The 105,123-nt window shown below is 42.5% G+C and overlaps 2 protein-coding genes and 1 long non-coding RNA gene across 6 annotated transcripts; 1 reads left to right on the top strand and 2 right to left on the bottom strand.

Moving 5' to 3' along the window:
• The first annotated feature begins 10,302 nt into the window (after window positions 1–10,302).
• On the top strand, window positions 10,303–12,843 carry LOC109873481 (uncharacterized). The gene is made up of 5 exons (XR_002252594.2): window positions 10,303–10,588; window positions 11,417–11,500; window positions 11,792–11,922; window positions 12,311–12,417; window positions 12,649–12,843. It is a non-coding gene; the product is annotated as an uncharacterized LOC109873481 (long non-coding RNA).
• Window positions 12,844–20,995: 8,152 nt separating this feature from the next.
• On the bottom strand, window positions 20,996–29,259 carry LOC109873016 (transcription factor Sox-19a). 3 transcript variants are annotated; one of them, XM_031808496.1, is made up of 3 exons: window positions 28,987–29,259; window positions 22,507–23,092; window positions 20,996–22,226 (listed from the first exon to the last, which is right to left on the bottom strand). In XM_031808496.1, exons 2-3 carry the CDS (start codon window positions 23,088–23,090, stop codon window positions 21,914–21,916), a joined length of 897 nt encoding a protein of 298 aa, XP_031664356.1. In that variant the 5' UTR covers window positions 23,091–23,092; window positions 28,987–29,259; the 3' UTR covers window positions 20,996–21,913. The 3 variants fall into 3 exon arrangements, with proteins under 3 accessions (XP_031664356.1, XP_020320085.1, XP_020320084.1); XM_020464496.2 differs by lacking the exon at window positions 28,987–29,259 and adding an exon at window positions 23,319–23,519; XM_020464495.2 differs by lacking the exon at window positions 28,987–29,259 and having other exon boundaries at window positions 22,507–23,522.
• Window positions 29,260–35,437: 6,178 nt separating this feature from the next.
• Window positions 35,438–74,903, bottom strand: LOC109873488 (eukaryotic initiation factor 4A-I-like). 2 transcript variants are annotated; one of them, XM_031807644.1, is made up of 11 exons: window positions 74,770–74,903; window positions 67,911–67,968; window positions 67,524–67,656; window positions 66,775–66,914; window positions 65,919–66,087; window positions 62,995–63,104; window positions 50,880–51,023; window positions 45,747–45,884; window positions 40,821–40,910; window positions 40,381–40,460; window positions 35,438–36,481 (listed from the first exon to the last, which is right to left on the bottom strand). In XM_031807644.1, the coding sequence occupies exons 1-11, from the start codon at window positions 74,790–74,792 to the stop codon at window positions 36,337–36,339; spliced, it is 1,230 nt and encodes a 409-aa protein (XP_031663504.1). In that variant the 5' UTR covers window positions 74,793–74,903; the 3' UTR covers window positions 35,438–36,336. The 2 variants fall into 2 exon arrangements, with proteins under 2 accessions (XP_031663504.1, XP_031663505.1); XM_031807645.1 differs by lacking the exon at window positions 74,770–74,903 and adding an exon at window positions 68,391–68,419.
• Window positions 74,904–105,123: the final 30,220 nt, after the last annotated feature.

Below are 105,123 nucleotides of genomic sequence, written 5' to 3'. Positions count from 1 at the left end.
CACGTACGCTACGGTCACAAGACGCAGGCCTCCTAATTGTCCCTAGAATTTCTAAGCAAACAGCTGGAGGCAGGGCTTTCTCCTATAGAGCTCCATTTTTATGGAACGGTCTGCCTACCCATGTCAGAGACGCAAACTCGGTCTCAACCTTTAAGTCCTTACTGAAGACTCATCCCTTCAGTGGGTCATATGATTGAGTGTAGTCTGGCCCAGGAGTGGGAAGGTGAACGGAAAGTCTCTGGAGCAACGAACCACCCTTGCTGTCTCTGCCTGGCCGGTCTCCCTCTTTCCACTGGGATTCTCTGCCTCTAACCCTATTACAGGGGCTGGGTCACTGGCTTACTGGGGCTCTCTCATACCGTCCCTGGAGGGGGTGCGTCACCTGAGTGGGTTGATTCACTGATGTGGTCATCCTGTCTGGGTTGGCGTCCCCCCCTTGGGTTGTGCCGTGGCGGAGATCTTTGTGGGCTATACTCAGCCTAGTCTCAGGATGGTAAGTTAGTGGTTGAAGATATCCCTCTAGTGGTGTGGGGGCTGTGCTTTGGCAAAGTGGGTGGGGTTATATCCTTCCTGTTTGGCCCTGTCCGGGGGTGTCCTCGGATGGGGCCACAGAGTCTCCTGACCCCTCCTGTCTCAGCCTCCAGTATTTATGCTGCAGTAGTTTATGTGTCGGGGGCTAGGGTCAGTTTGTTATATCTGGAGTACTTCTCCTGTCCTATTCGGTGTCCTGTGTGAATTTAAGCGTGCTCTCTCTAATTCTCTCTTTCTCTCTCTCGGAGGACCTGAGCCCTAGGACCATGCCTCAGGACTACCTGACATGATGACTCCTTGCTGTCCCCAGTCCACCTGGCCGTGCTGCTGCTCCAGTTTCAACTGTTCTGCCTTATTATTATTCGACAATGCTGGTCATTTATGAACATTTGAACATCTTGGCCATGTTCTGTTATAATCTCCACCTGGCACAGCCAGAAGAGGACTGGCCACCCCACATAGCCTGGTTCCTCTCTAGGTTTCTTCCTAGGTTCTTCCTAGCCACCGTGCTTCTACAACTGCATTGCTTGCTGTTTGGGGTTTTAGGCTGGGTTTCTGTACAGCACTTTGAGATATCAGCTGATGTACGAAGGGCTTTATAAATAAATTTGATTTTATTTGAGACTCCAGCAGCGCTGGACAGGCGGGAGACTCCGGCAGCGCTGGACAGGTGAAGCGTACTGTAGGCCTGGTGCGTGGTGCTGGCACGGTGGTACTGGGCCAAGGACACGCACAGGAAGCCTGGTGCGGGGAGCTGCCACCGGAGGGCTGGTGCGTGGAGGTGGTATTGGATAGACCGGACCGTTCAGGCGCACTAGAGCTCTTGAGCACCGAGCCTGCCCAACCTTACCTGGTTGAATGCTCATGGTCGCCCTGCCAGTGCAGCGAGGTGGAATAGCCCGCACTGGGCTATGCAGGCGAACCGGGGACACCGTGCGCAAGGTTGATGCCATGTAAGCCGGCCCAAGGAGACGCACTGGAGACCAGATGCGTAGAGCCGGCTTCATGGCACTTGGCTTGATGCCCACTCTAGCCCGGCCGATACGAGGAGCTAGTATGTACCGACTATGCACCCGCACTGGAGACACCATGCGCTCCACAGCATAACACGGTGCCTGCCCAGTCTCTCTAGCCCCCCGGTAAGCACAAGACATTTTTGGGGCTGACTCTCGGGCTTCCATCCGCGCTGCCGTGCTGCCTCCTCATACCAGCGCCTCTCCGCCATCACCACCTCCAGCTCTTCTTTGGGGCGGCGATAGTCTCCTGGCTGTGCCCAGGGTCCTTTTCCGTCCAAGATTTCCTCCCAAGTCCAGAAATCTTGATTTCGCTGCTCCTGCTGCCGCTGCCTGTCACCACGCCGCTTGGTCCTGTTGTGGTGGGTGATTCTGTTACGGTTTTCTTCTGGTGAAAGAGAGGAGGACCAAAATGCAGCGTGTTTATTCATAAACATCTTTAATGAAAGATGAAAATATGAACAATTTACAAAAAACAATAAACGTAACGTGAAAACCGACAACAGTCCTAACTGGTGCAAAACACAGAGACAGGAACAATCACCCACAAAATACCTAAAGAATATGGCTGCCTAAATATGGTTCCCAATCAGAGACAACGATAAACACCTGCCTCTGATTGAGAACCACTCTAGGCAACCATAGACTTAACTAGACTACTTAACCTAACACAATCCCATATACTACAAAACCCCTAGACAAAACAAACCACATAAATCACCCATGTCACACCCTGGCCTGACCAAAATAATAAAGAAAACACAAAATACTAGGACCAGGGCGTGACACAGAGCCCATCAAGGCCCTGATTGGTGAACCACTGATCCTTTCACAGGTCTTCGTCTGTTGGCAAGGTCAGAGACACCCACACACAAAAACAGTGCTTTCAACTTACATATTTGACAGATGATTACATTGTGCATGTTCATTTATACATTATTTATTTTTTCAACATGAGCCCAATTCAGACTCAGGAAATGTATGTCTACCTATGCATGCCTTTCCTATGCACTTCTCAATTAAGGGCACAAGGCGAGACCCAGATGCAGACACATGAGGCAGATGGTTGTAGTCTTAGATGTTTATTAATCCAAAAAGGGGTAGGCAAGAGAATGGTCGTGTACAGGCAAAAGGTCAAAACCAGTTCAGAGTCCAGTAGGTACCGAAGGGCAGGCAGGCTCGAGGTCAGTGCAGGCAGAATGGTCAGGCAGGTGGGAATGGAGTCCAGTAGGTACCGAAGGGCAGTCAGGCTCGAGGTCAGTGCAGGCAGAATGGTCAGGCAGGTGGGAATGGAGTCCAGTAGGTACCGAAGGGCAGGCAGGCTCGAGGTCAGTGCAGGCAGAATGGTCAGGCAGGTGGGAATGGAGTCCAGTAGGTACCGAAGGGCAGGCAGGCTCGAGGTCAGTGCAGGCAGAATGGTCAGGCAGGTGGGAATGGAGTCCAGAAAGCAAAGAGAAGAGAAGAGAAAAAGGAAAGCAAAGAGAAGAGAAAAACTTGACAAACATACAAGATGAACTGGCACAGAGAGACTGGAAACACAGGGATAAATAACCTGGGGAAAATAAGCGACACCTGGAGGAGGTGGAGGTGGAGACAATCACAAGAACAGGTGAGACAGATCAGAGTGTGACATCTCAGTAGTTGGTATTCAGACTTACCTTACGCAGGTGCGTAACATAAGTTTCCGGCGTGGTTCCCTTGCGAGCGCTGTATCAATTTAATTCAACTAATTCAACCAAGTTCCTGGCCAACAGATTTTCTCTGTAGTTTTCATTCAGTACATTTATCTAAACCCACTCTTTAAATTTGGTGGACATTTAAATACATTTTCTTGAAAGACTCATAAATAATAAATACATAATAATAATATATTACGGATCAATGAAAGAAAGCCATGTAAATACATATACTCTTAGTGTACAAAACATTAGGAAACATCTTTCCATGACATACTGTAGAGACTGACCAGGTGAATCCAGGTGGAAGCTGTGATTCCTTATTGATGTCACCTATTAAAAGGGGAGGAGACAGGTTAAAGAAGGATTTTTAAGACTTGAGACAATTGAGACAGATTGTAAACTCAGCAAAAAAAAATGCACCTGTGGAACAGTCATTAAGACACTAACAGCTTAAAGACAGTAGGCAATTAAGGTCACAGTTATGAAAACTTAGGACACTAAAGAGGTCTTTCTACTGACTCTGAACGTGCCTTAGGCATGCTGCAAAGAGGCATGAGGGCTGCAGATGTGGCAAGGGAAATACATTGCAATGTCCGTACTGTGAGACGCCTAAGACAGCGCGACAGGGAGACAGGATGGACAGCTGATCATCCTCGCAGTGGCAGATCACGTGTAACAACACCTGCACAGGATCGGTACATCCAAACATCACACCTGCGGGACAGGTACAGGATGGCAACAACAACTGCCCGAGTTACACCAGGAACGCACAATCCCTCCATCAGTGCTCAGACTGTCCACAATAGGCTGAGAGAGGCTGGACTGAGGGCTTGTAGGCCTGTTGTAAGGCAGGTCCTCACCAGACATCACCGGCAACAACGTTGCCTAAGGGCACAAATCCACCGTCGCTGGACCAGACAGGACTGTCAAGAAATGCTCTTCAGTGACGAGTCACAGTTTTGTCTCACCATGGGTTATGGTCGGATTCGCGTTTATTGTCGAAGGAATGAGCATTACACCGAGGCCTGTACTCTGGAGCGGGATCGATTTGGGTTCGTCATGGACTGGGGCGGTGTGTCACAGCATCTTTGGACTGAGCTTGCTGTCATTGCAGGCAATCTCAAAGCTGTGCGTTACAGGGAAGACATCCTCCTCCCTCATGTGGTACCCTTCCTGCAGGCTCATCCTGACATGACCCTCCACCATGACAGTGCCACCAGCCATACTGCTCATTCTGTGCGTGATTTCCTGCAGGACAGGAATGTCAGTGTTCTGCCATGTCCAGCGAAGAGCCCAGATCTCAATCCCATTGAGCACATCTGGGACCTGTTGGATTGGAGGGTGAGGGCTAGGGCCATTCCCCCTAGAAATATTCTGGGAACCTGCCAGTGCCTTGGTGGAAGAGTGGGTTAACATCTCACAGCAAGAACTGGCAAATCTGGTGCAGTCCATGAGGAGAAGCACTGCAGTACTTAATGCAGCTGGTGGCCACACCAGATATTGACTGTTACTTTTGATTTTGACCCCCACCCCCTTTGTTCAGGGACACATTATTCAATTTATGTTCGTCACATGTCTGTAGAACGTGTTCAGTTTATGTCTCAGTTGTGGAATCTTATGTTTATACAAATATTTACACGTTAAGTTTGCTGAAAATAAACGCAGTTGACAGTGAGAGGGTGTTTCTTTTTTTGCTGAGTTTATATATGTGCCATTCAGAGGGTGAATGGGCAAGACAAAATATTTAAGTGCCAGGCATACCGGTTTGAGTCTGTCAAGAACTGCAACGCTGCTGGGTTTTTCATGCTGTGAAACAACAGTTTCCTGTGTGTATCAAAAATGGTCCACCACCCCAAAGGACATCCAGCCAACTTGACACAATTGTGCGAAGCATTGGAGTGGACAAGGGCCAGCATCCCTGTGGAACGCTTTCGACACCTTGTAGATTCCATGCCCCAACAAATTGAGGATGTCCTGAGGGCTAAAGGCGGTGCAACTCAATATTAGAAAGGTGTTTGTAATGTTTTGTACACTCAGTGTATGTTTGTCTCTTTTTCAGCACCAATTACTAAATAAAAAAATACTCATCTTGTATATTATTTAAGGTTAGGAAAGTATTTATGAATAATAAAACAAACAAAAATGATTTGGAGAGCCTTTACACACAAAATATATTGGTAAAACTTGCCATATTCAATTATTCAATCGATTAAATAATGGAAGGTGACAAAAGTGTACAATAGGGGTTGAACAGTAGTCTATATATTAGTCTATAAATCTAACCTAATAATCATCACTAATCATGGAACTGTGATGACAACGGTCCAGTCGTTGTGAACCGTACACCAGGCTCCAGGTTTAAACTGCTACAAATGATCTGCGTTCCATAATGATTCAAATAGGCTACATGTCCCAAATTATTCCACAACTTGTAATACATTTTTCCTCATATGATCACGTCGATTTCACGTCTCCAGCGATCATAAGGTAAAAATAGATCTAAAACAACTGTCATTTATATTTACAATCCCCTTCTCCAAACAGCTTAGCTCTTATCAATTTGTAAATTACCATGCATTTAGATTTGTGTTATTTCTATATGAAAAAATAAAGTAGATGCTGTTCCACAGTTCTCAAACTTGGTGGAATTATGAAGGAATTAAGTCAAGATCAGAATATGTCTGTAAACACACCTCTGCCACACCTTCATTTTTTAAATCTACACCTCAAGGGACCGATTGACACGAGTTAAGCGTGCATAAATGGAATGCAATTATCTTTTTATACACTTTTCTATGAGTATTCTGACCTTGAACTTGAACATGAGAATAGCATGCTATTCTCCTGCTTTTCATTTGGGGTAGAGATCAAATAAATAAATGAGGGTGTGGCTAAAGATACACTTTGTTCTGACCTTGACTTAATTCCCTCATAATTCCACTACCTTTACGTGCAAGGAAACCATGAATAAGGTTTAGCTAACCTACTGTTTCCTAGTGGAAAAAGCATCTACTTTATTTTTACAGATAAAAATAACACCATTCACTGCCATTTACAACTTGATAAGAGCTATTGATAAGAGTTAGGTAAATGAGTAATACATTTGGATAAGGGAATTGTAAATATAAATTACACATGTTTTAGATCTGTTTTACCTTAACGCTGGAGACAAATGTGAAACCAGTCATATGGCAGCAAACTGAAGCATATCAACTTTGCCGAAGTTGTAACATCGACACATGGGAGTCAGGAAGCAAAACGTCTGGACATGAAAACTGAACCAATGCTGCATGAAGAGTGATGCGAGGGAGTGCTAGATAAAGGGGGAGTAATCAGGGAAGTGATGGATTCCAGGTGTGCCTCATGAAGGGGCGCAGGTGTGCATAAAGAGGGTTGCCAGGTGTGCGTAATGATGGGTTGCCCCCACCCCCACCCCGACACGCAACTCGAGCCGTAGGACGAAGCCGTCGAGGAGCGGGCCAGATGGCGAAGGTGGAATTCTCGGATGATGTTGGGATCTAGAATGTCGTACACCGGAACTCAGCACCACTCCTCTGGACCATACCCCTCCCAGTCCACCAGGTACTGGAGCCGACTCACACAACATAAAGGAGTGATCTGACGGCATAGGCGGGGCTCCCCTCAGTGTGTTCAAGGGAGGCGGAGTGGTGTTGGGGGATGGCATCAGCCAGGGAAAATGAAAAGATGAAAAGATGGTGAGATCGTATAGTTAGTGGGGAGTTGTAATCTACCTCGTTGACCCTCCGGAGTACCTTGAACAGCCCCACAAACCGGGGACTCAGCTTCTTACATGGCAGGCGGAGTGGGAGGTTCCTGGTAGAGAACCAGATGTGATCGCCAGGATGGAACATGGGAGCCTCACTGCGGTGGCGATCCACCTGCTCTTTCTGGCGGCGGATGGTGCGCTGAAGTCTTAGGTGGGCATCGTTCCATACCTCTTTTGCACGTCTAAACCACTCGTCCACCGCAGGAGCGTTGGTCTGGCTCGGATTCCTCAGAGCCAGGGCCGGTTGATAACCCAGAACACACTGGAAGGGAGTCAGCTCGGTGGAGTGTCGCAATGAATTCTGGGCATATTCAGCCCAAGGAAAGAATCGGGCATGCTCCCCCTGCCGGTCCTGGCAGTGACACCTCAGGAACCTCCCCAGCTCCTGGGTCATCCTCTCCACCTGCCCGTTAGATTGAGAATGGTACCCGGAGGTGAGGCTGACCATGACCCCCTGCTTCTTCATGAAAGCCTTCAGTCACGTGATGTGAATTGCAGGCCACGATCGGAGACGATATCCCCCGGAAGGCCATAGTGCTGGAAGACCTGCTGGAACAGTGCCTCAGCAACCTGGAGAGCGGTAGGGAGACCAGACAGAAACGCCATGATTTTGAGAATATGTCCACAACCACCAAAATGGTGGTGAAACCATCAGAGGGGAAATCAGTGACAAAATCAATGGACAGATGAGACCAGGGACGCTGAGCCACGGGAAGTGGAAAGAGTTTACCTGCTGGAGCATGCCGGGGAGATTTAGTACATACTGAACATGAGTTGGCAAGTTGTGCAACGTCCTGCGCCAAAGTGGGACACCAGTATTTCTAAGAAAGTGATTGAGCGGTGCGGGTGATACCTGGATGTCCAGCAGCGAGGGATGTGTGTGCCCAGGTCAGCAACCAATCTCTGATCCCCTTGGTGACGTAGATGCACTCCGGAGGGCAGGTGGCAGTAGCGGCTTCCCTCTCCAGAGCCTGGCGGATGTTCACATCTACGTCCCAAAACACGGGCCAACGATACGGAAGGACTGATTGATGGGCTGGTGGACACTCACAGGACCCTCCACCGACGTGGAACCACAGTGTGTGGGAAAGCAGATCTTCCGACATCCTGGTCCCCGGGCGGTAATGCTCCTCTCTGACCAAGAGATGGTGGGTGGCTGAGGATGACTTTGTGTATGGGTGCGATGATGAAGAAGGGAAGGCTTTCCTGGTGCTTGTGAGTAAATGTGCTGGATCCCAATGGTTGCATATCCAGAGCATGGACAGGAAAAGGAGAGGAGAGTTTGTAAGAAGTTGTGTTCAGGGAGGAGTCAGGAGCCTGGTTGATGAAGTTCCCAGCGACAGCGGAGTCCAGTAGAGCTATAGAGACAGATGAGGGAAAGCCAGCCAGTGAAATTGAACCCAGAAAGTGTTTGGCGGAAATAGATGATGGAATACCCTAAGGACGGAAGGCCACAGGGCCGCCGCTCTGCTCTAGAGGACCCCGGGTTTGGACGCACCGGGCACCGCTGAAGCTGGTGTCCCACCTGGCTGCAATAGAAACAGAGCCCCAGCTCTCTCCGGCGAAGCTGCAGAGAGGTGCGTGGCCCCCACCTCCATGGGTTCTGCCACAGGACAGTCATAAGAGCGAGGCAAGTGGCGAGGTGGACACCGACACTCCCAAAGAAGGTTATACATGCTGATCATTTATGAACATTTGAACATCTTGGCCATGTTCTGTTTTAATCTCCACCCGGCACAGCCAGAAGAGGACTGGCCACCCCACATATGCTCTCTCTAATTATCTCTTTTTTTCTCTCTCTCTCGGAGGACCTGAGCCCTAGGACCATGCCCCAGGACTACCTGACATGATGACTCCTTGCTGTCCCCAGTCCATCTGACTGTGCTGCTGCTCCAGTTTCAACTGTTCTGCCTTATTATTATACGATCATGCTGGTCATTTATGAACATTTGAACATCTTGGCCATGTTCTGTTATAATCTCCACCCGGCACAGCCAGAAGAGGACTGGCCACCCCACATAGCCTGGTTCCTCTCTAGGTTTCTTCCTAGGTTTTGGCCTTTCTAGGGAGTTTTTCCTAGCCACCGTGCTTCTACACCTGCATTGCTTGCTGTTTGGGGTTTTAGGCTGGGTTTCTGTACAGCACTTTGAGATATCAGCTGATGTACGAAGGGCTATATAAATAAATTTGATTTGATTTGATACGCATGGATGGCCATCGAGATGAGAGCGTCCAAGGATAGGTTGTCATCTTTGACATGCCAACTCCATCTGGATCTCCTCGCGCAGTCCACTGCGGAATAGAGTGCGGAATGCCGGCTCATTATATCTGCTGGAGGCTGCCACAGTCCGAAAGGTAGGGCGCACTCCACATCAGTCTGGTCACCCTGCTGGTGTTGAAAAGGTTGCTCATCTCCCTCTCTGCTCTCTGGAGGATGGCCCTGAACAGAGCCATGAACCGCTCATAGGAACCCAACTCATCCACTCCTCTCTCCCAGACGGACGTAGCCCACTCCAACGCCTGTCCGGTCAGCTGGGAAATGACCATGGCAATCTTGGTGGGGGCTGCCATCTGGTAGGTGAAATAGAGGGAGCACTGGAGTAGGAAGCCACTGCATTTCGAAGGAATACCGTCATAAGTCGGGCATCGCTGACCTGGGCTCGCTGGTGGAGTCGAGGCAGTGGAGAACGTGGAGGACCTCCTTCATGGTCGTATCCAGTAGAGCCAGCTGGTTGCAGTGTTGGTGTAGTAGATGACACTGTTTCTCGAATGTCTGGAAGATGGTGTATTCTTCCATAATTTCTGATGCAGTATTATGTAACCAGATGCAAGGAGTCAGGATGCAGGTGCAGGTGGTGAGTTTAATAATAACGAACATGGAGAGTTACAAATCAAGAGAAATGTCTGGACATGAAAACTGAACCAATACTGCCTGTGGAGTGATGTTAGGGAGTTGCTAGATTAAAGGGAAGTAATCAGGGTAGTGATGGAGTCCAGGTGTGCCTCATGATGGGGCGCAGGCATGCGTAATGAGGGTTGCCAGGTAAGCGGGAGTAGACGTGACAGCAGTAAAGTTTAGGAAATGCTGTGGCATTATGCTGAATTTTTATTCAGACCTTTTAATAAGTTACCCATACTGCCGAAATTATAGTTTAGATACGCTGCTGTTTTGATACAATGGCAGAGCCACGTATCAATCAGAGGGATGGTATGGTAGAGATAATTAGATAAGACCCCCGATAAAGATGGGTTATCCCCATTTGAGAAAGTATTTGGAAGACCATATAGAATGCAAGAATTAGGAAGGCCGGAACACGGTGTTGTAGAGACAGAAAATACTAGCAGAACACATGAGGAAACTGTTCAGTAACCACACCCATATGTCTGAGATTTTATGCCCAACAGGAGAACTACAGAAGGAGATTACACACCAGGAGACTGGGTCTGGGTCCAATCACTAAAGAAATGGAACTGGAAGCAGTCACAGTGGGAGGAGCCATACCATGCTCCTGGTGACAGCCTTTGCGGTGAGAATAGCTGAAAGAGCTACCTGGGTTCATATAACACATTGCGGGAGGGTAAGACACACTGACACTGTCGAAAAATCACAGAGTTAGGAGAAGAACCGAATACCAATAAGGTTCGGAGGTTACCTCTAACGAAGATTCGTTAGAAGTGAAAGTGTGGGTTGGTCTCTAGCTGGTGATGTATTTTCCAGGAAGGGGTGGGGCTTTACAGGAGTACTGGTCGGTCTGAGCTGTCTGGTTGTGGGAGCCATATTCTTAATAGACCACGACACACCCGAGAAAGCAGGGGGTAACTTGACCCATAGTGTAGAAGATGAGGATGTTGTAATAACAAAATACAAAAGGTCACTTAATCTGGGTAAACAGGAAGTGAGAGTAGAGCTAGGGAAGGATGTCTCAGTTGAGTTCTATGTAGACCAAATGGGGTCTCTGACCCCTTGGCAGTCTAGAACTATGAGCCTTTATGGAAGATATCTGTGCACGTCCCCGTGTAGTTAATGGAAACAGGTCATAGCTCACAGAGAGAGAGAGGGCTATATAAATCCACATACCCAGTATGGAAGAAGATGGAGTATAGTGAAGGTGAAGGTTTTTTTACTATTATCCGGAGCAAGGGAATTACCATTAAAACCATAAAGAGGATCTCGGGTTATGCTCCTTCATCCCTCTTCTCTAGAGCACAGCTCCCTTCAGTTGTGGAATGTACTTTAGGCCAGGAGTGAATCAGGGATCAACTGGTGGTCTGTCCTACTGCAGGTCTATGCCATCACAGGTCCTGTACTCTTTTGCATCACCAACAACTTCCCCCTCGAGTATGAACAATCAATTAACAAACCATTGTATCTTTATTTGCTCCACGTCTGTCTGTTTGTTGCACAGAGCCTGGGCAGAGACTACTCATGTCGATCCAGAGTTTGGCCATGAGCTTCCTCATCCAACACTACAGTAGTAACACCCTCAAACGTATGACCACTCCCCTCTGTATACATGTGTGCTTCTAATGTGCATGATTCCTTGCCTACAGATAACATTTTAAATCAATACTGGTAATTCTGAAATGTTTTTAACACAAGCATTCAATCAGATAAAGTTTGGCAATTCACCACCCCATTTGTAAAAGGAACAATATGTCAGCCATGGGAGTACAACATAAATAGTTCATGCCTAACAGTTTATTTTAGGCTACAATTCACAGGAATAATGTGTTTATGTTCTGTACAGTGGCTGTGTCCTAACTGTCCTTGTTTCCTGCAGGTGTGTTGTTAATCTTGGCCTACAGTGGTGTGATGTTGCTCCTGACCTCTGCGCTGACCTTTTCTCTGGTCCATAAACATTTAATCTCTGCGACGCAGGCCTCCAGCACGCTGGCTGTTGTTGCTAGTCGGGTATGATACCATACAACGGTTTTATTGTCCATTTGCATGGAAATATAATCAGCTGGAAGGCTTCTGGCAGTTAGGGTACAGTCAGCAGATGGTATACTGTAGGAGCTGGCCTATGGGATAAGAATGCATGTGCAAAGTTTAGCAGGAGAAGAAATACAACATTTGATTAGTTTGCTGCAAAGGAAGGCAAGGCTTTTTGGTCTTTGTCAATGGTGAGAAAACAAGCAAGGTAACTGCTCATGTTAGGTCATAATAAACATGTGTCTGTAGATGTTTACAGACTGTCTGCTAAGAGGAAGCTAACTGCATGTGTTGGGCTATAATAAGTTGCCTATATTGACTTGTACAGACTGGCTGCTGAGTGTTTATGTTGGGTGTGTTTGGCCAGGTGATCAAGACAGTAACTACTGCCATGGTAACAAGGGCCAGCTGTCACCTCTGTCTGTGTTCCTGGTCTTCACTGGTTCACTGGCTGTAATCTTCACCTCTCTACGGGTAACACACACACACACACACACTTAGAAAAAGGTGAAAGCAGTGTTTCTCTGTTTGTATTACTCTTATTAAAATAATATCATCACATCCCTTTCAAATCCTCTTTGTATTTGACCCTGTTCTCTCATTTTACTCATGCGTCTCTGTTCCCTTCTCACTCTCTTCCTCATCATTTTCCTCCCTTATCCCCCTCATCTCTCTCTCCTCCCCTGGTCCTATCCCTCTCTGTAGGAGACTGGAGACTAGATCTCTGTCTCCACTCTGACCCATGTGCCTGTCACTGCTGCAGACCTGGCGCCAGAATAAAGTGAAATCGGTGAGGGGGCAGTTGAAATCCGGCACAATTTGGGGGGATTCTTGCATTGGAATGACATTGAATTCCGCTTATCACGCTACACCCCAATAAACAAAGTTCAAATGCTGAGACTACGCGATCATTGATTGAGTGCTTTTGAGGTGACAGGTAGGCTACAGATTTCGCTGCAATCTCCACTGCGCTGTATCAGCACAACGGTCAGTGACCTACACACTAAAGCAAGGCCGTTTTGGTAATGAATATATTGGTAGGATAGGGTATTCGGATAGGGTAATTCACCTATTACAAACAACCTATGTGAATGCAGTCGTGCTTTACCAAAATAATGCAAACAAGGTGCTGAAAGTCGTAACCTATTTATTCATGCATGCAAACAAAATTACTGAATAGCCTTATTTGGCTTAGAATACAGACACTTGTTTGCGAATGAATGAATGCAAACAAAACGGTGGTAAACAAGTAGGCCTAGCAAACAAAATATCAGATTATGTCATGCATTTATCAATCTATATTTAGGCTAGTTACATTAACAGTAAATAAATGCAGTAAACAAAGGGTGAATGGAGATACAGATAAGTAAACTACAGTGAGATGCAGCCTTGCACAGCTTTCTTGCCAAACAAATAGGCCCACTTCGAACATGGAAAACCATGCCGCTCATGAGTACAGCAACACGTTGTGATATGGCACAATTACACACCTGTGGCTCAAATTCAACTCACGTAAATTCAACCCATCAATTAAGCAATGCCAGCCAAACATAAACATGTTTCCAATACGTGCAGTTCAATTTACAACTACGAAAACCAATAGGCTACCAAGAACTACAATAGAATGTGGCTATTCATATGCTGAAACATACCGCTATACCCAGGGGCGTCATTTGGGTTCTTGCGTTGGAATTCTGCAGTAATTCCAGCCACTCTTGCTAGCCTAATGACAATAACGCTTTTTACAGCTAGCTAAGAAGCTACCTAAACTCTGTAGTGGTAGGGCGTGAGGCAGAATTGAGTGAAGCAACTTCAAGCACATCGGAGATACAGGTTTTGCGCCAACCTGTCATTCAATCATTTGAATTTATTTGCTATTTTCATATAGGTACATACAATTAAAACTGAGGGTGCTAAGCCCCCCCTTGTGGAGCTGGGTCCGCACAGCTGCCTGCTCCTGGTGTTGCAAGACTGGCAGCACTAAAGACAAAACGGAGTAATAGTCAACCACAACTCAATCCAAGGACCAACTGTTATAGTAAATGGTACCAAATATTCAATGTTACTTCAATCATTCCTTCGTGTGCGTATTGCTTGTTTTGGGGTGCTTTTATGTCAAAGTTTAGTCCATAACATTTCAGGTCACAAAATATAATACTCTATATGAACCGTACTTGTTCTGTCAGTGAATGGCATTGTTGCTACGAGACAAATGTACTGCGATTCTCATTCATGCCTCTAGAGAGAGACATAGCACAATGTTCATGTCATCTTGAGGAAAGCTTCAGCAGAAGTATAATCTTCCAATAAAAATAACACAAATATTGCCATTTTTCTTTTCCATTGGCTCATATATTGGGATTGGGTTGTTGACTTTTCTTGTAATTAAAACTGTTGAAACTATGAAGATTTTAACCCACTCAACCCTAACACTTCTCCAAGTTTATACCATCATTGTAAAACCCTAGTTATTTTCTAGCTTTGACAAGTCATTTCTGAAGATTATAATTGAATGTGATTAATTCATGTCTGTCCTTCCATTTTTAAGGTCAAACCTATTACGTGAACTAAACTCTCATTTTAATATGGTGAAACTATTCCTTTAAAAAATCAAATAATCTGAACGTAATGGTCAAATCAGTGCAAAAGCAGTTGAGCTGGTTTTACTCTTTTTGGCCAATTTCTGGTTTCTGGTGGATAACTGAGCTCGTTGAGCATAACACATCAACCCTGTTACCCATAGATAGGTTTTTAACCATTTTAAAAACATTGAACAAGTATTCAATTGCCCCTCCCTGTTGAACACAAGTTTCCATTTCCTCTGTCACAAGGTGATTATTAAATATATATTTTTATGGCTGTTTTTAAGATGAGAACCTCAATCATGTTTTACTTTATTGGCACTTACTATAGTAATTTTGTTTATTTAAGCCCTTGAGATGGGAAACCATGTCTTTATGAAGTGGAACATGTGCTCTTTATGACAATGTTAAAATTAGGTCAAATTAAAAGTTTATTTTGACCAAGTTACTCTAACCAAACTGTACTCTGTTACTGGACTGACCCTACAGCAATCAGGTATTTGGCATCATGGCCAGATTTACAGTTGAATGCGCTAACATCCTAGGTCCAGTGACGAGGAGGAGTAGTAAGGATCGGAGGATCAATGCGCAGCGTGGTACGTGTTCATGCTCTTAAACCAAGCAAACACTGAAACAAAACAATAAACGACACTTGAAATAACTAACCGAAACAGTTCCATGTGGAACACACAGACACAGAAAATAAACACCCACGAAACACAAGTGGGACAAGGCTACCTAAGTATGATTCTCAATCAGAGACAACTAACGACACCTGCATCTGATTGAGAACCATACCAGGCAAAAGCAAACACAACATAGAAAACGTAACATAGACAAACCCCCCCAACTCACGCCTTGACCATACTAAGACAGAGACATAACAAAGGAACTAAGGTCAGAACGTGACAGTACCCCCCCCCCAAAGGTGCGGACTCCGGCCGCAAAACCTGAACCTATAGGGGAGGGTCTGGGTGGGTGTTTGTCCGCGGTGGCGGCTCTGGCGCGGACCCCACTCCACCATAGACCTGGACCCCACTCCACCATAGTCTTTGTCTGCCTCCTCAACCGCCTCCGTGGCCTCTCGGCAGCGCCAAAGGACGACTCCGGCAGCACCGGAGTGACGGGCGATTCCGGCAGCTCCTGGCTGACGAGCGGCTCTGGCAGCTCCTGACTGATGAGCGGCTCTGGCAGCTCCTGACGGACGGACGGCTCTGGCAGCTCCTGACTGACGGGCGGCTCTGGCAGCTCCTGACTGACGGACGGCTCTGGCAGCTCCTGGCTGACGAGCGGCTCTGGCAGCTCCTGACTGACGAGCGACTCTGGCAGCTCAGGACAGACGAGCGGCTCTGGCAGCTCCGGACAGACGGGCGACTCTGGCAGCCCCGGACAGACGGGCGACTCTGGCAGCTCAGGACAGACGGGCGACTCTGGCAGCTCAGGACAGCGGGCGACTCTGGCAGCTCCGGACAGACGGGCGACTCTGGCAGTTCCGGACAGACAGGCGACTCTGGCAGTTCCGGACAGACAGGCGACTCTGGCAGCTCAGGACAGACGGGCGACTCTGGCAGCTCAGGACAGGCGGGAGCACCTGCAGGAAGGAGATGGAGAGACAGCCTGGTGAGGGGGGCTGCCACCGGAGGCCTGGTGCGTGGAGGAGGCACCGGATAGACCGGACCGTGGAGGCGCACTGGAGGTCTCGAGCACCGAGCCTGCACAACCCTACCTGGCTGGATACTCCCCGTAGCCAGGCCAGTGCGGCGAGGTGCAATAGACGGCACTGGGCTGTGCTGGCGAACCGGGGACACCATGCGTAGGGCTGGTGCCATGTACCCTGGCCAGAGGAGACGCACTGGAGACCAGATGCGCTGAGCCAGCTTCATGGCACCTGGCTTGATGCCCACTCTAGCCCAGCAGATACGAGGCACTGCGATGTAACACACCGGCTATGCCTGTGCCTGCCCGGTCCACCTCTCTCCACGGTAAGCATGGGGAGTTGGCTCAGGTCTCCTACCTGACATAGCCACACTCCCTGTGTGCCTCCCCCCAATAAATTTTTGGGGCTGCCTCTCATCCCTGTTGCGCTGCCGTGCTAGCTCCTCATAATGCCGCCTCTCGGCTTTCGCTGCCTCTAGCTCTGTCCCTTGCCGTCTAATATCTCCTCCCAAGTCCAATCCTCCAGGTATCGCTGCCTCTCGTCACCACGCTGCTTGGTCCTTTCTTGGTGGGTGATTCTGTATCTGCACTAGACAGAACTGTTTCGGTTGCGTTCGTTCACTTTGTTGATTTTGTTCAGTGTTCATTTACTTTATTAAAAAGATGGACACGTACCACGCTGCGCATTGGTCCTCACCTTCTTCCACCACCAATGGCCGTCCAATGGCCGTTTTTTTTTTTTATGATCTGAATATCAAATCATTTCTGGGCAACAATCTTACTGTGATTGTTTTTCAATTACAATGCTAAAAAAAGAAACAAAAAGCTACTTAGCAAAGAGCAAAGACCAATCAATACTTTTTCTGGGACTATCTGAGTGGGGAGGGGGAAAACTGAAAAACAGCTGTTTTTGGCAGCGGGTTGGAACTCTCCTTCTTATTGGTCTAACTGATTTACCGCATGGGTATGTCACCATAGAAGGCCAAAACTCCCTCCACCAAACTGGCATAAATTTCAGGCAGTCTTTTCAAACAGCTCTTACACTAAAAGGGCATTATCATCATTTTCATAGTATTATTCCATTATTATATATTGTGGAAATATATATAAATCATGTTTTTGACTGCACTAGGCCTTTAATGAGAAAGGTAGTGTCACTGTGTGGGTGCAAACATGTAATGATCTTATTTGTTTGTGTGGAAGGCTGTGGCAATTGTTTTTTTTCCACCTGGGGAGGTCATCTTGGGAGGTCTTCATTTGAAGTTAAGCTTCATATCTAGACTGGCTCATATCTGCTGGAACTCTTTAGGCCCAATGTGTTGTCCTGTCCTTATCTACCTGTACAAGCTCATGTGTCTCCAATCTCTCTGACGCATGAATGCGTCAGTGAGTTTCTATGCCCTTTGCGCTGCTTTTTGATGTGCTGTGTACAGACTCACCCTTCACAGCTCTGATCTAAGGATCTTTGTGTCCATGTCCCTGCGGCCAATACTTGTCCACGTTTTTGTTCAGTTAGGGTTTCCAAAATAATATTTTATTTTCAGGACTGTAACGTGTTAGAATTCAATTAAGAGACAATTCCAGGAAAATGTGTATACAAAAGAACATCTAAGCACAGCCAGACTTTCTAAGGAATCAGTTGAGTGCTGTGAAAGTTTTTGGAGGGATCAACTCAACAAAACAAAAAAAGGATCTGTTTGCGTGCCTGAACAAAACGTGGGTTTACCGGTGCATTCATTTGAGGAACACCTGTGCTAACTCCCCGCCATGTTTCTTGGGCGGGAATTGTGAGTTGTTGACCTCGATGTGTTGGCTTTGTGTGGTGTGGCACGTCATGGGGAGACTGAGAACTGGATAGACCAGTCCAGCCCAACCTTAGGGTGGTCCCTCTCTCTGTGAGAACTAAAGTGTGGTGGTGGCGGGAGGGGAGCAATGACTTTACACTGGAAACACACCTTACAATGCTTATTAGAATGGGGGTAGAAGATAATTGTCAGAGTGAATAAAATCAGTTTCATTTGAACAAAATCAGCCCAGTTTTGGGGGTAAGAGATTGTCAACAGTACATCGTTCCAGCTGGTTATTCCAAACCAAAATCTTAACCATCATAAATTTAGTCAACACGACAGTCACCAGCTTTCTCTGAAACCATTTACGTAACAGGAATTGATTTTACTACTGCTGTGACACATCTCATCAGTTGCCAGTTGATTGCCAAATGATGTGTAAATTTAGCTATTTTGTGGAGTGCTTGAGTGTTTTCACCTTGTTCTGTAGAAAATGGAGATGACTGTTTGCTTTGACCAGCTAATGACTTCTGAGGCAAAGGATTACTTTGTGGGAGCCAGACACAACATCTTTCCCTATCTCCACCATCACGCATGGCCCTGACCACACACACACACACACACACACACACACACACACACACACACACACAAACGGCTGCCCATGCCAGCTTGTCACCCGTGACAGAGCACAGCCCTGATCTTTGGTGACTGTTCACAGTTGTGGTAAAATATGCTGCAGATCCACCCCCTCTTGTGACATAGCACTGAAGCGTGGCAGCCATTCTACTAACGCAAGAAGACGCCCACTCAAAGCATTCACCTGCTCTCTGCCTGCCTGCCACCAAAACATTGTTCATTATGACTTGGGTAAAACTACCTTGTCTGCCCAATGCACATGGAAGTGGCTCTTGCTTTTGCAAGTTTTATTCATTCCCTCACTCTAACCCAAAGAAAATGTTTAAAAAAACAATTGAACAAGTATTTGAAACTAAATGGGTCGTTCCACCAAGTAGGGGCCTTTTGAGTAGTGTAACTTGGCGGGGAAAAAAGCACTTTTATTTCACCTAATTTGGATATACTATCATAAATTGCACATGTTCAACTTAATTTAAAAAATGTTTTCCCATCTCAAGAAGTGAAATTAAAAAAGTACTATAATAAGTGTCTATTAAGAACCAAATATATTAACAGGGTTGATAACTTCATCTTAAATCAGCCATGAATCCCCTTGTGACAGGGGGAATGGAAGCTTGTCGTATGCAACAGGGAGGGGCAATTGAATGCAAGCTTCACCAAAAAAAACACATTGTTAAAACATTTCTAGCCTGTCTATGGGTAACAGGGTTGACGTGTTACGCTCGACCCACTCAGTTTTCCACCACAAAAAAGAGTAGAACCAGCTCACCTGCTTAACTTATTAGCTCCTTTTGTAAAATAAATGTAAAAGGAATATTTAACCATATTAAAATTAGATGTTCAGTTCATGTAACAGGGTTGACCTTTAAAATGAATCACTGATCACATTAAACAAATAATCATCAGAAATGACTAGGTCAAAGCCACAGGATAACTAGGGCTTTACATTGATGGTGAAAAGTTGGAGAAATGTTGGTGTTAAGGTGGGTTAAAATCCACCTAGAGATCAGAGGATGCACAGAGGGACATGTCTAAATGCAGAATTTTGGCACTTTAGCAAGTCTTTAAAAAATCACATATTGAATTTTTCCATGTGGTTTATATTCGAAGGCAATGTAGCCTAGTGGTTAGAGAATTGGACTAGTAACCGGAAGGTTGCAAGTTCAAAGCCCTGAGCTGACAAGGTACAAATCTGTCATTCTGCCCCTGAACAGGCAGTTAACCCGCTGTTCCTAGGCTGTCATTGAAAATAAGAATTTGTTCTTAACTGACTTGCCTAGTTAAATAAAGGTAAATAACAGGCTTTTCAAATTCAATATTTTTTGCACAATTTCTACTTTGCACTAATTTGAAAGAACAGACCAAATGTGAAGAAAAAAATTGAGAGCAGATATGAATGCCTTCTGTCTAGATCTTAACCGTATACCCCCTTACACACACATTGTGTTTTAACGAGACTCACAGATCAATGTTTAACTATCAATTGCATATTATAACATTTTTGTATTGTCCTGTCTAGGCCTACATAATTTTACATCTACAAACGAATGTTGGGTTGGTAGATTTAGAGGTGTTTTGCTATGATGCAAGAGGACAAGAGTGTCTATGGAATGGCATAGTCATTTAACTGGAGGGGGTAGTTTGGTGACAGGGGTATCCCTTGGTAACAACAACCTGTAGAAGACTGCTCGTTGCTAAGAGATTTCTTCAGAAAAGTGGACCCCCCTTCCTCCAAGAGTACAGATTACATGCAGAATCGCACTCCGTTAGTTGACATGTTCCTAGTTGCCCCAATTAAGACAATCTTTTTCAAATAAACTAACTTTGTCTTCAGTTAAGGAAATGGTTTTGTCACAAAAGTGTGTTGATGTCCGTTAATATGAATCCATGTCCTACCCTACGACATTCCCTAGCCTAGTTCGACTAGTCAGTCAGTGATGTGATGGCAGACCTTATTTCCATGAGAATGGTGAGGGGCAGGGAAAGGGTTAAGCCTGGACTGTGGGATAAGGAAGAAGGGGCACTCAATGCAACGCTAATTTTCTGCCCCATGGGGCACCCAGAGAAAAGAGGACAAAGCCAGCCATAAGACACGCTGAGAACCACGGTTTACTGTGTGCACCTGCATGCTCTAAAGCAGTGAGGGAACAATGAGATTTACCGAAACGGGTAATTATGCTCGGGAGTTGGATGGCTTTCCACTCTCCTTTTCTGTTGGGAAAGAGAAGCGGGCAAAGGCCTGGTGAAAGTTTAGACTATCTCCACATTAAATCATATAGGCCTTGAGTTTTATTCTACGGTTGCATTGGAAGACTTCAGTTATGTTTTATGTAAATGGTGTTAGTTTTAGGAATTTATCATAGGCACATTATGTGACAGTAGAAAATAGAAAAATAATAACACTTTATTACTTTTTTTTGTTTTACATCATTCTTGTCAAGTGACTTGAAATAACAATACCCTTACTATAAGGGTATTAATAAAACATGAATTCAATACATTTCACAACGGTAAATAAGGCCTAAACCTCAGAAAAGCAGCATCGATTTAAACTAAACAATAACAAAAATCCTCAAATATCGGTTCAGTTTTGTGTTTCAAAAAGTTGTGAAATAAAAACCAACTGCTATTTAACTTTTATATAAATTACAGGGTGTGTAGACCCATTTAGAGGTAAATTCATTTTCTGAACGGATACAGAAATGGCAGCTGTCTGAGAGAAACATTTGAGATTGTCAATGTCGAAGCCATTTTGTTCAGAATTCACAAAAACAAAATGTCATACTTCCACTTCAACTTTTCGAGTTCCAATTGCAGTCATTAATACTCTTTTAGATGGTGGGTTTAGAGAAATAGCAGAATGGGACAATATCTGGGGTCATAACCATCAAGGCATTCCAACTGGAATGTACACTGAAACCACTCAACGACCAATGATGACGACATCGTCATCTTGTCACAAAATATTGTCTGTGTCAGTGAGGGATCTCATCTTTGTATTAAAATGAATATTATTTTCTTGCTTCAGTCCCTGCACATTTACTGACCCCATTGGGCTGCCACCAGTCAATGCCAGCATATCAAGTCAGATCACGTTGTTTCCCAACATCCATCTCACTGGACTTCCACAATAACAGTGTCAGACCCTGTAGGTCAGATGTGGATAAGGGACCAACAAGAGTTAGGAGGGGAGTCGACAGCACTTCAACCAACATGATACACGGTTGATTGAATCAGTATAATGTCTCAGTTCAGAGGTATGCGAGTTGGTGAGTGAGTTCAGCTTAGAGGTGTGTGAGAGGGAATTCAAAGGTGGGTGAGTGGAGCTGACCCTCCCAGGTAATGCTGCTGGATGTTTGCTGCAGAGACGGAGTACCCTCTCTGGGCCTCTGAGGCATCTCCCCCAGGCATGTACATGCTGATCATGTCCCTGAGATGGTCTCCCTGGACCTGGATACCACGCTGGGTCTGGTGCTGCTGGTGGGCCTGGTGGTGGTGCTGCTGGAGGGGGCTGTGGGGCCCGGTGGGGGATGGGGACATGCTGTGGCCATCAGACTGCTGCTTCACCATGGACATCACTGGGCTGACCTGCTGGGGGCTGCTGTTGTAGGACATGGGGCTGAGGGAGAGAGATTGGAGATTGGGTTACTGATCAATTGAGACAAACTAATGAGAGTAACCATTTGACTTCAAAAAGTCACAAAAGGGTCACTGACCAAAAATAAATGGACAAGATGGAAATGGACTATTAGCGCCAATAAAACCACCTGGTCATGGGTTTTGTATATCCAAAAACAGTTTAGGCCTATAACTGCCAATGTTACATTGGAAAGAAAATATATATGAATAAACTGTAGACAGCCATTAAAATCATAGAAAAGGTAACAATCTAGACTCACCTGTATGCGTTGGCACCATTCATGTAGGCTTGGGCCTGGGCCATGCTGGACTGATACTGAAGTGCTGACAGGTCATAGCGGTGAAGCTGCTGGCTGTAGCCGAGCGCCTCGCTCTGCATCGCCGCAGTGTAGCCCCCTGTGTGGCCCCAGCCATATGCGTCCATTCTGGGGTTTCCAACTTGTCCCTGAGCCGCGGACGCACTCAGCAGGTGGTTACCGGCCGACATCTGATACTGGGCGGCTAGAGTATTGTTCTTCGGCATCGGTTTGGTTTTACGACGGGGCTTGTATTTGTAGTCCGGATAATCCTTCATGTGCACCGCGCGGAGGCGCTTAGCCTCGTCAATGAAGGGCCTTTTCTCAGCGTCTGTTAGAGATTTCCACGCGACACCCAGCCGTTTGGATATCTCAGAATTGTGCATTTTGGGATTTTCCTGAGCCATTTTCCGTCGCTCACCGCGAGACCAGACCATGAAGGCATTCATGGGCCGCTTGACTTTGTCCATTGGGTCAGGTTGGATTGTCGGTAATTTGGAACCTGTGTGGCCGCCCTCGTGCCCCCCTACTCCGTTCGCAGGTGGCATTCCTGTTCCAGGATGATGTGAAGGAACAGAGGACTTGAGTTGGTGCTCTATAATGTTATACATATTTACCATAAACGAAATATACAAAGTTTGAACAGAGCTTTAAAATTACACCGGCTGTGTAATGTCAACCAAGCATCCCAAGCAGAAGTTGAAAACAATAACGATAAAACAAATTGTCAGAGATGGAAACAAAATCGGCGCAAAAACATCCTGCTACCAACTCACGACTTCAGATGCTGGCCTTTAAACTACAATGAGAAGAGAGATACTGCTGTAGAGTTCCTTCTTGAAATAACTCCCTATCCCACTGGTAGCTGGTGATTATAAAACTTCTTCACAAGCAAATCTGCTCCTAACTTCCCTCCCTCCAGCCCACTCATTTACATCACTATAGAAGGGGTGCGGTGAATTTGGAATGCACTTGAGTGAATATGAAGAGAGGCGGAATCGCTGTGGGAGGGAGGGAGGCAGCCCCCCCCCCCCTTCTCTCTCTGCAACGCAAACTTCAAACTTTACTTTGTTAAATGTATTATATAGTTCTTGTTAATTTAAGATAAATAATACTTTTGTTTCAGGCTTCTCCATAACATTGGCCAACAGACATGTTTAAGACAAGGGAGGGAGAAGGCAGGGAACCCCTCACCCAATTCTCTCTCCAATACAAACTTAAAAAACGAGTTTACATTTTCAGATTCATCATTCTTATTTACTTAAGGTATATAATTATTTTATTTCAGATCTTTCTCTATAATATTGGCCACCACATTAATGACACTTGTTGACAGTAATCAAAATAAGTTTAGGCTTTTCATATCAATGTAATGTCAGAATGACATCTGTAGCATATTTGAACGACCTAATAACATATTACAATGTACAATCCATTGGATTCCATTGTCAAAAGCCTGGTAGGCTTATGTTTTCAGAGAGAAAGTATGTCAACAAAACAAGACCCATTTCACAGTATATACCCCATGCATGGTCCATGCCTCCTCTATCCAGTAGCAGCTCCCTGCGGTTCTAAAATGAGACTAGGTGTGATATTACTAGTAGCTACCCATTACACCTTTTTCTAGTTTCTATGGTCACCACTTTACACCTCCACTGGGGGCTAGGTGTTTGCCCATAGCCATCAATCAGTAAATAGCTCATTCATTATGCTTTGCAGGATTAAGAGTCAGTGCTTGAATTGAGCTGGTGCCCACAGGTGTACCGGCACCTCTTATAGAATACAGGCAATAAAATATGATGACTACTGACACCTACATATAAAGACTACTGGGCCGGCACCCAAAATGAGTACTAGCTGGCACCTACTATTTCAGTCCACTTCAAGCACTGAGTAGTGTGATACAAGTTGAATGTTAGAGTGATATAATCAAATGGGATAATGACAAATATAACAAAAACTATAAACTGGTGAATTAAGTTGGTATCCAGTTTATAATAGCAATAAGGCACCTCAGGGGTTTGTTGTATATGGCCAATATACCACAACTCCACTTTGTGTCGTGCCTAGGAACAGCCTAGCCGTGGTATATTGGCCATATACCACAACCCCCAGAGGTGCCTTATTGCTTAAATAGACCGCAATGTGCACAATAATACCAGTCCCCATTAGCATCAGGGAGATTTGGTTGGTTGAGAGATCGATCTGTTAATTTGGACTGAAAGTCCACAATAATATATACATTATCCAATCTATTTGGATTAGCTAGTTCCAATGGCCACAATAACACAGCCATTAACCAATTTATTTGGACTGGTTCCAATGACCAAGATAATATAACCATTATGCAACTTATTTGACTACTTGTACTTGGAGTATGCCTCTCCCATTGTGCCAGGGTCATTCTTTTTGTGAGTAGAAGATAAGGGAAATAGAGGAAATACATGTATGTTTCCTGGTGTTGTGGTGGTGACAATCAATTCAACATTAAAGTGGGCAAATAAAAGACCGACAAGACAGAGGGGGTGAGATTTGAAAGCCTCTAGCATTATATACATAGGAAAAAAACAGAGATTGGCAATGACAGATTTGAGGCAAAGGAAAATGAAGTGGAGAGGTTGAGGAGAAGAAAGAGGATAGAAAGAGAGGGAGGCCAAGAAACAGAGAGTAGCACAAACAAAAGGTTGGTGATGGGGGGTTGGTGGTTGGAAGAGAAAGTCCTCAGAGACAAGCAGATTGAAAGCCGCTCTATTCATCGCTCTCTCCTCCGGCTCTTCTCATGTAAATGGGCCCTGCGGTCTCCCAGCTATCCGTCACAGGGCAGGGGGACCCAGGCAGGGCCCTTTACGAGCCTCCCGCACACACAATTGCTCTACCAACAATTGGGGTGCCAATGGGGGGGTTGGGGGGTCACGGTTGGGAGGCCAATCTTGGTGAGAGAAATAGTGAAGGATGGATACCGGAGAGAGGGGGGGGGGATGTGCAATTGGAGGAATGACCACCTACACTGAGCCAGAGAAGTATACATTGGTTTAGGTTGGTTGCATTTAATAACATAAGGAAAAGTGATGAAATGATAACAGGAACCGTGTGAGAGAATGACAAGAGGCTGTTCGATGCCAATTCTCAACTGTAAAAGTTTAAAGGGCGAGGATTTGTTTCTTAATAAGAAATAGGACGCTGACATGCTGTTACCTTCTAATAACTCTGATTCATGTAGATTTGTTCAATTGACACACTGAGAGATCTTTAAAGGGGGCTGTAGCCTATAGACCAACAACATTTCTAAAGAGCACTTAGGCCTATTCTGGACAAACATAAAGACACACAGCAGAGAAATTACAAATTGTAGAAATATACTAGAAAATAATTTCAGAAAAACATGGACTTATTCACCAGATCCACTTTATGACTGTCAGTAACTCCATTAGTAACTAGTCCAGTAAAACAATGTAAATTTGTAAAAATTCTAACTCCCGAATACCTTCCTGGTGTTGTGGTGGTGACAATCAATTCAACATTAAAGTGGGCGAATAAAATACCGACAAGACAGAGGGGGTGAGATTTGAAAGCCTCTAGCATTATATACATAAGAAAAAAACAGAGATTGGCAATGACAGATTTGAGGCAACGGACACTTGAGACAAAGCTGTTGTTCAAAGTCTTTCTGACCTATCTACCACCTTGGGTCCATCTCTCTTTTTTTTGTGGGTGCTTTTAAACATAAAAAGTGATTTATAATGTTTTAAAATCTAAATGCCCGAAGGATAGGCACTGCTGAGTGAAGCAGCAACACTGGATGGAAGGCACCCAAAATTGGACAGTATTTGGAATCCATCTGGTGGCAGACACAGGTATTTATTTATTCTTAGTTTAACTAGGCAAGTCTTAAGAAAAAGTTCTTATTTTCAATGACAGCCTAGGAACAGTGGATTAACTGCCTTGTTCAGGGGACAGAACAACAGATTTTTACTTTGTCAGCTCAGGGATTTGATCTTGCAATCTTTCAGTTACAAGTCCAATGCTCTAACCACTAGGCTACCTGCCTCCCATTGAAAACCCCATTGTCATAATACACTTGTTTTTCCTCTGTGTAATGTCAAACAAGCAGTAACGTTCTACATTCTATCCCTAAAATGTTACTGGTCAAGCATACTGCTTGTGCATTTCAATGAACCAAATGTGATTAAGTGCACTCTGTGGTAATCAAATCAGTTCCAACTGCAAATATCCAAAGAAGCTTAACATTTTTATTAAATCAAAGACATCCCCACTTACATAGAGCAGAATACAATGTAGAAATTATTTTTTACATTGTTTCTGTAAAAATGATTTCAGCTAGACTACATTTGTATGATAATTGCTGTTGTTTCATTATGTTTCAGATAGTCTACAACGTCAATATTGTTAACTATGTTTGAGCAGAAATCTTAAAATGCTTGCAGGTAGACTAATTCTGAAATGTTGCCAAATTATTGTCAAAAGAGCTGATCTGATTGGTCAAAATACCAATTTGGTGGAAAAAGATCTGAATTTGGCTGCCTGTGTAAATGCATTTGCCTAGTCCTAGAGACAATCCGAGAATGCATCTGAATACAAAATATATGGGTTTATACAAGACAAGAATGCAATTATTTCATGGCCCCACTATTTATGCAATAAATCCCCCCTGCATGACCATTCGGATGTTCCAAAAAACAGGATCATTAAATCTCTTAATATGGGTCATATTGAGGGAGATCGATTAAGCTGAACTGCAGTGCACAGGTCTATAGCCAGTGACATAAATGGGTAAAAGCAGTGAGGGAGGAGCACCCTTCTCAAATTGAAGAGTAATCTGCACCGCTCGGTCATGTTGTCAACAAGGCAGCATGATGCATCGTTTAGAAACATACAACATCTCTTTTCCACAAAACACACTATATATACAAAAGTATGTGGACACCCCTTCAAATGAGTGGATTTAGCTATTTCAGCTACACCCGTTACTGACAGGTGTATAAAATCGCCATGCAATGTCCATAGACAAATATTGACAGTAGAATAGCCTAGAAGCCGCACACAAGCCTAAGATCACCATACGCAATGCCAAGCGTGTAAATCTCACCGCCATTGGACTCTTCGAGCAGTAGAGATGCGTTTTCTGGAGTGATGAATCACTCCATCAGGTAGCCTGACGGACGAATCTGGGTTTGGGGGATGCCAAGACAACGCTACCTACCCCAATGCATAGTGCCAACTGTGTAGTTTGGTGGAGAAGGAATAATGGTCTGAGGCTGTTTTTCATGGTTCGGGTTAGGCCCCTTAGTTCCAGTGAAGGGAAATCTTAACGCTACAGCATACAAGGACATTCTAGATTATTCTGTGCTTCCAACTTTGTGGCAACAGTTTGGGAAAGGCCCTTTCCTTTCCTGTTTCAGCATGACAATGCCCCTTGCACAAAACGAGGTCCACACAGAAATGTTTCTTTGAGATCGGTGTGGAAGAACTTGACTGGAGAGCCCTGACCTCAACCCCATCGAACACCTTTGGGGTGAATTGGAACGCCAACTGCAAGCCAGGCCTAATCGCCCAACATCAGTGCCTGACCTCACTAATGCTCTTGTGGCTGAATGGAAGCAAGTCCACACAGCAATGTTCCAACACCTAGTGGACAGCCTTCCCAGAAGAGTGGTTGTTATAGCAGCAAAGGGGAGGCCAACTCCCTATTAATGCCATGACTTTGGAATGAGATGTTCGACGAGAAGGATTCCACAAACTTTTGGTCATGTAGGGTCATGCAGGGTATATGTTCGAATTTTGACATCCGGTTCTGTTGGCATGCATTGAAACGTGTGGCCTTATCGTGGCTTGCAAATTACCATGAATTAATGGACTTATTTCCTAAAATGTATTATTTCCAATGATTATATTCATTGTGTGACAAGAAATAACTATCAGGTCTATTATGCTCCAGCAGCTAGAATTTGTCTGTCCACAATTCAACTGTGGGAACATGGAGGCTCTCAACACCAGACAACAGACAGATCTGTCCGCTACTATACCAGAGATTGTTCATGAGGAGATTACCTCTGCACAGCAATTACTTTTTGGCTTTGTGACGGTCTATTTAAAAAAAATGTTAACTGTTTTTACATGACAAACACTTTCCTAAAACTTGAAATGACTTCCATCCCATACGACTTCTATGAATTAAAAAAGAGGCCAGCTTTCCATTATAGAGCAGTGTGTCACCATCTGGCTACACTAAGAGTCATATTAACTGCCGTTTTCCCGCGCTTCATTGAATGTCTTCACTTTGACATGAGGAGCACCGCTTGTCTCCTTTGAATATAATCAATTTGTCATTCGGGTTGAGCCACATGGTCAAGTAGACCCTTTTCCGGCTTACAGACTGGCCATCAGTCGACCTATCTAGTCATCAATGTGCTATGCAATACTTACCAGGAGAAGAGAGAGCCAAGGAATAGCGCTACTATCCTGCATCCTTCAGCTGGGGTGGGCATCCTTTCCCTACTGCTTGTCTCTGTCCAGCACTCTGAGACACCTGAGAGCAACACAAGAGGGATTACTTGGCTGGGAATCGGATGGTAGTGCCCTCGGCCAATGTAGGAAAGCATGAGCTTTGCTGGTTTGAGTGTGTGTTCGTGATACTTGTTACTGTTCTATATCTATAGTATCTATATCCACAGTAAAACGAGTCCTATATCGACATAACCTGAAAGGCCGATCAACAAGGAAGAAGCCACTGCTCCAAAACCGCCATAAAAAAGCCAGACTATGGTTTGCCAGACTAACTGCACATGGGGACAAATGTCCTCTGGTCTGATGAAACAAAAATAGAACTGTTTGGACATAATGACCATCGTTATGTTTGGAAGAAAAAGGGGGAGGCTTGTAAGCCGAAGAACACCATCCAAACCGTGAAGCACGGAGGTGGCAGCATCATGTTGTGGGGGTGATTTGCTGCAGGAGGGACTGGTGCACTTCACAAAGTAGATGGCATCATGAGGTAGGAAAATTATGTGGGTATATTGAAGCAACATCTCAAGACATCAGTCAGGAAGTTAAAGCTTGGTCGCAAATGGGTCTTCCAAATGGACAATGACCCTAAGCATACTTCCAAAGTTGTGGCAAAATAGCTTAAGGACAACAAAGTCAAGGTATTGGAGTGGCCATCACAAAGCCCTGACCTCAATCCTATAGAAAATTTGTGGGCAGAACTGAAAAAGGGTGTGCGAGCAAGGAGGCCTACAAACCTGACTCAGTTACACCACCTCTGTCAGGAGGAATGGGCCAAAATTCACCCAACTTATTGTGGGAAGCTTGTGGAAGGCTATTCGGAATGTTTGACCCAAGTTAAACAATTTAAAGGCAATGCTACCAAATACTAATTGAGTGTATGTACACTTCTGACCCACTGGGAATGTGATGAAAGAAATAAAAGCTGAAATAAATCATTCTCTCTACTATTATTCTGACATTTCACATTCTTAAATAAAGTGGTAATCCTAACTGACCTAAAACAGGGAATTTTTACTAGGATTAAATGTCAGGAATTGTGAAAAAAATATTTTAAATGTATTTGGCTAAGGTGAATGTAAACTTCCGACTTCAACTGTGTGTGAATATGGGTATATGTGTGTTGCGAGCAGAAGTCACTTTCATTACCATGCCATCCCTTGTTTACTCCCTTCGACCTGCACCGTCGTCAGAGTGCCCCCATGTGCTGACAACCACCTATGTTCCTCCTGGCCAGAGCCGGGGATTTGTTCGAGCAGCCTTCATCTAATAGACCACTTGTCTACTCCCTTCGGCCTGCACTCTTTTCGAATCTAGTCACCATGAGGGGTATTATTATCACCAGAATGATGCATTCTATGTGCCGTGCCTGTGTGCCTCTCACAGTTAGTTTCTCATAGCTTAAAGCCCCTCTCCTTGTAAACTCTAGAGGGTAAGGCCCTATCTAGTGGACCTATTTTGTAAGATGGCCCTCCGACCTGCAACTGTCTTTTACATTTATATATGTGTTCCCCTTCTTATAATGTATATTATTGCCCCTTTTACTATCATCCTGGGCTAAGGTCTCCTTAAGAGGGTCATAGTTACTACCACCATTTAATTTCTTCACTTGACATTCAGCGCACTGGGCAGAAATCACATCGCGTCAACACCCACCTCGGGCCTTCGTGATGCTTTGATTGAATTAAACAGTCAGATTCCCCTGGTCTGCACCAGTTCTGAGTCAGTTGCTAGGCACCGGCTATGGCGACCTGCCGGAGACACATGCGCGAACTGGGCAGATCCACGAGAAGGGCCTGGCACTCGTCCAGAGTAGCCGCCGCCAACTGCCGGACTAAACCCCCACCGGTCCGCCATCGCCAGACGAACCTCCACAGGCCGCCCCTTGCGAGAGTCCGCGAGACGGGCCACACGACAAATTTCCGACGGTTGCGAGAGGAAGGCAACAGTGCGACTTCTCCCAAGCTCGAGCCCAGCCCCAGCCCGACCGACCCAGCCTTTAAATCTGACTTGCCGACTTCCCTTACATACCTTGTTCTAAAATGCCAGAGGCTGTTCACCTTGTAGAGATGCTATGGATATGGGTACGGTCCGGGGAGAGATTTACACCCTACCCTCTCTTCTGGAATTTCAAGGGCCAGCGAGAGCTCACCGGACACTACTGGAACGTAACGCTTTCCAGGGCTTTTTATGTTGAAAATACTTCCTATATGTAACAGTATAACTTTAGACCGTCCCGTCGCCAATACCCGGGCGCGAACCAGGGACCCTCTGCACACATCAACAACAGTCACTCACGAAGCATCGTTAACCATCGCTCCACAAAAGCCACGGCCCTTGCAGAGCAAGGGGAACCACTACTTCAAGGTCTCAGAGCAAGTGACGTTACCGATTGAAATGCTATTTAGCGTGCACCGCTAACTAAGCTAGTCGTTTCAAGTTTATCTCAATACTTTGTTATATACCCTTTGTTGGCAATGACAGAGGTCAAACGTTTTCTGTAAGTCTTCACAAGGTTTTCACACACTGTTGCTGGTATTTTGGCCCATTCCTCCATGCAGATCTCCTCTAGAGCAGTGATGTTTTGGGGCTGTTGCTGGGCAACACAGACTTTCAACTCCCTCCAAAGATTTTCTATGGGGTTGAGATCTGGAGATTGGCTAGGCCACTCCAGGACCTTGAAATGGTTCTTACGAAGCCACTCCTTCGTTGCCCGGGCGGTGTGTTTGGGATCATTGTCATGCTGAAAGCCACGTTTCAAATTCAATGCCCTTGCTGATGGAAGGAGGTTTTCACTCAAAATCTCACGATACATGGCCCCATTCATTCTTTTACACAGATCAGTCGTCCTGGTCCCTTTGCAGAAAAACAGCCCCAAAGCATGATGTTTTCACCCCCATGCGTCACAGTAGGTATGGTGTTCTTTGGATGCAAATCAGCATTTTTTGTCCTCCAAACACGACGAGTTGAGTTTTTACCAAAAAGTTATATTTTGGTTTCATCTGACCATCTCTAAAAAACTTCAGACAGGCCTGGACACGTCTGGCACTGCAGGATTTGAGTCCCTGGCGGCGTAGTGTGTTACTGATGGTAGGCTTTGTTACTTTGGTCCCAGCTCTCTGCAGGTCTTTCACTCGGTCCCCCCTTGTGGTTCTGGGATTTTTGCTCACCGTTCTTGATGAGGAGCGCCAGCGAAACGGGGCTCGTCTCCTTTGAATATCATCAATTTGTCATTCGGTTGCGCCACATGGCCAGGTAGACTATTATTCATTTTTTGCCCTCCAGGACACCTACAGCACCCGATGTCACAGGAAGGCCATCATCAGAACTATGAAACAACACATATGGAATCATGTAGTAACCAAAAAACAAATGTAAATATATTTTATATTTGAGATTATTCAAAGTAGCCACCGTTTGGGGTGATGACATCTTTGCACACTCTTGGCATTCTCTCAACCAGTTTCATGAGGTAGCCACCTGGAATTCCTTTCCTTTTAAATACGTTTGAGACAATCAGTCAGGCGGGTATACAGAAGATAGGCCTATTTGGTAAAAGATCCAATCCATATTATGGCAAGAACAGCTCAAATAAGCAAAGAGAAACGAAAGTCCATCATAACTTTAAGACATGAAAGTCAGTCAATGCGGAACATTTTAAGAACTTTGAAAGTTTCTTCAAGTGCAAAAACCATCAAGCGCTATGATGAAACTGGCTCTCATGAGAACCGCCACAGGAAATGAAGACCCAGAGTTACCTCTGCTGCAGAGGATAAGTTCATTAGAGTTACCAGCCTCAAATAAATGCTTCACAGATTTCAAGTAACAGACACATCTCAACATCAACTGTTCAGAGGAGCCTGCGTGAACCAGGCCTTCATAGTCAAATTGCTGCAAAGAAATCACTACTAAAGGACACCAATAAGAAGAGACTTGCTTGGGCCAAGAAACACGAGCAATGGGCATTAGACCGGTGGAAATCTGTACTTTGGTGAGACGAGTCCAAATATGAGATTTTTAGATCCAACCACTGTGTCTTTGTGAGACGCAGAATAGGTGAACGGATGATCTCCGCATGTGTGGTTCCCACCGTGAAGCATGGAGGAGGTGGTGTGATTGTGTGGTGGTGTCTTTGCTGGGGACACTGTCTGATTTATTTAGAATTCAAGGCACAATTAACCAACATGGCTGCCACAACATTCTGCAGCGATACGCCATCCCATCTGGTTTGCACTTAGTGGGACTATCATTTGTTTTTCAACAGGACAATGACCCAAAACACCTCCAGGCTGTGTAAGGGATATTTGACCAAGAAGGAGAGTGATGGAGTGCTGCATCAGATGACCTGGCTTCCACAATCACCTGACCTCAACCCGATTGAGATGGTTTGGGATGAGTTGGACAGCCGAGTGAAGGAAAAGCAGCCAACAAGTGCTCAGCATATGTGGGAATTCCTTCAAGATTTTTGGAAAAGCATTCCAGGTAAAGCTGGTTGAGAGAATTCCAAGTGTGCAACGCTGCTATCAAGTCAAAGAGTGGTTGCTACATGATTCCACATGTATTATTTCATAGTTTTGATGTCTTCACTATTATTCTACAATGTAGAAAATAGTAAAAATAAAGAAAAACCCTTGAATGAGTAGATGTCCACATTTTTTAACTGGTACTATATAAGAAAAGGTTTGTGCTTTGCCGATATGAGTGTGTGTGGGATACTTGTTACCGCTCCATCCCTTCACACCTTACCTAGTGTTCATCTCTGTTTGGGTGGCTGTGTATTGTGAGCGGAAGAGAAGGCACTTTCATTACCAGGCCATCCCTTGTTTACTTCATTCGGGCCTGCACAATTGTCAGAATGCCCCCTTGCTCTGACAACCGCCAAAGTGGTCTCCCAATCGTGGTAGGGGTTTTCGTTGTCAGGAGTACCAAGGAATGTCAAACCCACTTGACCTGATGTAGCCCCGGGTGGTTTAAGCACCCTCGTCACTCAAAGCCTTTTCCTCGAGCAGATCTATGGAGTACAGCAGGACTCTCTGGCTTACCAGCTTTGCGAAGGCTGCCCTTTGGGACTGCTATACTTCCATGGGTCGCAGCACTTGGTTGTTACGAGTGGGCCACATGGCCCTGGTCCCTACCGGGACTCCCGGAAACTTTTCTAGGATTTCTGGGGCAGTATGGAGATGGTGCGTGATCTTTTTAGATCTAGCCAACTCAAGAGTGTCAAAGGCGAATTCGTATGGCACTGTAACATTGACCACCAAAGCTGCAGCTTTTTTCACGAGTCTGGTTTCCTCAGTTTCCCATTCTGTGAAAATAAACTTATCTCCTTGATAACGTTCCATCTGTTGCTTTCGGCTTCTACTAATAGGTCACATACCTGTGCCTATTTATGCAGGCTCCTTGGATCGACGGGCATCGACCCAGTATGTGTGAACAAGATTCGTACGGGTCTGGACAGCGCCTGCAATGAGGAATCCCTCTGGCCTTCCTCTTGCAAGCATCTCCAGGGTGGGATAAATGTTGGCCGTCAACTTAAGCCCTTCGATGTACTGGCCTTGCTTGAATCTGAGGATTAGCCAGCCAAGTATTGCTGGTCTTGCCTTTACCAAAGGCCTGCGTCCCTATACCTTAAGTTACCAGGCTGATCCATTTCCGCATTTCCTCTCGCCTCCAATCGTACGGTATTGGGCACCGCGGTGTCACTAAGCCGGTTAAGTTGTCTTCGAGGGAGGGCCTCCCTGTGTCACTCCCACCGGCTCTCAGCCATGTTCCCTTGAATACCGATTCCTCAACCGTGCTGCCAGTTATCCTCCGGGTGCACTCATCAGAAGAGTGCCACAGCCAGTGGATCCTTCTGGCCTGGATCGATGGAATTTGGCAGACCAATATTATTTTTATTTGTCAAACGGCAGCCAAGCATCGATGATCATGTCACCAGAAAAAGACTCGATATTGGAGAGGAGCATCAAGCTCATCACATTGCACTTTCACCACCCTGTGATGTTCATCGTCATTTATTTCATATGTAGCCTAATAAACTGCACACTTTCCCAATGAGTCGTTGTGGGAGGACAACACGTCATCGCGTGACACCCAAGTTTACTTCAATATGATGGTTATTTGGTAGACACTAAAAGATCCCACCTTGTCTAGCGTATTTTTGTTGTCTGCATTTGGAAAGTTAACCGGAGAATGTTCTGTTTCCATCAGGCCTGTCATGACATTTTTTATGCAACGTGTACTTTAGTCGCATAATAAGGTTGGATGAAAACCTGGTTAGTGTCGACAAAAAAAAAAGATATCACTGGACAAGTTAATGGAAACATAGCTACTGATTACATTAACATGATAAATAACTGGCAAAACAAACACATTATTTATTTGGTAACTTTATTGAAGTCACCCCCCTTCACCAATTTGTAAAATGAAACCAAACTAATGAATAAAAAAAGGTGTGGAAAATAAATAAAATGTTTATACTGGAATTTTATTCCATGTAGTCCATCAAATGTCTTTGCACTCAAAGCAAAACTCCCAATAGCCCCCTCTGTACACCTTCAGTTTCTCCCCCAAAATGCCAACCTTTGTGAAATGTAAATGATACACTTTAGAATTAAATATGGGTAGTTTTATATATTCAATCAAAATATCTACCAACAGCTTGTGTCTTACCACTCATTAACGGTGTTGAAATGAATAGCTCTACTTTCAAGGAGGCACATGGAGGATTTTTTAAAACATTTTTATAAACAATGTCATCCTTTGTTTGTTTAAAAACTCTCCTGCAGAAAATCTACTGCATATCAGCAATGGAGAGTGATAAAATATAACAACTTCAATGCAAATAACAAAGACTGCAACTGCATAGTGCAATCCCCATTCCCAAAAGAAGTTACCATTTCCTATTGAAATGGAGTCCCAAGGGGTCCTTGTATACAACATAAGGACATGAAGTCTGCTGCTAATGCAAACATACTGATCCTTGTCTGTGGCCAAGTAAACATACAATTCTAGGTTTTTATAATGCAAGGCTAGCATAGAGAACCAAATGAGTGAGGCTGACCTGAGGGACCGCAGAGGGTATGGAAAAGGAGGGGAAAACGGGGGTTCCCCTACCCCATTTAAGAGCGCAAAATTGGGATACACGGGAGAAGCTTGGATAGGTGGGAATATAGGTGGGTGATAGGTAGGAAATGGGAGATTTTAGAGAACAGTGAGATGATGATAGTGGTATGTAGACCACCAGCAGGCAGGGCGCCAGGGGGCTCTACTCTAGATCAGGTCAGCCACATTCATGGGCATCTCTTCTACTGTGGTGTTGTAGAACGTCTCAATGTCCCGGAGAGTGCGCTTGTCCTCCTCTGTCACCATGTTGATGGCAACACCCTTTCTGCCAAAACGGCCTCCTCTCCCGATCCTGGCACACAACATTTAAAGACAAGGTTAATATGAACCCTGCCGATCTGCATTTAGAATTAAAACAGTAGTGAAATAAACATGAAATGAAACAAACCAGGAGGAATGTGAGCAGATCAATATAGATAACTCTGGAAATGTAAAAAAATTAACAGGAATTCCTGATTCATTCGCTTTATAACTAGGGTGGCAACAAATTCTACAGGTGGAATTCAAACCTGAGTAAAGCACACGAAAATTATACATGATTCCCTTTTAATGCACTTCTCTCTATGCATATTCTGACCTTTCATTTAAGCATGAGAATAGCATGCTATTCACACGCTATTCATTCTGGGGTGGAGACCCAAAAACTTAAGTTGTGGCAAAGGCGTCTTTATACGCCGTATTCTGACAGCTACCTAATTACCTCATAATTCCACTACCTTTACGCACGATGAATAACGTCGAGCAACTTGTCGGTTCCAAGTGGAACATCTTTCTTTTATCCAACAGAAATAACACCATTCTCCATGCACTATTGATTAGAGCTAGGTAAATTAGTAATCCATTTGGATAAGGGGATTGTAAATAAATCTAAATAAACTAGGGTAGCCTAGTGGTTAGAGCGGTGGACTAGTAACCGAAAGGTTGCAAGTTCAAATCCCCGAGCTGACAAGGTACAAATCTGTCGTTCTGCCCCTGAACAGCCAGTTAACCCACTGTTCCTAGGCCGTCATTGAAAATAAGAATTTGTTCTTAACTGACTTGCCTAGTAAAATAAATAAAAAACCAGTTAAAGGGTAGCAAACTGAAGCATATCAACATATCACCTTTCCCACAGTGAAGTTCATGAAATGCTGGCCTTATAACTTGGGGTGAAATTTGGAGACCTGAGGTATTATAACGCCAAACCTACAGAGTTTATTTATGATTTCTAGAATGTTTTAATTAGAGTGATTTTCTGGCATTGTTCATTAGCCAACATCAACTTCTTTTTGTTCGAACCTATTGTACAACTTTCTCACCTTCACTTGGCTTTCTTTCATTGATCCCTAATATTCTGAAGCTTTAGTGAGTGTCAAAAAAAAAAAAAACAAGTACAGCCAATTTAAAAGGATGGATTTAGATAAATGTACTGACAACTTTATTGACAATCGTTTCAGCGGTTGAATTAAATTTATTCAGCATTTATTCAGCATGCGCAAGGGGGTAGACAAGTTTTTTTCTTCTGGTTATATAATGTTTACATACCCTACATTATTCATCTCATATGTATACGTATATACTGTACTCGATACCATCTACTGCATCCTTATGTAATACATGTATCACTAGCCACTTTAAACTATGCCACTTTGTTTACATGCTCATCTCATATGTATATACTGCACTCAATACCATCTACTGTATCTTGCCTATGCCGCTCTGTACCATCACTCATTCATATATCTTTAGGTACATATTCTTTATCCCTTTACACTTGTGTCTATAAGGTAGTAGTTTTGGAATTGTTAGCTAGATTACTTGTTGGTTATTACTGCATTGTCGGAACTAGAAGCACAAGCATTTCGCTACACTCGCACTAACATCTGCTAACCATGTTTATGTGACAAATAAAATTTGATTTGATTTGGTTAGGCCATCTTGATATCTGGCTTCCTCGAGACATTTGTGGGCCTTAATTATTTAATCAAACAGCATGCTTAAAGCATCAGACAAATTCAGTAGATATAGTTGATTTTATTAAAGCACAAAGTGTGTGTCTATATATGGAAAAGTACACGTTTACAAATGTCAACCAATCGATTGGTCGAAAGAAGAGACTACGTTTGGTCAAGCAATATTTTTTGGGGTCGGGGACAACCCTAATCCATACACCCAGTCACTACAAAGAAACAGGCGTCCTTCCTGACTCACTTGTCAGAGAGGAAGGAAATCACTCAGGGATTTCACCAGGAGGACAATGGTGATGTTAAAACCGTTACAGAGTTTAAATGGCTGTGAAAGGAGAAAACTGTGGATGAATCAAAAACATTGCAAGAGCTTTGCACACCTGGATTGTACAATATTTGCACATTATTCTTAAATTCTTCAAGCTCTCTCAAGTTGGTTTTTGCTAGACAGCCATTTTCAAATCTTGCCATAGATTTTCAAGCTGATTTTTAAGTCAAAACTGTAACTAGGCCACTCCGGAACATTCAATGTCATCTTGCTAAGCAACTCCAGTGTAGATTTGGCCTTGTGTTTTAGGTTAATGTCCTGCTAAAAGGTGAATTAGTCTCCCAGTGTGTTGGAAAGCAGCCTGAACCAGGTTTTCCTCGAGGTGCCCTTCTTTGCGATGCATTGAAAAACAGGGGTGTGAAAAAAGGGGTGTGAATAGCTTACGTTCCGAAGGCACTGTAAATGTATGCGGGTATACCTGACAGTGGCTACTGATAGTGGGATAATATTTAACACAGTACAAATTGTAAAAAATACAGTGAAAAGTCTGGGTATAATTAAAACATTCTAGAAATCATGAATCAACTCCGTAGGTTTGTTGCTATACTGTAATTTGCGCACGGCTGCAAAGGCCTATAGCTTGGGTCTCCAAATGCTATCCCAAGGCCAGCATTTCATATAAACTTCATTGTGGACATTGCTGCCATATGACTGGTTTCACATTTGTCTCCATCGTTAAGGTAAAATAGATCTAAAACAATACTAATTTATATTTACAAATGCCTTATTTAAACGTCTTACTCATTTACCTAGTTCTTATCAATAGCTCTTATCAATTTGCTTTTATCAATTACAATGCACGGAGAATGGTGTTCTCTATGTAAAAAAAATGTTCCCCATAGAACTTACAGGTTTCATCGTCCGTAAAGGTGGTGGAATTATGTTGGAATTAAGTCACGGTGAGAATACAGTATCTGTAGACGCAGATCCGCCAATCCATTTCTTTGATATACAGCCCAAATGAAAAGCGGGTGAATAGCATGCTATTCTCATGCTTAAGTTTAAGGTCAGAATACACATAGATAGAAAAGTGTATAAAAAGGGAATTCCGTTAAATTTACACACGCTTAACTCGGGTCGGAATTCCCCACTAAGGGATTTCAATGGGGCTTTCTCCATTCTGATTGCTTAATATTGTTAAATCAAACTAAATACTCAGCATTTTAATCAATTTCTGCACTCCTTTGAGATCATTTCCACACTGCTACATAGGGCTGCACGATATGTGCCCAAAAAATCTCATATTTACCAAAACATTGTAATTGCGATTTAGATCAAAACACTTGGGTGAACTGTTGGAATCAAGGCAATAGAATGATTATTTAAATTCTATAGTTACAATATAATAGTGAGCACTTTGAATACACTGTTGTTTGACATGACAACGAATGAACAAGCCCAGGGAGTAATTATTGTGACAGGATAGGAACCAAAGTGTTGGTCAGTGTTACCTAGGGGACCCTATAATCTAGCTACATTAAATGTTTTCTCTTAGCTACATCATATAGCTAACATTTTCATGCTTCGCCTATTCCTCTTTGATTTAGAAGATACTGTTGCACAAAAACAATGATGACTTAGGCCTACACCAGCACTGGTATCAGGCTGTATTAGCTAGTTATGTTTGCTCTGACTCAGTAAATGTATTAGCTAACTGGTGATTAGCATTAGCAGCTAAAACTATACAATTTTAGCAACAACTTGCTTGTGGATTTATATTAAGAAGCAAAGTGGAAATGAGCATCGTTGTCATCAACATCTTGTCGCAAGTGCTGTATTAACTATGCAGTGGTCGTAGCATATCACATTTAGCGGAGTAGCATATCACATTTAACAAACCAAACATTCAGGCCTCTGCATCAATACCAGTATATAGTAAAATACGCTATACCGCTCATCCCTAAGGGTCCCTCCTACCTGTGAATGTAGTTCTCACGGTTGGTTGGCAGGTCATAGTTGATAACCAGAGACACCTGCTGAACATCAATTCCTCGGGCCTGAAAGGAGAAACATGATCAGCACTCCTGCAATGCCTGACCTCTAGCTGCCATTGCTTTATTACCCTGAACACTGGAACTAGCATAGTTCTGTGTGGATCAGTTGGTAAGAGAGTGTGGTGTTAGCAATACCAAAGGTTATGGGTTCAGATCCAACAGTGATCACATACTAAAAATGTATACATGTTGCCACTTGATTCAAACTTTGTCATCACTGTTCATTAAGAGTAGGCTATTTAAATAAATCATATAGAGCCCACTTACACATTCAATTAAGATATTAACATAATTTTACATCCAACATATTAAAAGATTCAGGGCACAGCGTGCTCTACCAAGGTAGTCCTGAACTCAACTCACCAGCAGATCTGTGGTGATGAGAACACGGCTGGAGCCAGAGCGGAACTCCCTCATGATCAGGTCCCTCTCCTTCTGGTCCATGTCACCGTGCTGGGGAGGAAGGACGACACTACATTTAGCAGACACTCTTATACCGAGCCACTTATAGTCAGACAAGATAGTTAGCCTGGATCTGACATCACCTTAGTGAATGAACGCCACAAGCATTTCATGAATCTCAATACCGTACCAAACAGTTACAAAAATCATAAAAAAGACACAACAAATGCTGATCTATGGGAATCATACAAATGCTGATCTATGGGAATCATACAAATGCTGATCTATGGGAATCATACAAATGCTGATCTATGGGAATCATACAAATGCTGATCTATGGGAATCATACAAATGCTGATCTATGGGAATCATACAAATGCTGATCTATGGGAATCATACAAATGCTGATCTATGGGAATCATACAAATGCTGATCTATGGGAATCATACAAATGCTGATCTATGGGAATCATACAAATGCTGATCTATGGGAATCATACAAATGCTGATCTATGGGAATCATACGAATGCTGATCTATGGGAATCATACAAATGCTGATCTATGGAAAATATACAACTGCTGTTCTATGGGAATCATACAAATGCTGATCTATAGGAATCATACAAATGCTGATCTATGGAAAATATACAAATGCTGATCTATGGAAAATATACAAATGCTGATCTATGGAAAATATACAACTGCTGTTCTATGGGAATCATACAAATGCTGATCTATGGAAAATATACAACTGCTGTTCTATGGGAATCATACAAATGCTGATCTATAGGAATCATACAAATGCTGATCTATGGAAAATATACAAATGCTGATCTATAGGAATCATACAAATGCTGATCTATGGAAAATATACAACTGCTGTTCTATGGGAATCATACAAATGCTGATCTATGGAAAATATACAACTGCTGTTCTATGGGAATCATACAAATGCTGATCTATAGGAATCATACAAATGCTGATCTATGGAAAATATACAAATGCTGATCTATGGAAAATATACAAATGCTGATCTATGGAAAATATACAACTGCTGTTCTATGGGAATCATACAAATGCTGATCTATAGGAATCATACAAATGCTGATCTATGGAAAATATACAAATGCTGATCTATGGAAAATATACAACTGCTGGTCTATGGGAATCATACAAATGCTGATCTATGGAAAATATACAACTGCTGTTCTATGGGAATCATACAAATGCTGATCTATAGGAATCATACAAATGCTGATCTATGGAAAATATACAAATGCTGATCTATGGAAAATATACAAATGCTGATCTATGGAAAATATACAACTGCTGTTCTATGGGAATCATACAAATGCTGATCTATGGAAAATATACAACTGCTGTTCTATGGGAATCATACAAATGCTGATCTATAGGAATCATACAAATGCTGATCTATGGAAAATATACAACTGCTGATCTATAGGAATCATACAAATGCTGATCTATGGAAAATATACAAATGCTGATCTATAGGAATCATACAAATAATGATATATGGGAATCATACAAATGCTGATCTATGGGAATCATACAAATGCTGATCTATGGAAAATATACAACTGCTGTTCTATGGGAATCATACAAATGCTGATCTATAGGAATCATACAAATGCTGATCTATGGAAAATATACAAATGCTGATCTATGGAAAATATACAACTGCTGTTCTATGGGAATCATACAAATGCTGATCTATAGGAATCATACAAATGCTGATCTATGGAAAATATACAAATGCTGATCTATGGGAATCATACAAATGCTGATCTATGGGAATCATACAAATGCTGATCTATAGGAATCATACAAATGCTGATCTATGGAAAATATACAACTGCTGTTCTATGGGAATCATACAAATGCTGATCTATGGAAAATATACAACTGCTGTTCTATGGGAATCATACAAATGCTGATCTATAGGAATCATACAAATGCTGATCTATAGGAATCATACAAATGCTGATCTATAGGAATCATACAAATGCTGATCTATGGAAAATATACAAATGCTGATCTATGGAAAATATACAACTGCTGTTCTATGGGAATCATACAAATGCTGATCTATGGAAAATATATAACTGCTGTTCTATGGGAATCATACAAATGCTGATCTATAGGAATCATACAAATGCTGATCTATGGAAAATATACAAATGCTGATCTATGGAAAATATACAACTGCTGATCTATAGGAATCATACAAATGCTGATCTATGGAAAATATACAAATGCTGATCTATAGGAATCATACAAATAATGATATATGGGAATCATACAAATGCTGATCTAACCAGATCAACGGGATGTTTTCTGCACAAATAGAGGCACTAAGAAGTACAGGAGGAACTTTGTGACAAAGATAGGAACTATACTGTGGAGATCGAAGGCTGTGGCTTCTGTAGATATTGCAAACTAATGTGTTTAATGTAAACAATGACATCTCAATAGGATAAATTAGAGACACTTCAACCCTGTGCCCGTATTAAGTGTTCAACTCAATGATGAGTTTGTGCCGATAGCATGTACCAACCCGTTGCTCACGGCAAAGTCGGTTTGGGATGAATATGGCTTTGTCTCTCTCCCCCTGGCAGATAAGACTCAGTGCCACTCAAAAGACCGGGGGTGGAACTAACCACTTTTAAAAAATCAACGGCACTCTCCCAGACACAGATTGAGCTAGTCCGAGAGATCATGCTTTTAATCCAGGACTAGGCATAAATCGGCACCTGGAAACCCAGCTCATAAACTCAGTTTTCAGAAAGTATTCACATCCATTGACTTTTTCCACATTTTGTTGTGTTACTGCCTAAATTTAAAATGTATAACATTTAGATTTCTTTGTCACTGGCCTACACACAACACCCTAATAATATAAAATTGGAATTAAGTTTTTCCAATTTTCTTTTTTACAAATAAATTCAAAATGAAAAGCTGAAATGTCTTGAGTCAAAAAGCATTTAACACCTTTGTTATGGCAAGCCTAAATAAGTCCAGGAGTATCAAATCAAATGGATTTATAAGGCCATTTTCACAACCGCATGTCACAAAGTGCTGATACAGAAACCCAGCCTAAAACCACAGAGAGCCAGCAATGCAAAGGTTGAATATTTGCTTAACAAGTTACATAATACAGAGCCTTCAGAAAGTATTCATTCAATTACTATTATTATTACTAAAACATCAACGCACATAACACTAACCATTATCAACCCATACAGTGTGGCAAAAAAGTATTTAGTCAGCCACCAATTGTGCAAGTTCTCCCACTTAAAAATATGAGAGGCCTGTAATTTTCATCATAGGTACACTTCAACTATGACAGACAAAATGAGAATTAAAATCAATAACAAAAGTTTATATCAATACTTTGTTATAAACCCTTTGTTGGCAATGATAGAGGTCAAACGTTTTCTGTAAGTCTTCACAAGGTTTTCACACACTGTTGCTGGTATTTTGGCCCATTCCTCCATGCAGATCTCCTCTAGAGCAGTGATGTTTTGGGGCTGTTGCTGGGCAATACGGACTTTCAACTCCCTCCAAAGATTTTCTATGGGGTTGAGATCTGGAGACTGGCTAGGCCACTCCAGGACCTTGAAATGCTTCTTACGAAGCCACTCCTTTGTTGCCCGGGCGGTGTGTTTGGGATCATTGTCATGCTGAAAGACCCAGCCACGTTTCATCTTCAATGCCCTTGCTGATGGAAGGAGGTTTTCACTCAAAATCTCAGAATACATGGCCCCATTCATTCTTTCCTTTACACGGATCAGTTGTTCTGGTCCCTTTGCAGAAAAACAGCCCCAAAGCATGATGTTTCCACCCCCATTCTTCACAGTAGGTATGGTGTTCTTTGGATGCAACTCAGCATTCTTTGTCCTCCAAACACAACGAGTTGAGTTTTTACCAAAAAGTTATATTTTGGTTTCATCTGACCATATGAAATTCTCCCAATCTTCTTCTGGATCATCCAAATGCTCTCTAGCAAACTTCAGACAGGCCTGGACATGTACTGGCTTAAGCAGGGGGACACGTCTGGCACTGCAGGATTTGAGTCCCTGGCGTAGTGTGTTGCTGATGGTAGGCTTTGTTACTTTGGTCCCAGCTCTCTGCAGGTCATTCACTAGATCCCCCCCCCCCCCCGTGTGGTTCTGGGATTTTTACTCACCGTTCTTGTGATCATTTTGACCCCACGGGGTGAGATCTTGCGTGGAGCCCCAGATTGAGGGAGATTATCAGTGGTCTTGTATGTCTTCCATTTCCTAATAATTGCTCCCACAGTTGATTTCTTCAAACCAAGCTGCTTACCTATTGCAGATTCAGTCTTCCCAGCCTGGTGCAGGTCTACAATTTTGTTTCTGGTGTCCTTTGACAGCTCTTTGGTCTTAGCCATAGTGGAGTTTGGAGTGTGACTGTTTGAGGTTGTGGACAGGTGTCTTTTATACTGATAACAAGTTCAAACAGGTGCCATTAATACAGGTAACGAGTGGAGGACAGAGGAGCCTCTTAAAGAAGAAGTTACAGGTCTGTGAGAGCCAGAAATCTTGCTTGTTTGTAGGTGACCAAATACTTATTTTCCACCATAATTTGCAAATAAATTCATTAAAAATCCTACAATGTGATTTTCGGTTGTTTTTGTTCTAATTTTGTCTGTCATAATTGAAGTGTACCTATGATGAAAATTACAGGCCTCTCATCTTTTTAAGTGGGAGAACATGCACAATTCGTGGCTGACTAAATACTTTTTTGCCCCACTGTATGTCCATCACCAAACACATACCTGCGTGTTAGGTATGACAACACTGTGGGATATGGACACAGAGCTGGAGGTGCAGGATCTCTTACCAGGGCAGAGACAGTAAAGTCCCTGGCATGCATCTTCTCAGTCAGCCAGTCCACCTTCCTGCGGGTGTTGATGAAGATCACAGCCTGGGTGATGGTCAGGGTCTCGTACAGATCACACAGGGTGTCTAGCTTCCACTCCTAATAATGGAAAGGGGGTTGAATTGAGACTGAAGACATGGGAGTAACATTACTTTATAGCTAAGTAGTGGAGAGGGAGAGATCCCAGCCACGGTGGAGAGCAGTCTGCTTTCTTTGCCAAAGAACACCGTTCCTCTAACAGCATGGGAGACGGAGGGAACTCGGGACCCCAAAAACATTTAAAAGGGTGCTTAAAAGCATATAGCTACACATTATTAGTATCACTGTAGAAAGATTTTTTCATACAAAATCAAATCAAATTTTATTTGTCACATACACATGGTTAGCAGATGTTAATGCGAGTGTAGCGAAATGCTTGTGCTTCTAGTTCCGACAATGCAGTAATAACCAACGAGTAATCTAGCTAACAATTCCAAAACGACTACCTTATACACACAAGTGTAAAGGGATAAAGAATATGTACATAAAGATATATGAATGAGTGATGGTACAGAGCGGCATAGGCAAGATACAGTAGATGGTATTGAATACAGTATATACATATGAGATGAGTATGTAAACAAAGTGGCATAGTTTAAAGTGGCTAGTGATACATGTATTACATAAAGATGCAGTAGATGATATAGAGTACAGTATATATGTATACATATGAGATAAATAATGTAGGGTATGTAAACATTATATTAAGTAGCATTGTTTAAAGTGGCTAGTGATATATTTTACATCAATTCCCATCAATTCCTATTATTAATGTGGCTGGAGTTGAGTCAGTGTGTTGGCAGCAGCCACTCAATGTTAGTGGTGGCTGTTTAACAGTCTGATGGCCTTGAGATAGAAGCTGTTTGCCTTGAGATAGAAGCTGTTTTTTTTTTTGACCTCGCCTTCTGGATGATAGCGGGGTGAACAGGCAGTGGCTCGGGTGGTTGTTGTCCTTGATGATCTTTATGGCCTTCCTGTGACATCGGGTGGTGTAGGTGTCCTGGAGGGCAGGTAGTTTGCCCCCGGTGATGCGTTGTGCAGACCTCACTACCCTCTGGAGAGCCTTACAGTTGTGGGCGGAGCAGTTGCCGTACCAGGCGGTGATACAGCCTGACAGGATGCTCTCGATTGTGCATCTGTAGAAGTTTGTGAGTGCTTTTGGTGACAAGCCAAATTTCTTCAGCCTCCTGAGGTTGAAGACGATGCTGTCTGTGTGGGTGGACCAATTCAGTTTGTCTGTGATGTGTACGCCGAGGAACTTAAAACTTACTACCCTCTCCACTACTGTTCCATCGATGTGGATCAACCATCTTGATAATCAAATAATCAAGTACTACAAGTTTAACGAAGGAGAGGCGATCTCTAAACTCACTAGCTATGTTTTCATGAACCTTTCCAGTGATGGTCAACATTTAGAATGCTTACACAGAAAATACATGCGACAATTGCCTGCTACGGTGCGTTTCCATTGAAATATCTTGTATCGATAAACTCAGCTGGATGTAATGACGTCACACTTTCGCAAAAACCCTACAGTGTCAAAAAAAATTAAGTGATTCAAGTGTTACCATTAAATTGCACATTAATACATTGCCGACAGCCTGTATGCCCTCACACCAGCATACATAGAATGCAATAATTGACTAATATTTGCCATATTCTAATCATTCTCATGTGTTAACATATAGCCAAGGTTCGTGGCATGGTGAAACTTGCACTCCTGTAGCGGTGAAACTTGCACTCCTGTAGCGGTGAAACTTGCACTCCTGTAGCGGTGAAACTTGCACTCCTGTAGCGGTGAAACTTGCACTCCTGTAGCGGTGAAACTTGCACTCCTGTAGCGGTGAAACTTGCACTCCTGTAGCGGTGAAACTTGCACTCCTGTAGCGGTGAAACTTCACTCCTGTAGCGGTGAAACTTGCACTCCTATAGCGGTGAAACTTGCACTCCTGTAGCGGTGAAACTTGCCAGCCAACCAGAAAAGAAAAGCAAAGCAATTCCGGCATTCTTTAAAGTCAGTCAATGTCCTGAAAAAAACATTTTTATAGTTCGAAAAAATTATTTTGCAACCAGTATAATTTAGAACTAAATGTTGAGCTTCATAGTTACGTGATGACACCACGTGCCCCACAAATTCAAAATGATTCAGCAAAAACTGTTTCCAGCATCATTTGTCACAACAAAGGTTCCACAAAAGAAAAATCTACCCCTGTTGAACGTATGTAAAAACGTTTTTTTCTTTTTTTCTTTAGAAAATGTTTTCTATCTGCCGTTTCCATTACAGATGTCGCAAAGATTTTAGCTTTTGTATAATAGACCTGGGTCATTGGAAACCTGCTTACTGATTAGTATTCTACAGTTGAAGTCGGAAGTTTACATACACTAAGGTTGGAGTCATTAAAACTCGTTTTGCAACCACTCCGCACATTTAATGTTAACAAACAATCGTTGTGGCAAGTCAGTTAGGACATCTACTTTGTGCATGACACAAGTAATTTTTCCAACAATTGCTTACATACAGATTATTTTACTTATAATTCACTATCACAATTCCAGTGGGTCAGAAGTTTACATACACTAAGTTGACAATGCCTTTAAACAGCTTGGAAAATTCCAGAAAATGGTGGAATGGCTTTAGAAGCTTCTGATAGGCTAATTTACATTATTTGAGTCAATTGGAGGTGTACCTGTGGATGTATTTCAAGGCCTATATTCAAATGCCTCTTTGCTTGACATCATGGGAAAATCAAAAGAAATCAGCCAAGACCTCAGAAAAACAATTGTAGACCTCCACAAGTCAGGTTCATCCTTGATAGCAACTTCCAAAACGCCTGAAGGTACCACGTTCATCTGTACAAATAATAGTACGCAAGTATAAACACCATGGGACCACGCAGCCGTCATACTGCTCAGGAAGGAGACGCATTCTGTCTCCTAGAGATGAATGTACTTTGGTGCTAAAAGTGCAAATCAATTAACAGCAAAGGACCTTGTGAAGATGATAGAGGAAACAGGTACAAAATTATCTATATCCAGTAAAAACGAGTCCTATATCGACATAACCTGAAAGGCCACTCAGCAAGGAAGAAGCCACTGCTCCAAAACTGCCATAAAAAAGCCAGATGACACTTTGCAACTGCACATGGGACAAAGATTGTACTTTTTGGAGAAATGTCCTCTGGTCTGACGAAACAAAAATAGAACTGTTTGGCCATAATGACCATCGTAATGTTTGGAGGAAAAAGGGGGAGGCTTGCAAGCCGAAGAACACCATCCAAACCGTGAAGCACGGGGGTGGTAGCATCATGTTGTGAGGGTACTTTGCTGCAGGAGGGACTGGTGCACTTCACAAAATAGATGGCATCATGAGACAGGAAAATTATGTGGATATATAGAAGCAACATCTCAAGACATCAGTCAGGAAGTTAAAGCTGGGTCTTCCAAATGGACAATAACCCCAAGCATACTTCCAAAGTTGTGGCAAAATGGTTTAAGGACAGCAAAGTCAAGGTATTGGAGTGGCCATCACAAAGCCCTGACCTCAATCATATGGAAAATTTGTGGGCAGAACTGAAAAAGTGTGTGCGAGAAAGGAGGCCTACAAACCTGACTCAGGTGCACCAGCTCTGTCAGGAGGAATGGGACAAAATTCACCCAACTTATTGTGGGAAGCTTGTGGAAGGCTACCCGAAACGTTTGACCCAAGTTAAACAATTTAAAGGCAATGCTACCAAATACTAATTGAGTGCATGTAAACTTCTGACCCACTGGGAATGTGATGAAAGAAATAAAAAGCTGAAATAAAAAAATTCTCTCTGCTATTATTCTGACATTTCACAGTTTAAATGTATTTGGCTATTGTGTATATAAACTTCAGACTACAACTGTATATGGTCAGAACAGTTACTAGTGGGGGGGGGGGTTGCAAAAATCGATAGTTACATACAGTATCAGAACTGGAGTTCTAACCAGTTTTAGGAGGGCGTGTCATATTCTTATGGTTCCCCCCGTTGCCCCTCCTTCTCCCGACAGTAGGGCCTGCTCTGCTCCTTCTCGCAACAAGTGAAAGTGCATCTCCCAGCTGATAATCACCCCGAAACTCAACCTAAACAAAAATACGTTTTGTTTACTGTCTCAATACATTTGGAGCCCATTATAATGCCATTATTGCTTTTGTTCTTTGGCACTTATAATGATGTTTAGGTTACAGATGTTTTCATCATTAGACGGCTCGTGGTTGGGGTATTTTTTTTAAATGTTGTCATTATAAAAAGCTGTTACCGTGTTCCAACACATATGCTTTCTGTTTCATACTGTAGTTGTAACACAGGCACTCAACCAATAAAATAGATTGAACACTTTTTTTGTTTGTTTTTGAATTTTACCCCCTTTTCTCCCCAATTTCGTGGTATCCAATTGTTTAGTAGCTACTATCTTGTCTCATCGCTACAACTCCCGTACGGGCTCGGGAGAGACGAAGGTTGAAAGTCATGCGTCCTCCGATACACAACCCAACCAAGCCACACTGCTTCTTAACACAACACTTTAATCAATTTGTTTGTTTGTTTTGTTTTTACATATAGCCTACAGTAACAAACTAATGAAAACACTATTGTGTTATTTTAAAATAAATACAAATCGTATTCCAATGCTATCCAAGGCCTGATCAAAACTGATCAAAACTTGTTTTCTCACGGCTCTCTCTTGTCCCTCTGAAGCAGACGCATGGTGAGCAATATGTTTGAAACCTCGATTGGCAATAAAATCACAGAATTGCATATCGTATCTTGAGATCCCAGGCAATTCCGAGCCCAAAGAGTTACTGTGTTGTATTGACAAAATGTGTCTACTTCATGACCTTTGTACTTCTTTTAATACATTTTAAAAAATCAACTTTTTTACTTACATATAGGATACTCCATGAGTTGATTTATTATTATTTATTACTAGTAGAGCAAAGAGCCTCACGAAACTCTTGTATTACAAGCATATATAAAGAGCCTTATATTTGATCTATATATACTTTTCTAGAACAAGCATCTAGAACAGCAATACCTCTTTCTCCACGTTAATGTAGAACTGGCGAATACCCTCCAGGGTGAGCTCCTCCTTCTTCACAAGGATACGGATTGGGTCACGCATAAACTTCTTGGTGACTTCCAGCACATCCTGAGGCATGGTAGCAGACAGGAGCACCACCTGGAAAATAGGGTTGAGAAAAGGTATTAGCTAGGCTCTATAGAACAAAATACCTGACAGAGGAAAGTCTCTCTCTCTCTCTCAGAAATAAATATTCTATATTGGCCAAGATGATGCTTAATTCTGTTGCGACATTTGTCAGCAAAACAATCTTAATTAAAAGTCCTGAATTTCCAGAGAGGCAGCAGGAAGAGCATGAAATCAAATCAAATGTATTGGTCGCATTCACAGATTTGCAGATGTTATCACAAGTACAGCACAATGCTTATGTTTCTAGCTCCAACACTGCAGTAATCTATATATCAGGAATCAAGGTAAGACCCAAGTACAGTCTGTGTGAAGTAACAATGTTTATTGTAACAACAGGGGCAGGCAAAGGACAGGCCAAGGAAGGCAGGGGTCGATAATCCAGAGTAGAGGCCAAGGTACAGGACGGCAGGCAGGCTCAGGTCAGACAGAGGTCGGTAATCCAGAGGCGGAGCAAAGGAACAGTACGGCAGGCAGGGTCAGGGACAGGCAGTGTGGTTAGGCGGGCGGGTACAGGGTCAAGAATGGCAAGGGTCAAAAACCAGGAGGATGAGAAAAGGAGAGACTGGGGAAAAACAGGAGCAGAGACCAACGCTAGTTGACTTGAACAAACAAGATGAACTGGCACATACAGACAGAAAATATAGGTATAAATACCAAGAGGCTAAGTGGGGAAGATGGGCAACACCTGGAGGGGATGGAGACAAGCACAAGGACAGGTGAAACAGATCAGGACGTGACAGTACCCCCCCCCACCCCCCTAGGGACGCCACCTGGCGTTCCACCTGGGCGGATACCTGGTTGACTGGGGGTGCCGGCGGTAAAAGTCGGCAATGAGGGCCCGGGTCCAGGATGTCTTTAGCAGGAACCGAGCACCTCTCCTCCGGGCCATAACCCTCCCAGTCAACCAGGTACTGGAAATCCCTGCCCCGAACCCTCAGGAGGCGTCTCACCATGTACGCTGGCTGGCCACCAATGACACGGGGGGAAGGGATGGGCCTAGAAACAGAAGACAAGGGGCAGTCAGACTTGGTTTTTGACTCTAGACACAGAAAGGGTAGGAAAAATATGGAGAGTAAGGGGCAACAGAGGATGAACAGCAGAGGGGCTAATGATCTTGGAGCGGGGGGGAAAAGGCCTCGGCTTCCGGGGGTGTAGTCGCGGCACTATTGCGGCATGCCAGCGCCTCAGGTTTGACCTTCTTGGATACCGGTCGGTGCTGCGGAATCGAAGTGGCCCAGGCCTTACTGAACCCCTCCCGGAGGTCCTGGTACTCTGCGAAACTGGCTGAGAGGTCGGGGCAATTTCCAAGCCCCCAGGAACACTTCCCGGGGCAGGCAGAGCTGACTTTAGGCAATGAGTGTGGCAGGACAGGCTCCAGCCCACAATGGCACCAGTAGCCCAGTCAATGGAGGGATTGTGTCGCTGGAGCCAAGAGAATCCCAATACCACGGTACCCTGCGGAGACTCAACCATAAATTGGTATAAATGTACGGATATAAAAGTACGGATAATCCTGATTTGGACAATATAGATTAATGAGCCAAATCTCGTTTTCATCCACTTTCATATTCAAAAGGATCCACCTTCCTTGCGATACATTCCTGACTATTTGCACATTCAGATCGTAATATTTGTTCATTAATATCAAATGATTTCACCACCCCATTCCTTTTTCCACGCAACTTCATCTAAGGATGTAGAGTGAGTTTCCTGTAAACAACTTCATCTAAGGATGTAGAGTGAGTTTCCTGTAAACAACTTCATCTAAGGATGTAGAGTGAGTTTCCTGTAAACAACTCCATCTAAGGATGTAGAGTGAGTTTCCTGTAAACAACTCCTTCTAAGGATGTAGAGTGAGTTTCCTGTAAACAACTTCATCTATGGATGTAGAGTGAGTTTCCTGTAAACAACTTCATCTAAGGATGTAGAGTGAGTTTCCTGTAAACAACTCCATCTAAGGATGTAGAGTGAGTTTCCTGTAAACAACTCCATCTAAGGATGTAGAGTGAGTTTCCTGTAAACAACTCCATCTAAGGATGTAGAGTGAGTTTCCTGTAAACAACTCCATCTAAGGATGTAGAGTGAGTTTCCTGTAAACAGTAATTGTTACATTCCTTTTCTTTTAGAAATGTAAAGACTGATCTTTTTTTAATAATCTGCTAAACCATTACAATTATTACTGGCTATACTTATTTCACCCCTTACCATAACTAGATACTATTCTCAGTCTAAATGGACCATAATTAGTGCTTGTAAAGTTACTGCCATCAGAGGTATTATGATGGTCAAAACTAGAGCTTTCAAATGTTTGATATTTAGAATTCTATAAATAGGTTCTAGCTATATTTGTTTTATTCCCTTGCCTGTTTGCCTGTGAGCCAATGCCACAGATGTTAGAAAATTGAGACAAGATATTATGTGTGTAGTAAATCTGAGTATGTTGATGTGTATGATATTGGATGTGATTTAGTGAGAGTGTGTACGATGTCTGTATAAGACTATAATGTGTGATGTCCAAATAAATAATAACTTCTTGATGGTAGCGGGGTGAACAGGCCGTGGCTCGGGTGGCTGAGATCTTTGATGAGCTTCTTGGTCTTCCTGTGACACACGGTAGATGTCATTGAGTGCAGGCAGTGTAGTTGCCGTACCAGGTGGTGATACAGCCCGGCAGAACGCTCTCGATGGTGCATCTTTAAAAGTTTGTGATGGTCTTAGGGGCCAAGCCAAATTTCTTCAGCCTCCTGAGGTAGTACAGGAGGGGGCTGGGCACACACCCCTGTGGGGCCCGTGTGTTGAGGATCAGCCTGATAAAGGTGTTGTTGCCTACCTTCACCACTTGGGGTCGGCCCGTCAGGAAGTCTAGGACCCAGTTGCACAGGGAGGGGTTCAGACCCAGGGCCCTGAAATGAGTGATGAGCTTGGAGGGCATTATGGTGTTGAACACTAAGCTGTAGTTGATGAAAAGCATTCTTACATATGTATTCCTCTTGTCCAGGTGGGATAGGGCAGTGTGCAGTGCAATGGCATATGTATTCCTCTTGTCCAGGTGGGATAGGGCAGTGTGCAGTGCAATGGCATATGTATTCCTCTTGTCCAGGTGGGATAGGGCAGTGTGCAGTGCAATGGCATATGTATTCCTCTTGTCCAGGTGGGATAGGGCAGTGTGCAATGCAATGGCATATGTATTCCTCTTGTCCAGGTGGGATAGGGCAGTGTGCAGTGCAATGGCAATTGTGTAATCCGTGGATCTGTTGGTGCAATATGCAAATTGTAGTGGATCTAGGGTGTCGGGTAAAGTGGAGGTGATATGATCCTTAAAAGCACTTCATGATGACAGAAGTGAGTGCTACGGGGAGATAGTCATTGAGTTCAGTAGCCTTTGCTTTCTTGTTGGGATGTAACGGTACACGTATTCGTATCGAACCGTTCGGTACGGACACCTCGGGTCGGTCTGCACTGAACCTGAATGATTACATTAAAAAAAAGATGTACATTTTTTATTTTTTTTACTCTAGGAATAGGCTATGACTACACTGCGGTTGTATGCCTTGAGTAAATCTGAGCTGAAGTAAACATGGTCTATTCCGTTAAAACAACTAAAGCCTATTGCACACGATGTAATGAGAATTCAAATCTTAATTGGCGAATTCCAAACTGTACTTTAGAGAGGCGCAGCCGTGAACTAGTTCTCTGCAATGACTAGTGTTGGGGGTAGATGAACCAGTACGATTTTCCCTCATCGTTTAAATCTCCTGTTTGAAAAACATTTTGGCTTCCCAGTAGATTACAACGGCGATGGACAGATAGAGTATGTTGCCACTGCTCAACGAGAATAGCCTATGCAGCTGCCAACACCTCAAACATGTTGACACATTTACGCCAACACCACCCCAGTATTCATACCAACGGAGCAGGACGGAAACGCAAAGAAAACAACCTTGTCTCCCGTCTGTATTCAAGCAGCCCTTCACAGCAGATTCTGACCGGGCCAAAGACATTTGAGAGCGATAAGTATGTTTATAGCCGCAGATATGCTCACATTCTTGTTCATTGAGAACAACATTGTGTTTCGAGCCACGTTACGAACTTCGCCCTCTCACACCCATTTCAGCAAATAGGTAATACAAGCTCTACAGTGCCTTCAGAAAGTATTCACACCCTTAGACTTTTTCCACTTTTGTTGTGTTAAAGCGGGATTCAAATGGATTTGATTGCAATTTTTTTTGTCAATGATCTACACAAAATACTGTCAAAGTGGAAGAAAAATTGTAAAGTAAAACAATATTTTGATTAGATAAGTAGTCAACCGCCTGAGTCAATACATGTTAGAATCACCTTTGGCGGCAATTACATCTGTGGGTCTTTCTGGGTAACTCTCTTAAGAGCTTTGCAAACCTGGATTGTACAATATTTGCCTATAATACTTTTTTTTAGTTCTTAAAGTTCTGTTAAATCATGCCAAAATTTAAGCAAATTTTAGTCAAACTGTAACTAGGCCACTCAGGAACATTTAATGTTGTCTTGGTAAGTAACTTGTGTATATTTGGCCTTGCATTTTAGGCTATTGTCCTGCTGAAAGGTGGATCTGGTATTTGGTATTTTATTAGGATCCCCATTAGCTGTTGCAAAAGCAGCAGCTACTCTTCCTGGGGTCCACACAAAACATGAAACATAATACAGAATGACATAATACAGAACATCAATAGACAAGAACTACTCAAAGACAGAACAACATTACAAAAAGGCACACGTAGCCTCCATATCAATGCATAGACACAAACTATCTACATCAAATAGGGGAGAGGAGTTGTGCCGCAAGTTGTTGCTTTATCTGTTTTTTGAAACCATGTTTGCTGTTTATTCTGTTTATTTTTTATTATAATACTGTACGCTTTCTTGAATTTGTTCTGGATTTGGGGACTGTGAAAAGACCCCTGGTGGCATGTCTGGTGGGATTAATGTGTGTGTCAGAGCTGTGTGTAAGTTGACTATGCAAACAATTTAGGATTTTCAACACATTGTTTCTTATAAAAAGAAGAAGTGACGCAGTCAGTCTCTCCTCAACACTTAGCCAAGAGAGACTGGCATGCATAGTATTTATGTCAGCCCTCTGATTACTATTAAAAGCTAAATGTGCTGCTCTGTTCTGGGCCAGCTGCAGCTTAACTAGGGTTTTCCTTACAGCCCTCGACCACACGATTGGACAATAATCAAGATGAGACAAAACCAGAGCCTGCAGAACATGCTTTTTGGAGTGTGGTGTCAAAAAAGCATAGCATCTCTTTATTACGGATAGACCTCTCCCCATCTTTACAACCATTGAATCTATATGTTTTGATCATGACGGTTTACAATCTAAAGTAACACCAAGTAATTTAGTCTCCTCAACTTGTTCAACAGCCACACCATTCATTACCAGTCAGCTGAGGTCTAGAACTTAAGGAATGATTTGTACCAAATACAATGCTCTCAGTTATAGAGGTGTTCAGGACCAGTTTATTACTGGCCACCCATTCCAAAACAGACTGCAACTCTTTGTTAAGGGTTTCAGTGACTTCATTAGTTGTGGTTGCTGATGCGTATATGGTTGAATCATCAGCATACATGGACACACATGCTTTGTGTGCCAGTGCCAGGTCATTCGTAAAAATAGAAAAGAGTAGAGGGCCTAGAGAGCTGCACTGCGGTACACCACACTTTACATGTTTGACATTACAGAAGCTTCCATTAAAGAAAACCATTTGAGTTCTATTAGATAGATTGCCATATTATGGATTCAGAGCTGAGGTTGAAAAGCCATAACACATATGTTTTTTCAACAACAGGTTATGGTCAATAATATCAAAGGCTGCACTGAAATCTAACAGTACAGCTCCCACAATCTTCTTATTATAAATTTCTTTCAACCAATCATCCATCATTTGTGTCAGTACAGTACATGTTGAGTGCCCTTCTCTATAAGCATACTGAAAGTCTGTTGTTAATTTGTTTACAGAGAAATAGCTTGTATTTGGTCAAACACTATTTTCTCCAACAGTTTGCTAAGAGCTGGCAGCAAGCTGATTGGTCTGCTGTTAGAACCAGTAAAGGCCGCTTTACCACTCTTGGGTAGTGGAATGACTTTGGCTTCCCTCCAGGCCTGAGGACAAAGACTTTCCTCTAGGCTCAGATTAAAGATATGACAGATAGGAGTGGCTATAGAGTCAGCTACCATCCTCAGTAGCTTTCCATCTAAGTTGTCAATGCCAGGAGGTTTGCAATTATTGATCGATAACAATAATTTATCCACCTCTCCCACACTAACTTTACAAAATTCAAACTGGCAATGCTATTCTTTCATTATTTGTTTTTTTAAATGCATGAATACAATTGCTCACCATTCGTTGTTCGCATTTCCTGCATAAGTTTGCCCACTTTGTCAATGAAATAATCATTAAAATAATTGGCAACATCCAATGGTTTTGTGATGAATAAGCCATCTGATTCGATGAAAGATGGAGTTGAATTTGTCTTTCTGCCCATAATTTCATTTAAAGTACTCCAAAGTTGTTTTCATTGATCTTGGCTTCATAATACAGTTTCTTCTTCTTTTTGTTGCGTTTAGTCTTTGCGAGGTATTGGAAAACAAGCCTGGTCTTTGTCGTTGAATCTGCGCTTAAAATTCAATGCTCGACAGAGGGTGTCACGACTTCCGCCGATGTCGGCTCCTCTCCTTGTTCAGGCGGCGTTCGGCGGTCGACGTCACCGGCTTTCTAGCCATCGCCGCTCCATTTATCATGTATCCATTTGTTTTGTCTTGTTCCCTGCTGGTTTTCATTCCCCAATCAATCTACATGTATTTATTCCGCTGTTCCCCCTCGTGTTTTTGTGTAAGATTGTTTTTGTGATACGCGTTTTTGTACGCACTAGGCTTGCGTGCGTTTTCCCTCGTGTTATTTCACGAAGCCTGGTTGTATACATTTGACGGTAGTGACTGTTTTTGCACGTTTTACACTTTGCCTTGTCGGTTGGAGGTTTTTGGACGCAGCTGCGTCCGTCGGTAGATTCTCTCCTGCCGAAATAAAGTGTGCGCCTGTTCACAATTCTCTGCTCTCCTGCACCTGACTTCAGCACAAGTACGGACACGCCTGACAGAGGGACCTTACAGATGATTGTATGTGTGGGGTACAGAGATGGGTAGTCATTACAAAATTATGTTATACACCATTATTGCACACAGAGTTAGTCCATGCAACTATCTGACTTGTTAAGCACATTTGTACTACTAAATTATTTAGGCTCGCCATAAAAACAGGTTGAATACTTGACTTAGTTTTTCATTTTTTATTCATTTGTAACTCATTCTAAAAGCATTATCCCACTGACATTATGGGGTATTGTGTGTAGATCAGTCACACAAAATCTAAACTTACAATTCTTAATCTAAACTTAAAATTCAGGCTGTAACAAAAATGTGGAAAAATCAAGAGGTGTGAACACTTTCTGAAGGCATAAGCAATGAGCAAGCTAAAGCCGAAGTTGTCAATGAGTTGGCCACTACAAGCTTACTACAGATGGATAGACCCCCAAGGCTACAGAAAGCTCCTTAACAGTGACAAGCCCATCACATTAGCCTGGAGTGGGAAATGAGAAGTAGCGTACTACAGACCTGCCCTTTGAGTCACACAAGTATGCATCTTTTTCTCTTTGTAACAAAACATAGCATAAACCTATACAATGTCTGAAACATGTTTACATATTGATTTCACATAGATATAGCACTTTATTTTAGTGTTGTTGTTTGCGTAATCGTGTGTTTTATTTAAGAAAATACAAAGTGCTGGTATTCCTTATTGTGCTCTCATGAGGCATTATATTACATGATCATATACTGTATGGAATCAGGAATACCAACACTTTGTATTTTCTTAAATAAACAAAAATGAACTAGTACCGAAACTAAGGGCGGGAATGTTTAAACATTAAAAATGTTTAAACAAAGTTTGGATCCTTAACATTAAGAAAAATCCCAAACCGAAAAACACATTTCTTTGTTCCCCCCCCCCCCCACTTAATTAAAGTCACTGTTCATTTATCACAAAACATTTTCCGAGATACAGCCGATAGGTTGTGAAGGCCTGGGGAAGTTGTGTAACTCAAATAAAACTAAAGAGGAAGAGACGAACTTTAGGCTACTTGGTGAATTTGGAAGTCATATGCAAGACAAGACATTGCGAGATGCAGATGACCAAAACATAAGAGCAAGCTTCTGCCTCTCTCTTCCTCAAGCTGGCCTGCCTGCTCTACTTGCTCTGTCTCATTGCTAATGATGCAAGTGTGTGTTCAGTCTTCAGTCTGTTGCATTTAGAATATCCTAATCCAGTGGTCGCCAACCGGTCGATCGTCGATCTTCAAGGTATTCCTAGTCGATCACCAAATATTTCTGTAGAAAAGCCAACGAAGAATAAAGGCTTGCACTCCTTTATTTAAATCATGTTGAGCTGTTGCCAGTAGGTGCACTTGATTCAAAAGTCCTGTGCACCGGGTAAGCAAAGCGTTCCCATGAGACAAAATACGCCTACCCGGCGGACCGGCAATTCTGTGACTAAATGGAGTACACCTACTGCGCTGCCCAATCGGATTGCTCAAATCACCATGGCTACAGAGCTTCCATGACCCTGGCCACAGCCAAGTTTAATAGGCTACTAGCCTACGTAAGATTTAATAACTTTTAAAACCATGACCACAGAGAGACTGTCAACGAATACAGCAAAGAGCTGAGTGAGTTCATGTTTAAGTTTATAATGAGCATGGTCCCTGTTTTTATTCAACACTATTACAAAACACGCTTCTCCATACTCGCTCGGGCTGCAATGAATGACTAGCCAAGTATCGATAGCCCTGTGTTTTATTATTATTAGCAGCTCATCGTGTCAAATTTTAATATAAAGGAATATTTAACTTTCTTTGGTCATAGGAACAACATGAATTTGTGCATGAGGCAGAGGCGGTGCAACTCGAGTTTTGCCATCAGGTGGAAGACGGTGTCCCCTCTCTCTGGTCAGTCTCACCAGAGGAAAGGAATGAGAGAGCAGGGACTGTGAGAGGCGGTTGGGGAAAATAGTTTTGAACGGTCATCCAAGTCGGAATTCCAAGTCGGAAACTCTTGACTTTTCGACCTGAAGACCACTGACGTCGTGATTTGACCTCGTTGACCATCAGATGCAGGTACCATCAGTCCAGTAAAATAAAATAAAAAGCTAATTATTTCAATTCATGCTCCACAGTGCCTCACAAGTGCTAAACCAACTGATCTATTTTGTTATCAAAGCTCGTGTTTTGAAATGTAATATGGTCTGATTAACAATATTGGCAGGCCAATCATATAGCCAATATGCTGTGATAATGTATTAGACCTACTGCCCAAACCTTATTCCTACTAACCTGTTTGTGTGAGGTAATGTAAAAAAAAAAAAAGATATCAGCTTGCTTTTTGACTGCGAAAGTGATCTTGACTCAGAAAAGGTTGGTGACCACTGTCCTAGTCTATTCATGGAACCGATGTCTTCAGGCCAGTCTTGCGAGCACGGGTTGCCTACTCTTCGGTTTTGCCTAATATTAAATTACAGTAGGCTACCTGTAGCCTGTATTGATTACACGTTTCAGCCTCAGCTACGGCATGTTGGTTTGTTTATCTGTCTGTTAGGGTAGGCTACACTACAGTTTTTAAATGCCGACATGGAACCTTCTTTGGTGATATGAATGGACATTTTACTTGCCTGTAACGGAATGCCCCTTCTGAAGAGGGGCTAAAGTCCATCAATAGGCAACCAGAACTCTCAATCAAATAATCTTGAGCTGCTGCTGTGCGCAGCCTGCTTGCCTGCGCACAGACCACACACTGCTAAAAAATAACTTTGTTTATTAAACACAAAGACACTTATATTTATAGTGAACAAAAATATAAACCAACATGCAACAATTTCAAGGAGATAACTAAGTTACAGTTCATATATGGAAATCAGTCAATTGAAATTAATTCATTAGGCCCTAATCGAAGGATTTCACATGACTGGAAATAAAGATATGCATCTGTTGGTCACATATACAGTACCAGTCAAAAGTTTGGACACACCTACATATTCCATGGTTTTTATTTTCTACATTGTAGAATGATAGTGAAGACATCAAAACTATGAAATAATACGCCATCCCATCTGGATTGGGCTTAGTGGGACTATGATTTGTTTTTCAACAGGACAATGGCCCAAAACACACGAAATAAGCTTTTTGTGCATATGGAACGTTTCAGGGATCTTTTATTTCAGCTCATGGGACCAACACTTTACGTGTTGCATTTATATTTTTGTTCAGTATATAACTTCATTGCCTGGCCCTAGCGGTCAAACAAACGTAACAGGACCATTATACCACATTGTAAGTTCACCTGGAATTGTATGATTTTTTCTTATCATTTAACACACTTGAAGGCCTTACTCACGTTGGCCACAGAGATAGGGAGCACACAGTCCTCGTTAGCCCAATTTGCTTGTTTTCCGCAAAATGGGCAAAGAAAAGGTGTTTAGCTTGCCCAGGAGTGAGGCATCGGTGTTCGCGATGTGGTTGGCTTTCCCATTATTATAATCTGTGATTATCTGTCTGGAGTCCCTGCCACATGCATCTGGTGTCTGAGCCGTTAGATTACAACTCCACTTTGTCCCTGTATTATAATTTTGCCTTACGGAGGTCATAGCTGTTCCCAGTCACCGTGTCGTGGTTAAATGTGGTGGTTCACGCTATCAGTTTTGCGATTGCTGCCATCTATCCACGGTTTTTGGTTTGGATAATTGCTAATCGTCAAAGTAGGAACAACATACTCTATGCACTTCCTGATGAATCCAGTCACCAAGTCAGTGTATACGTCAATACTATTCCCAGAGGGGAACCGCAAACATTGCCCAGTCCGAGTGATCAAAACAGTCTTGAAGCATAGATTCCGATTGGTCAGACCAACATTGAACAGCCCTTACCACAGGTGCTTCATGCATAAGTTCCTGTCTATAGGTGGGGAGGTGCAGGATGGAGGTGTGATCTGATTTGCCAAAGGGAGGGCGGAGGAACGCCTTGTTCTCTCCACGTGTAGCACAGGAGATGTGCTGGTAGAATTTTGGAAACATTTACCTCAGATTTCCTTTATTATAGTCAACAGCTACGATAAATGCGGCCTCGGGATATGCGGTTTCTAGTTTGCACAAAGTCCGGTGTAGTTCCTTGAGAGCCATTGCTTGGGGGAATATACATGACAGTGACAACCAAATAAAATTCTCTCTGAAGGTAATGCGGTTGGCATTTAATGGTCAGGTATACCAGATCGGGAGAACAAAAGGTCTTGAGTTGGTGTATGTTACCACAATCACACCATGAGTTGTTAAATCATGAGACATACCCCTCCACCTTTGTTTTTACCAAATGGTTATTTCTTCCTGTCCTCGCAATGAACAGAGAACCCCGCTAGCTGTATGGAGACAATACATCCATAGAGCCATGATTCTGTAAAACTGAGTATGTTACAGTCCCTTATGTCTCTCTGAAAGGAGATCCTCGCCCTGAGCTCGTTGGCAAGTAATATACTCTGAAGCAGTGGATGATTTTCTCGCCGACTGAGCCTGATTAGAACCCCACTTCTCCCTCTCCTCCAATGTCAACGGTTTGGTGTAACACCCAGGATGAATGGGGCTGCCTCGGGAAGATCCAGGGCAGAGAAGTGGCCACCGATCAAATGTCCAAAAGTTATTTTCGGCTGTAGGAAATAATACTACAAACATTCTGTGCAAATAATATAAGAAATATAATAAATAACAGGGTGACCGTGTCTGTCGGCGCAATTTTGTCATAATCATAGCTTTCTAACGGACTGTTTGACAGTCTGTGCCCTTACTTGTGCGTGTGGTCCTCTTACCTGTGTGCTGGTGCCGAGCTTCTGGAAAATCTCATAGATCTGGTCCTTGAAACCCCGGCTCAACATCTCATCAGCCTCGTCCAGGACAAACATCTTGATGTACTTAGCAGCTGTAGGGGGAAGATGAGCACTTAGTTCAGACAACTTGAACACAAAATAGTCCAATCCCAATACTCCATTAAGTAAACAAATAATTTAATAAAACATACTGATGTAAACAACAACTTGAGAAAAGTATGACAAACAGTTGTTATCTCCAGGGGTTAAAACCCGAGATTATTTTACAATGGTTTCGTTCTGGACAGAACAATTATTTTGTTCATTCCGTTCCACTGTTCCAACCAGTAAAATAAAGATCTGAACCGGTTCATAGCAAAAAAAAGTATGTTTATATCGTTCCTTTCAGTTCCTTTTTAAACTCGTGAAATATCTTTCTTTTTTTAACATTTAGTTTGCCATTACATTACCTTACCAATCAGTGGGGATAGAACAGCTTAATTGCTATGGAGCAGGCAAGCTATTTACATGCATTGGACAGATGAGTGTAGGGTGCGAGATGTGCCAGAAATGTTGTGGGTGGGGAGAGAGCGAGAGAGGGTGGAGGAAGAGGCTTGAAGTGCTGTGGATGTTGTTGTTGTGACAAGCATTTATACAATTATACCAACGCAGGAGCAGCTTCTATGAAGGAATTTTGAATGTCTTTGAACTTCAGAGTTGGCTTAACGTTGGACTAGCTAGCTAGCAAGCAAGCATGTGTGTGCAGAGCAGCACCAGAATTTGAATTTAAAACAAGTCTTACCTTTTTGTAGTTAATAAATCCAACGTGAAACATGAAAACGATAGTATCCTTAACTAGCATTGAATAGGTTAATCTATTCTCAAATTAAAAATCTCTCACCTCGTTTCTGAATCACGCTTGAAATGTCAATAGGCTACGAGACTATGCTTTGGAGGGGGAGGGGCAGGTTGTCTACATGCACACACACTGGAAAAGATTTTCAGCTGGCGGGCAGGCAGGCAGACACGGGAATACATTTCTGAGTGGCAAAGTGTGGGCTTTGCATAGGCACTTTGTTGCGTTTTTTTTGTGGGACTGAAAAAAATGCCTGAGAACGTAAAATAACATTATTTAAAAAAAACTAGAGTAAATTGATGCGCCCGTGCTTCACAACTGTAAAACCTAATATGTGACCAATAACGAAAGTGGAGATTCCCACGAACACGACAGTCTCTGTTGTTTGGGTCTATGATATCCACAAGCTTTACGGCAGTTGTCTGAACTCTGTCGCGGATGTCCTCATTTCGAAGAGGTCTTCTCAAAAAACTGACTGTCCAGACCGAATATCAAAAGGGGACTCTCACAAACAAGAAGGTGTCGGTTGTTCTGCTCTACGCCAGTACCGGGCTGTAAAAATGGCAAAAAGTGCATTAGGGGGTAAAATGTGCCAAAAGGTAAAAAACACTTAAAAACCGTGTTTTTATGATTTATTTTTTTACTTTGTGTTTGCCATTTATGAATGGTGTTATTCAAAGCGTTTCTATGGGTTATAGCAGTAAAGTCTAAATTCAATGTTTCATCAAATATATATTTTCTATACCTACAGAGGTCCTAAAATTCCAAATCAAATGGCTAAATTATACATTTTATGATTATCTTAAAACAATTTCATATGTTAGCATAGTAGATATTGCGATCTAAGGGCTTAGACCTACAGCGTTAACCAGTACCCATGCTTTTAAAATAGCCGTTCTGTTCCGGAACAGTATAGATCACTTTCGTTTGCTGTTCTGATTCTGTTCTTCGGGAAAAAAATCCAATTCCAATCTCTTGTTATCCTTTTGCGACTAGCAATCCCGGATCCGGGAGCGTAATCATAGCCTCAAACGAATTAGCATAACGCAGCGGACATAAATACCCCTAGAAACTTTTCCTATTCATGAAAATCGCAAATGAAATATATTGAAACACAAGCTTAGCCTTTTGTTAATCACACTTTCAAAATATGCGTTACAGCCATCGCTAGACAAGCATTTGTGTAAGTTTATCATGGCATAATGCTATGCTAGGCTCTGCTGGCAGCAGGCAACATTTTCACGAAAATAAGAAAAGCAATCAAATTAAATAATTTACCTTTGAAGAACTTTGCATGTTTTCACTCAGGAGACTCCCAGTTAGATAGCAAATGTTCCTTTTTTCAAATAGCTCCCATTTGTTCATCATGCTTGGCTGAGAAATCGACCGGAAAATGCTACCACTACAACGCCAAACTTTTTTTCAAAATTAACTCCATAATATCGACAGAAACACAGCAAACGCTGTTTAGGATCCATCCTCAAGGTGTTTTTAACATATATATTCGATAATATATCCATCGAGGCAATTGGTTTCTCATAAGAAGCGATTGGAAAAATGGCTACCTCAGTATTTTACGCAAGATTTTCTGCGGGAGACACCATGTGACCACTTGCTAAATATGGTCCCTTACGGCTATTCTTCAACGTAAATGCGTAAAAAGACGTCACAATGCTGTAGACACCTTGGGGAATACGTAGAAAACGTAAGCTCATTCGTAGCTCATTCACAGCCATATAAGGAGTCATTGGCATGAGGCGGTTTCAAAAAATGCGGCACTTCCTGATTGGATTTTTATCTGGGTTTCGCCTGTAACATCAGTTCTGTTGCACTCACAGACAATATCTTGGAAACGTCAGAGTGTTTTCTACCCAAAGCTGTCAATTATATGCATAGTCGAGCATCTTTTCGTGACAAAATATCTTGTTTAAAACGGGAAGGTTTTTCATCCAAAAATTTAAATATCGCCCCCTAGTCGCAAGAAGTTATCTATACAAATCTGGTTACAAAAAAAAGATCATTAATGCAGAATAACACAAAAGTAAACAAAGACCCTGAGGTCATTACTCACAGAGGAACTTGCGGTTCAACATGTCAAACACGCGGCCTGGCGTTCCAACCACTATGTTCGGAGCCTCAGCCTGGAGCTTTGTCACCTCGTTACGGACGTTTGTGCCGCCAATACAGGCATGGCAGGAGGCTCCCATGTAGTCACCGAGGGCCAGGATCACCTTCTGGATCTATTGAAGAGGAGAGGGAGTCAATACAATTTATTAAAACCCTTTTTCAAATCCGCAGTTGTCACAAAGTGCTTTTAGAGTAACACAGCCTAGACCCCAGAGAGCAAGCAGAAGCACAGTGGCAAGAGAAAGCTCCCCCTCTGGCACACATTTTACTACATTTACATGCACACAATACTCACGAAGACCCACATTACAATTCTATTCCATATGTTCTTAGTCGAGGTAATTCCATGGTCAAGATACTTTTAGCTTTTTCATACAAATTTGTATTACTTTGGCAAGCAACAATATTCATAAGGAATCAGATTTTTGCAACTCAATTATGAGTTTGTGCCCTTAGCATGAACCAGCACCGAGTCGCCTGGGATGAATATGGCATTGTCCCTTTCCCCCTGTCAGATATAACACTCAGTGCCACTCAAAGACACTTCCTTGCCCAGAGACAGAGATAGTACAATATAGTACATGGTTTGATTCACACTATGGAGCAGAGCCGAGCCACGCTTTACCGTGCTGGTCTGGTTACTCATCCACCATTGTTGTTAGAACCGTACTGGAAAGGACCATGTCATATTAAAATACCAGAGGCACCATGGTACAGCATCGGTGCGACTGTGTAAAGGGTGCAGGAGTTGCATTCACAGTTAACTGTTTTTAGGCCAATTTAATGTTTGTGCAACCTGCCTGCTGAGCCAGCTCTCGGGTGGGAGCGAGGACCAAGGCCTGGGTGCCCTTCAGCTCGATATCAATCTGCTGGAGGATGGAGATGGCGAACGTGGCAGTCTTCCCTGTGCCTGACTGGGCCTGTGCAATAACATCATAACCTGGTGGGAAATGAAAATTCATTTGTTCACACCGTAGCAAAACATTTTGTAACAGAAAACAAAAACAAGTGTTTCTTATTGGACAAATTCAGGTAGGTCCCTACCCGGCTCATCCCATTTGGTTCCTAGTTGCTAAGACCAAGGATATGCTTTAAAGGCATTTGGGTCACTCTGTTTTGAAGCTTGGGAAATGTGTACGCTTAATCATTAACTTGCATGAAAATAATAAAAAATGAAAGGCAAGATTGAGAAGGTCTCCAAGCCTGACCGGTAGGAAACTCTGGAATAAATAAAAGCCAGTATAGTATGATCTCTCAAGAAAACCTTATGTTCAACACAGGAATTAAGAGGATTAAGTAATTAAATAAAGGTTAAATGTTTTTTAAGTAAGTAAGTATAGATGCTCATGCAACGTCAGTCAGCGACAATTTAGGCTAGATCATCTTGAAGCAAAAAGCAATGTTCAAGAATCAACACATTAATAGCCATTTGGAACCTTAGCTTATACCCATCTTGAAAAAGGTCTGACTGAAACGTGAACAAAATAAACAACATGCAGAGGTTATATCCTGTGTGTGTGAGTTTATACTTTAGGAAGCTTGTACTTACCCTTGATACAAGGGAGGATGGCCCTCTGCTGAATGGCAGACGGTTTCTCAAAACCATAGGCATAGATTCCTCTCAGGAGAGTCTCACGCAGGGCCATCTCATCGAAGCTGTCCACGATCTCATTCCAGTTACTCTGTGGAGAGAAAAAATGATCGTAGAGCACGGTCAGTATAAATAGCACCCCAGTCCTGTACTTCTTATACACAAACCCCAGTACCGTTTTTTTTTTGCCAGCGGAGACACAAAAAAAACAAGTGTGAGTTACATGCATCTTTTCTTCCATTCCATTAGACAACATGCCATTCAATATTCAACAATGCAACCTGTCCTTTATCCAACATTTAACAAAGTGTAGCTTGACACACACACACACACACAAACACTTACCTCAATGATGCCATCTGGCTCCATGCCCTCTGGGCCATTGTCTCTGTTGGAGAGGTCTCTGTAGGAAAACGTTAAATGTTGATACTTTAGGATACATGTCATGTTGCATACATTTGCTAAATATAATGATATCTTGGGAAAAAATAAAAAATCTGACCAAAAATCTATAAGGGGTCTGCCAGAATGTGATTGGCTCATTACAATGATTGCATTGAGGCAGCCATGTTCAATAAACTTGCATATCGTTGCTGACAATCATCATCTATCATCTATCATGGCAGGGGCCCCGTCTGAGGTGATAGAAACTACTTGTTTTAGATCTATTCCCCTCTTTCTCTGCATGTCCTTTATGGCCATGGATATGTCCTTTCCTCTTGTATGTGTCTCGAGTGGTGTTACACCTAACAGGTCTTCGCAGAATTTTGTCTTCTCTGTGTGGTAAAATCTAACATACACCAGAAGCTGGGCCTTATCACTCACATCAGTAGATTCATCAACAGCTAATGCTCTGCGTGGTGGACTCCGAATAGCTTCATCACACTGTGTTAATACATCCTCTGCTTGTATTTCACTCTTTCTTGCTGTTGTAGTACGCAACATTGGAATTTTCTTGACCTTTTCACACAGCTCGTAAAGTTTCAGCAACAGCATTCGTGCACTCCATCGCCACTCCCCCGTCAGTAAAACGGATTTTGGTGTTGACCCAAAATCCAAGCTATTTTTAGTTAACATTCACTTGCACGTTGTTGGGCAGTGAATGCATGGGAGAGGACTCTGGTGGACCGATCATACTGGGCTTTGAGTTTGTTTATTTTGCGTACCCTCACCTCAGACTGCTGTGTATATTTTTGCTCAAAAGATCGTGCTTTGTCTCATAGTGGCGCTTCACGTTGGCACTTTTTATTAGAGCCACAGTCGCTGAACATGTCAGGCAGAGTGGTTGGACACTCGCTGCAGGAAGGATAAAGGCATATTTGTCTGTCCACTCCTCTTTGAAAGCTCAATTTTCTGTATCAACTTTCCTGACTTTTGCGCACGCCATTCTATCATTTCTCCTCTCGCTTCCGCTTTTGCTTCTCTTGCGGTCTCTCTCTCTGACAACATCAGTCTCCTAACATGCATTGTAAATATTTGCTTGGATTGGCTGAGTTTCGTGAAGTGATTTAAGTAACGCACGCGATTGGACAAGTATGGGGCGCTGTCTGGGACCTTCCAAGCTGTGCTGTATGTGTACATAGAAAAAAAGGGTTGCTTCATCAGTATTTAATTTAACAATTATTTATGAGAAATGTGTCGAGGTCCAGATAGAACCTACAACTATCAGAAATGTGCATTACCTTTTTTTTTGCATTTCCCCACCAGAGGTGTGTTTCCATCAGATACAAGGCTTTGTCACTGTCCTTCATCAGATACATGTCACTGTCCTTCTAAGACACCAATGTCCCTTTAAGAGCTCCGTTGGCCCGAAAGGCCAATATACAGATCTCTCCGTGACTGTTCGGGTGGAGTCCGTTTTTTGATTGGGTGGAGTCTGTTTTTTGATTGGGTGAAGTCCGTTTTTTGATTGGGTGGAGTCCGTTTTTTGGGGGGGGAGCAAAGCGCAACTTTGGTAACATACCCTAGCCGGTCCATGTTTCCTACTCTTATTCACAGGGGGGGCCATCGGGTTCTTGGTCACCTCCCTGACTAAGGCCCTTCTACCCCGATTGCTCAGTTTGGCCGGGTGGCCAGCTCTAGGAAGAGTCTTGGTGGTACCAAACTTCTTCCATTTAAGAATTATGGAGGCCACTGTGTTCTTGGGGCCCTTCAATGCTGCAGAAATGTTTTGGTACCCTTCCCCAGATCTGTGACTCGACACAATCCTGTCTCTGAGCTCTACAGACAATTTCTTCGACCTCATGGCTTGGCTTTTAGATCTGACATGCACTGTCAACTGTGGGACCTGACATAGACAGGTGTGTGCCTTTCCAAATCATGACCAATAAATAGAATTTACCACAGGTGGACTCCAATCGAGTTGTAGAAACATCTCAAGAATGATCAATGGAAACAGGAAGCACTGGCCTCAATTTTGAGTATCATAGCAAAGGGTCTGAATACTTATGTAAATAAGGTATTTCAATTTTTATTTAATAAAAAATGTGCAAAAAAATCAAAAAACCTGTTTTCACTTTGTCATTTTGGGGTATTGTGTATAAATTGATGAGGAAATGTTATGTAATTCATTTTTGAATAAGGCTGTAACGTAACAAAATATGAAAAAAGTTAAGGATTCTCTGGTCTGAAGAAACCAAGATTGTACTCGTTGGCCTGAAAGCCAAGTGTCACATCTGGAGGAAACCTGGCACCATCCCTATGGTGATGCATGGTGGTGGCAGCATCATGCTGTGGGGATGTTTTTGAGCGGCAGGGACTGGGAGACTAGTCAGGATCAAGGGAACAACGAACGGAGCGAAGTACAGAGACAGGACCTCAGACTGGAGCAAAGGTTCACCTTTGTACAGGACAACAACCTTAAGCACACAGCCAAGGCAATGCGGGAATGGCTTCGGGACAAGTCTCTGAATATCCTTGAGTGGCCCAGCCAGAGCCCGGACTTCCTCATTTTGTCTGTCATAGTTGAAGTGTACCTATGATGAAAATTACAGGCCTCTCTCATATTTTTAAGTGGGAGAACTTGCACAATGGTGGCTGACTAAATACTCCCCCCCCCCCCCCCCACTGTACATACATATACAGTGCCTTGCGAAAGTATTCGGACCCCCTTGAACTTTGCAACCTTCTGCCAGATTTCAGGCTTCAAACATAAAGATATAAAAATGTATTTTTTTGTGAAGAATCAACAACAAGTGGGACACAATCATGAAGTGGAACGACATTTATTGGATATTTCAAACTTTTTTAACAAATCAAAAACAGAAAATTTGGGCGTGCAAAATTATTCAGCCCCTTTACTTTCAGTGCGGCAAACTCTCTCCAGAAGTTCAGTGAGGATCTCTGAATGATCCAATGTTGACCTAAATGACTAATGATGATAAATACAATCCACCTGTGTGTAATCAAGTCTCCGTATAAATGCACCTGCACTGTGATAGTCTCAGAGGTCCGTTAAAAGCGCAGAGAGCATCATGAAGAACAAGGAACACACCAGGCAGGTCCGAGATACTGTTGTGAAGAAGTTTAAAGCCGGATTTGGATACAAAAAGATTTCCCAAGCTTTAAACATCCCAAGGAGCACTGTGCAAGCGATAATATTGAAATGGAAGGAGTATCAGACCACTGCAAATCTACCAAGACCTGGCCGTCCCTCTAAACTTTCAGCTCATACAAGGAGAAGACTGATCAGAGATGCAGCCAAGAGGCCCATGATCACTCTGGATGAACTGCAGAGATCTACAGCTGAGGTGGGAGACTCTGTCCATAGGACAACAATCAGTCGTATATTGCACAAATCTGGCCTTTATGGAAGAGTGGCAAGAAGAAAGCCATTTCTTAAAGATATCCATAAAAAGTGTTGTTTAAAGTTTGCCACAAGCCACCTGGGAGACACACCAAACATGTGGAAGAAGGTGCTCTGGTCAGATGAAACCAAAATTGAACTTTTTGGCAACAATGCAAAACGTTATGTTTGGTGTAAAAGCAACACAGCTCATCACCCTGAACACACCATCCCCACTGTCAAACATGGTGGTGGCAGCATCATGGTTTGGGCCTGCTTTTCTTCAGCAGGAACAGGGAAGATGGTTAAAATTGATGGGAAGATGGATGGAGCCAAATACAGGACCATTCTGGAAGAAAACCTGATGGAGTCTGCAAAAGACCTGAGACTGGGACGGAGATTTGTCTTCCAACAAGACAATGATCCAAAACATAAAGCAAAATCTACAATGGAATGGTTCAAAAATAAACATATCCAGGTGTTAGAATGGCCAAGTCAAAGTCCAGACCTGAATCCAATCGAGAATCTGTGGAAAGAACTGAAAACTGCTGTTCACAAATGCTCTCCATCCAACCTCACTGAGCTCGAGCTGTTTTGCAAGGAGGAATGGGAAAAAATGTCAGTCTCTCGATGTGCAAAACTGATAGAGACATACCCCAAGCGACTTACAGCTGTAATCGCAGCAAAAGGTGGCGCTACAAAGTATTAACTTAAGGGGGCTGAATAATTTTGCACACCCAATTTTTCAGTTTTTGATTTGTTAAAAAAGTTTGAAATATCCAATAAATGTCATTCCACTTCATGATTGTGTCCCACTTGTTGTTGATTCTTCACAAAAAAATACATTTTTATATCTTTATGTTTGAAGCCTGAAATGTGGCAAAAGGTTGCAAAGTTCAAGGGGGCCGAATACTTTCGCATGGCACTGTACATAGATACATATACAGCTCAACTAAAACAATCTCAGTCGACCAACAGCCAAACTACCAATCGATGACCATTCGACTAATTGGGGTAAGCCCCGCCGGCATCATATGAGATGTAAATAGGCAACATTTCATTCCTTAGTCAGAGTATATTTTATCTCGCTTTCAGCTCAAATAATGGCACCACCGATTTCAAGAAATTTTGCCTTGTTTTTTACCCGGTTCTGTCATAATTCTTTGCATACTTTCCGATGAAGCGTGCAACGATGCAAGCTTCAAATTAGGGACAAACGTAGTATGCATTCGAGAAGTGCCCTCCATGCTCCGTTTCACCCATTTTGATTTGGACTCATTCTCCAACCCTCCAGTGCTCCAATTTGCATGCTTGTAGCACAGTAACATGCATTTTGAGAAACACCCAATGTATGATGTAAGACCACACAGCTCACGTTATGTGCGCGAGTGTTGTGCGCGAGTGTTATTCAATCATTGCTTCTAAATTGCTCCGCGCATCAACGAGCATCCGCGTTGCCAGGCACTACAATAGAAACTTGGTTCTATTTGTGATGCTTCATGCGCTGCAAGTCCTGCCCCTCCCATCTCCTTATTGGTTTTTAGGAGCATGTACCCACATGGGTGATATTTACTGAGGTCCACACTCAAGTCCAGTTGGGTGGTAATGCACATTAAAGTTCGTTGCCAACCGCCATATGAAGTCCAAAGAAGACTGAAGGAGGAGAGATTACTAGAAACTAACTTGGTTTACCCTTTTATCTGTGGATTAATTATCGGAGTAGAGGACCTGGTGCATTTCAGGTAAAATAACATGCCAATGTTTATATCCCAGGACAAATGAGCTAGCAACAGCAAACTAGCTAAATTACCATGAATGTTTAATGCTTTTCGACCTGTCTCCAAATTAATATAGTTTGTTCGGAGTTCGTTTCGATATTTCAACCTGTTTGTCCTGATCGCGTCTGGTGTGGACAAACTCAACATGCGCGCGATGGCGCACGCACGCCCCATCTAGACAGCATGTTAGAAGTAGTTTTCACATACAAACATTATGTCTAAACTCAATCAAATATGCTTCCCAAAAATAGCATGGTCGCTGTTGTAGAACGTTTATTTGCACCAGCATCCATCATGAAAATCTGAAAAGACGTATCCATGTAAATAGGATTATTAGGGAAATCGTTCTTGCAAAGCATGTAAACGTTTTAGTCGAAATATTATATTAATCTGCCTATCCACAATAATCTCACGGTGTGCATGTAACCGTACACAGTGACAGAACCATAACCCCTGAAATGTACCTACACATGGTTATTCTAGCAACAATTGTGAAAGGAAACGTTTCCACCGCAATTCGTCACATAATACATTTTGCAGACACAAAAATATTGGTCGTCTGTTGACATTTATAACATTGTACCAACACTTCCTGTTTCCATCACACCTTTTATGACTTTACTCACATAAAAACGGTGGATGGAAACGTGTTTTCTGATACATTTGATCACGTCTTCCCAATGCAGACGATTTAAACACGCCAATACAAATACCGTTTATTGTGTTCAGACAGAGGTTTTGAAGAGAACAGCACGAGTGGTCATTGTGGATAACAAAATTGGTGGGGGTTCGTTGGCTATGCGCTAACGTCAGTGAAAATTAAAACCCCGTGATTAAACGCCTAGCCTACTACTAGTAGCTAGCTAGCAAAACGGCACTACTACACATTCAGCAGGGATAACCATACTAATTTAGCTGGAATTAGACAAAATACTAGCAACAGTCAATCAAATGCCCTATCCGATGCAAATCCTTCCATTTTGTACAAGCTCGTACGCATAACGTTAACATTTGGGGTAGCTAAGAAATGTAACGTTAACGTTAGCCAGCTAACGCTAGACACTAAATTAGCTCGCAAATTAGCTCGAGTTTTGGGATTGTTAGACAACGTCCGTTAGCTAATGTAGCTAAACATGACTAAAGACACTCACTGGGGCAGAACATAATTTGTGCACGATTGCGGGGCTCGCTGGTGGTGAGACAGGCCACCATTTTCCCGCAACCTCTGTCTGGTGTTCGCCTGCCAAATTATAGCTAACGTTAGCTAACTATTTTAGTGAACCGATTAGCAGTTCGCCTTCAAAGTCAGTCAATTCGTGAGCTGACCAGCAAATCAGTTTTTACAATTCATGGCACAATATTCGCTAACTAGCTAGTTAACATGTTATAACGTGATAAAATGTGCAAACGGCTTGGCGTTAGAGACATGGCTAGCAACTCCAACCAGACTACCAGAAGCTAGTTTACAGTTGCTAACGTTGCACTAAAACGACAGCACAAGGAAATCGCTAACGCAAAGCTAGATAAAATTGCATGCTGCATTTTATAACGGGGGGGGGGTGAATCACGGAATTGCTGGACTGACAGTGTTATCATATCAACGTATAACTGGTTATAATAAAAAATTAGCTGGGCTCTTTACCTCTCTTCATAATCTGCCGACATTGTCACAAAGGGCGAATACGCCGCAAAAAAATGTTTTAGGTACCACAACGTGATCTGGAAAGTACAGTTTTGATTGCAGAAGGGGACTATCGTTCAATGTTGGCCACACCCATTGTGATATTTTATTGGGTATGTAAGACGTCATTAAACCTGTGGTCTACGCCTTTTTCAACATGATAGGACTGAAAGGATGCGTAATTTCGTTCCTCCCCTGCAACAACACCGTTGAAGAAACGTAAGGAAAAATGAATTCATCGAAGTTCTTAATTATGACACAGAGACATCATTTTGGCTCCGGTGAATGACAAAATACAGTGCTGCCAGTACTGAACCTGGTAAAATATATTCAGATGCTGAAAACAGTAATGTTCTGGCTAGATTTTTTTCTCCAGAATAATGAAATAAATGTTTTAAAGCCACACCATGAGAGAGATGTGCATACTATCAAAGAGTGGGTCACCAATAAAACCGAAAATGTGTCAGAAAGATCCGGGAATACTTTTAATTATTTTGAATTCTACTCAAAACAGAGAGTGGAAAAACGGAAAACAACTTGTTTTCTAATTTATTGTTTTCAAAATTGGAAATGTAATAACGGAAAACAAATAACTATATATATAATTGTAAAAAAAAAAAATTATACACGCACTGGGTTTAGGAGGTGTGTTTCCTGCCTAGGTTGGCAGCACAAAGAAATAATATAAACTGGGTGGTTCGGGCCCTGAATGCTGATTGGCTAACAGCTGTGGTATATATATACCACCTATGACAACATATTTATTTTTACTTCTCTAATTACGATGGTAACCAGTTTATAATAGCAATAAGGCTCTTTGGGGGTTTGTGATATATGGCCAATATACCATGGCTAAGGGCTGTGTCCAGGCACTCCGGGTTGCGTCGTGTTTAAGAACAGCCCTTGGCTGTGGTATATTAGCTATATACCACACCTCCTCTGGCCTTATTGCTTAATTATACCGTGAGTGTGACAGGACAATAAAAATTATAATGGTAGCTAAGATACATAACTGATATTGAAGTTAGCATACCAATAGAACAAACTCAACAACAACTGAACAAAGTTGGCTAGCCCTACCTTGTTTCTGGTTATAGACATGCTAGTAGTAGCTAGTGGAAGTAAGTTAGTCCCTCAACCTGCTAGAAGACGAAGTTGCCCGACCAGAGCTACAGTGCTTTCGGAAAGTATTCATACCCCTTGACTTTTTCCACATTTTGTTACGTTACAGTTTGAATTCAAAATGGATTAAATAGTTTTTTTCTCCTCATCAATCTACACAGAATATCCCATAATGACAAAGCAAAACAGGTTTTTAGAATTTTTGCAAATGTATTAAAAATACAAAAACTGACTTAACTTTTACTTAAGTATTCAGAACCTTTACTCAGTACTTTGTTGAAACACCTTTGGCAGTGATTACAACCTTGAGTATTCGTGGGTATGACACTAACAGCTTGGCACACCAGTATTTGGGGAGTTTCTCTCATTCTTCACCGCAGATCCTCTCAAGCTCTGTCAGGTTGGATGGGGAGCGTCGCTGCACAGCTATTTTCAGGTCTCTCCAGAGATGTTCGAAGGTTTTCAAGTCCGTGCTCTGGCTGGGCCAGTCCATGACATTAAGAGACTTGTCCAGAAGCCACTCCTGTAATAACTTGTCTATGTGCTTAGGGTTGTTGTCCTGCTGGATGGTGAACCTTCACCCCAGTCTGAGCTCCCGGGCGCTCTGGAGCAGGTTTTTTATCAAGGATCTCTCTGTACTCTGCGCCATTGATCTTTGCCTCGATCCTGACTAGTCTCCTAGTCCCTGCCACTGACAAAACATCCCCACAGCATGATGCTGCCACCACCATGCTTCACCTTAGGGACGGTACCAGGTTTCCTCCAGATGTTCTGTTTGGAGTTCAGGCCAAAGAGTTCAATCTTGGTTACATCAGACTAGAAAATCTTGTTTCTGGTGGTCTGAGAGTCTTTAGTTGCCTTTTGGCAAATTCCAAGCAGGCTGTCATGTGCCTTATACTGAGGAGTGGCTTCCGTCTGGCCACTACCATAAATGCCTGATTGGTGGAGTGCTGCAGAGATGGTTGTCCTTCTGGAAGGTTCTCCCATCTCTATAAATCAAATCAAATGTTTTTGTCACATGCGCCAAATACAACAGGTTTAGACCTTACCCTGAAATGCTTACTTTACAAGCCCTTAACCAACAGTGCAGTTAAGAAAATAGAGATAAACTCAATATATATATTTTCTAAGCAGCACAATAAAATAACAATAATGAGGCTATATACAGGGAATACCGGTTCTGAGTCAATGTGCGAGTGTACAGGTTAGTCGCGATAATATGTACATGTACAGTGGGGCAAAAAAGTATTTAGCGAGCCACCAATTGTGCAAGTTCTCCCACTTAAAAAGATGAGAGAGGCCTGTAATCTTCATCATAGGTACACTTCAACTATAACAGACAAAATTAGAAACAAAATCCAGAAAATCACATTGTAGGATTTTTTATGAATTTATTTGCAAATTATGGTGGAAAATAAGTATTTGGTCACCAACAAACAAGCAAGATTTCTGGCTCTCACAGACCTGTAACTTCTTCTTTAAGAGGCTCCTCTGTCCTCCACTCGGTACCTGTATTAATGGCACGGGAGCAATTATTAGGAAATGGAAGACATACAAGACCACTGATAATCTCCCTCGAACTGGGGCTCCACGCAAGATCTCACCCCGTGGGGTCAAAATGATCACAAGAACGGTGAGCAAAAATCCCAGAACCACACGGGGGGGGACCTAGTGATTGACCTGCAGAGAGTTGGGACCAAAGTAACAAAGCCTACCATCAGTAACACACTACGCCGCCAGGGACTCAAATCCTGCGGTGCCAGACGTGTCCCCCTGCTTAAGCCAGTACATATCCAGGCCTATCTGAAGTTTGCTAGAGAGCATTTGGATGATCCAGAAGAAGATTGGGAGAATGTCATATGGTCAGATGAAACCAAAATATAACTTTTTGGTAAAAACTCAACTCGGCGTGTTTGGAGGACAAAGAATGCTGAGTTGCATCCAAAGAACACCATACCTACTGTGAAGCATGGGGGTGGAAACATCATGCTTTGGGGCTGTTTTTCTGCAAAGGGACCAGGACGACTGATCCGTGTAATGGAAAGAATGAACGGGGCCATGTATCGTGAGATTTTGAGTGAAAACCTCCTTCCATCAGCAAGGGCATTGAAGATGAAACGTGGCTGGGTCTTTCAGCATGACAATGATCCCAAACACACCACCCGGGCAGCGAAGGAGTGGCTTTGTAAGAAGCATTTCAAGGTCCTGGAGTGGCCTAGCCAGTCTCCAGATCTCAACCCCATAGAATTTTTTATCAATAATGACTAATTATGTATACATTTCAATCAGGACTGACTAATCAGAATACTATTATGTTACTGTATATGTACTAATCAGAATACTATTATGTTACTGTATATGTACTAATCAGAATACTATTATGTTACTGTATATGTATGAATTTTCTTTTTAATCCTAGTACTGAATATAATGTGTGTAAATATAATCAAGAATTAGAACAATGACTGTCTGTTCCTTGGTAGAAATGAATTAACTTATAGCCAGTCTGGCTAGAAGGCTTACAGTGCCTTGCGAAAGTATTCGGCCCCCTTGAACTTTGCGACCTTTTGCCACATTTCAGGCTTCAAACATAAAGACATAAAACTGTATTTTTTTGTGAAGAATCAACAACAAGTGGTACACAATCATGAAGTGGAACGACATTTATTGGATTTTCAAACTTTTTTAACAAATCAAAAACTGAAAAATTGGGCGTGCAAAATTATTCAGCCCCTTTACTTTCAGTTGCAGCAAACTCTCTCCAGAAGTTCAGTGAGGATCTCTGAATGATCCAATGTTGACCTAAATGACTAATGATGATAAATACAATCCACCTGTGTGTAATCAAGTCTCCTTATAAATGCACCTGCACTGTGATAGTCTCAGAGGTCCGTTAAAAGCGCAGAGAGCATCATGAAGAACAAGGAACACACCAGGCAGGTCCGAGATACTGTTGTGAAGAAGTTTAAAGCCGGATTTGGATACAAAAATATTTCCCAAGCTTTAAACATCCCAAGGAGCACTGTGCAAGCGATAATATTGAAATGGAAGTAGTATCAGACCACTGCAAATCTACCAAGACCTGGCCGTCCCTCTAAACTTTCAGCTCATACAAGGAGAAGACTGATCAGAGATGCAGCCAAGAGGCCCATGATCACTCTGGATGAACTGCAGAGATCTACAGCTGAGGTGGGAGACTCTGTCCATAGGACAACAATCAGTTGTATATTGCACAAATCTGGCCTTTATGGAAGAGTGGCAAGAAGAAAGCCATTTCTTAAAGATATCCATAAAAAGTGTTGTTTAAAGTTTGCCACAAGCCACCTGGGAGACACACCAAACATGTGGAAGAAGGTGCTCTGGTCAGATGAAACCAAAATTGAACTTTTTGGCAACAATGCAAAACGTTATGTTTGGTGTAAAAGCAACACAGCTCATCACCCTGAACACACCATCCCCACTGTCAAACATGGTGGTGGCAGCATCATGGTTTGGGCCTGCTTTTCTTCAGCAGGAACAGGGAAGATGGTTAAAATTGATGGGAAGATGGATGGAGCCAAATACAGGACCATTCTGGAAGAAAACCTGATGGAGTCTGCAAAAGACCTGAGACTGGGACGGAGATTTGTCTTCCAACAAGACAATGATCCAAAACATAAAGCAAAATCTACAATGGAATGGTTCAAAAATAAACATATCCAGGTGTTAGAATGGCCAAGTCAAAGTCCAGACCTGAATCCAATCGAGAATCTGTGGAAAGAACTGAAAACTGCTGTTCACAAATGCTCTCCATCCAACCTCACTGAGCTCGAGCTGTTTTGCAAGGGGGAATGGGAAAAAATTTCAGTCTCTCGATGTGCAAAACTGATAGAGACATACCCCAAGCGACTTACAGCTGTAATCGCAGCAAAAGGTGGCGCTACAAAGTATTAACTTAAGGGGGCTGAATAATTTTGCACGCCCAATTTTTCACATTTTGATTTGTTAAAAAAGTTTGAAATATCCAATAAATGTGATTCCACTTCATGATTGTGTCCCACTTGTTGTTGATTCTTCACAAAAAAATACAGTTTTATGTCTTTATGTTTGAAGCCTGAAATGTGGCAAAAGGTCGCAAAGTTCAAGGGGGCCGAATACTTTCGCAAGGCACTGTATCTACACAAGCATGACCTTGGCTCGGTCATATATTATTTTAATAGGGAGAGACATGTGAGAACCATACAGCCATTGTACTAGAGCAGAGATGACACGGGCTGGTACTGAAACTAATGACGTCATTTTAAGTTTATAACCTGTGGTAAAATGTGTAAGGAGCAGTACTCTCGTGAATACCTTGTGAAGACTTACAGAAAATGTTTGACCTCTGTCATTGCCAACAAAGGGTATATAACAAAGTATTGAGATAAACTTTTGTTATTGACCAAATACAAATTTTCCACCGTAATTTGCAAATACATTCATTAAAAATCCTACAATGTGATTTTCTGGACTTTTTTCTCTCATTTTGTCTGTCATAGTTGACATGTACCTATGATGAAAATTACAGGCCTCTCTCATCTTTTTAAGTGGGAGAACTTGCACAATTGGTGGCTGACTAAATACTTTTTTGCCCCACTGTAGGAATGGGTAAAGTGACTATGCATAGGTAATAAGTAGTAGCTAGTAGCAGCAGTGAAGAATAGTCCGGGTGGCCATTTGATACATTTTTCAGCAGTCTTATGGTTTGGGGCAGAAGGAGGATCAGACCCTTTTTCATTCAATTTTCGCCTAAAATGACATACCCATATCTAACTGCCTGTAGCTCAGGACCTGAAACACAGATATGCATACTATTGATCCATTTGAAAGTAAACACTTTGATGTTTGTGGAAATGTGAAATGAATGTATTAGAATATAACACATTAGATCTGGTAAAAGATAATACAACAAAAAATGAGGGTTTTTTTTCAACATTGAAATGCAAGAGAAAGGCCAATATATGATTTAGGAATCTAGATGTAATTTAGATTATCGTGTCTGAGCAAAGTTTTAGACTCATCGAATTGCATTTCTGTTCAAAATGTTGTATCAAGACTGCCCAAATGTGCCTAATTGGTTTATTCATACATTTCAAGTTCATAACTATGCACTCTCCTCAAACAATAGCATGGTATTATTTCACTGTAATAGCTACTGTAAATTGGACAGTGCAGTTAGATTAACAAGAATTTAAACTTTCTGCCCATATCAGATATGTCCTTGTTACTTAAAACGTAATGCTAATCACATTAGCACACGTTAGTTCAACCATCCTGTAGGGGGACACCGATCCCGTAGTGGTTTTAATGATGGTGTTGGAGATGTGCTTGGCCATACAGTCGTGGGTGAACAGGGAGTACAGGATGGGACTAAGCACGCACCCCTGAGGTGCACCCTTGTTGAGGAGCAGCCTCGCAGATGTGTTGTTGACTACCCTTGCCACCTGGGGGTGACCCGTCAGGAAGTCGAGGATCCAGTTCCAGAGGGAAGTGTTTAGTCCCAGGGTCCTTAGCTTAGTTATGAGCTTTGTGGCCACTATAGTGTTGAGCTGAGCTGTAGTCAACGAACAGCATTCTCACATAGGTGTTCCTTTTGTCCAGGTGGGAAAGGGCAGTGTGGAGTGCAATTGAGATTGCATTATCTGTGGAGCTGTTGGGGCGGTGTGCGAATGGGACTGGGTTTAGGGTTTCCGGGATGATGGTGTTGATGTGAGCCATGACCAGCCTTTCAAAGCACTTCATGGCTACCGACGTGAGTGCTACGGGGCAGTAGTCTTTTAGGCAGGTTGCCTTTGCTTTCTTGGGCACAGGGACTAGGGTGGTCTGATTGAAACATATAGGTGTCTGGCTAGACTGCAAACTCTCCTTCCAGACTCATATCAAACATCTCCAATCGAAAATCAAATCAAGAGTCGGCTTTCTATTCCGCAACAAAGCCTCCTTCACTCAAGCCGCCAAGCTTACCCTAGTAAAACTGACTATCCTACCGATCCTCGACTTCGGCGATGTCATCTACAAAATGGCTTCCAACACTCTACTCAGCAAACTGGATGCAGTCTATCACAGTGCCATCCGTTTTGTCACTAAAGCACCTTATAACACCCACCACTGCGACTTGTATGCTCTAGTCGGCTGGCCCTCGCTACATATTCGTCGCCAGACCCACTGGCTCCAGGTCATCTACAAGTCTATGCTAGGTAAAGCTCCGCCTTATCTCAGCTCACTGGTCACGATGGCAACACCCATCCGTAGCACGCGCTCCAGCAGGTGTATCTCACTGATCATCCCTAAAGCCAACACCTCATTTGGCCGCCTTTCGTTCCAGTACTCTGCTGCCTGTGACTGGAACGAATTGCAAAAATCGCTGAAGTTGGAGACTTTTATCTCCCTCACCAACTTCAAACATCAGCTATCTGAGCAGCTAACCGATCGCTGCAGCTGTACATAGTCTATTGGTAAATAGCCCACCCTTTTCACCTACCTCATCCCCGTACTGTTTCTATTTATTTACTTTTCTGCTCTTCTGCACACCAATATCTCTACCTGTACATGACCATCTGATCTTTTATCACTCCAGTGTTAATCTGCAAAATTGTAATTATTTGCCTGCCTACCTCATGCCTTTTGCACACATTGTATATAGACCCCCCCTTCGTTTTCTACTGTGTTATTGACTTGTTAATTGTTTACTCCATGTGTAACTCTTTGTTGTATGCTCACACTGCTATGCTTTATCTTGGCCAGGTCGCAGTTGCAAATGAGAACTTGTTCTCAACTAGCCTACCTGGTTAAATAAAGGTGAAATAAAAAAATAAAAATAAATAGGTGTTACAGACTCGGGCAGGGAGAGGTTGAAAATGTCAGAAGACACTTGCCAGTTGGTCCGCTGTCAGTGTGACCATCGGGTTCTTGGTCACCTCCCTGACCAAGGCCCTTCTTCCCCGATTGCTCAGTTTGGCCGGGTGGGCCAGCTCTAGGAAGAGTCTTGGTAGTTCCAAACTTCTTCCATTTTAGAATGATGGAGGTCACTGTGTTATTGGGACCTTCAATGCTGCAGACATTTTTTGGTACCCTTCCACAGATCTGTGCCTCAACACAATCCTGTCTCGGAGCTCTACGGACAATTCCTTCGACCTCATGGTTTTTGCTCTGACATGCACTGTCAATTGTGGGATCTTATATAGACAGGTGTGTGCCTTTCCAAATAATGTCCAATCAATTGAATTTACCTCAAGTGGACTCCAATCAATTTGTAGAAACATCTCAAAGATGATCATTGGAAACAGGAAGCACCTGAGCTCAATTTCAAGTCTCTCAAGGTCTGAATACTTATGTAAATAAGGTATTTCTGTTTTTTTTTGCTTTGTCATTATGGGATATTGATTGATGAGGAAAATGTTTTATTTAATCCATTTTAGAATAACGCTGTAACATAACAAAATGTGGAAAAAGTCAAAGGATCTGAATACTTTCTGAATGCACTGTACATCTAACCCTCAAGTAGATTTCCACTCCCCCATGGAAATCTAATTAGTATTAAAGATATTTATTTTAAACTGTTGATCTATATTTTTGCATGGGCTGCATCTAAATCCACCATATCCGCTATTGGTGGCCTACCGCATCTGCGGTGGAAGGTGTCCGAGCTACAGAGGTGTTTGTCAAACCATGAGACATCCGAAAATCGGTCTTCTCGCGGAAACGCCTTTTGCATCTGAACGGGTTGGCCTATAAATGAATATGACCACTCTATGGAAAATGAGACTCTCTACAACCCCCACAATCCTCAAGAGTCGCCTGAAGGCAGCTCGGTACCAGTTTAACAAATGAATGTAAGTATATAACCACCTAAAACAGTTGTAAATATGTATATTAAAAATATATAGTTTCCTGATCTTTCTTATATCTCTCAGATATAGGACAGACACTTCAAAACAAACATTTTTAATATGTTCTTTACTATTAGTTTTTCCATGTATGAATCTGTTATTCAATGTGTTTTTATTGGCTAATAGTAGTAACGCCAAATTCAATCTTTCATCAAATATTTGTTTTATATTTTGGGGGGATACGTAAAGGGGTCCTAAAATTCTAAATCAAATAGCTAAATGATCCTTGCTATGACCATCCTAAAATGATTCCATATATTAGCTGGAGTTCTTGGTAAGCGACTCCAGTGTAGATTGGCCTTGTGTTTTAGGTTCTTGTCAGACTGAACCTGGTTTTCCACTAGGATTTTTCCTGTGCTTAGCTCCATTCTGTTTATTTTTTATCCTGGAAAACTCCTCAGTCCTTAATGATTACAAGCATACCCATAACATGATGCAGCCACCACTTTGCTTGAAAATATGGAGAGGGGTACTCAGTAATATGTTGTATTGGATTTGCCACAAACCTAACACGTTGTATTCATGGAAATAAGTTCATTGCTTTGCCACATTTTTTGCAGTATTACTTTCGTGCCTTGTTGCAAACAGGAGGCATGTTTTGTAATATTTTTATTCTGTACAGGCTTACTTCTTTTCACGCTGACAATTAGGTTAGTATTATGGAATAACTACAGTACATGTTGATCCATTCTCTGTTTTTTTCCTTTCACAGCCAGTCAACTCTGTAACTGTTTTAAAGCCACCATTGTACTCATGGTGAAATCCCTGAGCAGTTTCCTTTCTCTACGAAAACTGAGTTAGGAAGGACGCCTGTGTCTTTGTAGTGAATGGGTGTAATTAATAATTTCACCATGCTCAAAGGGATATTCTATGTCTGTTTTGTTTTACCCATCTACCAATAGGTTTTCTTCTTTGCGAGGCATTGGAAAACTTCCCTTTGTGGTTGATTCTGTTCAACGGAGGCATTTTACAGATACTTGTTAGTGTGGGGTACAGAGATGAGGTAGTCATTCAAAAATCACGTTAAACATTGTTATTGCACACAGAGTGAGTCCATGCACATTATTATGGGACTTGTTAAGCAAATATTTACTCCTAAACTTATTTAGGCTTGCCATAACAAAAGTGGTGAATACTTATTGACTCAAGGCATTTTTTATTAATTTGTAAAAATGTACAAAAACATAATTCCACTTGACATTATGGGGTAGTGTGTTGGCCAGCGACACAACATCTCAATTTAATATATTTTAAATTCAGGCTGTAACGCAACAACATGTGGGAAAAGTCAAGGGGTGTGAATACTTTCTCAAGGCACTGTAAGTTAACTAGATATTTGGCTGGCTGATGGTGCTTATTGACTGAGTAATATTGAACTGCAGTTACTGTAAATTCTTAACTATCTGGCACTTTGCATAGCTATCTTAGCTATTGCTTACACATACAACAATATCCAATGAAGCTATAGTCAGTGCTGGTGTGTGTGTGTGTGTGTGTGTGTGTGTTTGTGTGTGTATTCACAAACAGTTTGACATGAGTTGTTTTCCACCTCCTCATTAATTCACATAGAAGTAGCACATTTCACTGTGGCGAATAATTTACATTTGAGGCATGCTATGCTAATGTAAGGCGAGGACTAGATAGATGAGCCAGACGAGTTTGCAGACATTTGCGCATCTCCAGTCAGAACAGAACCTGCACTAACTTTTTCCCCTGGCTCATTTTCCGTCTGGCGCCCGAATTGCCTTCATTGTTGTTTTCCTTACTTATAATAAATTTACACATGTGTGGGTTCCTATCAAAGTAAGTGCCTTATTACATTATAATAATAGTTTCTGTATAACTTATGTTGTTTCTACTGTAGCACACAGTTGAAGTCAAAGTTTACATACACCTAGCCAAATACATTTAAACTCAGTTTTTCACAATTCCTGATATTTAATCCTATAAAGAATTCCCTGTTTTAGGTCAGTTAGGATTGCCACTTTATTTTAAGAATGTGAAATGTCAGAATAATAGTAGAGAGAATGACTTTCACCTTTTATTTCTTTCACCACATTCCCAGTGGGTCAGAAGTTTACATACACTACTCAATTAGTATTTGGTAGCATTGCCTTTAAATTGTTTAACTTGTGTCAAACGTTTCAGGTAGCCTTCCACAAGCTTTCCACAATAAGTTGGGTGAATTTTGGCCCATTCCTCCTGACAGAGCTGGTGTAACTGAGGCAGGTTTGTAGGCCTCCTTCCTCCTGACAGAGCTGGTGTAACTGAGGCAGGTTTGTAGGCCTCCTTCCTCCTGACAGAGCTGGTGTAACTGAGGCAGGTTTGTAAAGGCCTCCTTGTTCACATGCTTTTTCAGTTCTGCCCACATATTTTCTATAGGATTGAGGTTGGGGCTTTGTGATGGCCACTCCAATACATTGACTTTGTTGTTCTTAAGCCAACTTTGGAAATATGCTTGGGCTAATGTCAATTTGGAAGACCCATTTGTTACCAAGCTTTAACTGATGTCTTGAGATGTTGCTTCAATATATCCACATCATTTTCCTACCTCATGATGCCATCTATTTTGTGAAGTGCACCAGTCCCTCCTGCAGCAAAGCACCCCCACAACATGATGCTGCCACCCCCGTGTTTCACGGTTGGGATGGTATCTTTCGGCTTGCAAGCCTCCCCCATTTTCCTACGAACATAATGATGGTTATTATGGACAAACAGTTCTATTTTTGTTTCATCAGAACAGAAGACATTTCTCCAAAAAGTACCATCTTTGTCCCCATGTGCAGTTGCAAACCGTAGTCTGGCTTTTCGTATGGCGGTTTTGGAGCAGTGGCTTCTTCCTTGCTGAGCGGCCTTTCAAGTTATGTCGATATAGGACTCGTTTTACTGTGGATATAGATACTTTTGTACCTGTTTCCTCCATCTTCACAAGGTCCTTTGCTGTTGTTCTGGGATTGATTTGCACTTTTCGCACCAAAGTACGTTCATCTTTAGGAAACAGAATGCGTCTCCTTCCTGAGCGGTATGACGGCTGCATGGTCCCAAGGTACCTTCAGGCATTTGGAAATTGCTCCCAAGGATGAACCAGACTTGTGGAGGTAACCAATTTTTTTCTGTGGTCTTGGCTGATTTCTTTAGATTTCCCATGATGTCAAGCTAGAGAGGGCCTGTAAACAATTGTTGGAATAATTACTTGTGTCATGCACAAAGTAGATGTTCTAACCAACTTGCCAAAACTATAGTTTGTTAATTAACAAGAAATGTGTGGGGTGGTTGAAAAACGAGTTTTAATGACTCCAACCTAAGTGTATGTAAACTTCTGACTTCAACTATACACTTGACATTATGGTGTAGTGTGTTGGCCAGCGACACAACATCTCAATTTAATCTATTTTAAATTCAGGCTATAACACAAGTTGCGTCGCACTGCAGCCCAGCTTGCGGGCTGCTGCAAAATGATATGGCACTTTATTTAAGTGTCAGCCATTGTTGCCATTAATGCTAGTAAGTGCTAGTTTGCCCACCAGAGGGCATCTTTGAGAAGCTAAATTATAAAAATGACATGGAGCTGTAGGCCTAAAATGCTGATCAAAAACCCGCTTGCGCGTGTGTGCGTGTTGTACCCCCACACCAGACACGATCAGGACACGCAGATGGAAATATCAAAACAAACTCTGAACCAATTATATTAATTTGGGAACAGGTCTAAAGCATAAACATTTATGGCAATTTAGCTAGCTAGCTTGCTGTTGCTAGCTAATTTGTCCTGGGATATAAACATTGGGTTGTTATTTTACCTGAAATGCACAAGGTCCTCTACTCTGACAATAATCCACAGATAAAATTGTAAACCGAATTTGTTTCTCGTCATCTCTCCTCATTCCTTTAGGCTTCTTTTTCTTCTTTGGACTTTATATGATGGTTGGCAACCAACGTTACAGACTGGATTGTGGACATCAGTTCATCTTTCTTTCACCCATGTGGGTATATGCTCCTAAAAAACAATGAGGAGATTTGAAAGGCAGGACTTGCAGGCGTTGAGCGTCACAAATAGAACCAAGTTCTATTTTAGCGCCTGGCCATGCAGACGCTAGCTATCTTGCCGAGCCATGATTGAATTTACATGTATGTGTACATTTATTTTTGCAAACCACGTTTCCGGTCTGGTCAGCATGTAAGAGTCAAAGGGAGCCTTGAATAAAACAAACTATATGGGATTGTTTTTTTTAGAAATGTAGCTTAATGAATTAAATTGATGAATGTTATTCTAGCGCAAGAAAAACGAAAATGCTTTCCTTATTGCAGCTGTTTTAGCGTAACTTACTTATTGGCGTAAAGGCCTACTTCAATATACAGTAAATCAATCACTCATTAATTTGCGCATGTCACCAAACAGCATACAAGTCATCCATGTCTTTAAATACAGTCAAGCATTTTAGTTCTAAAACTAAATAACAAAGATAGCCTTGATTCATTTTACAATCATGGCTAAAGCGATTTAATTAAGGGTTTCAGTTAGGAAAATAAGGCACTGTACAAGGTGACCGGTAGGGAGTAGGCCTAGGCTACTAAGTGACTGCGAGTGAAGAGCAAAATAATCATTACATTTCCACATAAAAATCTGATTGATTTATAAAGACCAGTCCCCATTTTATTTTTTATTTATTTAACTAGGCAAGTCAGTTAAGAACAAATTCTTATATTCAATGACGGCCTAGGAACAGTGGGTTAACTGCATGTTCAGGGGCAGAACAACAGATCTGTACCTTGTCAGCTCGGGGGTTTGAACTTGCAACCTTCCAGTTACTAGTCCAACGCTCTAACCACTAGGCTACCCTGCCGCCCCGCCCCATGCTCTGTCATTCAGTTCTATTTAGTCCCATAGTAATTCGTTATGGATCCATCCAGATGTGATTAGAAAACAGTGCATTTGGTGGGCTATGCAAAAGAGATGGGAGAAGTGACATGCCTCACAAACATCCATGAATACATTTAAAGTCCCTAAACAAGTCCCTTTACACTTGTGTGTGTATACGGTAGTTGTTGTGAAATTGTTAGATTACTTGTTAGATATTACTGCATGGTCGGAACTAGAAACACAAGCATTTCGCTACACTCGCAATAACATCTGCTAACCACATGTATGTGACAAATAAAATTTGATTTGACTCGGCAAGAGTCTATTGTCCTGCTGATAGTTGAAATAAACATCTGCATTTTGAGAATATTTTTGTCATTATTTGATTAACGAAAGCATGAAGATGTTGATGAACAAATACTGTACCGTACTATATATGCTTCATCCAACATTTTGTGGTTGCATGAGATTTGGAGTTAGAAAGGTAAAACTTTAGAGTACTTAAGACATTGCAAGTTGGGGGGATTCTTTTTTACACCTAGCCAAGCTATTAGACTATCCTTTTGTAAAGGTACAGTGCCTTGCGAAAGTATTCGGCCCCCTTGAACTTTGCGACCTTTTGCCACATTTCAGGCTTCAAACATAAAGATATAAAACTGTATTTTTTTGTGAAGAATCAACAACAAGTGGGACACAATCATGAAGTGGAACGACATTTATTGGATATTTCAAACTTTTTTAACAAATCAAAAACTGAGAAATTGGGCGTGCAAAATTATTCAGCCCCCTTAAGTTAATACTTTGTAGCGCCACCTTTTGCTGCGATTACAGCTGTAAGTCGCTTGAGGTATGTCTCTATCAGTTTTGCACATCGAGAGACTGAAATTTTTTCCCATTCCTCCTTGCAAAACAGCTCGAGCTCAGTGAGGTTGGATGGAGAGCATTTGTGAACAGCAGTTTTCAGTTCTTTCCACAGATTCTCGATTGGATTCAGGTCTGGACTTTGACTTGGCCAACACCTGGATATGTTTATTTTTGAACCATTCCATTGTAGATTTTGCTTTATGTTTTGGATCATTGTCTTGTTGGAAGACAAATCTCCGTCCCAGTCTCAGGTCTTTTGCAGACTCCATCAGGTTTTCTTCCAGAATGGTCCTGTATTTGGCTCCATCCATCTTCCCATCAATTTTAACCATCTTCCCTGTCCCTGCTGAAGAAAAGCAGGCCCAAACCATGATGCTGCCACCACCATGTTTGACAGTGGGGATGGTGTGTTCAGGGTGATGAGCTGTGTTGCTTTTACGCCAAACATAACGTTTTGCATTGTTGCCAAAAAGTTCAATTTTGGTTTCATCTGACCAGAGCACCTTCTTCCACATGTTTGGTGTGTCTCCCAGGTGGCTTGTGGCAAACTTTAAACGACACTTTTTATGGATATCTTTAAGAAATGGCTTTCTTCTTGCCACTCTTCCATAAAGGCCAGATTTGTGCAATATACGACTGATTGTTGTCCTATGTACAGAGTCTCCCACCTCAGCTGTAGATCTCTGCAGTTCATCCAGAGTGATCATGGGCCTCTTGGCTGCATCTCTGATCAGTCTTCTCCTTGTATGAGCTGAAAGTTTAGAGGGACGGCCAGGTCTTGGTAGATTTGCAGTGGTCTGATACTCCTTCCATTTCAATATTATCGCTTGCACAGTGCTCCTTGGGATGTTTAAAGCTTGGGAAATCTTTTTGTATCCAAATCCGGCTTTAAACTTCTTCACAACAGTATCTCGGACCTGCCTGGTGTGTTCCTTGTTCTTCATGATGCTCTCTGCGCTTTTAACGGACCTCTGAGACTATCACAGTGCAGGTGCATTTATACGGAGACTTGATTACACACAGGTGGATTGTATTTATCATCATTAGTCATTTAGGTCAACATTGGATCATTCAGAGATCCTCGCTGAACTTCTGGAGAGAGTTTGCTGCACTGAAAGTAAAGGGGCTGAATAATTTTGCACGCCCAATTTTTCAGTTTTTGATTTGTTAAAAAAGTTTGAAATATCCAATAAATGTCGTTCCACTTCATGATTGTGTCCCACTTGTTGTTGATTCTTCACAAAAAAATACAGTTTTATATCTTTATGTTTGAAGCCTGAAATGTGGCAAAAGGTCGCAAAGTTCAAGGCGGCCGAATACTTTCGCAAGGCACTGTATGTAGAGTCTATTGTGCTGCAAATAGCTCATCATGGAAACATTGTTTTCAGAATTCACAGCCTGCTACGCTTGTGAAAACAAAATGCCTCCAGCTGTCCACCACTAGTGTAAATAAAAACAGCATCTACACTGGTACAAATATATTATTGAATTCGCTTCTTTTAATACTAACACGTGGTTACCATGAATAATCCAATAATAATTGGTATGACGCTGCTTCTAAATTAAAATACTTGCAGATCAATTAAAAGTTCCTGTTGATGTAATTCAATTTAGAGGATTGGAAGATTCAAAATTAATATCTAAGAGTAATTTTTCATTAGGGCAAATCTGGTCTGTGATATTGAGTTAGAAATGTAAAACCTTACAGAGAATATCTAAGGGATGTTATATAATTATAATGCAGGCTTCATAGTAATAATAATAATCTTCGGGTAACAGATCGGCCCTCAGAACTCATTAAGAGTTTCTATCTTCAATATAATAATTAATTCAGAAGGCTAAACCCATAGCTTTTAGGCCTGCAGTCGGTTATAATAATCCATGCATTCTGGGAATGTTAAGAAGTCCAAAAGTTGTGGGTGGAGTTAGAATTGTGGCTGTCAGAAGTATTAAAATCAACCAATGTCAGCCTTTAAATGCTTTATTATCCAAACGTTGAAAGTGCATGTGGGAGACGGAGAGAAAGAAAATTGTGTAGTTAAGGACACGAGGCAGAGAATGATGCGGGCGCTGGATATAAAATAAATGAGTACATAAAAAAAGATCAAATAAAGCTTGCAACACACATCCTATTATTCATTATGAATAGGATTTATTTTGTTTACATTCTTCATTGTAACCACAATGTCACAAATAATTGAACACCAACATGAGCAGATTAATTTGGTCAGGTCAAAACAGTTCTTTATTAAAATACTATCATAAATAATGTGTACTATATATCCTACCAACGGGACTTTAAAAACTGTAATATCTTATGTTTCACGGAGTCGTGGCTGAACGATGACATGAATAACATACAGCTGACAGGTTTTAAGCTTTTTTGGCAGGATAGAACAGGGGCCTCTGGTAAGACAGGGGGTGGCGGTCGATGTATATTTGTAAACAATAGCTGGTGCACGAAATCTAAGGAAGTCTCAAGGTTTTGCTCGCCTGAGGTAGTGTATTTCATGATAAGCTTAAGACCACACTATTTACCAAGAGTTTTCATCTGTATTTATCGCAGCTGTCCACCTACCACCACAAACCGATGCTGGCACTAAGACCACACTCAATGAGCTTTATACATCCATAAGCAAACAGGCTCCGAAACACCGGCTCCGACGCTCGTTGGATGTGGCAGGGCTTGCAAACTATTACAGACAACAAAGGGAAGTACAGCACAGCCTACCAGACAAGCTAAATTACTTCTATGCTCGCTTTCGAGGCAAGTAACACTGAAGCATGTATGAGAGCATCAGCTGTTCTGGATGACTGTGTGATCACGCTCTCCGTAGCGCGTCTGATTAAGACCTTCAAACAGGGCCAGACGGATTACCAGGACGTGTATGGCGAGCATGCGCTGACCAACTGGCAAGTGTCTTCACTGACATTTTCAACCTGTCCCTGCCTGAGTCTGTAATACCAACATGTTTCAAACAGACCACCATTGGCCCTGTGCCCAAGAACACTAAGGTAGCCTGCCTAAATTACTACAGGCCCGTAGCACTCACACCTGTTGTCATGAAGTGCTTTGAAAGGCTGGTCATGGCTCACATCAACACCATTATTCCAGAAACCCTAGACTCACTGTCTGCAGCAGGATGGCCCTTCGTGGATGGACTTTGAGGGGTGTGGTGCTCCTCCAGCAGCTCTCTTATGAGGTTCTCTCTGTACTTTTGGTAGGTAATCACCTCACTTATGGGGGAGAGGGGGTGGAAAGGATAAGTTAGTGGGCAGGTGGGTGAGATATTGTCAATATAATTGTATAATGGATCTGTATGTTATTTGTATGTGAATTGTATATCCAATTACAAAAAATACCTTGTTCAGTAATCATCTCACCTGTTAGCTGACTGTAAATTATGTGGCCATTGAAGACAGCAGTGTCGATCAGATGGACCTGGCATTTCACCTGGCATTTTCCCAATGGCATTCCACAAAGCTGTTTATCATGTCTGACATGGTTGCTGTATGGACAGTGGAAACGACATGGACTCGTTTGTCATGCCACTTTACTGCCAGCTGTCGACCTTCGTCCTTGAACTGGAAGATGCTGGAAGAGTGTGGGTCTGCTGTACCAATTGTCGTACGAGGCTTAGCTACAATGCTACAGTTGTCAACAACTGTTGTCCCTGACGCATCCACTAGATAGGCCTAAAATGGCTCTAGCTACTCCATCTAGCCACAATGGTAGAAACATAAACCAACCATCTTTTGCGTCAAATCATCAGTAGAATAACAGCAACACGCACCACTTGTATTAATAAATTACTATCAAAATGGTTTGTGAGGTAATCATTACTTTATTTACTGTTTAGTATTCACATTTTCAAGTAGTGGTGATAAATCATGCATTCCGATTCTTGCATAGATTGTAATGGACACGTGTAAAATACTTAAAAGGTTGTATTGATTACGCTAAGATATTTGCCGGATATGTGTGGAGCCATGTTGGTTGACATAATTCAATGCATTCTGGGTATCACCAGAGAGGAAGAGGCAAAGCAGAAGGTTTTACTATCCATCTCCAAAACTGTCCAAAATAAGCCCAATGTGTTTCTATTGGCTTATTTTGTACCTAAGGTTATTGCCTGCCTTCCCGCCTTTGGGACAACGTTAGGGCAGAGACATGAGCACCTCGTCGTTATACAGTGCATTCGGAAAGTATTCAGACCTTGACTTTTTCCACATTTTCTTATGTTCCAGCCTTATTCTAAAATGAGTTCAATTGTTTTTTTCCTCATCAATCTACACACATTACCACATAATCACAAAACAAAAACAGGTTTTTAGATATTTTTGCAAATGTATAAAAAAGATCTAAACTGAAATATTACATTTACAAAAGTATTCAGACCCTTTACTCAGTACTTTGTTGAAGCAATGATTACAGCCTTGAGTTTTCTTCGGTATGACGCTACAAGCTTGGCACACCTGTATTTGGGGAGTTTCTCCCATTCTTCTTTGCAGATCCTCTCGAGCTCTGTCGGGTTGGATGGGGAGCGTCGTTAGACATCTATTTTCAGGGCTCTCCAGAGATGGTTGTTTGGGTTCAAGACCAGGCTCTGGCTGGGCCACACAAGGAAATTCAGAAACTTGTCCTGAAGCCACTCCTGCACTGTCTTGGCTGTGTGCTTAGGGTTGATGTCCTGTTGGAAGGTTAACATTTGCCCCAATCTGAGGTCCTGAGCGCTCTGGAGCAGATTTTCATCAAGGATCTCTCCGTACTTTGCTCGAAAAACCTGTTTTCACATTGTCATTATGGGGTATTGTGTGTAGATTGATAAGGGGGAAAAAATGATGTTATCAATTTTAGAATAAGGTTTTAAGTTAACAAAATGAGGAGAAAGTCAAGGTGTCAGAATACTTTCAAAATGCATTGTATATAAACTCAGCAAAAAAATAAACGTCCTTTCTTCAGGAACCTGTCTTTCAAAGATAATTCGTAAAATTCATAAAAATCCAAACAACTTCACAGATTTTCATTCTAAAAGGGTTTAAACACTGTTTCCCATGCTTGTTCAATGAACCATAAACAATTAATGAACATGCACCTGTGGAACGGTCGTGAAGACACTAACAGCTTACAGATGGTAGGCAATTAGTCATAGTTATGAAATCCTAGGACACTAAAAAGAGGCTTTTCTACTGACTGAAAAACACCAAAAGAAAGAGCCCAGGGTCCCTGCACATCTGCGTGAATGTGCCTTAGGCATGCTGCAAGGAAGCATGAGGACTGCAGATGTGGCCAGGGCAATAAATTGCAATGTCCTAAGACAGGGAGACATGACGGACAAGCTGATCGTCCTCGCAGTGGAAAAACCACGTGTAACAACACCTGCATAGGATCGGCACATCAGAACATCACACCTGCGGGATAGGTACAGGATGGCAACAACAACTGCCCGAGTTACACCAAGAACACACCATCCCTCCATCAGTGCTCAGACTGTCCGCAATAGGCTGAGAGAGGCTGGACTGAGGGCTTGTAGGCCTGTTGTAAGGCAGGTCCTCACCAGACATCACCGGCAACAACGTCGCCTATGGGTACAAATCCACCGACACTGGACCAGACAGGACTGGCAAAAAGTGCTCTTCACTGACGAGTCGCGGTTTTGTCTCACCAGGGGTGATGGTCGGATTCGCTTTTATCGTTGAAGGAATGAACATTACACCGAGACCTGTACTCTGGATCGAATTGGAGGTGGAGGGTCCGTCATGGTCTGGGGCGGTGTGTCACAGCATCATCTGAGCTTGTCAATGCAAGCAAATCTCAACACTGTGCGTTACAGGGAAGACATCCTCCTCCATCATGTGGTACCCTTCCTGCAGGCTAATCCTGACATGACCCTCCAGCATGACAATGCCACCAGCCATACTGCTCGTTCTGTGCGTGATTTCCTGCAAGACAGGAATGTCAGTGTTCTGCTATAGCCAGCGAAGAGCCCGGATCTCAATCCCGTTGAGCATGTCTGGGACCTGTTGGATTGCAGGGTGAGGGCTAGGGCCATTCCCCCCAGAATTGTCCGGGAACTTGCAGGTGCCTTGGTGGAAGAGTGGGGTAGCATCTCACAGCAAGAACTGGCACATCTGGTGCAGTCCATAAGGAGGAGATGTACTGCAGTACTTAATGCAGCTGGTGGCCACACCAGATACTGACTGTTACTTTTGATTTTGACCCCCCTTTGTTCAGGGACACATTATAAAATTTCTGTTAGTCACCCATGCCTGTGGAACTTGCTCAGTTTGTCTCATTTGTGGAATCGTGTTATGTTCATACAAATATTTACATATGTTAAGTTTGCTCTAAATAAAACGCAGTTGACAGTAAGAGGACGTTTATTTTTTGCTGTGTTTAAATCTCTGGTGTCACGTAAACAACTGTCAAACCAAAGATTTTTATATTATTTTAACATTTTTAATTTTACCTTTATTTAACTAGGCAAGATCAGTTAAGAACAAATTCTTATTTTCAATGACGGCCTAGGAACAGTGGGTTAACTGCCTGTTCAGGGGCAGAACGACAGATTTGTACCTTGTCGGGGGTTTGAACTTGCAACCTTCCGGTTGCTAGTCCACCGCTCTAACCAGATGTTGAGTAAACTTCCAGAAGTGAATGATGCAGACTTCACACCCCCTTCGCCTCAACAAGCATACTGCAAACAGACCCATCTCATCTTGTCACCTATTCTTTTCTTTGGTTGACGCAGAAACACAAACATGGCGGCATGCACAAGCTCTACCCACCGTCGGATTAATTTCGACCTGTTTTACTCAATTATTTTGATCACTGGTGAGCTCATCCATCATATAACTTGATAATTTGTAAATAGTCATTGCTATTAGCTAATACATACTAGGACTTCTGTCAGCCAAGAGTTACCTAAATATTACAACAGCTTTCCTCAGAATAATGTAGCCTACATTTTCCGATTTGGATGAGAACTGCTACGTCTGAACATCTGCATCCAAAAATAAACAACTCACATTGAGGACATAAAGTTGTAAAGACTGTTACTGCAAAATGTTTGTGAAAAAACTGTGGTCAGCTCAAATGCTGACTGATGTGTCAATTGTAACGAGACGTTTCTAATGTTCTAATCACAGCGGTTGAGCGTACGCTGCAATGATCACGGTAGAATCATCACACCCGTGTGTTTGTACATGTCATTAAGCTACTGTAGCAGTCAGTGTTTGTGTTAGTGTGTGTGTGTGTGTGTAATCATTATTTTTGGACCGATGTAATGTATGAATTAAATTAAAGAAATGCACTAGAAAATGAATATAGTTGCTTGAAACAACATTTCATTAACAGCCTCAGGAGGCTGAAGAAATTTGGCTTGTCAACTAAAACCCTCAAGCTTTTACAGATGCACAATTGAGAGCTTACTGTCGGGCTGTATCACCGCCTGGTACGGCAAATGGTAGCAAAGAGGTAATAACAAATTGTTAGCGATTATATTAATGCAGCAAACATACATACTGTGGCCACGTAATGCATTTTATAAAGGACAGCAACTGAGTTGCCATGTATAACACCGCACTGCGTGCATACCATTCTAGCACTGCTGAGATGAGAAGGTCTCTACTTGGATCCAGGAAATGGGCTATCAGGAAGAACTTCAATTCCTGGTAGCTGAACCGGTTTACTCTCAAGCATATAGATTGTGTCATAAAACTAACACAGTAATGCTAACGTCGTGGTTTAGCGGTAATGTGCCAGACATCAAGGCATATGCTATTAGTGCCACCCAAAGACCTGGGTTCGCCACCCTGTCTCCCTGTCACTCGTTTTCCTCCTGTCTTGGTAATTGTAAAATATCCCAATAAAAATTATCTTAAAAATGTAAGAAAACATGCACAGCCGCATATCATACTGTAGTTTGTTGTTATAGTGGTTGCATGTAAAATGAACATAAACCATCAACACATTTCACTGCCTTCAGAAAGTATTCACACCCCTTGACTTGTTCCACATTTTGTTGTTACAGCCTGAATTTAAAATTTATATTGTGTGTCACTGATCTACACACAATACCCAATAATGTCAAAGTGGAATATTTTTAGAAATTAATTGATAAAAAATGAAAAGTTGTCTTGAGTCAATACGTATTCAACCCTTTTGTTATGGCAAGCCTTAATATATTCAGGATTTCACCATGAGGCCAATGGTGATTTTAAAAGAGTGACAGAGTTGAATGACTTTGATAGGAGATAACTGAAGATGGATCAACATTTTAGTTACTCCACAATACGAACATAAGTTAAGGTGAAAAGAAGGAAGCCTGTACAGAATAAAAATATTCCAAAACATGCATTCTGTTTGCAATAAGTAAAAACGTGGCAAAGAAATTAACTTTTTGTCCAGAATACAAAGTGTTATGTTTGGGGAAAATCCACCACAACATCACTGAGTACTACTCTTACATTTAAATGGCAAGCATTGTGGTGGCTGCTAGGGCTGTTGCAGTGGTGTAAAGTACTTAAGTAAAAATATTTTAAAGTTCTACTTAAGTAGTTTTTTGGGGTATCTGTACTTTACTATTTATATTTTACCATTTTTACTTCACTACATTGCTAAAGAAATGTATGCACTTTTTACTCCTTACATTTTCCCTGACACCCAAAAGTACTCATTACATTTTGAATGATTAGCGGGACAGAAATGGTCCAATTCACACTTATCAATAGAACATCCCTGGTCATCCCTACTGCCTCTGATCTGGCGGACTCACTAAACAGAGAACATCCCTGGTCATCCCTACTGCCTCTGATCTGGCGGACTCACTAAACAGAGAACATCCCTGGTCATCCCTACTGCCTCTGATCTGGCAGACTCACTAAACAGAGAACATCCCTGGTCATCCCTACTGCCTCTGATCTGGCAGACTCACTAAACAGAGAACATCCCTGGTCATCCCTACTGCCTCTGATCTGGAGGACTCACTAAACAGAGAACATCCCTGGTCATCCCTACTACCTCTGATCTGGCGGACTCACTAAACAGAGAACATCCCTGGTCATCCCTACTGCCTCTGATCTGGCAGACTCACTAAACAGAGAACATCCCTGGTCATCCCTACTGCCTCTGATCTGGCGGACTCACTAAACAAAAATGCTTTAAAAAAAAATTAAATTATGTCTTAGTGTTGGAGTGTGACCCTGGCTATCCGTAAATAAATAAAAAACAAGAAAATTGTGCCGTCTATTGTCCCTCTAACCACTGACATCAATCCAAAATGCATTGAAAATCACAAACACTTATCATAACTGTTTTTAAAACTCAGCTCACTCTGATTGATCAATGTGAAGAATTAAGTTCAACAGGTTGAAACTGAGTGAAAACATGGTCGTTGTGGATGTGGTTTCAATGCCTAAAACAACGAAATGGAATGAGCTTCCTAAGGTGATGATTCATTCAAAACCCACATACCCATATTAGCGCTTATGCATAAGCCTATATATGAACACAAGCCTGGAAAAACAGTGAATTTAAATAATGATTGTGCAGTTATACAATCCATAGGCCAACCTGTGGTAGGCTATGTAACCCATCTGCGTAAGGCATAGGTCCTAAATCAATGTAGCATTTGAGACCAGCCTCAAGCGGGCCAGATGTACAGTTCTCAATATGCCTATGGATGCATTACCGCTTGACAGACACCACTGGTATAGAGAAGGACATGATATACTGCATAAACCCCATCCTCAATCATTAATTTAACTAAATGGATAGGCTATAGGTATGGCCTATTCAATAGTAGCTTTTTCGTATTGTAGGCTAATCGCCCAGTAGCCTATATTTCCACTAAACATTTACCTGACAATCAAGGCTAGGCTACTGCAAAAATACCAACATCCCAAATCCCTGGAAAGTAATTTATCTGACGTCCCCCATCCAGCTATGTGGCATCTGCACCCCTGCATTGTAACGGCATATTTGAATAGATATATATTGTAAACCATATCCTAATAGCATTGACAACTTGGTTGTCGAACTGTGAGGCACTTTTCCCCAGAACTATCACTGAAGGTGACGCAGTCCAGGAGAGACCCGACGGGTGTGGTCGGAGGGCCATGTGGATGGTGTGACGAAAATTGCGTCCATATTGCATCCATATCACCGTAAATGCTGCACGGCCAATGCAGATGTTGGATTGACCATGCAGCGCCTTAAAGTTAAATAAAAGGTTTAAAAAATATGTACATTTTTAAAAAGCAAATTTATGCTTGCAATATGGACGGGGTGACGCAATTGCAGAACCTCTGGAGGCATACAGATATTAAATTGAGCTCCGTACCGCATCGCTGTGCGCCTCTCAATTTTAGTAACAATGCGGAGGGCTCCGTATATCTGGTTGGTTGATGGTAGGTGAGAGCGGGAGGTCCTGTATAAACACAAACTCACTTCCTTGACAACTTCCTTCACAAAAGCTCCGTGAAGTGCAAGAAGTATGATTGCCCTCTGTTACGGATACAAGTATCCTGTGTGTGTATCCTGTGTGTTTCTTATCTCTCCTTCTCCCCTCACATGTGAAAATCATCACTCCCCAATCAGTCACCAATCATCAATCAGAAGACACACCTCCTCCTGTTTCCTACCCAATCACCGTTCCTTTCCCTTTGTTTAAAAACCCTGTCAGTTGTTTGCTGTGGAGCAAAGCTTAGGGGTGTTTTTGAATACTTATTGTTTCTTTCCTTGGGTCCAGCTCAGCCCCTTTTCCTGCTCCCCCCATTACCATGTGTTTTCCAATAAACCCTGAGTTTGACGGTAGATTTCAGTTGTCGTGGTTATTTCGTTCTCACTTTTACTTTGTCACTATTATAAATTGCATGAGTTATGTTACGGGTCTCATTACCACCCCCCCCACCCCTAGACTGTCGGGCCAAAAGGGATTCGTAACAGAAGTGGGGGCTCGTCCGAGATCTGTCATAACTGACACCCATGCCGCTCATGTAGATTGTTGTAGTGGTATAGCTGAGGTAGCATTAGTGTTGGCTCTTGTGAAGTAGTTTAAGATGGCTACTTTTGAGTTGAAGTCCTTTTTGGATAACCCTTCGTGGGAGGTTTTTGATAAATGTCGTAGAGTTGATTTAATGACCTTGGCTGACCAGTATTCAATATCGATTCCGTAGAGTTTAGTTAAGGCGGAGGTTAAACAGCTAGTGTTAAATGTATTGTTGGAAGAGCAGGTGCTTGTGTTACCGCTGCCTGAGCCTACTACCCCTGTAGGGGATGTTGGTGCTTCTGTATGCCCATTGGTGTCTGATAATGAGGGCGAGGCTAAAACACCAGCCACATTGTCCCGTTTTGATCCACTCTCCCCACGGTGATGCCAGGAGGGATGTCCGTTTAGCACAGTTCCAACTGGAGGCGGAAGAGAGCCCAAATTAGGTGAGACACTCTCCAGTTGGAGATGTGTAAAATTGAGGCAGAAAAAGAGAACAACGGCATTTGGATATGTAAAATTGAGGCAGACAGAACAAAGGCAGTTGGAGTTCAAAATTCGCCAGATGGAACTGGAGGCAGAGACAGCAAGGCTAGCCTTCGTTCCTACTGTCACTGTTAGTGAGTTGTCCTCACCTGCTGTGTCCTCAAACACGTTTGACATTAGTAGGCAGATTGCCTTAGTACCTTTGTTCAGAGAGTCTGAGGTTGACTCCCATTTTTGTGTATTTGAACGAATAGCTGTTGCATTGAAATGGCCTGAAGACATATGGTGCCTATTGCTTCAGTGTAAAGTAACTGGTAAAGCCCAAGAGGTTTTGTCAGCGCTACCTCTGAAGGACAGTTTGAATTATGAAGTGGTCAAAGCTACTGTTCTTCGTGCCTATGAGCTTGTGCCTGAGGCATACTGACAGAGATGTAGGTCTCAAAGAAAGTCTTCTAGTAAGACTTATGTGGAATTTGCTAGAGACAAGGGAAATCTGTTTGATAAATGGCATGCTGCTAGTAAGGTAACTGATTTCAACTCTCTCCGGGAGTTAATCTTGTTGGAAGAGTTTAAAAATTGCTTACCCGAACACATTGTAGTTTACCTAAACGAACAGAAAGGATCCTCCCTGGCAGAAGCGTCTGTGTTGGCAGACGAGTTTGTGTTGACGCACAAGAGTGTGTTTTCGGCTCAAACTGAGAGTAGAGCCACAGAGTTGCCTACTTTTAGCCCTAATCGGCCAGCAATGATATATCAAGCACGCCAGAAGAATGAGCGTCCCTGTTTCTATTGTCATAAAGTGGGATATATGATTAATGATTGCTTCCTGCTAAAACGCAAACAAGGGATGCCTCTTCGTGCCAAGCCGCCAACAGGTGTTGGTCTAATTTGTGAGGGCTGCAACAAAACAGGTGCCTCAGGGTAACTGTAGTTTGAAAGTCTCAGTCCCCGAACGCAGTTATGAACCATTATTTGAGGGGTTTGTGTCCCTAACGAATGACGAAGCGTCTCAGCGTCCGGTTAAAATCCTTAGATACTGGTGCGGCGCAGTCGTTTATATTGTCTGTGTTGCCCTTATCTGACGATACATACTGTGGTTCCAGTGTGTTAGTGCAGGGTATTGAAATGGGTTTTGTCCCAGTGCCAATGCACTTTGTGAGGTGCACTCCGAGTTAATCAGTGGAATATTCAGAGTGGGGGTACGTCCTATGTTGCCAGTGAAAGGTGTGACCTTTATAATGGGTAACGATATTGCCGGAGGAAAGGTAGTACCCGTATTGGATAAAAGTGACCACTCTCTCTCGAATGAGCAGGCACAGAGTTATCCACATGTGTTCCCCGCTTGTGCTGTCACTCATGCTCAGGCACGACAAGAGGGTGACGTGATAGATTTGTCGAAACACTGTTCTCTTCAAAGAGGATGATCAAGAGGATGGATTGTGTGATACCTCTGAGAAGCTGATCACCTCTGACAAACAGCCCAGGAAAGAATCAAAGAACGTTGAACTTATTGCTGATGCAATACAGTTACCAGTCACTCGTGAGCAGCTGATTGCTAACCAAAAGGTTGACAACAAGCTTGCTAAATGTTTTTCTAGTGTTGTCTCATTGGAAGATGTGAAGAAGAAGAACGTGGCTTACTTCATTGATGGTAATCTCCTTGTGCGTAAATGGAAATCCCATGTTGACGCGTGTGGAGATTGGAATGGTGTTTATCAAATAGTGATTCCTACAGCCTTTTGACAAAATGTGTTATCCCTTGCTCATGATCACCAGTGATCTGGTCATTTAGGAATCACAAAGACTTATGATCGGATCCTTCAACATTTATTTTGGCCGGGTTTAAAACAAGATGTGGCTCAGTTCTGTCGGACATGCCACACATGTCAGATAACAGGAAAACCAAATCCGGTTATTCCTCCCGCTCCTCTTTGTCCATACCTGTCATAGGTGAACCATTCGAGCATGTGGTGGTTGATTGTGTTGGACCGTTACCGAAGACAAAATCGGGTAACCAGTTTTTGTTAATGATTATGTGTATGGCTACAAGATACCCCGAGGCCATTCCTCAGCGAAGGATTACAGCCCCGGTAGTGAGTAAAGCCTTAATAAAATTCTTCACGACATTCGGGTTACCTAAGGTGGTACAAAGCGATCAAGGTACCAATTTCCTATCCAAGCTCTTCAAGCAGGTGTTAAAATCCTTGTCAATTACGCACCGTGTGTCAAGCGCCTATCACCCAGAGTCTCAGGGTGCGCTTGAAAGATGGCATCAGACACTGAAGTCTATGCTACGTAAATATTGTTTGGAATCTGAGAAAGATTGGGATGAGGGAGTTCCTCTAGTTTTGTTTGCTGCTCGTGAAACTGTGCAGGAGTCCCTAGGTTTCAGCCCGGCTGAACTAGTGTTTGGTCACACAGTGAGAGGACCAATGAAAGTCCTTAAAGAACAGTTCTTGTCCCAAGAGTTGTGTACAGGAGACGAGAATGTGTTGGACTACGTTAGTCGCTTTCGTGAGCGCCTACACCAAGCTTGTGCTCTCGCAAAGGAAGCTCTGTCTTCCTCACAGAGGAGCATGAAAAGACACTATGATAAAGAGGCTGTTTCTTATCCACTACAGCCAGGTGACCAAGTATTGGTGTTATTACCTGTTCCAGGATCTTCCCTGTCAGCTCGTTTCTCTGGTCCTTATTTAATTGAAAATAAAATAAGTGAAACTGACTATGTGCTTCAAACTCCTGATAAGACAACGCCAATCTCGTGTGTGTCACATTAACATGTTGAAAGCTTACCAAACCCGACCCATCACACAGTTAGAGAGTTCAAAAACAGAGGAAGGTACTGCTGTCTCCTCTGCTACTACTGCTATCATAGTGGACTGTCATATTGATGATGTTGATGGATTGGAGTTGCGCAATACTCAGCAGCAGTGTGTTAGATTGCCCAACTCAGAAATGCTGCTGTCTATCCAATCCGGTCTGGTTCATTTAACGGAAGGACAGGCCGATGATATTGTGAGGCTACTACAGTTTTCCATGTCCCTTTAATGACGTTCCTACTCGCACAAACGTGTTGGAACATGACATTGTTGGAAATGCTACACCTATCAAGCAACACGCATATCGTATCAACGCTTCCAAGAGGAAGATAATGAGGGATGAGGTGGAATATTTGTTGAATGACCTGGCTACACCAAGTTCAAGCCCTTGGACCACCCACTGTATTTTTGGTTAGTTAGCTGTTAAAGTAGGCTAGTCTAGCTTAGGGGTGTTTTTGAATACTTATTGTTTCTTTCCTTGGGTCCAGCTCAGCCCCTTTTCTTGCTCCCCCCATTACCATGTGTTTTCCAATAAACCCTGAGTTTGACGGTAGATTTCAGTTGTCGTGGTTATTTCGTTCTCACTTTTACTTTGTCACTATTATAAATTGCATGAGTTATGTTACGGGTCTCATTACCACCCCCCCCCCCCCCCCCTAGACTGTCAGGCCAAAAGGGATTCGTAACACCCTCTGCAGAGGCCATATCACCTTAAATGCTGCACAGCCAGTGTAGACATCACATTGACAATGCAGCGCCTTTTAAAAACGCTTGGTGGCGCATCTGAGAGTTTCAAAGGACACGTCATATGCTCATTGGTCTGGACAGAGCTCAGTTTTGATATCATACCTAATTATTGATGTATACTGAATGAAAATATAAAACGCAACATGTAAAGTGTTGGTCCCATGCTTCATGAGCTGAAATAAAAGATGCCAGAAAGTTCCATATGTACAAAAAGCTTACTTAACTAAACTTGTGCACAAATGTGTTACCATCCATGTTAGTGAGCATTTCTCCTTTGCCAAAATAATGTCAACCTGACAGGTGTGGCATATCAAGAAGCTAATTAAACAACCTGATCATTACACAGGTGCACCTTGTGCTGGGGACAAAAAAAGGCCAGCCCAGGACCTCCATATTTCTGTCTTATAAAGCACTTTTGTGTGGGAAAACTAATTCTGAGTGGGTGGGCCTATACACTCCCAGGCCCACCAATGGCTGTGCCCCTGCCCAGTCATGTGAAATCCATAGATTAGGCCCTAATG

The sequence above is a fragment of the Oncorhynchus kisutch genome, linkage group LG28 (assembly GCF_002021735.2).
Source record: "Oncorhynchus kisutch isolate 150728-3 linkage group LG28, Okis_V2, whole genome shotgun sequence".
Taxonomy (NCBI): Eukaryota; Metazoa; Chordata; class Actinopteri; order Salmoniformes; family Salmonidae; genus Oncorhynchus; species Oncorhynchus kisutch.
This window is presented reverse-complemented; position numbering and strand designations above follow the sequence as displayed.

What these genes read in the sequence shown, in the direction of transcription:
- LOC109873016 (XM_020464495.2), bottom strand. Translation starts at nt 23,162, where the DNA reads ATGGTAAATATGTATAACATTATAGAGCACCAACTCAAGTCCTCTGTT. An exon ending in AATGGTGCCAACGCATACAG is followed by an intron (nt 22,227 to 22,506) that starts GTGAGTCTAGAT and finishes TCTCTCCCTCAG; the next exon opens with CCCCATGTCCTACAACAGCA.
- LOC109873488 (XM_031807644.1), bottom strand. Translation starts at nt 74,792, where the DNA reads ATGTCGGCAGATTATGAAGAGAG. An exon ending in TCGGCAGATTATGAAGAGAG is followed by an intron (nt 67,969 to 74,769) that starts GTAAAGAGCCCA and finishes GTTTTCCTACAG; the next exon opens with AGACCTCTCCAACAGAGACA. An exon ending in ACTTTACTGTCTCTGCCCTG is followed by an intron (nt 40,911 to 45,746) that starts GTAAGAGATCCT and finishes CTTCCTCCCCAG; the next exon opens with CACGGTGACATGGACCAGAA.